This window comes from Phoca vitulina, unplaced genomic scaffold, assembly GCF_004348235.1.
Source record: "Phoca vitulina isolate PV1807 unplaced genomic scaffold, GSC_HSeal_1.0 scaffold33, whole genome shotgun sequence".
Taxonomy (NCBI): domain Eukaryota; kingdom Metazoa; phylum Chordata; class Mammalia; order Carnivora; family Phocidae; genus Phoca; species Phoca vitulina.
Window position 1 is genome coordinate 1,862,896 of NW_022589736.1, and position 140,192 is coordinate 2,003,087.

Genomic DNA, 140,192 nt, shown 5'->3' on the forward strand with positions numbered 1-140,192 from the left:
GGGATTCTCCCCCAGTCCGTCTGATCCTAAAGCTGGGCTGCTGACCACCATGCCAGGGGCAGGAGTGCTGGGTCAGCACCAGCAGAAAGGCCAGGGGAAGCAGAAACGTCCTCAGGCAGGGCAGAACACACCCATGTCACCCAGCGCCGGACCGAGGCAAAGCTGCGAGACCCTCAGTGTTCAGAGGGGGCTAAGCAGAACCCCTCCCTCCCCGTGTGCATCAGGGAACACGTGATTGTCTCAAAGCCACCTGCCCTGGGCATGAGCCCCCGCTCCCCACCCCACTACTCATCTCAGCGGATGCCGGAACCCCCACTTCTCCTGCTGGGGCAGGCACATGCTGTGGGGCCCCAGGAGCCCACCTGTGTGGTCGCTGTGGTGGTGCGGGTCACCAAGGCCCGCATCGGCCTTGTACACGGCACTGCCGGGGTGGGGGCCCAGCTCGGCCCCGGAGTCAGAGTCGCCTTGGCCTGTTTTCACACTCTTCCTGCGGCGTGGCTGGTACTTGTAATCCGGGTGATCCTTCTTGTGCTGGACCCGCAGCCGCTCAGCCTCCTCCACGAAGGGGCGCTTCTCACTCTCGCTCAGCAAGCTGCAGCACCAAGGGCAGAAGCGGGATGGCCAGCGCCCCCATGCCACCCCTGGGGGAGGGCCTCACTGACCCTGACACTCACAGGGAGGCCTGCATGTGCTCCCACACTTCAGCGGGCACTGGGCAGGCGCTCCCCTCTCTGGGGACGGGGGGGCTCAGGCCAGCGAGGACTTCTGGTGAGGTCTGTTCTCATTAGGGTCAAAGGAACGTGCTAGAACAAGACGCAAACCTTTCCATCTCCATCATCCTCTTACTTCCCTTCGCCCAGAGCCTGTGTAAGTCCCCTCCCTTTGGGGCTTTCTAAGGCAGGCGGGGGAGGAGGCAGAACCCAGCAGAGAACACACTGGGGACAAAGCAGGACTTCCTGGGGACGAGCAGGTATTCCATGGGTATCTGGGCTTCCCAGACCTCCAGGAACGCTGGCAAAACCCGTGTGGTCCTCACTGAAGCTCAGAACACACACCGGCCTCTCAAACCCTTCCAGAAACTCACCTCCAACTGCCTAGGGCATAGGGCACAGGGCTGCCGGAGTCCACTGTGCCCAGAGCAGAAGGGACAGGCACACAGAGAACAGATGTGCAAACTCCCAGTGCCCACTCATGGGGAGAGGAACAGGAAATGGGAGCCAGTGCCCCAAACCCAAAGCCGTCCATTTTAAACCCAAGTAGAACACATTTGGTGGGGACGGGCAGTTCTCAGCAGTCCTACTTTCTGCAAAAACGTCCAGCTTCTCTATACCCAAGTATGCACAAAGCATGCCTGTGCTGGACCCCTCCTGCATCCCTCGTCCTTCTCTGCAGAGGGGCACAGAGGTGGCAGAAGCTGTGGGGAATGTGCCAGCTGAACAGACATGCACCCCCTCCATCTGCCTTGACTTCCCCCATATGCTGGTCAGAGTGGAGGGGAGCCCTTTCCAAAGAGGGGCACCTCCAGAGAGCACCACATTGCCTGATACTGTGTCCTGCTTCTAGACAGAAGCCACCTTTCCTCGGGGAGGGACAGGCCTCCAGACTCTGGGGCCACTCACAGGTGGAGTCCTCTCCTCAGCATGCCAGCCACAGCCTTCAGCGGGCTGTTGGCGACTGAGGGAGTGTGCTCAGGGTTGCATACTCGCCCCGCAGCCCTCTGTGGCCCAGACCACCTGAGCATCCCGGGTGCAGTCTCCCCGTCAAAGGGTGCGGTTTTCCACTAGGACTCGCCCTGGGTACAGCCACTGGGAGCAGAGCCGAGGCCGGGCGCGGGGCCACCTCCCGGGCCCCCGCGTACCCCCGAGAACCACTCGAAGCCCGCCCGCGCTGCTGGGGCCCCGTCCCTGCCCCTCGCTCGGGGACAGCGCACTCACCGCCACAGCTTGCCCAGCGTCTTGCTGAGCTCGGCGTTGTGCAGGTGCGGGTACTGATCCGCCAGCTTGCGGCGTGCCGCCTGCGCCCACACCATGAAGGCGTTCATGGGCCGCTTCACGTGAGGCTTGGCCTTCAGCGCGCCGCCGCCGCCCCCGCGCACCGGCATGGGCACCAGGCTCCAGTCATAGCCCTTGAGCACCTGCGACACGGCGTCGCGGATGCAGGCCGGGAAGCGTTCGTCCGCCGCCTCGGCCGCGTCGCCCCGTCCGCCGCCCCCCGCGCCCGCCGCGCGGCCCAGGCCCTCGGAACCGGCAGGCGACGGCGGCGCGTCCGAGTCCGAGTCCTCCACGTGCGACATGGAGCTGGCGGTGCCGGACGGGCTGCAGGGCGGCTGGGCGCGGGCCTCGCTCATGTCCAGCATCGGGGCCGCGCGCGGAGGGGCGCGCACCGGGACCCGCGGGGCTGCTGCTCAGCTGCGCCGCGGCCGCTCTGGGACCCGAAGTCGCCGAGCTGTAGCCCGACCTGCGTCCCCGCCGCCGCCGCCGCCGCCGCAGCCCGACCCCGGGCCTCCCGCTGCCGCTGCCGCCGCCGAAGCTCCGTCCCGGCGGAGGATCCGCAACAAGTTTCTTTAAGCTGCAGCCGCGAGGCCCCGCCCCCTGCCCGGCTCCCCATTGGCCCGCGCGCGCCCCGCTGCTCCCGGGGGCGGAGCTTGGACGCCCGCCCCTCCCCCACCCGAAGAAAGTGCAGCGGTTCCCTCTGCGCCCCCGCGCGCCCCGCCCGGCGCCGCGCAGCGCCGGGGGCCGCTTTTCCAGTCGGGGCGGGGAAGGAAAGGGGTCGGACACTCGGGACGGCGGGGCGCTCCGGGGTGTCTCTGCGGGGTGCATCGCGGCTTCTGTGGGTCCCGCCTTTGGCCCCGTCGCCCAGCCCAGGGAAGCCCGCTCCGCGTGGAGGCGGGTCCTCCAGAGCCTCCCCCACAGCTGGTCCTGAGCCCCGACGTCTCGCCCGCAACCCAGAGGCGCAGGGGTCAACTGCTGCCAGCTTGCAGCCCAGGGGAGGGTTGGCTCGGCCGTGTAGCCTCAAAGCCCGGGCTCCGCGCCCGCAGGGCCAGCGCGCCGGGCAAGACCCTCCAGCGCGCCCTGAGTTTGCGCGCCGCGCACGTCCAGGTAAAGCGCGCCCAAGGGCCGCCGCTCGGAGCTGGGCGATCCCAGGTCCCCCGCCCAGTCCCGGTATGAGCTGGGAGAGCGCGGGCGGGGGAGCGGCCCCAGGAGCCGGGCAACCGAGGGAGGCGGGAGCGCCAGGCAGGGACTGGGCTGACCCTAGTTGCGGAGTCTCTAGGGCCGCCCGGCGGATGGCGTGGCCGGACACGGGGGCCTGGGGGGGTGGGTGGGGGTTTAGGAGCGTTGAGGCCGTCCGGCTGGGCGGCCCTGGGTGGTCCGGCGAGGGTGATGGCCGCCCCGGGCGCCCTCAGTGGAGGAGGTGGGCGCGCCAGCCTGGAGGGAAGGGGGCGGGCTGTGCCGCCTGGCTTGGGGCGGCGGGGTCGGAGAGGGGACATTTCTCCGGAGGCTAGCGCCGGGCCGCGGCTCCGAGTCCCCGCCCGAGGCCGCCCCCGCGAGTTGGCCTTGGGCCTGGCAGTCCCCGAGGGCGGCTCAGATTCTTTGCCAAACCCGCCGGGAGGCGACGGACCGGCCGCCCAGAGCTTCGCCACAGGCCCTCGGGTGGCCGAGTGGGAGCTGTGGCCCGCGCGCCCCTGGTGACCCTAGACAAGGGCGCCCAATTCCCCAGCCGCGCGCCCTCCTCAGAGTCATGGACGTCTGGGCCAGTGGCCGCCGCAGCGAAGGAGCGGCGCCGCAGGAGCTGGTCTGTTACCAGAAAACTCCAAACAGAAAGTCGGTGGGTCTGGCCGAAGCGTGTCCCGGGTGCTCATATACCAACCCCGGGTCCACCACCGTGCCCCTCGCTGCCCAGGGCAGGCTTCCTGGCTCCACCCCGGCCCGCCCCCGCGCCGGGGTTGCGGATTCTTTAGTTCGCACTTGGGCCTTGGAGCCCTGTCGATCCCGGCTGCCCATCTAGGGATGAAGCCTTCACCTCAGCGGCTCTGGGGGCTGCCCAGGGATCCTGCAGCCTTGCATCCGAAACATGCCGGCCCCTCTGTGGGGACACCTCAGGGCCTAAGAGGGAGGAGCCCAGATTTCCTGTCACCTATAGGTGACCCCAAGGCACAGGATGGGCTCTGCTGCTTGCCCCACATCAGGGAACCTGATATTCTGCCTTATGGGAAAGTGCCACGGGGGGTGGGGGGGTGGGGGATGTTGCTGTCTAAGGTGAACAGCCCTGGTGGGGGGGCCCAGGGTGGCAGAGGTATAGTCTCTGGGAGTGGCCTGTGCTCTTGTCTCCTGTCCTATGGCTGGTCTCCCTTGGCTCTGTCACTTGCCAGGGAATGTCCTTACCTGCTGGTCTGTGGCAGCCTCCACTTGGGGTCCCCACTAGGCAGTTGGAGGACTCAGGGAGGGTCCAAGCGGGGGTTGCCTGAGGGCACCCATCGATTTTAGTGGTCCGTGGGGACCCATGTAAGTGCAAGCAGGAGGAGGGTTGAGGTTGGCAGACCTGGACCCCCCCAGAAAACAGGCCCCACCCCTCCCTGCACCCAGTGTACCATTGGGCACCAGGTCTGGCTTTGCATGAAGCACTCTGCTGTGCCAGGAACATGAAGTACAGACTGCATGGGGGGCATCAGGTAAGGCAGCCTCTCCCTGCTCCCCCCTGGCCCACAGTGGGTCATGGGCAGGTGACTGCCAGGCTGGGGGCATCCCGTGCCAAACCCAGGTCACACAGTGGTGTGGCATGTGTGGTCCTAGGCCCCACCCACAGCTCCACAGGGCTGCAGTGACCGCCCTGGGGATCAGGAGGGGTGCTGGTGGGCCGTGCCTATCATGTATGTGCAGCCCATAACTCCTACGGGATGGGTAGGAAGGGGCAAATCCTGCCAGGCCTGGACTCAGGCTGGCTGAAAGCATGTGTGTGCATTTCCCCACAAGGCAGCATCCAGGTGCAAGCTCATCGGCCCAGAGCAGGCTGCAGACACGTGGGGTGGCACCCAGAAGTGATCCACAGCCTCCTGGCCTTCTGGAAGGCCTGTATACTTGCCAGCATGCCGTCCAGCCTCCTCCTCCATTAGTGCTGACCTTGGTCCAGACACTCACCATGGCAGAGGGGTGTGTGTGTGTGTGTGTGTGTGTGTGTCTGTCTGTCTGTCTGTCTGTCTGTCTGGGTGTCTGGGAAGGAGTCTTTTGAGGAAGTAAAATTAAGCTGAGACCTGAAGCTTCCAACCGCTTGAAGAAAGAGGGAAGACCATTCCCTCAATGGTGGGGGGGGGGTAGGAGGGGCAACATGTGCAAAGGCCCTGAGGCAGCAGAGAGCACAGGGTATCTGAGAAAGAGTGAAGCTACAGTGATTTAAAACTTGAGGGACAGCTCTTTGAACCTCCTCTCAGTCCACCTCCTGGCTTCCCCTGCTTAGCTCTTCCTTCCCGCCCCCACCCACCCCAATCCACATGACCTTACCTTCACCTACTGGTCTTTGCGGTCTCAGGGAAGTGATCTGATGGGCCAAGTGTGGACCATATCCCTGCCCCTGGGGTGTCAGAAGGCCGAAGAAAATGAAGATTCTAGACCTGTGCCCCTAGCAGAGGCTCCAGGAGCACCTATGAAGAAGGAAGTATAGGCTGGCAAGCACCGCATGTGCCTATGAGTCCTGGCCGGTCCAGGCTCGGAGGGTTCCCAGGAAACTTTTTCTAGGCAGAAGACCTCCAACCCTCCCACCCCTTGGCTTCTAGGGAAGCTCAGGAAGCCCGTGTCCGCATGTGTGCGCATCCATGTGTGTGCATATGTGTGTGCACGCCCATGCGCGCCCGCAAGTGTGCACGTGTGTGTGCGCGCCCGTGTGTGCATGTGCACATGTGTGTGGTGGGCGCTGGAGAGGCTGAGTTGGGAGGAAGGGCTGCTGAGGGCTGCAAGCCGCCATGGAGGAGGGCATCCTCTCACTCCCTGCATCGCCCTGCCGGTCTCTCTGCCCGCCCCCTGCCCTCATCTTGGACAGCGAGGGAGGCCATGTCCGCAGTTTCTATGGTCTTTCAGAGAAAGGCACTGGGGCGGGCTCCATGGGCCCTTGAGCCCCAGGGACGGCATGTCCCCTGTGTGTCTGCAGCCGTGACCTGGGCCTCTCCGCGAGCCAGCCCGAGGCAGTTGGCATCACATCCTGGGAACCCCGGCTCAGTCTCAGAGATTAATTGGTGCTTTTAATTACTGGCTGGCCTGCAGAAACCGAAAGTCCAAGACAAAGATGAGCAATCAGCTCTGAGTAGTGGCTCCGTAAAGACAGCCTCATCCTGCCCCGCTGGGTCTCCGGAGAGAGAGGCGAGGGGGCTCACGGGACGCCAGGAGTCCAGTGTCCCTCAGTAACAGACTATCAGGGCTCCGGGCCAAGCTTTCTGTTGAAACACCCCTCCCCGACTTAGTTTGCCAGCTGGCGTGGAGGTTCTGGTTTGGGTCAAAGCCCTCCCCTTGCTTGGGCTGATGTCCACTTGGGAGCTGGCTCTGTCTGTTCCTTGGCCTTCTATGCTATGTGTGCGGAGGACACTGGCAGGAAGATCACGCCCAGATTCCTCCCCCTCTGCCGGCAGGACCGGGGTGTCGTGGGCCAGCCCGCGGGGGGTGCTGGTCCTGAGCGGCTTGCTCCAGAGAGGGGACAGCTGCTCCAAGCTAGTGCATCTTCAGGACACTGCCCAGCCTCCAGGTATGTGCTCCAGGCTACATCTCCGCACCTTCTCGGGAGCTCTGAAGCCTCCTGAGAAGTAAACCCACACTGCCCCGGGGATGACTGCTGACAGCCCAGTGGGACCCCCGGCTGTGGCCGTTCTTTGAAAAAGTCTGGGGAGAGGGCAATGCTTAACCCAGAGGGCTGAGCCCCAGTGAACACGGTCTGTCCAGTGACATGTGCTACGCAGATGTGTGGAGAACAGCTGTGGTCTCTGCTCTGGCCTCCGCTCACCCCCTGCTGGTCATGATCCTCCGGCCTCCGGCTGTGCCTATCCATCTCTCCTCTCTTAGGCCTGGGCCTGGGGGCCTGACTCCACCAGCGACATTCAGGTCGTGGTGTGTATGTTTGACAGCAGGCAGAGGCTGCTTCTGTAGCCAGAAACTGTCCTCAGGCAGGATCCCTGGGGTCTCCAAATACAGCCTTCCTTGGGTAGAGGTGAGCACCAGGTGTCCAGGCCAAGCGGCAGCAATATCATCTATGGGGGAACCAAGTCCGCTGAGGTGTTAGAGACTTGGGATCTGCCTCTGCCTTCCTCTGGACACTTCCATCCCATAAGCCAATACATTCCCTTCCTTGTCTGTGCAGGCGGGCATTATATAATACCAGGCTCCTAGATCCCTGGGACCCAGACCGCATCCTCATTCTGGACTTTCTGGCTACTCTGGGCTCTTGCCCCCTGGACCCCAGTCCCCGGGACCCCTGCCCTTCACCATCACCTGGGGCCCCATCCCCGTGCACCAAGCTCCCCTGTGTTCTGGTCACTGGGCTCCTCTGAGAGGCAATAGGGCCAGGAGAGGCTTTCTCAACCCCCTTGCAGGAGGGGAGCCAGAATGTTGGATGATGACTCTCACTCCAGCAAACCAGCTTTTGGGCCCAAATAGGCTGCGTGAGCTGCGCTTGTCCGTCTGAACTTAACTTTCAGATTTAATGAGGCTTCTTGTTCAAGAGATCCAAGTGGGAACCCCTTGGAAGTGGAGCCCTAGATCACTTATGACGGAGAAAGGCAAATGCTAGCTTGAAATAAAAACATCAGAGAGAAAAATCCTCTTTTGGAGTGAGGGGCCCCGGCTGGCTCTGCCACCACGGAAGTTTCCAGAGACACAGCAGTGCCAAAGGCAAATTAAAACACACCCTGTCAAAAGATTTCCGCTGTCTCCCAAGTATTTATTTTTCGGAACTTGGCGAAGGAGGGTTTAATCAAGACACCCTCAGGCGGGAGCCTTGTGCGGAGTGGAAGAAAGCTGATGGTTCTTGGGAGTCCGTCAGGAAGGCCCAGAGCAAGAGTGGCAGAGATTCCTCCCTCGGCCGCCCCCCCCCCCCCCCCCCCCCCCCCCCCCCGCCACCACCAGAGGCTCAGGTCAGGGGCCGAAGGTGCAGGCAGCTCCTGGGGCTTCACATCCAGCTTCCCTGGCTGCAAGCTCTCAAGGAGCTCCAGAGGCTAAGCATTCTAATAAAGCGTGAGAAGAGGTGCCTTGTAGTGGTTTGTGGGTTGGGCTGTGCGCGTGCTGGCCGCCTGCCCCTGCCTGCCACCCTCAGGGTGTGGAAAGGGTAGGAGGGAGTTGTAGGGATCCCCCAAGAAGGGGCTGGAGTTCTGAAGAGGAGGGCGTTGAGGTCACGGGACCGGATGCCGTCTGTCCCCTGCGGCCCCTTGACTTTGGGTAAGTTACGGGGTTCCTCTGGGCAGTCGAGGGGTCCGGAATGCCTGTCTGTTCTGTGGGCTCACGGCGGGGCCTGTGTGAGCTGATGTATGCAGGGTGCTGGGCGTGCAGTAGCCCAGACCTGATGTTTATTGCTTCTCTGTGACTCCTCGTCAGTCCAAGCTAGCAACTTCCAGGGCCCATCCACACTGCTGGGGCCCAGCTCCATCTTCAGGGAGAGCATCTAATAGGAATGCCACCTGTTCTTTTCAGAAATGAGATGTCTGCTTGGATCACTGGACAGGAGTCAGGAAGGTAAGACACAATGCTGGATGGTGGTGGGCATGAGCTCCCCCAGCCTATGAAATGAGCAGTTTGGGCCAAATCAGGGGTCTTGCATGCTGGTGTCTTCTGGAGCCCGGTCAGGAGGGGAGTGCGGAGCTGCTGTGGGCGAGGCTGTAAGGAGGGCTGGGGCCTGCGGGCCGCTGGAGAGAGGCCCCATCATCCCGACGGCCAGCCCACGTCCTGCTGCCCCCAGACCTCAGCTGACCATAGATGCATGCCTGAGCCCAGCTCCGGGGGGTAGCAGTGTGGCCGACACCGTGATTTTTGGTTTTAAGGCTGTTTGTTATGCAGCATTATTGTGGTGACTGGTCACTGGCGCAGCTCTGCAAGCAGAATTCAGCCTGCAGGCCTCCTGTTTGTGACCCCTGGCCTGGGCGGCTTCCAAAACTTCTTCCAGGACAGAATCTGACTCTAGGAGAAAAAACTTCGCTGCACATTCTCTTCCCCCATCGGGCTCTACGGCCATGAAATGTAACAGCAATGTGATTTTTTGCTTTCCTCTCTGCCTTGCGATCGTGGCTCACCGGCTTGCCGGGCCACACAGAACCACATCTCCCTCTGGGGTGCAGGCATGGGAGGCGAGGGTGCCAGGAGAGGAGACGGGTGAGCCAAGCAGAACAGCCGTCTGTGAGTCAGTTCCCGAAAACCAGCAAATGGCCCAGCACCTGCTCACCCACCCCCACCTGCACCTGCCAGCCTTACCCAGGGTCTTGGCCACTGGACAGTCAGGGTGGGACCAGCCCAAACTGACCACCCCCCCAGAAAAAAGTGACAGATGTTAGTGCCCGTGGGTTCTGTCCCCCCATCAACAGATGTCAAGACATGAAAAATTGGGGTAAATGAAGGGTGGGCGATTAGGTCGGGCCCAAGCTGGGTTCTTGTGGGTGCCAGAGACAGCTGCAAATGCACGTCAGGGACAATTGCCCTGAGGCAGCGGGGGCTGCCAAGCCAGGGTGCCTGGGGACAGCTGGACGAGGTGCCGACATGGGGCTCATTCCTCCGTGAAGCCGTACCGCAGCTGCTGGGAGTACCGCCAGCCTGTGGGCCTGTGTGTGCCTCTGGTCTGGGAAGGCACTGGGGGAGCTGTGGATGGGCCCCCCAGGACGGGCCCAGGGGTTCTGGCTTGTCCGTGGGTCCATGTGACACCAGCCCCAGGCTTGAGCTGACCGGTTGTCTCGGGGAGCCTCCCTTTCTCCCTTCTTGTCCTTTCCTGGGCTCTTTCTCGCTCACTCTGTCCAGGCGGGGCTCAGCACCAATCCCTCTGTAACCAGCCTGACTTTTTCTCCAACAGTTTTGGCTTGAAAATGTAGGTTTAGGAGCCCCACCACCCAGGCTCCTGGGGTGGGGGAAAGGCCTCTCCAGGGAGAGACCCCCATGTACCTGGGGCTTGCAGGCACTGAGCCCATGGGGTGAGGAAGCCAGCTTGGTGCCTCCTCCCCAGCACCAGCCTCCCGGCCCTGCAGCTGCCTCAGGGTTTACAAAAAAGGTTTTGTTTTTAAGTGGAGTGACTTCTTGGAGCATAGGATGTACCCATATCTAAATATTATTCAAAAGCTGTGAGATGCTCCCTAATCTAGATGAAGAGGTAAGTTTGGTGTAAATGATGTAACCTATTCCAACAGGTAAAAACGGTGCCTTCTAGGACATTCTGGAACAACATAGGATATTTTTAAGGTTTGGGGGGGCGGTTTTAGGTGAAATTCACATGGCATAACATTTAAGCATTTCGAAGTGTACAGTTGGGTGCCATTTAGCGCATTCCCGACTTTGTGCAGCCGTCACCTCTGCATGGCTCTAGAATACTTTTCACCCTCCCCGCCCCCAGCCCTAGATAACCACCAATCTGCTTTCGGTCTCTGTGGATTTGCTTATCCTGGACATGTCATATACATGGAATCAGACAACATGTGGCCTGTGTGTCTGGTTCTCCCACTCAGCATGATGTGTTTGAGGTTCGTCTATATTGTAGCAGGTGTCAACATTTCACTCCTTTTTATGGCCGAGTAATAGATCAGCGCACTTTTGATTAAATTCAGGTGGAAACAGACAAGCACCGAGCCACTGGCCAGCCTTTCTTCGGCCCAAGGCCTGCTCTGTGAGGTCCACTCTCGTGTGGGTTCTAGACCCTCAGACTCACTGGTCCTCTGCAGTCAGCTCCCAGGAAAGCAGGGCCCAGAGGAAATAGAAGAACATGAGCTCCCAGCAGACCTCTCTGATGGCCTCGCCCACCCTGGGTAAACCCGGAGAGGGAGCCTGGAGCCCAGCGAGCTGGATGCTGGACAAGGGCCCTTTTCTGCTCTACACAATGCCCCATTGTGCCCTTCTCTAGGGAGAACAATACAACTCGGGCCAGGGGAAGCTGAGGACAAAGGGCCCTTTGTGAGGACTGTCCCCACCTGAAAAGCAGCACCCTGGGTCACACCTGATGGCAGAGCTGTTCTTCCTTGCCTTCTGTCCCCTGAGCACCTCCTGCATCCGGGGGATGCATGGAAGCTCGAGTGGGCTTGGGCTGAGGGGCGCCGGCTTCTCCCTGCTCTCCCCAGACAGCTCTGCTAGCCCATCCCAAATGCAGCACTTGGATCCTGGAGAGGAGGTGCAGATTGTAGCTTTGCTGGAAGGACCTGGAAGCATGGACCAGGATAACTGTCCCCCTGATCCCCAAGGCTGAGAGCCTTGGGCACATGCGTTCCTGCTGGGGGCTTACCAGGATGCAGAAGATGTTTGTGCCGCCACCCCCCACCCCTGCCAATCTTTTACATGTCCCACTTTACAGTTGGGCTCTGAAAGGAGAGCTTTTCACCACAGAAAAATGGGGGGACACTTTAAAAACTCACACTATAAGATGCACGTGTGCTATTACCCCAACAATGCAGGCGGGGGACAGATGGAGGCTGAAGAAGGGTTCTAGAAATTGCTGGTCTGGCCTAGATTTGGGGGAGCCTATGGTCAGAGCCAGGCCCTGCCCTCACAGAGCTCACACTGCAGGTGGTAAAGATATAATTAAACAAGACTGATCATTTGGCCACACAAGTATCAATAATTTATAGGTCAAAACACTCGGGGCGCCTGGGTGGCTCAGTCATTAAGCATCTGCCTTCGGCTCAGGCCCGCATCAGGCTCCCTGCTCAGCGGGAAGCCTGCTTCTCCCTTGCCCACTCCCCCTGCTTGTGTTCCCTCTCTCACTGTGTCTCTTTCTGTCAAATAAATAAATAAAATCTTTGGAAAAAAACCAAACACTCAGAACAAGATGTCAAAAGAAAACACCCAGGACAAACATTAGCAATATACGCACAAGAAGAGGACCTTTAATATGTAAAGAGCTGTGAAGAATAAGAAAAACCCACGCCTACCTCAGTGATGTGCTTCCAGGTACCTCATGGTTTGCCCACTAACCACTAAGGGTCTGAAGCCTACTCTGTCCTGCATACCCTGCGCTCTTCTAAGGAGTGCCTATGAGCCCACCCACTTAGCACCACCTGTCCTGAGCCGTGCCTGGGCTGCTCTATCCTCAGAATGTAGAGTTGCTGGTGTTCTCACCAGGGTTCTGCTTGGGTCATTGGTTGGTAAGTTCTTCTTTGCTCTGAATCCTCAGTGCCTCACTTTCCCCAGGGGCTGGGGTGCAGTCTTGAGAGCTGGTAGGAGTGCAGCCTAAGGGGGGCTTTGCTGACCTGAGCCGAAGGATCTGGCTGAATTTCAGGACCCGGCCGCTGACTGTGCTTTCCCTTGCCAGCTGTGTAACTGTCACCCCAACATCCTCCCAGGACAGCAGAGATGAGGGCATGGGAAGGGGACACCCGTAGACACCTGGCCACACACTCAGGGCAGGTAATGGCCACCTGGAGCCCTGGGGTGAAGCCACCGCTCCAACCTTTCCTCTGCAGCAGGGCAACTCCATACACCGCAGGGGCATGCAGAGGGTCCTCTGCTGCCCACACAGACGCTGACCAGACAGGCCCACCCCGTCCTGGCCAGACACGAGCTTTCCAACAGCCCTAGAGGGGCCAGGAGGTCAGCTGCCCAGGTGGGCAAGTGCACCAGGAGCTTCTGCAACATTGGCTGATGAAAGAGCAAATGAGGGACACCTGGGTGGCTCAGTCAGTTGGGCGGCTGCCTTCGGCTGGGGTCAAGATCCCGGGGTCCTGGAATCGAGTCCTACATCGGGCTCCCTGCTCAGTGGGGAGTCTGCTTCTCCCTCTCCCAGTCCCCCTGCCTGTGTTCTCTGTCAAATAAATAAAATCTTAAAAAAAAGAAAGAACGAGCGAATGAGCGCATGGGTCAGCCCCTTCCCAGGTGGAGTACACGAGGGTCCTTCCAGGTACCCACCCCTTGCCCTCACTGCTGCAGCACGCCCCGCGGCCTGCGGAGGGCGCGCGCGCGCCCGGACCTGGAGCGCGCTCCCCGCCCATGGGCGTGGCCAGCCCGGGCGAGAGCGGCCTCTCGTTCTGGGCGGGGCGCCCGAGCGCGTGGCGCTCCATTCGCATGCGCACTGGTGGCCCCGCGATGGCGGCGCCCGAGGAGTCACTGAGGAGGCGGAAGGTCGGGAATGCGGGCGCCGAGCCTGGGTCTCCATCGGGGCCTGGGCCGGGGTGCGACCCCACGGGCTATTCGGCCCGTCTCCGAGCGGGCACTTTCTGGCTGACCAGGATCGTGCTCCTGAGGGCCCTCGCTTTCATTTACTGTGAGTCCGCGGGGGCCGGGGCTCCCGTCACTGTTGCCCCTTCGCACGCGCCCTCGTCCCTCAGACCGTCCCCCACCCCGGGACAGCCCCCGCCCCTCCCCCCGGGTCTCTTTGCCCACCCACCCCCAACCCCGTCTCCCCTTCCCCCGGGACGCTCCCCAACCCCTCCCCCGGACGCCCCTTCCCCGGGACGTGCCCCTCCCCTCCCCTCCCCTCAGGGCGCACCTCCCCCTGGGGCGTCCCTTCCCTCCAGGGCCCTCCCCTCCGACGCCCCTCCCACCCGGGACTTGCCTCTCCCCTCTAGGGCGCCCCTCACCCCGGGACCCGCCTCCCCGTGGGGCGTCCCGCTCCCCCACCCCGCGATGCTCTCCCAAGGACGTCCCTCCCCACAGAACGCTTCTCACCCCCCCACCCCTCTCCCCGGGACGCCCCCGACCCCCCTCCCCCCGGGACGTGCCCCTCCCTCTCCTCCAGGACACCCCTCCCCCCGGGACACACACCCCCCACGCTCCACCGGAGGCCCCTCTCTCTGGGACACTTCCCCCCGCCCATACGCTCCCTTGCCCCGGGGCGCCCCCCAACGCTTCCCCCCTCCTCACGGTTGCTAGATGCCCCTCCCCCCGGGATGTTTTTCTCCCAATGCCCCTCCCACAGGCCCCCCCCCCTCAGACGGATACACAATAGAGCCCCCTTCCCTGCCCCTCCTACCCCTGGGTGGGGTGGGGTCTGGAGCGGTGGGGTTGGAGGGGTGAGGGTGCTCGAAGGTGACTTCACCTGCCCCCTGCCCTGACTTCTATACTTCCCAGAGCCAGGTTCCCCAGTTGGCCTGGGCTGGGAAGGCGGTGGGGGGGGGGGGGGAGGTCATCTCCCAGGAGATCGACCGACCAAGGGACGCCGCCGCAGAGCCCCTGTCCACAGAGCCCTGTCCGTTAGCCACCTGCGCCCCCCACTCACGAGCTGCATCTAGGCCGCGGGCAGCCCCTTGCGCAGCCAGGGAACCTGTGAGTAGAGGCGGAGCTGGGTCCCAGGCCTCACTTGGGCTCCGGAGTCTTCGGAGCAGCCTTCTTGGCACCGTGGAGACTTCAGGAACGGGTGAAGCTTGAGCCTCAGCCTTCACCTGACCAGGCCGGGAGCCGCTAGGCCCTCAGCCGTGCAGAGCCCACAGCAGCCCTGGGCCACAGAGGTTGAGGCCTGCGGGCCCCAGCCCCTGCACCCACAAGGGCGCAAGAGCCAGTGGGGGAAGTCTACGGCAGTGGAGCGCAAACTCAGATTCTGAAACCAACCTGGGGACCAGGCTGAGACGAGCCGGTGGTCTCTGCTAGAGGGATCCAGAGGGTGCTGGTCCCTGGCGTTGCCGGCCTCGACCGTGCCGGGGGCACTGAACATCTCAGCTTCAGTTCTACAGCTCTTCCTCCCGCGAGGAAGCAGCAGTGTCCTTCCAGAAACCCCGAACAGTGGGGTGCACCCTAGGAGGGCGAGGCTGGCTTTGGCGTCTTCTGGCGCACAGTGGAGACCAGGCTTTCTGGAGCGATTCAGTGGGCTGTGGGGGTCCCCAGCGTGGGCTTTCCGCAATGCTGCCCTCTCTTTTGTTACTGTAAAAATAGTTCTTGCCAGTGCTGCTCTATCCTCCACAGTTTTAAATAGTCATTCTGAATGTTTGAGCTGTCACTTAGCAAAAGATGGAGCGCAGACAGCGTTCCCCAAGGAGGGGGCTTTGGTAGACTGCTACCGGAGAACCTGCAGCGCTTGCAGAGAGCGCAGCTCGCTAACACCTGCCCCAGGCTTCCTGGTGAGCGGGCCTGCCTCTGATCTCCCTCCGCGGGGATTCTCTGTTCTGGTCCCAAGGAGACAGTTCTGAGCTGCTGGGTCAAGCGGCCATTTTGAGCCCTGTGTTGAGCATGGAACCACTTGCTTTGAGACATTTTTTTCCTATCTTTTCTCTATATTTGGGGTAGAATCAGTGTTTTTCAGCTGTATGAAGGAACTGGTTTCCCGTCTTCCAGGGACGAGGTTCTCTGACAGCTGGCCCTGGGTAAGTGGGCGCCCATCTTGCATTGGTCTCTTTCCAGAAGGTTCTGGAGCTTTCTGATAGCATGAGCTACCTCAAAGTTTCTTTCTGAAGTCCCAGGATTTTTCATGATGCCAGAGGGGCTGTACACACGTTTCACTTGATGTTGAATTTTATAGTTGCCCTTATGGACTCCTGACCCCACCACAAGACTGAATAATGAACCCCTGCCCTGTGCTTCATTCTCTGCACATTTAAGAGAGTTCTTACAACACCGTCTTTAGTGTGCCTGTTCATCCACCTGTGAGCTTGCAGCCGGAAGGTGTTCTATTTATACTTCTATCCTCCATCTTCTAGGGGCATCTCCTGCTTCATAAAATTTCCTTGACTTGTTGCAGTCTTTATCATTACTCTTTGTCCCCATGGGATACTTTTCCACCTGTGTCCCCCTTCCCTCCCCACTCCCCACTCCCAGCTTCTTGGTGTGGACACTCAGGACACAGATGGCCCACCTGAGAGGCCCCCTGACTCTCTGGGTTGTATTCACAATTCTTCAGATCTCACATTGCTGTCCTTTTTTCTTTTATTCTTTTATTCTCTCTTTTTGCTGGGGTTAATCCCCAAACAACTTTTCAAGAAAGAATTTGGAGGTGACCTTTCTGTATTTTTCTTGCCCTCATGGGAATTATTGAATTGCCTGGGTCTTCCATTCTCATTCAAAGCAGGTTTTCTCAGAACTTTTTGGGTTGATGATAAGTCTTCACACAGCCTGACCCCTGATCTTCCCCAGATGCCTAAACAGAAACACTTTCCTTTTTTTTCCTTTTCCTTTTTTTAAGATTTCATTTACTTATTTGAGAGTGAAAGCACGAGTGGGGTGAGGGGCAGGGGGAGAAGCAGACTCCCCGCTGAGCAGGGAGCCCGATGAGGGGCTAGTCCCAGAATCATGATGTGAGCCGAAGGCAGACGCTTAACCGACTGAGCCACCCAGGTGCCCCAACACTTTCGTTTTTCTACTGTCACACTCTGACACCAAATGTGGGGGGAGGGTCTCCTCACAAGCAGTTCTGACACTATCTGCCTTGGCATGAGTTCATACCTGCCCCCCAGGCTGAGGGCCCCGTCCCACAATACCGCCACCTCTTCAGATGCCACTCACACATCCAGGCTGTCACCAGCTGTAAGTCAGGGTTCTCACGACCCCCTTCTCGAGCGCCATAATTTGCTAGAACGGCTCACAGAACTCAGGGAAACACCTTACTTACGGTTACTGGTTCATCATCAAGGCTATGACTCGGGAACAGCAGATAGAAGACACCCACAGGGCGGGTAGGGGGGGTGTGAGGGTGGGGAAGGAGCATGGAGCTTCCAGGCCCTGCCTCCTGCCGGGAGTGCCACCCTCCCCCTCCTGGCACCTCCATGTGCCCAGAGGCTCCAGAACCCCTTCATTTTGGGTTTCTAGGGAGGCCCCGTTACACAGGCGTGGTTGATGAGATCATTTATCGTTGGTGATGGGCTTGGTCTCCAGCCTTCTAATCACACGTCGGGTCCCCTGGCTACCAACCCCTGAGCTCCAAGAGTCACCTGGTTGGTGTGAACCCAGGTAAGGCTGAAAGGGGCTTGTTATGAACCACAGCAGATGCTCCTCTCAGCCCCGGCACTCAGGAAATTCCCAGGAGCTGGGACGAGGAGCACATAAATGTTTCTTCTTATGTGGCGGTATCACAGTGACCTGTGTTTTCTTCTGGAAACTTTCAGAATCCCTGCTGCCTTGCCATCTTACTCTGGGTCCTTGTTATTTAATGGTGTGTCTACGTGAGAGTCCCTTCCTCATTCTCAGGGGATTCTGGGCTCATTCATTCTCAGGACTCCTGCCCTAGTTCTGGACAGCTTCTCTGACCCTGCCCAGTCTGCTGCCTCTAGGTCCCTGTGTGTCCAAACACCCCAAGTGGGTCCCAAATGTGCCCCATTCGGGGACCCCTGCCCCATCAAGCCTCCCAGCTTGGCTGGAGCCTGCCAGAGAAGCCACTTCATGAAGCTAAATAAGGGTCTGTTAGAGAAGATGGGCCCCTCCCAGGCCCCGTGGACCGTGCTGCTGTGACTGCCCTGGTCCGCTGAGTGTCCATGAGTGGTGATGTAGGGTCTCCAGAGGGGCGCTGAGCACTGTGGGAGCAGAGTGGTGTAGGAAAGACGCTAGGGTTCAAAGCCGACGGCCAGTAAGGAATTCTTGAGACGTCTTTGGTGCAAAAAAGTTGTTTTATTAAAGCACGGGGACAGGACCCGTGGGCAGAAAGAGCCGCACTGGGGTCATGAGGAGTGGCCCATTGTATACTTTAAAGTTGGGAGGGGGTTAGGGACAGTGTAAGTCTCCCAGGAATTTTGGAAACAAGGTTTCTAGGATCATGAGGGCACTAGCTATTACTAGGAAAAGGTCATTTATTACTGTTTAGTAAAAACTCAGTCATGAGACCCTTCAGATGTATATCGGTGGGCCATATGCTTGGCTGCCAACATGTATCTTGGGGGGTAGAGATAAAGGAAGTTTCCAAAGGAATTCTTACATGTTAAAGTAGACATACAGGGTCCTGGGTGGGGAGGTGGTGGGATCAGGCTAGGATTGCCTTTTGCCCTTAGCAAAGTGTCAACATCGAGGCAGTTGAGTCCCTAGAGGAATGTCACTCTGCCTGTTTCAAGGACTTGTCCGTGGGCTGCAGGGAGTAAGGAAATTTAATAATTTCTTTTCTGCCTGTGTTTGCCACATCCCAGAGGAAGTTGACACGTAAGCAGATTGCACATCTCAGTTTCCCACTGTTACCGTGGAGTCCTTGGAATAACATTTCTTTGAAAATCCTACTTCTAAAGGGTCTCAAGGCTAGTTTTGGTCCAACTCTGATTCTTGCTTTTGCTTTACACACGTTTTGTGCAGTTGCTCTGTTGGCTTTCCTTATTTCTGTTACACATGGTAGAGTTTTATTACTTCTCGCCCCCGACCAGCGGTTGCTCTTTGAGGTGAGTCTAACTGCACTTTCTAGAAGCAGAAGCTTGTTGCCCTCCCCGTCAGGACGCATGACGTCTTCCCCTCCTTGGGCTCTTGGGCTCTTGGGCTCTTGCAGCTCGGATAGCACCCGAGTGCGGGCATGGAGTGCGGTGTGGAGGCCGCAGCGCTGCGGGCATCGTACTTGCAGAAATTTTGAGGAAAAAAATGGGACCAAAAAAAGTCCTGTTTCATTGTATGTAGTTGTGAGATTTCACCGGTTCTGAGAGTTCATGGAAATTAGCTCTTGTTCTGTGCTCCAGGCCCTTAGATTCTAATGAAATGCTCTGCTTGGTTTTACAAGGTTCTTTGTAAAACGCTTCCAGGTTGTTTAAAAAGACAAGTAACACTACCTACTTGTGAGCTCTCTGCAGCACATGCCTCTGAAGAAATGGCACTGCGCATTACTGTGCCAAGGCCCAGCGTTTAACCACACTCAATAAAAACCAGCCAGCCGAGAATGGCATTTGGGGATGATTCTGTTTTAATTTTATAGCAATTCATCTGAATGGGAGAGAAAACTAAATTTTTGTTTTCTAAAGAAAATATTTGCAGACATCCTTGATAATGCATATTTAGGTAATCTGCTCACCTCTCCTAGATCAGTGTCTGGGTTACCCCCACACCCCCACCCCCAGTGAGTGGCTGAGCACCTCCATGCCTAGGCCCTGTCTCCTGCCTTCCTGGACTGGGAGAGGGGTCTGTCTCCTGCCTCCTTCCTGGGCTGGGGTGGGGTTCTGTCTCTTGTCTTCCTAGGGTGGGGGTGGGGGTCTGTCTCCTGCCTTCCTGGGCTGGTGGTGGGGCTGACTCCTGCCTTCCTATGGTGAAGGTGGGGGGCAGACTCCTGCCTTCCTGGGCTGGGGTGGGGGTGGGGCTGACTTCTGCCTTCCTAGGGTGGGGGTGGGGGCTGACTAAGGCTTTGTAGGTTCAATTGGTTGGTTTAGCTTTTGAGATGTTGTGATATTTTGACATTTTCACTTCTTTCTACTTAGCCATTTCTATAAGAGGAGTGGAAATTGAAATAGGTTTTCTTTTCTGAAATTTTAATCCCAGCCATGGTCATTGTTTCTTGATAAGATAGAAAGTTTCCTAGGCTTCTTGCCTTAGAATTGCTTTTTAAAACTAATTGGTGGGCGCCTGGGTGGCTCAGTTGGTTAAGCAACTGCCTTCGGCTCAGGTCATGATCCTGGAGTCCCGGGATCGAGTCCCACATCAGGCTCCCTGCTCAGCGGGGAGTCTGCTTCTCCCTCTGATTCTCCCCCTCTCATGCTCTCTGTCTCCCATTCTCTCTCTCAGATAAATAAATAAAATCTTTAAAAAAAATAAATAAATAAAAATAAAAAAAATAAAAATAATTGGTGAGGGGCACCTGGGTGGCTCAGTCAGTTGAGCGTCTGCCTTTGGCTCTGGTTGTGATCCCGGGGTCCTGGGATCAAGCCCCATTTGGGGGGACTCCCTGCTCGCGGGGAGTCTACTTCTCCCTCTCCCTCTGCCCCTCCCCACTTGTGTGTGCTCTCTATGCTCTTCCTCTCTCAAATAAATAAAATCTCTTTTAAAAAGAACTAATTGGTGAGACCAGGGATCCCTGGTGGCTCAGTCGGTAGAGCATCCGACTCTTGATCTTGGAGTTGTGAACTCGAGCCCCATGTTGAGCATAAAGATTACTTTAAAAAAAAAAGAGAGAAGTCCTAAAACTAATTGGTTAGACCAAATCTTGTTTTCCTTCCATGGCAATGGAGTGTGAATTGTGGTTGCAGGGAGGAAGGACATGCCTCTGTTCCATCATCGCTAGTTAGCTCACCCACCCACTCATAGTGTGGGTGAGCCCTGGAGTTCTGGAATGGGCCACGGCAGCCTAAGTCAGGGGATAGACCAGCTGGGCTCCACCTGGGAGAGCACTGCTGTGGAGGTGGCCTCCAAGGTCAGCGGCATGTGGACTTGGTCAGCTTCTGCCCCAGGCGGGGACGGGTGAGGGAGAAGAGCAGCAGTGTGCACTCCGCTGCCCTCCCACTGACCCTCTGGGGTTGGGTGGTGGGCTTTCGTCCTCAGGTGACTCTCACCTGGTCCCCCTTCCCTTGGCCTCCCGTGGTCATGTGAGGGTCAGGCCTCACTTCTCTTTCTCCACTGCTGTGAGCTGCATATAGTGGGCTTTCAAGAAACTTGGAAGAAAAAAAAACAACCTATTAAGCAAACTCCACGGACTTTATTGGGATTTCCCACCAGTGCCCCTTCCCACCCCGGAGCCCCTCCCGGGGCCACACTGCACTTCGCCGCCTCGTCTCCTTTTTCCCCTCTGGTCTGTGGCAGTCTGGAGGCCTTTCCCAGCTTTTCATGACCTTTTTAAAGGTCGTTTTGAGCAGTTCTGGTCCCATATTTGGTCCGATGCCCCTCACATTGGGTTTGTCTGGTGTTTCTCAGGATGAGATGGGTCACAGAGGCGAGGTGCCCGTGTTACCCGATTGGGTGCCCGAGTCCACATGACTCGCCTCGGGCAATGCCGACCTGGATCACCTGGTGAGGGTGTGTTTCCAGGTGTCTCCTCCCATGTGTTCCCTGTCCTCTGGAAGCCCGTCACCAGGCCCGGCCCGCGCCTCGGGGGAGGGAGGACTCAGCGCCACCCCGGGAGGGGCATCTCCACGTATCGTTGGGAATTCCTCTGTGAGGAAGGTTCGTGTCTTGTCTCCATGTCTTCACCAGTCCTCACACTGAGTTGGGCTCTGGGTTGTGTCCCACGCTTCCCCTTACTGTGACCGTCCAGCTCCGGTCAGCGCTGGTGCTTTCCGCCTGCTCTGCCGGTGCCCCTGCCACGGGCCGCTTGCCTCGCCCATGTGTCCCAGCCCTAAGACTAGCCGTTTCTCCGGCTGTGGTTTCTTTACCGGGGAGTGGTGTTCAGAACCCAGATCTGCGTGTTGGGAGTGCCCGATGTCGCATGTGGTCATTCACATCCGGTTGTTTCCCCGCACATCCCCATCTGAATGTCTGGCAGGGTTAACATGAATTCGCACTGGCTTCTCTGGTCCTAACCCAGGACACAGGGTAGGTGCGCTCCTTCCTTGCTTCTCTGGAACGTCCGTGTCTCCTGGTGGGAATCTTGCCCCACTGTCCACCGTGCTTTGTTTGCAAAGCAGTTTCAGAATCGTCCGCACACGCCGTGAGAAAGACCAACCAGACTCCAGCATTTATCAACCATTCCTTTGGTCTTTGTCCTTATAGTTTTCACTCAAAGCATTTTCCAGAGTTACTTAGGCCAGCCCTCCCTTCCCCCTCCCACGCAGTGTGGTCGTGTTAGACATCTGCCATAGAGTGCCATTCATGTGTCACAGTCTACATTCCATCCTGGCATCCTCTGACCTCCAGGCTGGCTTTTTTGATAGTTTGTAAACATTAAAGTTCATTTTTTGTGACATACAGTTCTATGGGTTTTGACAAATGCATGCTTATCCATCACCCTGGTACTATACAGAGTAGTTGTATCCCCCCCAAATTCCCCTGTGCGTGTAGTCACCTACTGCCCCCACCCCCCCCCCCCCGCGCCCCCATACGTCTGCTGTCATCCATGCTCTGCCTCTGTGGCTTTGCCTTTTCTAGTATAAATGGAATCCTCGAGTATCCTTTGGGTCTGGATTCTGTTAGAAAAGGGCATTTATGGTCCTTCCATGCTGTTGTATGAATCAATGGCTTGTGTATTTTCCCTCGACTGTTATCCATCGTAGGCATGTACCACCTGTGTTTATGTTTACTCCCACACTGGGGGACCTCTGTGTTGTTTCCCACGTTAGCAGTTGTGAACCAAGCCCCTGTTTGCTCCATTTGCATGCAGGCTGTTGTGGAAATGAAACTTTTCAGTTCACATGGGCAAATACCTAAGTGTATAATTCCTGGGTCACATATGGTAGATCCATGTTCAACTTTAGAAGAAACTGCCACCGCGTCGTCCACAGTGGCCATGGCAGTTTGCCTTCCCACCAGTCATGAACGTCTGTGGTTCTGAATCCTCTGGAGCATTTGGTATTTTCAGTTTTTTGGATTTTGTCTGTTGTGATAGGTGTGTGGTGATATTGCATTGGGGTTTTAATTGGCATTTCCCCAATAAATGATATTGAGCATCTTTTCTGTGTTTATTTACCATCTGTGTATCTTATTTGTGTGAAACAGATGACTTCAGTGTCCAGATATTTTGTCCAGTTTAAACATTGGGTTGTTTGTTTCCTTATTCTTTTTTTTTTTTTTTTTTTTTTAAGATTTTATTTATTTGCGAGAGAGAGCGTGAGAGACAGAGAGCATGAGAGGGAGGAGGGTCAGAGGGAGAAGCAGACTCCCTGCCGAGCAGGGAGCCCGATGTGGGACTCGATCCCGGGACTCCAGGATCATGACCTGAGCCGAAGGCAGTCGCTTAACCAACTGAGCCACCCAGGCGCCCTGTTTCCTTATTCTTGAGTTTATTAAAAGTACTTTAATATTCTGGATGCAGGATATTGTGGTACTTTAAATATTCTGGATACAAGTCCTTTATCAGGTCCTTTGTGTGGTTTGTAAATGTTTTCTCCCAATCTGTGGCTTGTCCTTTCATTCTCTTACAAGTGTCATTTATAGAGTGGGAGCTTTTCATCTGATAAAGTACAGTTTATCCATTTTTTTTCTTTCTTGGGTCACGCTTCTGGTGTTGTGTCTGAAAACTCATCGCCACCCCCAAGCCACAGATTTTCTTGTAGAAGTTCTCTACTTTTACACTTCACCATGAGGTCTACGGTCCTTTGTGAGTAAATTTTGGTGTAAGGTGTGAGGCATGTGTCTGGGCTCATCTGTTTGCATATGGTCATCCACTTGCTCCATGCCACTGGTTGAAAAGACCATCTTTCTCCACTAAACTGTCTTTGCACCTTTGTCGGAGATCAGTGGGCTGTATTTGTGTGGGTCTATTCCTGGGCTCTGAGTCCTGTTCCATGACGTCCGGGTCCCTCCTTTTGCCAGAACCACACTGTCTTTTTTTTTTTTTAAAGATTTTATTTATTTATTTGACAGAGAGAGAGAGTTAGCGAGAGCAGGAACACAAGCAGGGGTGTGGGAGAGGGAGAAGCAGGCTTGCCGCCGAGCGGGGAGCCCGATGTGGGGCTCGATCCCAGGACCCTGGGATCATGACCTGAGCCGAAGGCAGACGCTTAACAACTGAGCCACCCAAGCGCCCTGGGAACCACACTGTCTTGATTGCTGTAGCTTTGTAGTCACTCTCGAAATTGGGCAATACGAGTCCTCCAACTTTGTTCTTTCTCAGAATTATTTTGGCCTTTCTAGTTCCTAGGCTTTTCTGTATTGACTGTAGAATCAGCTTGTCAATATCGACAGAAAAGCGTACTGGATATTTTGATGGAGACTGCATTGAATCTATAGATCAGATTGGAGAGAATTGACATCTTTGTGATGCTGCATCTTCCAGTCCACAAACATGATGTATCTCTCCACTTATTTAGACCTTCTTTGGTTCCTTTTGTCAATGTTTTTATGTTTTCCACATACAGATTCTGCATGTATTTTGTTAGAGTTTTATCTATGTATTTTTGGGGGTTGCTATTTATTATAATTAAAAAATTCAGATTACAGTTCATTGCTGATATATATGAATACAGTTGACTTTTAAGTATCAATCTTATATTCTGTGACTTTGATAAACTCATTTATTAGGTCCAAGAGGGGTTTTTCGTATATTTTTTGAGATTTTCTACACAGACTATCATTATCATCTGTTAATAAAGAGTTTTCTTTATTTCTTTCCAGGCTATATGCTTTTTACCTCTTTTGCTGGCCTCACCGTATGAGCTAGGACTTCCCATACACTGTTCAGTAGGGTGGTGAGATGTCCTCGTTTTGTTCCAGATCTCAGGGGAAAGGACTGAAGTGCTGGCCGTGAAGTCTGGTGTTGGCTGTCGGTGGACTTAGCCCCCCTTGTGGGCTGATGAAGTTCCCTTCTGTTCCCAACATGCTGAAAGTTTTTATCATGAGCACCTGCTGAATTTTGTCACTGCTTTTTCACGTGTCTGTTGATATTATCGTATGGTTTTTCTTACTTAATCTGGTAATATGGTGAACCCCATTGATTTGTGAGTGTTGAACTAGCCTTGCATTTCTGGAATGCAGTTGGTTGTGATTTATTACCTGTATTTCTTCTTTTGTGAGTTTTGGTAGTTTGTGTCTTTTAAGTAATTTGTCTGTTTCATCTGAGTTGCTGAGTTGATGATCTTCTAGCAATTTGTGGTATTCCTTTATGATCTTTTTAATGTCTGTGGAACGGGTAGCAAATGCTCCCTTCTCTGTTCTTGATACTGCTTCTCTCTTTTTCTTGATTAGTCTGGCTAGAGGTCTATCAGTTATCTTTTTGAAGAACCAACTTTTGGTTTTCTTGATTTTCTCTATTTTTTTCTTGTTTTCAATTTCATTGATCTCTACTCTTAAGTTTTTAAAGGTTTCTTTCCTCCTCCTTATTTTGTGTATCATTGCTATTTTTTTCTGATTTCTTAAAGCAGAAATTTAGACTTGAGCCCTTTCTATCTTTCTAACATGAGCACTTTACTGTAACTTTCCCTTTAAGTGCTGCTTCAACAGCATCCTGCAATTTTTGATATATTGTGTTTTCAATTTTCATTCATTTAAAAAAATCTTATATTTTGCTTGTGCTTTATTTTTTTTTAAGATTTTATTTATTTGAGGGGCGCCTGGGTGGCTCGTCGTTAAGCGTCTGCCTTTGGCTCAAGTCATGCTTCCAGGGTCCTGGGATCGAGCCCCGCATCGGGCTCCCTGCTCGGCGGGTAGCCTGCTTCTCCCTCTCCCACTCCCCCTACTTGTGTTCCTTCTCTCGCTTTGTCTCTCTCTGTCAAATAAATAAATAAAATCTTTTTTTTTTTTTTTTAAGATTTTTATTTATTTATTTGAGAGAGCGAGAATGAGAGAGAGAGAGAGTACATGAGAGGGGGGAGGGTTAGAGGGAGAAGCAGGCTCCTCGCCGAGCAGGGAGCCCGATGCGGGACTCGATCCAGGGACTCCAGGATCATGACCTGAGCCGAAGGCAGTCGCCCAACCAACTGAGCCACCCAGGCGCCCAATAAAATCTTTAAAAAAAAAAAGATTTTATTTATTTGAGAGAGGGAGAGAGTGTGCACAAGTGGGGGGAGGGGCAGAGGGAGAAGCAGACTCCCCGCTGAGCAGGGAGCCCGACACTACACGGGACTCAATCCCAGGACCTGGAGATCATGACCTGAGCTGAAGGTAGACGCTTAACTGACTGAACCACCCAGGCGCCCCTTGTTGTGCTTTAAAAAAAAAAACAAAAAAACCTATGGTTTATTTAGGAGTGTGTGGTGTAATCTCCAAAGATTTGGGTGTTTCCAGATAACGTCCTGTGACTGATTGCGAGGTTAATTCTCTTTGTTCGGGGCACACTTTTTTTTAGATTCCAGTTCTTTTCTATATGTTGATATTTGCTGTATGGCTCACAGCGTGGAGCGTCCTAGCGAATGTCCCACATATAATTGAAAATTGTATCTATTTTGCTGTTGGGTAGAGTGTTCTAAGGATGTCACATTGTTGTATCTTGCTCTTTTATGCTAGATGGCAATCTAGAAGTGTTAGGTCAAGTCAATTAACATACATATAGGATATATACATATATGTATTAGGTGAGGTGATTTAAATATACATAAGTTTTGTTGCTAGATTCATGAGCATTTAATATTATTATGTCTGTTTGTTAATTCCTTATCATTATGCAATATCCTTTTTTATCCCTCATACTGGTCTTGTTTTTATGTCTCCTTTGTCTGATATTCATATAGCCATCAGCTTTCTTTGATTAACATTTGTATGATATATCTTTTTCCATGCTTTTAATTTACTTATGTGTTTATATTTTAAATGTGTTTCTTGTAGACAGCATAGATTTGAGTCCTTTTTTTTTTTTTAATTTGAGAGAGAGTGAGCGAGAGAGAGAGAGAGAGAGAGCATGAGCAGGGGCAGAGGGAGAGGGAGAGGGAGAAGCAGACTATCGGCTGAGCAGGGAGCCCGACTGGGACTCCATCCCAGAACCCTGGGATCATGACCTGAGCCAAAGGCAGACGCTAAATCGACTGAGCCACCCAGGCGCCCCTGAGTCCTGCTTTTTTATCCAGTCTGACAATTTCTGTCTTTACTGGTGGGTTTAGAACAATCTCATTTAAAGCAACAGATTAAAATCTATCGTATTGCTAGTTGTTTTCTATTTGTTCTTTCTGTTCTTTTTTTTCTCTTTTCCTGCCTTCTCTTTGGTTAGTTTAGCATCTTCTATAATTCCATTTTTGTATCTCTATTAATTACTTAGAATTGTTTAAATTTTTATTTGCTCTCCCATAGGACTTGCAATAAACAGTTCAAATTAATGTGCGCCTCCCTCTGTGTAATAGTACCCCACTTCCTGTGTGGCGTCCGGTCCTTCTAAGAGTGTGTTCCAACGTCTCCCTCCGGCCTTGGTGCTGTTTTCTCATATACTTTCCTTCATATACTTTAGCTGATTCTGGCCGGTTTTGCTTTAGATAAGGGGTCGTACACATTTCCAACATTGAACATTACACCAGGAGCCTAAACCAGTGTATGTGGAACTAGAAACTGAACCACCGCCATGCTCCCTCCTCTACCTCCGCCCCATCCCTGCCCCATGATGCAGCTGACTGCGGGTGTGCAGCTGGGTCTGCCAGTGCGCGTGCTCCCGCAGGGCGTCCGGGCAGGCGTCCCTGGCCCCTGAGACGGCCTTTTGCCTGGCTCTTTCCCCTTGGTGGGCCTTGAGTTCCCTGCTCTTCACGTTCGCAGATGGGAATACTGTGCCCTCTCCCCTCTCCTGTAGCATCCCCGTGCACACACTTCTGTGCAAACTCTCAAGTCTAGAGAATGCCAGCTTGCTCTTGCAGGGGTGGGACTTGAAGGAAACCAATGGTTTGAGTGCAGGTGGTCGTGACTTGCACGTGAGCTGCAGCCCATCTGGGAGGGGCACCGCGGACCAGCCTCATGGGCCGTCCAGACGTGTGTTATCATGACAAAGGCTGAGTGCAGTCGGGGGTCCTTACCTGGCTGTTCACCTGTAACTGCACGTACGTGTGACACCAGCATCTGTCTCACTTACACATACACAACACATGTGAGTAGACACAACCCATGTAGGTTTGTATACGTGTGCACACACAGCCTAGCTTCTCCAGATTGGGTCTTCCAGTATTTCCCCCGAGATTTTGGAAATTGGACCTCTCGTGTCCCTGCTTTGATTCCAAACCATGGCTCAGATGCCCCCTCATCTTCTTGCCCAGCCAAGCCCCCTCCTGCAGGTGTCCACAGACGGCTGTGCTCCTGCTCATGGTCCTTTGGTCTTTTTCTTCCAGTTGTGGCATTCCTGGTGGCTTTCCATCAGAACAAGCAGCTGATTGGAGACCGGGGCCTGCTGCCCTGCCGCACGTACCTGAAGAGTGTACAGCAGTATTTCCGGGGCCCGGTCAGCTGGGATGCCGTGAGCTACGCACCCACCGTGCTCTGGCTGCTGGACTGGTCACACATGGACTCCAACCTGGACGCCCTTGCACTTCTCGGGCTGGGCGTCTCTTCTTTCGTCCTGGTCACCGGCTGTGCCAATATAGTGCTCATGGCCACTCTCTGGGTTCTCTACATGTCCCTGGTCAACGTGGGACAGATCTGGTAAGCAGGAAGAAGTGGAGTCCTGGAGTCCAGGCGTGCTGTGATTCCGTGGCCTGGGCACGTCACAGGCCGCAGAACAAGCCATAGCCTCCAGGCATCTGGGGAGATGGAGCAAGCTTGCTTCTTACGTTAGTTCAGAAGAACATCGCCATTTCAATTAGGCAGTAGTAGAGTCTGCTAGTTGCCAGTCGACCAAAATCCAAGGGACTTTGTCCTTTGGGAAGAATCACGATTCTTGGCCACCCCCGAGAGCCTGTAGTCAGCCTCCTAGGGCCGGGAACCTGTGAGGTGGACGTGGGGTCCCTCCGTGGGCTTCTGGGAGTGCTCTGGTGGTGGGGGCTTGATTTGGAGGCTTGTTTCTTCTGCTCCTCCCTGCTCCAGCTCCTCCCTTGTTCAGGAGGAACCATTACCAGCTAGTGCCAGGAGTCACAGATCAGGCTGGCCCTGTTCCGGGGGCGGGTGAGCTCCCGTGACGAGTAGCCAGAGGTGGTGGTGGAGCTCCACGGAGCCGGTGAGGCTGGAGAAGTCCTGCGGGAACCGAGGGGGGTGTGCCAGGGCAGCCCGCCGTCCAAGGGGGCCCGATAAAAGTCCAGTGGCCATGGGCTGCTGTGGTGTGTTTGAGCAGAGGGATGCCACTTTTCTTTCCAGTTCTGGGCTCCAGAGGAAGCACGGGGGACTCTGTAAGAAAAGGCAAAGTTTTGAGAGAAGCTCTGGGACAGGGATTGGTGTCTGTGCAGACGTGTAGGAAGTAGATGTGGGCGTCTGCATCTGTGCAGACATGGAGAAGGTTAAGCACCGACCAACGGGTCATCTGTCCTCTGGGCGAAAAATGTAAGTCCGGTGTCCTGATAGTCCTTCCAGCGCTGGTCCGGGTTGGAGAGGCTCATGCAGTCTCCCCAGAATGTGGGCTCTAACCCAGACCGTCCCCGCCTGGGTACATGGAGCTGACCTTCAGTCCCATCTTGCAGGTCTATTTTGAATGGTCCCTCAGGGCTGTGGCCACGGGCTGGAGGCTGTCTGACAGCCCCCCTCAGCTCCCCCGAGTGCAGTTGCACCCTGGTCCCTGTGTGCAGGTGTGCGCCACTTGGAGAGGAGTCTGGGCTGGACTCTTGCCTGGTCCTCTTCCTGGCTGTGGGAAGTGCCGGTCAGTGCTGCACTGGGTAGAACAGGTGTGGAGGACACTAGGCATGCATGCAGGAGGCCCATCCTGCAGATCCAGTCTGCGGCAAGGAAGTCTGGGCATCTCTGTCACCCTGAAAACCCCTGTGCTCCGTCCACTCCCGGGGGCCTTCTGTCTTGTTAACTGTTGACCGTGGGGGTGGAAATAGGGGCTGGGGCGCCTTGGGGGGGGTCCGGGTGACTGTCCCATGTGCCTCCTGCTCGTCAAGCAGCTGCAAAGCAGCTGTGAGGTGTGACGCCTCCTTCACCCCCATCTGCTCCTTCCCTAGTAGAATTCCCAGGGGTCAGACGCCCGAGGTGCAGTCCCTTCTGCCTCCAGTCTCTCCGTCAGTAGGTGTATACCAACACAGAAGGACTCTGGCTGGGTTTTTCTGTGATGTCTTAAGAAGCTGCTGCTTTTTGAGGTGTGTGATTTTAATCCATGCCGGAGGAGGGAGAGTTCTAGGCACACACAGCGAGCGCACCCGACTCCATGGACGGGTGGGGTGGCGCACCTCATGTGTGGCATGTGGCTTGGGTCACGCCTTCCCGTGTCTAGCAACCAGAGAAATCATTCTGATTTTAAGTTTACTGTAAAAAGTATTTCCTAGTCATGTGTAGAGTATGGTCAAGAAAGATTAACCCCATGTTTAAATTTCTGAAAACGCGTTTGGGAACAGGTGGCCAAAAATAGTCTTGTATTGTTTTCACTGGAAGAGATATTCTGCTCCCCTTCCCTTGGATATGTAAAAAAGAAAAATGTGATTCAAATTAATTTAAGCTCACTAAAGCAAAATAAAATAAAAGTACATCTCAGAAATGATGCATGAGATGGTCTAGGTGAAAAATGAAAAAGAAAACAAAACCTGTCATTGGAGACCAGCGGTTTCTTTACCGCGCTCATGAGGCAGACGTCTGCATCACAGCCGAGCTGCTCGCTGCTGGTTTGGCGCAGATGTGGGCCGTGGTGGGGGGAGGCTCCGGCGCCCGCTGCCTCCATGGTCTTTCCAGCCCCGCCCTTGATGCAGGTTTCCCTGACGGACGAGAGTTTTGGGGTCAGAGTGACATTGAAAACTTACCAAGTGAGGACCCCTCATGTGGACAACAGGCTTTCTTTTTCCTGGCACCCCAAAATGAGAGTTAGACACAGACTGTTCCTTGCATGTCCCATTTATTTAAAGTTGAGAGAAAAGAATATTTGTTTGGGGCGAGACGCTCAGATAATGGACACTGTTGACAGAATGTCTTTCAGGTGCTGTCCAGGTGGCGTCCCGTGGCAGGGACAGGAAGTCCCCATGGGGCAAGGATGCACTGGGCAGGCACACACGGCGCTTCTCCGAGGCACTGCAGCCTTGCTTTGGGGTCCCGCGCTGCCGGCCCTGCGTCCGCCCGCCTTTGCCATGTGTGCGCGGTGGCTGTTGCTTCACTAGGCCCTCTGTCTGTCCTGTCCCTCTGGTGGGCGTCCGCTCAGCTTCCTCCAGGCTCAGACTGGTGCCCCTGACCCAGTCCCGGCATCTCACACGCATGCTCCAGGGCACGTGGGAAGCCTGCGTTGCTGCCAAGGGAGGCAGGTGAACCTCACGCTCAGTGGCACCGTGAGTCTCCAAGGCAGATGTCGTGGGGCAGAGCCAGGTAGCCTTACACTGCACCCTGCACCTTCCGGAACCATGACCACCCTTCGCCCGCTCTCCTGACTCATTCCTGACACTGCATGGCAGGCGAGAGCTCACGAATCCACTTCATGGTGGCCGTAGGAAAGTGGCTCCCCTCCAGGCAGTGAGCGCTCTGTAGAGTGATGACCCAAGCCCTCGGAATCGGGGAGGGGGGGTTTGTGCTGATTTTATGAAGTCCTTGTTGTGGCTGCAGGAGGCACAGCCGGAGGGAGCCTGGGGGCACGCAGGTAGGAATGAGGCACTGAGGCCGGGGGCGAGCTGGGGGCCATGCCCCAGGCAGCTGCACCCTGGTGGGCCCTGTCCCAGAGCTGCAGGGCCGGCAGCAGTGTGGCCTGTGGCTGGGCACAGGGCAGCCGTGGGCTGTGAGGGAGCGCTGCCACGCTGCATGCTCAGCCACCCCGAGGCCACCCCCTTCTGCCCCACGAACCCCTGTGCCGCAGTTCCACAGTCATCAGTGGGACCCAGGGGAACCTGGGACGCCGACTCTCCCCGCTTCCCCCATGTTTCACCAGACTTCACATCCTCCTGATTTTACCCACAAAGTGTTTCCAGAACCTTCCTCTGCTGTCAGCACTCGGTGTGGCCCCATGTTCCTGACAGCTTTCAGCTCTGCTTCCCACACGGCATTGTGTTTTGTCAAGGGCACGTGCCAACTTCATTTTGGGTTTCTGCCGTTCCAGTTATGGGCAATTAAGACATACTGTTTTCATATGCTGGGCAAATCTAAGGTGATGAATCATGATTTCTCCATGTGCTCTGGCCACCGCCCTCCTTGCCAGCCTCGTGTTGAAGACCAGGGCAGGCATGATAGCGGTCTCTCAGGCCCTGGAGGCCGGGACTTGTGGCCCCTGTTAGGGAACAGGAACCCCACGCCCCAGGAGAGCGTCCCCAGGAGAGTGGCCCCAGGAGAGCATCCCGGGTGCTGCAGGAAGTAGCTAGGGGCAGGGGCGCAAGGCCTGGGACTGCCTTGGGGCTGTGCTGGTGTGCAGGAGGGTGAGGCAGGAGCAGGGTCATTTCCTTTGTGGCATCATCTTAGGCTCAGGCTTTGCCCTGTCTTGGCTGAGTAGAGGGAGGGACGCAGCAGATGCCAGGCAGGCCTTGCTCATGCACGAAAGCTGAGTGGACAGGAAATATGAACGAGGCTTGGCACCGGACGCTCCACGTCCCTTCAGGGCTTCTTCCTGGAGGCAGCTGCAAGCCAGCAGTCAGGGCGCCGATGCAGGGCAAGCCCATGCGGGGCTGCTGAGGGGCCTTGGGGGTTCCCACTTCGCAGTTGCCCCCTTTGCATCATCAGCTGTCAAGTGTAGTTAGAACAGGTTTTCATTTCCTGGTGCTCCGGGGGGACAGGAGCGGCACAAGGGTGTCCCATCCCTGAGGCTGTGTAGTGAGGGGGCGGAGAGATGACTGCAGGTGGTTCCACTTGCTTAATTAACAAGGGAAGCCTTGTTGGAAGGGGCACAGCATCATCTGTCGGGTGGAGACGGGGAGGAGGCACCTTGGGACTGCATGGAGCAAGAAGGGGCCTGGGATGAGGCGGCCAGGGCACACGGCTGGCAGGCAGCCCCCCACTGCCCAGCTGATGCGTCCTGGTCCTCAGACGCAGTGGGCCGTGGTAGGCACGTCTGAGCACACCGTGCGCACGTGCTGTTCTTGCTGAGAACTTGAGTTTGTCTGCTGTTCACGTTGCCCAGAGCCCAGAGGTTTCGTTCAGTGGAAGGAAGCTGTGCAGTCCTGCTGGGGCTAGCAAGTCCCTCCGGTGGCCCGGCCTGCACGGGCGCCAAACGCTGCTGGTGAGGACCCAGCAGGGTTGGAGGCACTTCTCTCCACAGGTACAGATTTTGTTGCTGTGTAGCCGCTTCCCCTTTTCCTTTTAATTGAATAAAATTCATTTTTGGAATAGTTGTAGGCTTACAGAATTATTGCAGAGACAGTACAGAGAATTCCTGTGTACCCCCACCCAGCTTCGTGTATTGTCAGCCTTCAAGAGCTAACACTGACCTCTTCTGTCCCTGGATCCCCTCCAGGAGCCACAGGACATTTGGGCGTCACGTCCCCTGGGGCTCCTCTGGGCTGGGACAGTGTCTCTGACTCCCCAGCTTTGAGGACTGGTCAGGGATGCTGTGGAATGTCCCTCCACTGGGCCTTGGTTGATGCTCTTCTCATGACTGGACTGGGTTGTGGGTTTGGGGAGAAGGCCACGGAGACCACGCGCCCTCCTCCACGTGGTGCGGCATGTCGGGGTCGGTTCCATCGACGTGACTCATCTGGCTGCAGCTGCCCCTCCTCTCCCGGCCCAGGTCCCGGCTGCCACGCGTTGGGGTGGGGAGCTGGGGACTGGGACTCTTCTGCAGGGGAGTCGGGTCCCCTGGCCCTGTGTGTTTATCCATTCAGTCACTGATCGTGTCACTGTGGGGCTTCGGGTGTCTGTCTTGGTCTAGGGCCTTAACTGCCCTGGGGACCCGTGACATTGGAAGAGAGAGGCAGAGATCAGTAGCCACAGCCGCAGGAATTTTGAGTGAGTTTACAGAAGAGTCTTGCTGCACCAGCTCCGAACGTCTCCAGCGGGGGAACCTGGTTGAACACTGGAACCTCTAACTGTGACTTTGCTCCAACTGCCCCACTTAGCATCAGTTTTCCAAAACGTTGGCTTTCTGATCCTTTTATCTGTGCTTTACTTTGGCAGTGCTCCTAAAGGGCTCCTTTGTTGCTAGCAAGGACGGCTGTGTGACCGTCTTTTCTCTTCCCCACCTTCCTGGCCCCCCAAAAGAAGAAAGGATTATCTCCAGAAACTTGGACCAAGGTCGGGGAGGCTCAGGGGGTCCCTTCCTGTGGAGGAAGCCGCCTTTGCCACGTCCCTCTGAGAGAGAGGACAGAGCCTGCACTTCAAAGAGCGCGAAGAGCAGATGCCAGAGGGCCGTGGGGGGCGCAGGGGTCGGGGTCAGTGCCACGGGATGCGCTGCATGGCTGCTCCCTCTGACTGTGAAAACCTCATTTTGTCTTAAACTCAACAGTGCTCCATGAGGCCCCGCGCCACCACCCAGCCCCAGCCCGCAGCCCTGCCACCCAGGGCTCTGCCTTGAACCTTGCCCAGAGCCCAGATGTTGTGTCACTGAGTATCAACTGACGGTGGAATTGATGCATAGAAATAACTCCTGCTGCGGTTCCACGAGGTTCAGGGAACAGAGTGGGGCCGTTTCGGTTCTGTGGGAGCAGTGGCCTTGCGCACCAGGCGCCTGTGTGCTGCTGAGGACCCCTTGCTCCCATCGCACTCCATGGTGAAGACAGCCCTTCCTCCCCCTGCTGTGGAGACCAAACGCCTTCCATTTAGGGTCCCCTTTGTGATAATCTGTGCTCGGGGTACTGGGCATCCTTGAAACTTTCAAATTCTAGGGTAGGACATTTTCATGGTGTTCGATTACTTGCAGGAATGATTTACCACCAAATATCCACTGTTATGTTTGCTTTTTCCTAAAAGATTTCTTTTTTTTTTTTTAAAGATTTTATTTATTTATTTATTTGACAGAGAGAAACACAGCGAGAGAGGGAACACAAGCAGGGGGAGTGGGAGAGGGAGAAGCAGGCTCCCCGCTGAGCAGAGAGCCCGATGTGGGGCTCGATCCCAGAACCCTGGGATCATGACCTGAGCCGAAGGCAGACGCTTAACGACTGAGCCACCCAGGCGCCCCTCCTAAAAGATTTCTTGATTGGCCTGTTGTGGGCATGGCCTTAGACCCCTGTGTAGGATGGGGCCTGGGCAGTGGTTGGGCCCCGCACAGAGCACCTGAGGGCAGGTCTCCCCCGCCCCGCCTTCTCCCACCGCATTTAATGTCCATGGGGTCTGTGACCTGACCCACAGTGTCCTGGAGTCACTGAGTTGGGCTTTACCTAGTTGGATAGCATGATACTTTAATCTTGAAAACTTTTTGACAAAGCAAGGCAAAAAAAATTTTTTTAAGATTTTATTTATTTATTTGACAGAGAGAGAGACAGCAAGCACGATCAGGGGGAGAGGCAGAGGCAGAGGGAGAAGCAGACTCACCACTGAGCAGGGAGCCCGACATGGGGCTCGATCCCAGGACCCTGGGATCATGACCTGAGCTGAAGGCAGACACGTAACCAACTGAGCCACCCAGGCACCCCAGCAAGGCAAAATTTTAATACATTTTTCTCCTTTTGTTTTTTAGGTATTCATTTGGTAAGTGAAAATCAGAAACATACTCCGTGGGAGTTTAGCATTGTATGTGGGGTATGTATTCATGCGCTTTTTCTGCTTTTCTCCTTGCCTGAGCCACTGTCATCAGCTTAGCAGGTGTGACCGTGTTGTCTAATGTCTGTTATTTAACCTGGAATTGTGGCCCACGCTGGCTTCCTTGCCCAGAGTGGTGGACCAGTGCAGACAAGGAGACTGGTGATGTTTAGGTGTTTTTGTGTAGATGGTAGTCTCCACACAGCTGCGATGAATAGTCCCACAGCAGTGACCACACAGTGTTGTCATGGACCAGTTCTGTGGCTTGGGTGAAAGGCAGGCCATCCTGCAGGCCAGCTCCTCCCCACTCTAGGCCGTGCCAAGTTCCACACGCTGTGGAGGGGCTCGCCCGGGGCTAACACTGGCGGACAGCCCAGAGGCGGTCAGGTTCCTGGTTGGTTTGGTAAGGGGAGGACTTCAGCTTCCCCCAGCCCATGCTCTGTGGGGAATGGTGCACCCAGAATGACCATGTGGAGTAGGGTTTATTCAGAAACGAGTGGGCAGTGGGCACGAGGCTGTGGCGGGGGTGAGCAGAGGACAGCCCCCAAGTGGACAGGGCTGGGCACGGCACAGCTTCCCTTTGGGTCAAACCACCTACGTGCTGATACCACAGAGACAACTGCTTGCTCCTGGTGTCATGACAACCGACATGCCCCACAACCCAACACCCCTAGTACCCAGGCAGACTCCCCAACCACATGAGGAGTCCCCAGGGTCTAGCACAGCTTGCGTGACTGGGCATGAGGCCCTAATGAATGAAAACAAGAGCTCTCAGGAGAGAAACTGATAAGATGAGAAAAGAACCAAGTGGAAAATACAGTATTTGAAATGAAAGACTCCCTGGATGGGCTGGCCAGCAGGGTGGGGGTGACAGTGGGGGATGGAGGGGGTCTTGGAGGCCACCCAGGCCACGCAGAGTTCAGGCGCCCGTGGGGAGAGCTCAGAGGTTGGTGGCATGTGTATGGAGCCCTGGGGAGAGGGGACAGGTGCCTGAAGTTTCCAGATGTGGTACAAGACACAGATGTCAGACCCAGATAGCCCAGTGAACCTCGCACAGCATGAACGGGAAGAGGCTGTGCCTCCCAGGTCGTCCACATGCTGCTGAAAACCCAGGGGAAAGGGAGCATTTTGAAAGCAGTAGGAGAAAACAGGGACATGGCCCTGAGTGCTCAGGAGCAGTGGGCCCGTGCACCTCAGTGCTGACATGGGAACCTGGACCCTGTGTGGGGATGGAGGCTTCAGATCCCAGGGGAGTGAGAGAACTCAGTGTCCAGAGGCACACTTGGGGCACCAGTGCCGGGCTCCAGGCCACGCGGGAGGGATGGGAGGGAAAGCCGGGCTTCCGGCAGGAGTGCCGAGCTCGGAGAGCGGGAATCTGCGGGTCAGCGTGAAGCCTCCATTCCTCCTCTTTACTTTCTTGACAGCACACCTGATCGTTTAAAGCAAAATAGGTTGTTTGCCCTCTGAGATTCATGGTGCTCCCAGATCAGACACACCTGACAGGCTGAGGGAGCGCGGCGGGTGGGCCCACATGGTTGCGGGTTTCCATGCCTTACGTGAAGCTGCACAACTTTTTAAAAATATATTATTTATTTATATGAGAGAGAGAGTGTGTGTGCACGAGTGCAGGGCGGGGAGGGGCAGTGGGAGAGAGGGAATCCTGAAGCAGACTCCCCTCTAGCACGGAGCCTGATACAGGGCTCAACCCCAGGACCCTGAGATCACAACTTGAGCCAAGATCAAGAGTCAGATGGTCAACCAACTGTGCCACCCAGGCTCCCCCTGCCTTTTTTTTAAAAGATTTATTTATTATTTGAGAGATTGCGCATGCAGGCAGGGAGGGGCAGAGGGAGAGAGACACTTAGCAGACTTGGGACTGAGCGCAGAGCCTGACACAGGGCTTGATCCCACGACCCTGAGCTGGGGCCTGAGCTGAAACCGAGGCCACCCAGGCTTCCTGCGAGGCTGCACAATGTGAAGGAGAGTTACGGAAGGCTGAGCACGTGCACTGTAGTCCCTCGAGCAATCACTAGAAGAATGTCTGCCGGCAGACAGAGCTGAGGACCCAGCACCACCGGGACGTGTCCAGAGGCTTGCGTCAGGAAGACACTCTGAGCTGAGAGCCCGTGACGGGAGAGAGTGGAGGAATTAGAGGGGACCGGCAGTTCCTGGTGGGGGTAGGAGCACCGACCCCCAGGGGTAAAGCAGCAGGACAGAGAAGGGGGACAGGCGAGGATGGCCTGAGCGGCGCTGCCTGGCCCCTGGCTCAGGAGGTGGTAACGAGCAGCTCACCCAGGTAACCGGTAACATGTCCTGTCACGTGCACGGGGGACACCACAAGGCCCAGCGGCCACGTCCTGGCCATCAGCAAGGCTGACACTGAGAAGGGATCCCGTCATGTGGGGTTGCTCTCCCATCCGACAGAGAGCAGGGGCAGGGTGATGTCAGGACCACTGGCGAGTCTGTGGAGCAGCCGCAGGGTCAGAATGCCCAGCACTGGCTCAGGAGGGTGGGGCCGTGACTGGTTTCACCTTTCACCTTGGGCCAAGCCCTGGGGGCAAGAGGGCAAGGAGAGGCCCCCCAACAACTGTCCCAGATGCGGCAGCTCCGCCTCTGGTCTGCTGGTCTCCCTGTGTGAGAAGTCCTGGGGCAGGGCAGGAGGCCAGGAGGGTCTCCCTGGGGGCACGGGCAGGAGGGGAGTGACTGCCCACAGACCCCGCTCCCTGCTCATACAAGGAGCAGAAGCCGGGAGCCACTCAGGAAGAAGCAGAGGCTGTGTGCCAGACAGGGGCCCCCGATTGTGTGTCCACACAGCTTGGGGTGTTGCCGAGTGGGGAGAAGGGGGTCGGCAGGAGTGCTAGGAAGGGCCACCCCAAGGCTGCGGGTGAAGCTGGGCCAGGGGCTCTCCCACCCTGTGCTGACGCGGTGGCCCACAGGCAGGAGGGCAGGAAGGCAGGCAGGTGGGCAGGCAGGGGTGTGACGGTGAGAGAGCCTGCTCCCAGGCCCCATGCTGGAGGCAGCAGCAGCCTGTGGTCACGGTCACGGAGGGCACTGATGGCAGCCACAAACCCAAGCACAGTCTGTTTTGGCCGTTATGGCCCCATTCCCAGCACCCCATCCCACCTGACTGCAGCCTCACTGCAATTGCTCGTTTCTGGGTGGTTATGTCCCTTCATGAACTACTGTTTTTGTACACAATGTTTGACATAAAAATTTCTAGACATATACCCAAGAAAAAAAATGTACCTGCTGACAGTGGATTGTCAAGAGGTGCAGCAGTCAATGGGGGTGACCCCGATGTTGGAACCATCAGGTAAGGGCTCTGAAATACAGGAAGGGGTCTGTCAGGGGTCCCAGCCCACAGAGAAGCTAGAAAGATGGGCCAGAAGGAGGCGCTGTGAACAGGGCATCCTTGCTGGGCCTGCAGCCGGGCAAACAGACTCAGCCTGGAGGTGCCCGCCGTGCCATGGAGTCAGGGAAGGAAAGAGGGGAGCATTGGAGACTGGAGGAGAGACAGATGACAGGCAGAAGAACGTTTAAAGGAATAAAAGCCAAGAACTTTCTAAAAATGAATGAAAGTTACATGCCACAGATCGAGGAATTTTAGAGCCCATCCCACACCCTCCTGTATATGTCAAAGGGGTGAAAACCAGCAGGATGAGAAAATCTTCCCTGCAGCCGGCAGCCCCTCGGCACCAGAGCGGAGGGAAGACTCCTCGGTCAGCCAGCACAATGCCTTCCCCGAGAAGGCACGCCAGGCTCTCCTCGGTGGTCTTCCCAGAGTGCTGACGGGGTCTTCAGGCAAGAGGGGCCCGATGTCAGAGGTTGCATCAACTCAACGAAAGGAAGATTATCGCAGTTTATTAAGAGGAGGGTAAATACAGACTTTTCCCTGATTCCTGGTTACCTGAAAATGTAGTGAGAAAGCAAGCTAAATTTGAAATTGCAAGTGAAGCTATTCATTTGTCGTGGGCCCATGTCCCTCACCAACTTCTTAGCCGGCTGGACGCAGCCGCCTCGCAGCAGGGCCACCCTCGGTGTCCCGAGAGGCCGGCGCCTTCCTGGTCAGCCGTGCCCATGCGTGGTCTTCCAGCTCGGGTTTGTGCTTTTGTCTGAAGCCAGAAGCAAGCAATTCAGTGATCTCAGGATCTGTTCTCTCGTCCCGCTTGCCAGGGCAGTAGCGCGTCTAAGCAGTCAGCTCTGTGTGGCTGCGACAAGGAAAGGACCAGCTGTGAGTTCTGGAGTGAGGTTCGTGGTCAGCAAGAGCATGCCACCCCTCTGATTAGGGTTCGTGTGACCTCAAGATCCTCCTCCAAGAAACCTGCCTTCTCCCTCTCTTGCTAAAATCTATTGTGTTTTTCCAGTTGTTAGGACCGAGAAACCGTCACACCCTCACTCCCTTTCTGGGTGGCAGAGACCCCTGTGCTTTGATGCACTGCATCCGGGGCAGTTAGCATAAATTAGCACCAGATCAGCCGCTGGCCTGTGTCTGTGAGGGGACAGATGTGGTGGCAGACGCAGCAGGGAGACCTAACTCAGGAGACACCTTTGGGGCAGGGGTTCGCAGGGCTGTCTGAGCCGAGGCGACAGGGCTGCAGGAGATCAGTGGCCGCAGAGGCTCCCAGGCCAGTCGCAAGCGGAGAGCCGTCTGGCCGCTTCTGCTGCAGCTCTGGCATTTAGGAAACCCTGGTGGGGAAGTGGCTGCGTGAAGCCTCCCGTGGGAAATGCGAGGCTGAGTCCAGAGCCCCAGCCCCTCGGGTCCCCGAGGTTGGTGGCACATGGGCCTTGTGGGTGGCTGTGAGGCCAGGGCAGCATCCATGGCGGGAGAGTTGCTGTCGGGAGACCCAGCAAACAGCCACCATTTTGCTCTGAGTTCAAACAAATCTGCCCCCCATCTGTGCGTCGTGGGTATTAACCTGGTGCTCACGAGCCACAGCTATGTCGCTGGGAGCCCGTGATGCCTGTGGGCACTTGCTAGCAAGCGGCTGACCTGCTGACATGTGTTCCATGAAGGAGGCCTTGAGGAAGACAGCGTCATGTGGGGCTGCTCAGTGCGGCCACTCGGACCGCCGACCATCCCGAATCTGGAGCTTACAGCTGCCGCTGGCTCGCCTCCTTCAGACCGCCACGCAGCTCCGGAGGCCTTCGCCCTCACTAATGTCAGAGGACAAGCAGCCGGCTGCTGAGGTGTGGCCCGCGTGCCAGACCCCCAAACCACCAAACGAGAAGGACTGAGACCTGCGGGCAGTTTCCCCTCGGCCTCGCTTGTGCTGCTTAAGAACTCGTTTCTTTCCACGAGCAAGTCGTCTGGGCCTGAGTGTACATGCTCTTCTGTGCTCGTTTTAATTCTATTTATTGTGTCTGTGTTTTGCACAATGGACTTTGGTGAAGATGAGCCGCTCTGTGGATTGCCTGCTGAGCGCCCAGCTGCCCCGGGAGCACGTTCTCGGAGCAGGTGGACCCCAGCTAGCGGGCCGCTGGCGCAGCTCCCTCCACACGGGGGTCAGCAGCCACGGCGGGGGTGGGTTCATGAGAGCCAGGTGAGCCCACGTGTGGCCCCATAGCCACACCTGTGCCATGGCAGGCGCTCAGTAGCCCTGCTGGGCCCACGCGTCACAGCCCCCTTCTGCTGCTGTGGAAACTTCTGTGGACTCATGGCTAGGACTCCAGGGGGCATGTCTGTTTTCTTCTGGGGACTCAAGCAGCTGCCTTCTCAGACCCTCGAAGGACATGGTGGGTGAAGTATAACTCCTCTCAGTTTGGGAAGAGGGCTGTACCGCCAAGCCCCCTCTCCAGGCACCTTCCCTTTGTTCAGAATGACCATGCGTTTCTCAGGGTATCTGGGTTTCTGGAACATTTCCTGCTGTCATAAGGGGTCCCCTCTACAGTGTGAGTGGCACCTGCGCCCTGGGGTCTCAAGTGCCCTTTTGCCGCCGGGTGGGACTGCCGGGTAAGATGACGGCCACGTGAATGGGGCTGTTTGCTCTGGGATGCGGGACAAGCACAGGGCGCATTACGAAGTTGCCTTGCGGGTGGTATCTCTGCTGAAGCGTTCAGTGTGGCTGCACTTTGAAGGCCACTGGTTTGGTAACTTCTACTTCAAAGATGGGTCTAAATGTAATTAATTCAAGTCCCTGCTGAGTGCTGACCGTTTCCTGCTCCCCTGCAGAAGGTGTGCTTTTTGATACTCATGAGCTCAGGATCGGGGACTTGCTCCGACTTCACTCTGTCCTTGAAAGCAGCGGAGGAACCAACAGGCCCCGCCCAGCTGCTGCTTCTAGTCCTTTTTGCCCGGAAGGGGCTGCTCTTAGCCCATGGCCTCCCAACATTGCCTGAGTGCTGACGGCCACCTGTGTTCAGTGAGGTTGGGACCCACAGAGAGCCCCACAGTCCTTTCTTGGGTCTCAGTCCTGCAACTTAATCCCAGATGTTTCTGCAGAGGCAGGCCGCCCGCTGGCCTGGTGTGGCCGAGAGCTCCAGGCGAGGCTGGCTGGCGGCCGCGGGGGGGACGGTCCCTGCGGCCAGGAGCTGAGCCATCGCAGAGGTCCTTGTGCCCCCTTCCACATACGAGGAGGATGGGTGCTTTGCTGAGGCCCCTCCTGTGCTTCAAGGCCCCTGAGGCTTCTGGAGTGTTTCCAGTCCTGCAAAGTATCACGTAACTTCAATTATGATTTAGCTCGAGGGACCTCAGTGTGTGCAGGTGTTGGCCTCCATGTGGTCTCCCAGGCAGGTCCCGGGTCTCCACCTCCCCCGACACTGATCTTCTGTCAGGAGCTTCTGGAACTTTGCTGTTCAGAAGGGCGCAATGTGCTACATGAGTGCGTTTGGTTTACACTCAAATTTTCCTTCATGGGATGGTATTCCCATAGGTTTTCATCACTCTTGCTTCTGCGTGGGGTTTGTTTGTTTTTTGGTGCTATCATGGTTCAGAAGGTCCTTTGTTGAGGGGTCATGGAAATCTGGCCCCTTCTGAGGTCCGGCAGCCCAGCTGAGGGCGGGGAACTGAGGTAAACACCAATATAAGCCCTGCCCCTTGCATGTGCCTCAGATGTTTGGTTTGCACCGGCGGGCTGGAGGGAGCTTCAGGGCCACGTATGCTTTGCTTTTTTTCAAACACAGGATGACAGATTGAAATCTCAGAGGGTGCTTGAACGCGGGAAGCAATGAAGCACGGATCCTCCTTGGTTAGACAGGGAGCCTGGGCACCCCTTCCTGGTCCCTGGGGCGTGAGGGGTCTGATGGAAGGATTCCGGGGGGACTCCATGCCTGGGGACATTCCTTTGTGGGAAAAGAGCATTCTGTTTTCACTGCGGGCCCATCTGGCAGAGAATTGGAGGCTTTAGGGACCCCTGGTTTCAGTAAGAAGCTCCGGGAACTATTGATTGACCCTGCTGTGCTCAATGCTGAGTGTCAGCTAGTCCTCGGGCCGGCAGGTGTCAGTAGGCCCGGCTGCGAACCGCTGAGTCAGGGAGCAGGACCCTGGAGGAGACTGGGGGCTGACCGAGATCTCCAGGAGGCTTAGAGGGCTGGCTAGCAGCAGCAGCTCTGTGGGTGAGGTGCGGGGATAGGCGGGCAGGTGCTGGTCCTGCACAGTCAGTGTCTGGCAGGGAGCAGGGGTGCAGGTGGGGCGCACACCTGCTGTGCAGGGCATGGAGGGCAGATGCTTTGCTGCAGGGCCTCATAGAAGCCGGCTGTGCCTGTACTTGGGAGACACAGGGGAGAAGCAGCCCCTTTGGGTGTTCGGCACTCTCCTCTTGTCCAGAGGGATGCTCTTGCTGCTGCCTTATTAAGTCTCATTTTCAGGCGGGTCCAGTGCTGGCATCGATGTTAATGGGGCCTGGACTCTTGAACCCCGGGGTCTGTCCCAGCAGCACCTCCCGCCAGCCGTTGTGAATTAAATGCTGCCTGTGACCCCTTACCCTTGCTGCTCTTAAATTCATGCTTTAAAAACAGCTTAATGAGGGGTTTACTGGTCCAATTGGAAGTTTTTATTAAAACCTATTAGTGCTGGAGCAGAGTCTGCCTACAGGAAGCGATTAGGCAGCCACGGAGTCCAGGCGGACTCGGCTGCAGCAGGTCCCACCAAACCGTTTCCAGACCCTTGTGGCCCCAGCCCTGCACTTTGCCTGGTTCTCATATCCTCTGCTTTAATTTATGGTTCATCTAATTCCCCTCCCAGCCCCCATGTCCAAGAAAGCAGTTTCTTTTAATCAAATTACTCCCATAATCAGAGGCAGCCTGGCCTGCCCTGTCTCGGGAGCTCGCTCGGCTGTGCACCCTTTCAGGGGAGTCTTTCCCTGCTGTTTCCTGGGTGCTCAGGCTTGAGCAGCCACTCTCCTAGCACGACCCCCCGCAGGTCTCACCTGGCACCATTCCTCCCTCCTGCCTGGGAATGAGAGGGGCCCCTCGGCACTGTTGGGATTTGGTCTCTTGTCTGCTCACGTCCTTAGGAAGGACAGAGAAGCCTGTATCCAGTGATTTCCAGAGCTGCCGTGTGACATGCATGGGCTGTAAACCATCTCCACTAGCAGAGATCTTATTTCCAAAGTGAGAAAAACAATCTTGAATGGCTTCTGCCACACGTTCAGTGTGAGCAGTCCTGGTTGGCTGTGACAGCCTGAGAGGGGGGCCCAGAGCCTGACAGCCATCAGCCTGTCGTGTCTGAAATTTCTGGTGCTTTCTCAACTAGGGTCTTGGGGTCGGTCCTGATCTGCAGGGAGTATTCTTGCCTCCTTCTCCCCACCCCCACCCTGCGCCGTCCTCTCTTTGCCCTGCTGTCTCTGTCTGCATACCACAGTTCCCTCCTCTGCTCACTGGGAACACCAGTGCAGGGAGACTTCCTGCTGCTGGAGAAAAGGAGCAGTCAGGGAGGGGCTGGGGCCTGGGGGTTACCCAAGGCACCCTCCCCACAAGGAGCAGCCGGCACTCCTGGCTGTGACCCACTTGGCACAGTCGTCCCCAGGGGACTAGCATGTGGAGGGGGAGAAATCAGGTCTGGGGTGCTGGGGGCCCGTAGGGGAGTCTTTCACGGTACTGGGTTCTCCTTCCTCGTGTGCGCGCACACTGAACATGCTGCCTTTTTCCATCTAACATTTGCTCCTCCCTCCCCTGTTAACCCCCTACCTTATACCGTCTCTTATCCTCATGCTTCCTCAGAGCTGTGTGCAAACGTGGACGCGCGCGCGCGCACGCACTCAGGTTAAGGTCACCGTGCACCTGAATGGGGCTGTGTTACCTGCATATCTGCCATTCTCTGTTTTCACTCAGGACTATCTGGTGAAAATTCTTTGGTTGGACCTACAAGGAAATATATTTTAAAGACCTTTTTTTCTTACATGATCAGTAACATTTTGCTTATTCTCAATTTCTCCCATCACATCTAGCTATCCGTTTCCATTTCTAAAACTTGCTTATCTCTTTAGTATGCAGAATTCTAGAATAGTGAAGAAGCATTTTGTTGTTTTAATTCATACTTCTAGTTCTGAATCTATTTGGGTGGCTTTTGTCTGAACTGCTTCTAAATTAACTTTTATTAAATTGTATAGATGTGGATCTTAGACATTTGCTTTTTTGGCTTTTGGATTTATTTCCAGTAACTTGAAACATAAATGTGAAAAATGATTTGTATCCAACTTAATACTACTTTCGAACAGGGTAGTCACTACAGACTAAATGTGGCAAAGAATGTGCTTTGGAATTAATATAGATAGCATTTCTTGTCAGTCCACATCAGTCACGGTAACATCACAGTTGATGAACTGCTGTCTCCTGGGTGCTGGTGCCCTAGGGGTTGAAAAACACGGTTTTGTTACCACCCCGTTTTCTGGAGACTTGCTGCAAGTCCCTGTGGCCAGGTCTGCCTGCCACATGCTCTCCCTTCCACCCTCCCACTGTTGCCATCATGGCTACATGCTGTTAGGAGTGGCCTTTCCACCCCCACCCCCAGCTGTAGTTCTAGCTCAACTCCTGGGCAATGCTGAGTGCTTGTCTGTTCCCTCCTTTATTCCTGTGGTTGAAACTATCATGGGTCTTTTCAAATAAGTGGTTTTATCTGATTTTTTTAAAAAATGTGTTCTAGCTCATTAATTTGTACTCTTTATATGTTGTTTCCTCTTTCTGGGAGGAAGGGGTTTATGATTTTCTAAGATTTTGAGTTGATTGTTTAACTCATTAATTTTCCATCTTCTCTTGGCTGCTAATGAAATCATGGAGGCAGGTCACCACTCTCATCTGACTGTGTCCCTGGCCCACTCACACTGTCAGCTGAGATTCTAGTGTCTTTTTGACAATGGCACATAGTGTAGTTTTTTGGTTTTTTTGGTTTTTTTAAGATTTTATGTATTTATTTGTCTGGGAGAGAGGGAGCATAAGCAGGGGGAAGGAGAAGCAGGCTCCCCGCTGAGCAAGGAGCCCGATATGGGACTCTATCCCAGGACCCTGGGATCATGACCTGAGCCAAAGGCAGACGTTTAACCGGCTGAGCCACCCAGGAGTCCCACATAGTGTAGTTTTGTAATCATTAGCGCTGATATTTCTTTGGTCCAAGTGCTGTTTAGAGATGAGCTTCAAAAATCCTAAGCCCTCCACAGTAGCCAGGGTCCACATTGGCCAAGTCATCATGTCCATCCGTACCAAGCTGCAGAACAAGGAGCATGTGATTGAGGCCCTACGCAGGGCCAAGTTCAAGTTCCCTGGCCGCCAGAAGATCCACATCTCCAAGAAGTGGGGCTTTACTAAGTTTAATGCGGATGAATTTGAAGACATGGTGGCTGAAAAGTGGCTTATCCCAGATGGCTGTGGGGTCAAATACATCCCTAATCGTGGCCCTTTGGACAAATGGAGGGCTCTGCACTCATGAGAACCTCGGCACTGCCCCCTTTCTATTCATGCCCACCAATAAAACCTACTTCCTGTCAAAAAAAAAAGAACCTACCACGCTAGCAACTTTTCAATACCCACCAGAGTATATTTTTTAAAAATGTATGTTTATAATTGAGACAAGCAGTAAAAGATTTTTTTCCTTTAAAAAAAAAAAAAAAAATCCTAAGCCCTCAGGGTTTTATAGGTGACCTTTTGTTGACCAGTTTCTGATTTTAGTACATTGTGAGCAGATAAGTGGGCCTGCAGGTTGTTCTTTTAATTATAAAAAAAAATAGATGTGCAGAGATTAGAAATTGTATTACACAGCTTCTAACAACAACAACAACAAAAATAGCAGCATCTTCTTTTACCTCTGCTCACCCCATTCTGTTTCCCAGAGCAACTCCTTTACTCCTTCTACCACTGCTGGTATTTACCTCTGTATTTCTGAATAATACATTTATGTAGATTATTCTTGGTATACACTTTTAGACTTTATATCCTTCCTATTATGAATGATAAGGATTACTCTCCCACATCTCTAATTCTCTTTCCCTCACCATCTCAGTATAGTTATGTCACAAATATAATTTATGAAACTCATGTTTAATCTTTATATTGTGTAAATGTCAGCTGCTGAGCCAACGGTGAATTGTGCTTACTTGTTTCTAATAACTCTTTGCTTTTCCTGGAGTTAATAGTTTCCTCTTCTTTTTTGGTTTGCTTTGTTTTTCATCTCTGATCATACTTTACCATTCCATTGCAAATTGACCAACAAAACTGCTTGACTCCTCCCAATACTATTTTTACTGAATCAGACATGTTAGATAATCTATCAGTTCCTTTTCCCCATTTCACAGAGATTTCTGCTTGGGAACTGTAGCCACCTGGAGTGGATGCTTTATAGGCCTCTGGATTTGGAGATTGTGGGGCAGGTTAGCTCTTTGCCAGATTGGGTACCACTGACTTATTTGTCCTTCCTCCCATCCTAGAGATCCTATGGTTCACAGAGGGTGGTCCCAGTTGTGCTAGGGGTAAGGCTCAAAGACACAGCCACTTTTCCACTATCTTCTTCCCCATGTATATTCTAGAGCATCATTCTTAGGAAGGGTCATTTTTAAGCCCTTGTCTTTTTGTTGTTGTTGTTTGTTTGTTTTTAAGATTTTATTTATTTATTTGACAGAGACAGAGAGATAGGGAGAGCAGGAACACAAGCGGGGGAGTGGGAGAGGGAGAAGCAGGCTCCCCACTGAGCAGGGAGCCCGATGCGGGGCTCGATCCCAGGACCCTGGGATGATGACCTGAGCCCAAGGCAGACACCTAACGACTGAGCCACCCAGGCGCCCCTTAAGCCCTTGATCACATTTATATAAAGACAGCTAAAAGCAACTGGTGAGATGAGTCCTACCCTTTACTTCTCCAGCATTAGCAGTTGCCTCTCTGAGGCAAGATGAAGCATCACCCCCATGCTCTTTCCCTGCCAGGTAAACACTGATGTGTCCTGAATCACAGTGAACAGCTGAGAGGCCAGAGACGGGCTTTGGTCTCCTCAGACACCATTGCTGCCACTGGCTGGCCTGGAACCTCCAGAATCTGGTGTGTGTCCCTGGAGCTTCCTGGCTCCAATGCCCCATTGTTGGATGCAAGAGGAACACAGCGTCGGCGAGCCTGACCTTTGCCAACGCCCGTAACAGGGAGAAGCATTGTTAGGTTAGCCCTGGAGTAGCAGCTGTGTGCCAGTTTCTTTTGTAAATGCTTTGATATTTTAAAGCAGAAATTTTAAGCAAGGAAGCCATGTTTTGTTGCTGTTACAATAGCGGCTCTTGTCTGTGTGGACTCATTGAATGGAGACACTGATACCGGAGCAGTGTTAGTACTGTTAATAGTTCCTAAGTGCGTAGAACACATCTCTTCTTAATGGTTTGTGTCCTTTTCTTACTGAAAACTTTATAGCTCTTTTAGATCCCTGTACTTGTTATGGGCATGTTGGTTGGTCTCAGATTTAAATAACTTTGACAAGGTAGAGCATTGCTGGTTTTCCATTTGTCTTTAGCCTCAGTGAATGTCTTTTGAACATTTAGGAGATTTACCTGCAGACAGGATTGTGATACATTTTTGTGTCACGTCCGTTCACACTTACTGGCCTCCATACTGGCTGCTCCCACTGTGGAGCCCAGCCCCTAGGACAGCGGGTGCTGCCCAGCCCCAGGCCCGGCTTTGTTTTTCTGCAACTCACCACCATCTGACGTGGGTTTTTATGTGTATGTCGGTGTATCATTGATCTGCCTGCCCGCCTCCCATGAGAGAGCCAGCCCATGAGGGCTGGGGCTTCGCGGGTTCCCTAGCAGCACCGCAGCACATAGGTTGGGGGAGGTCGATCACAACGTGGCTGGTCCATGGTGAGCCTGCGCATGGGTTTACACTCAGATGCCACAAGGAGGCAAGTGGTCTGGGTTTTATATAAGTTGCCACACACTCGTCTTGAGACCGCCAGCAGCTCAGGAGCCCATGCTTGGTGTGGTGCATGACATGTTGTGTGGAGAAAACTTTGATCAGGTTTTTTTTTTTTCCCCAATGACATGTCTCCTGACCTCAGACCACTAGCACAATTGCAGCATGTGTTCTGGTGTTTCTGAGAGATGGTTGCGTTGATACACATATAGCCATTCCCAGGGACTTTGTTGGCCTCCGTGGCATGGCAGCCTCAGGTGTGGGAACGCTGGACACAGGAGATGCACTGAGCAAAATGTCCACAGTGCTATCGATTAAACCTAACCAGAGGCAAAGCGCAAAATGGAAAACCAGCCATGGAGTAAGAGGCACTGCCTGAGGTCCCACGTGGGGTCTGTGCTCCTCGGCATCAGCCAGGGTGAACTCAGGATTAACAGTGGCATGGCCATGCTTTGTTCCCACGTTGCCAGGGCGAGACATGGCTCTTGTCCAAGCCAGAGACCCTGAGACCCTGTCTGCTTCATCATGGTCAGATGCATGCCTGTCCGGGGGCAAGGTCTCGCGAGCCAGGTGCTGACCAGAGGCTCTAGCTTGTACCTGGTGGAATGGTGTCAACAGGACTTTTTAAAAGATGATCTGGACATAGTTTCTGAATCACAGAAATGTTGCAGAGAGAAGTGCAGAGGCCTCATCAGCCTTCACCCTGCATCCCTGTAGGTGGCACATAACTGTGGTCAGGGCTGTCAACCGAACCAGACTGTGGTTGGGGTTCTCCAGCTTTCCCACCCAGGGGCCCCTCCCAGGGCCACACTGCACTTCGCCGCCTTGTCTCCTTCATCCCCTCTGGTCTGTGGCAGTCTGGAGGCCTTTCCCGGCTTTTCATGACCTTGATCGTTTTGAGCAGTTCTGGTCCCATATTTGGTCCGATGCCCCTCACATTGGGTTTGTCTGGTGTTTCTCAGGATGAGATGGGTCACAGAGGCGAGGTGCCCTTGTTACCAGATCAGGTGCCCGAGTCCATATGACTCGCCTCGGCAATGCCGACCTGGATCACCTGGTGAAGGTGTGTTTCCAGGTGTCTCCTCCCGTGTGTTCCCTGTCCTCTGGAAGCCTGTCACCGGGCCTGGCCCGTGTCCCAGGGGAGGGAGGACTCAGCGCCACCCCAGGAAAGGCATCTCCACATATCATTGGGAATTCCTCTGTGAGGAAGGTTCATGTCTTGATTCCACGTCTTCGCCAGTCCTCACACTGAGTTGGGCTCTGGGTTATGTCCCACGCTGCTCCAGAGGGTGGGTGTCAAACAATTTGTGGATATACATTAAAGCCACATAGTCATTAAAAATTGGGGGAGATTTTTTTGAGGTTATGCAGTTGTCCTGTTTTTTCCTTCAAGATTTGCCCACTGATTTAGGCTTCCCTGCAGCCATGATTACTGGGATGTTCTGGAAGTGATTTTCTATTTCCCTCCCATTCCTTCTTTGGAATTCCTCTTCATGGAAGAGCTGTCCTTTTCCCCCTATTTATTTATCAAATGCTTGTTTATGTTGCTGTGGCTACTGTTTCAATTCTCATAGAGTAGGATCCGGCACTAGCAGGACCTGCTACACTGCTCGTTGCCCGGCCGTGGCTGTGGGGAGCCCCGAGGCTGGCTGCCATGTCCTTGTTGAGGCCCCCCACCCCGACTTCCCAGCCCTACAGGAGCTGCAGACCCATCTCGTGACTTCCCTTCTGCAGCCCTCGGTTCAGTTCTTTCCCCAGGGCCCTGGTTCTTGTCAGAGAACAGTGTTAGACACCACGGCCCGGGTGCTGAGCGTGCTCGTCACTGATGGGGCGGCACTGCTTTTCTGCCCCAAGGTGGACAGAGCCAGGAAGTCGGTGAACACTTAGAGCACACCACTGACAAGCCGTGAGCCACTCCTCGGACCCGAATGAACCTCAGAGGCCTCTCGCTGCAGGAGAGGAGCCCTCTCAGGTGCAGCCCACGGCATGATCCTGGGCCGGAGCTGGGGAGCTGGCTGCCTGCATGCTGACTGTGATGGGGCTTCTCAAATCTGCACCTGTGTCGACATCGTGGAAACTGAGGCAAGGAGTCTGTGGGACTCTCCACTGCTCATCAGTGTGCTGTGAACCTACGACTGCTCTAAAAAATAAACACTGAGAAGTATACAGCACAAAGAGTAGATTTCAGCACATGTAAATCTTTAAAAAACCAAGCAGGATGTGTGGGGAAGGCAAATAGAAACTGTAACAAATAGGGGCACTTGGGTGGCTCAGTCGTTAAGCGTCTGCCTTCGGCTCAGGTCATGATCCCAGGGTACTGGGATCGAGTCCCGCATCGGGCTTCCTGCTCAGTGGGAAGCCTGCTTCTCCCTCTCCCACTCCACTTGCTTGTGTTCCCTCTCTCACTGTCTCTGTCAAATAAATAAATAAAATCTTAAAAAAAAGAACTATAACAAATAAACCTGTTTATAAACATCCAGAATTTACACACATGTACGTGTTCTATATAATACACATTACATGTGACGTGTTGTACTTGTGTTATGTCTACGTTCTGTGTATGACCTACCTGCATGTGTATCTGCTCGGTAAGCACACTGAGGGTTGAAGCAGGCATGTTCACCTTGTGCCCTACAAGTAACCACACAACGCATGAGACCTTGATGTTCGAGGGCTGTTATCATCCATAGAGGCATTTATAAAAGACTGTAAACCTGCCGTAAACAGCGAGTGGTATGTTGAGCAGTTTTAGGTAGTTAAAGCATGTAAGGTAATTCAGCCAGTAGTTATGGAAAACAGTTGTTAGACCAACATGAAAGTGGTGTACCTGGCGTTGGGGAGGATGGTCTGCGGCAGCCCTGGGGGTGGCTGGGCAGCCGGGCCCCACTGGGAGCACACCAGTTAGCGCAACCTCTCTGGAGGACAGTATGGCCACATGGTTATGGTTTGGCATCTTCGAAGTGTGTGCGCCTATGGGTCGCCAGCCCCACGTCACGGTTTTCTACAGCAGGGTTAGGGGTGTGCAGAAAGACTGCGAGGGGGGCATCACTGTGTTTACGGCAGGAGAAAATGGAAATAGACTTAAAGATTCAGCCATGGAGAATTAGCTAAAATTACATCTCTGGATTACTAAACAATATGATTTAATGATGCAAAAATATACTTAAGATATATTAAAATGGGTTTTTTTTTTAAGATTTTGTTTATTTATTTGACAGAGAGAGACACAGCGAGAGAGGGAACACAAGCAAGGGGGAGTGGGAGAGGGAGAAGCAGGCTTCCTGCTGAGCAGGGAGCCCAATGTGGGGCTCGATCCCAGGACCCTGGGATCATGACCTGAGCCGAAGGCAGACGCTTAACGACTGAGCCACCCAGGCGCCACCTAAAATGGGTTTTAAACTATGTGTACTGTATTCCATTTTTGCTTCTGAAAAAATCTTTCAAAATTATTTTGAAGTATATGATCAAGGAGTTAGATTTATCTCTAGGTGATCAGATAACTTTTCTTCTTAGTTCCAGTTTATTTTCACTGAGCATTTTTGCTCTCAATTAAGGATTAATAAATTTGTTTTAATAACATTAGTTTTAATAAATGGGTTCTAATAAAATAAAATCAGTGTTAGATCAAAGGTGAACGGATGTGAGCTGGGCACAGCATAGAAGGAGACCATGCTCCCAAAAGGCTTTGAGGAGCCCAGGTGGGGACAGGGAGGGCAGGAGAGGGGAGCCAGCGATGCTTTGGCTGAGGGGTGTCGTGAGGCCCACTGCCAGCCAGGTGCCTTTGGCTTGGTGAAAAGTCACTTCCTTTCCTGGAACTGGGGGCTTCATGGTGTTTATGGCTAGAAGTGGGATATGGATGGCGTTCAGGGCCCTGTTCTGAGTGTGGGGGCTGTGGGGGGCCTGCGCGTGCTGGGGGTTTGGGAGGAGTGGAGGTCTTCAGAGGACGGCAGGGTGTCGAGACTGGGAACGGACTCTGGGATTTGTCTCTCCTGTCGGCCGGTCCGGTCCGAGGTTGTCCTGTGCTCTGCCTTGCTGCCTAAACTCTCCCCCAACCCCTGATGGTACGTGGAGAGAGTCCCCCTTCCCGGTGGTGTGTGGAGAGAGCCCTCCCCCAGATGGTGCATGGAGAGAGCGCCCCCCCCGGGGGGACGGGGGGGGGACCCCCCCCCCCCCCGCCCTCCCCCCCCTGTGGTGCGTGGAGAGAGCTGAGGGTCGGAAGAGCGGTCATCTAGGAAGCAGCATCTGGATTAGGGAGGGAGGGGCTGATAAGGCAGGGAGATGGTCTCCTGGAACCCCTGATGAAGCCCAGCTGTGGGCGTGGGCGTGAGCCTGAGGAAAGGAGGGCACACAAAGTACTTTGTAATCAAGGTTATTTGATGCCGTGGGGTCTACAGAGGCAATCCACAGAACAGGGGCTGTGCACGGTGTGGCCCTTGGTACTTCGTCAGGCCTGGTGAGTTTACCACCCTCCTGCCCACTCGCTCTGTGCTATGTCTCAGATTTTGTGTTTTTTTGATGGCAAGAAACCACCTTCCATCTGAGTAAGAGCTGTGTGATCTGCCTCAAGAAAGGCCCAGGGCAGGGGGATGAAAGCAATGACTCAGGAAACAGGAAGCTGTGATTCTCGCCACGCCAAGTGGCTCTCCAGGCCTCAGAAGCTTCTGGACTCCCCACGGCTCGGCCCCTTCCTAAATTCTAAGCATGTATGTAGTTCTGTTGACTCACGTGAAGGTCCTGCCTCAGTGTGGTGCCAGGCTCTCACTTGGTGTCTGGGCCCAGCCTGCCTCGGCACAGTGCCCGTTCATACAGGGCAGCAGGGTAAGCGCTGGCCATTTAGAACAGACATCCTCATGCAGCTCTCGCTGGGGAAGGCTCGCCCCCACCATTCAGTCACTTGGCTTCAAGACCCGGATCAAGACAGTTGGCTCAGTGTCCATAAATGGACAATCTCTCCCCTTTTTTCCCTTTTGATGGTGCCAAAATCAGCAATTACAGTCATAATCCCCAATGAAAATAGTAACCGGGGCAGAGCCTGGGGTGGGTGTGAGCGGCAGGGGCTTTGCATGTGCACATGTGAGCTCTTTGGTTTGGGAGCAGGACGCCCCCTCTTACGTGGTCACTGAATGGGAGCAGAACCCTCAGTCTTCTTAGAGAACGTGGCTGCCGTGCACCGGGACCCTGGGTCCTCCCCCCCTTCCCTCAGGCCCTGCGTGCCTGGTGTGTGCGAGATGAGCAGCGTCCCTGGCAGTGATGAGTGCGGAGCTCGAGGCTCTGCTCGGTTCTGGCTTCCATGTCAGGGGGCCACGGGCGGCGCTCTCAGTCTCCTATTTGGGGGAAAAAATTGCTTTTAGAGTTACACCTGAATAGCTTGGCTAGACTCACCATACTCCCAGAGACCCTGGCTTTCAGCTGCTCTGCTGGTTTCCTTTTCTGGAAAATGCACGCTCCTTCTGCTGGCGTTTTTAAAAAACCTTGTGTGTCTCTCTATAAAGTTTAATGGTTTTCTTTACAAAGCTTTTAAATATCTTTTTATTTTTTTAAATATTTTAAATATCTTTTTAAAAGACTTATTCCCATACTCACTGTAAGATTGGCTTCTAGAACAAATGGCAATTTAAAACATTGCATTTCACAGTTTGTTAGCATTTGTGAACATGCTGGCAGTCAGTTCTAGATGTCCCAGCAGATGGGAGAATTTCTTGCTTATTTTTCTTTAACTTTTGACTACAAGAACTTTGCAGCACGCACCGTCTCAGGGTGTCCCTGTTAACAGGCAGTGGTCCAGTCTTGGGCTGACTGACTCCCTGTCTGCCATGCTGGGTGCGGGAGACCCGCTTCCTGGTACACCATGCAAGCTGGCACCTTTTATAGCAGCACTTGGAAAACATCGTGGGGGTTCTAGCAGGTTCCGGTGTTGCTGGCCGCCTCGTAAGTAAACGGCTTCTCCACAGTTGCTGTGTACGAATGAGGCCTTGGATACGTTCCTGTGGCCGCTTGCGGCCTCCCCGGCTGCCCCCCATGCACCCAGACAGGGTTCTGTAGCAGAACGGCTCGTCCCAAATGGAGCTGACCGCCTCCAGCCCTGGTGTCCCCTGCCTGTCGCTGGTGGGCTAGCCACCGGGCTCCAGGCGGCATCAGAGTAGGCCTGGCGTTTGGCAGGGATGCGTCACGGGTGCTGGGACTTCTGTTGCTGTCGGTCAGAAAGCACAGGCTGCCTTTCCCCGCTCTCTGCAGTGGTGAGATTGCTGAGGGACCAGCTGTTACCGGCCTGATCCATCCATTAGAAAGTTCTCTGTCAGCAGCACCAAGGCCCTGGCCACGGCCTTGGCGAGTGCCTGGACTCACCCGCCAGGGCCCGCTCGGAGCACACGCTCTCATTCTGTCACTCTGTTCACATTTATCTGGGATTTTTTTTTTAATCGAAGCAACTTTACTTCATCAACTATTTGGTTGTGCGAAATCCAGCTTCTCTGGAAAACTCAAGATCGAACACTTAATCTTTGTTTTGTCAACTTTCAGAAGAATCACTTGGTCCCTAAGTACCCTATAGGGTTCCTTCTAATGTCATTTGTGATTGCTGCCAGTGCCACTTGATAGTTGAGCTCATTTTCTGTAGATTTTTTTTTTTTTTAACTTTCTGTGTAGGCAATCGTATTTTTTTCTATGTCAAGTCTTAGAACTTTTTCTTATTTTTACAGTGGCTAAGAATAAGTGTTACATAGGACGTTTTAAATCATATCATTATGAAAAATTTCAAACATACCAAAAAAGCTTAAAGGATTGTATAGTAAAAACCCATATATGGACCATCTAGCTTCTACAGTTTATAGTTTACTAGATTTTTTCCTTTATATAGTTAATCTCCTCATCTTTCTGTCCATCTGTCAATCCATCATCTACTTTGATGCATTTGAAAGTCAATGTCACATATCCACGTACTTGCCTCCGAATATTAACTTCAGCACGTAGGTCGTTAACTAGAGCTTAGTGTGTGCTCAGGTTTTTTTCCCTCGACAGAGAATTCACACACAATGAGATGTGCAGATCATCAGTATATACTTTTAGAGTTTGACAAATGCATACACCTGTGTAACTTCCCATCAAGATGTAGAACATTCCCATCACTCCCATGTATGTAAAGCTAGGACTCTGTTCTAAGGCTGGGTCTGTCTGCACCCATGCTCTCTGCGAGGAGGGAAGGTTTGCTTCGTGCCTGGCTTCTTGGCTCACTTTCCAGAAGTCCTGCTCAGTTGATACCTCTCTGCAGACAGTGTGTCCTTCCATTTCCACACTAGGGATCCTTGATTTCGGTGGCCTGTGGGGAAGGGCCATTGTTAACTGCGAATGACAGCTGGAGGACTCAGCATGTCCGAAAAATGAAATCAAAATGACCCAAATGAAAGCAGGTCTTAGGTGGTTAATATTAGGGAACCTTCTTTTGCTTTCTCGTAGGCTGCGGTGTTATTTGTAATCATGTGGAGTGTTTTTCCACCTCTTTATCGTTATTAATAGAAGGCACTAAAGTCACAATCTTCCCACTTGCATTTATGTCCAAAAGAAAATGGCTTGTGTTTCTGGGTCCTTTGAAGCACAGTCTGTGGTGAACAGCGTTCTCTTCTGTGCTGCTCAGGCAGGCAGCCTGATCTGTCCTGCTGATTGAGGTTAGTGCTTTTTCCTTTCACACTTGCGCAGGGATTGCTTGAATGCTCTGTTTCCTCTTTACATCTTTGATTGTCTCAACATTCTCTCTATGCAAGGATTTGGGTACCTTGCTGTTTGAAAGCATATGGATTCTTAGTTCTGCTCTCTGAACAGATAGTTGCATGAGGTGGAAGGATCTGTATTTGGTTCACTGTTTCCTCACCCCCATTGTTTCTGACAAGAAGTCAGCTGTCATTCATCCTGTCGTTTCTCCAAGTGTAATGTCTTATTTTTCTCTGACTGCTTAGGAGGTTTGTCTTTGGTTTATAGCAGTTTGACTATGTTGTGTCTCTATGTGGCATTTTTGGGATGCTGTCTTGCTTACGATTCTCTGAGGTTCTTGAATTTGTAACTTACGTCTTTTACCACATTTGAATAATTTTTGCCAGTATATTTTCAGGTTTTTTTCTGCCCATTTCTCTCCTAGGATTCCAATTATGTATATTTGGACCTTTCGATGATGTTCCACAAGTTCCTGAGGGCCTGTTCTTTTGTTACTCAATCTTTAAAAAAAAAAAAATCTAGGGGCGCCTAGGTGGCTTAGTCGGTTAAGTGTCTGACTCTTGGTTTCAGCTCAGGTCACGATCTCAGGGTCATGAGATTGAGGGTCATCAGCCTCCGTGCTCAGTGGGGTCTGCTTGTCCCTCTCCCTCTGCCCCTTCCCAGCTCGTGCTCTAAAATCTTTTTAAAAAAAATCTCTGTTCTTCAGGTTGAATAACTTTAGTTGAACTATTTTCAGGTTCACTACCTTTTTGTTCTCTGTCCTCCCAATTGTTATTACATTCATCTAGTAAAATTTTAATTTCAGATATTTTCTTTTTCAGTTCTAGAATTTGTTTGGTTCTTCTCTTATAGTTCTGTTTCTCTGCCCAGTTTCCCTATCTGTTTATGCCTTATGGGCATGTTTTCCTTTACATCCTGAAGACATTTACTATGGATGCTTCACCATGTCTTCCTGAGCTTGCATTCTGGGTGCAGCACGAATGGAGAAGGGAAGTAAGTGAGATGTGCAGTCTGAGGCATGGTGAGTGTGTTGTTCGGTAGGTCATGCCAGGACAGACTGAGGCCCAGTTGTAAATGTTATGTCCAGAGAAGGCCTCCCTGAGAAGGTGGCATCTGAGCAGAGACTTGACCAAAGGGCCCCAGGAATGGGCACTGGGGACAGAGACCCAAGGTGGGCCTGGGCCTCCAGCAAGGGAGGAGAGCCCAGGGTGGAGTGCCCAGGGTGGAGTAAAGGGGTAGATGAGGCCGTTAGTGGGGTGCTGGTTAGCTTCACCCTCTCCCTGCAGGTCTCTGTGGGTCAGTCGTGTGGTGTTTTTCTATGATGATTCACGTCAACTGACTTAGCTGAAACCTCTCCTCCATTGTGCACTGATCCTTCCAAAAAAAAAAAAAAGCGTTTCTGGAAACTTCCCCTGATGGTATCAGGGATGTGATGCCTGAGGACATCACTGGCCCTTCCCCTCACCGGCCCACCACCCCAGGGTCCTTTGCGCATGCAACTTCCGAGCAATACTGGCTGCTGGCAGTGCCCACGGGGTCCTCGTTCTGTGACTGATGCCCGCCTCTCCTCTCCGTGGCCTCGTGGAATGTACATGCTGCCCAGAGTTGGGTCTGTGAGGTGCGCTGTGCCTCGGTGGCCTCCCGGCTTCCAGACCCAGAGCTGCCTGTCACCTCACCGGAGGGCCAGAAAGCACTCCCTTTAGAAGGGGAGTGAAGCTGGTCCTGACTTGTATGGGAAGGCAAGGAAGAACGCTGCTGTGCCCATGTAGTGACCCCCTGTGGAGACCGTGTCTGTGGGGGGATGAGGCTGCAGCGCTGCCCCGACCTCTGACCTGGGTGCGTGCCGGTTGGAGAAGTGTGTGACTCCTTCCTAGTTTTCAGATGAGCTGACCCTCCCCATGATTTGCATGTTTATACAATAACTGGACACGGCAGCCTTGCGCATCAGCCAGGCCCTGCCCTGCTTCGGTGACAAGGGCGTGCCCATCAGCAGCTTCAATGATGCCCAGAAACCGTGTTCACTGAGTGTGTGGAAGATGTAGAAAAGCAGAGTGAAAATGGGTCATTCTCCAGAACTGTGTGGGATGAGGGTGACCCCACTTCCATCGGCACAGGGACCCAGTGTGCATGGATGCAAGAGCTCACTCCACTGCAGTGCTGGAATGAGACCCACTCCATGCAGGGCCCATGGACATAGGGTGTCTCTCAACAGACGTGCCTCCCAGGGTTGACGGAGAGCAGGGTCCAGACCTGTCCCTTGCACCCTGAGCTGGCCAGTGGGCACTCGGCGGCACAGGAGATCCAGAATATCCCTGCTGTGGCAGACGGCCCCGTGGACAGCACTGACCAGCACGTCTCAGCCTTCTGACAAGTTACTTTGAGACGGGCTTCGGTTAATTTTCATGCACAGGAAACAAAAAACAAAGAAATGGTAATGCATCATGCCCTTCAGCCTGATATATGTTAAATATTTGGAATATATTAATCCTAAGAAATCTCTGTTGCTAGATTTAATTTCCGTTGACAGGAAGCATTTTCATATTTATCCAAAACTAGTAAAGCTAGCTAAGGTCATTGCTGTGAGTTTTGTTTTCGGGCTAGCTGGTGACACCTGCACAGATCTGAGCAACAGGGGACACCTGGGGCAAGGAAGTCTGGTTGCCGTGGTAACTGAGTATTAACCAGCACCATGACAAAGTGCCGTGGACGGAGGGTCACTGTGTGGGTGTACAGGTTACACAGGTCACTTCCTGTTCCCTGCAGCGCCCAAGGACATCCTTACAACACAGATTAACAATTTTCTAAACGATTCATAATTGGGAGCATGCAGTTTAAAATGATTTTATTTAAAGCATGAAATCTTTAACCAACTCTTCCAAAAGTATCCACTTGCTAGAAAATTCACTCCTATTCACGATCTGATCGGACTTAAATTCTGCCTCTGAAATACGGAGTCCCCCCAGCTTGCCTCTCCTTTCAGAAATCAGGCTTCGTCTCGTGGACTAACGGCAAGAACAGAGCCTCACGTGCCACGTTCCCCTACCCGGTTCAGGCTGGTTCGGGAGGATTCCTGGGCAGATCCAGCTCCAGGCAGGTCCTGGGGGCCAGGGCTGGGGGGCAGGCAGGAGTGTGGCCCCATCTCTGGGGCGAGGCTGGCATCAGTACCGCCCAGCCCCTCAGGACAAAGGACTGTCCCCAGTCTGTCCCCTCAGGGCCAAGTCAGCTCTACAAGCCATTCTGGTGGCCAGAAGGGGTCGCCGAGGCCGGGCCCCTCAAACAGTGTCCTTTCCCGCAGACTCACACGTGTGACGCATCCTGGCTGTGGCTCGTTGCCACGGCGGGAGGGTGTTTGCAGCGGGTATAAGGTTTGCAGAGGGTGAAAGGCGTTGGCACCTGTGAGGGGCGCCGTCACTCCAGAACTGTGTCTGTGGCGCTCTCTCACCCTCGCGGCACGAAAAGGGCCCCTTGCGTTTCTGTGGTGCATCAGCAACTGTGCACAGCAGACTGGCGGGCTGCTTCATAACTTCCCGCCCTGACATAGAACCTGGAAAGATGAAGAAAGCGACTTTGAAGAGCTTCGAGTGCTCTCCAGCTGCTGCCGGGAGCCCTGGGCGGCCGCGGGTGGGGCAGCCCCGCGCAGGAGTGACAGCCCGTCAGAGGGGAGGCATCTGTCTCCTTTTTCCCGGTTTCTAACCTGAAGCTAATGGGTTTCCTGCTCCTCCTCTGGATGGTGGCTGTCATTCTTGAAGGATCCATAGGTGCCACACTTCATTATTCTAAGTAATGGTAGTGATTTTCCGGAAGGTGACGAGCCCTCAGTTAGTACCATCTTTCCAGAGCAGCCGTTTGCGCAGCTTCTTCTTTCGACGATGTTTTTCTCCTGGGTCAGAAGCGGCTGCATTTATGCCATGTGGACCTTGACTCGGGGCGACCTCCACAGAGGCCTGCTGCAGGCCTCCTGTCTGAGCTGCCCTGGCCCAGCAGGCCCCTCGCTGGCCAGAGCATGTCTGCTTCCCGTCCCGAGCAGGCAGACCCCAGAGAGGCAGCCGGGGTCCCCCACCCCCGCACTGTTCGCCTCGAGGCGTTATGCCCTTGGGCCACCCCCCGTCACCAGGCACAGGTCAGGCCTCTTGGTGCTGGGTTCTCTGGATGTTTAGCAGAAGAGCATCTTCATTCTCCACGTGTCCCTAAGTAGGGAAGAAAGGTAAGCACCACCTGTACATTGGTTTTATTTAGAGAGCAGGTGCCCTGAGCTGAGCCAGAGGCATAAAAAGTGGGGCCGAGAGATTGAGGCCCTATACTTCTAAATGCGCTAAGGGTCCAAATTCAGCACGTTTTATGGGGTCTTTCCTCAGGGTTCCCCTGCAGCGGCCTGGCAGACACGGGCCATGTGTCACATGCCCTTCCGTTTTAAATGCTAGTTCAAAAGCACAAGCCAGGAGAGCGGCCCCCCTCTGACCACACGAGCTGCCCACAGGCTGCAGGGCTCTGGGCTGTGGCCACTGCCGACCTGGAGGACCTGGACAGTGGTGGCTGGCCCTGAGCTCTGGTCAGTGCTGTGTCGAGGTTCGCTGTCCCATCAGCACCGGCTGGGGTGACCCTGCAGCCTCCCCAAGTGCGGCCTGTCCCCGGCCCCACTGCCTGTTGGGACATCGCTGAAGGCAGTGAGCACGCAGCTCCTCAGAAGGGCATATGTCTTGGGAGCTGCCTGCCACCTGCCACCTGCCACCTGCTCCGGCGGTCACTGTCCAAGCGTCAGGGTCAAGAGTGCCAACCCCACATCCCTCAACTGGAGGACTCCCCCCACCCTTCACATGGAAGCCTCCCAAACGTGGCCTGTTCACCACTTGCCTACATTATTGGAAATAAGCCGGTGGCCACAGAAGTGACAGTCCAGAAACAGGCAGCTGCATGGACCTCAGGCTTCGTGGCTTCCTAGTGGATGTTAGCTAACCATCACCCCAAAGCCAGTGGCGGGACCAAACATCAGCAGCATCCCTGAGAAACATTCAGTGGGGCGGAGCCTTCTAGGGCCACCGTGGAAGTGAACATTTGTTTTTAAAGATTTTATTTATGGGGCACCTGGGTGGCTCAGATGGTTAAGCATCTGCCTTCGGCTCAGGTCATGATCCCAGGGTCCTGGGATCGAGCCCCACATCGGGCTCCCTGCTCAGCGGAAGGCCTGCTTCTTCCTCTCCCACTCCTCCTGCTTGTGTTCTTGCTCTATCTCTCTCTCTCTGTCAAATAAATTAAAAAAAAAAAAGATTTTATTAGAGAGCCGGGGGAGGAACAGAGGAAGAGACAGAAACACGGATCGTGGAGCCCAACACAGGGCTTAATCCCACGATCATGAGATCATAACCTGAGCCAAAGTCAAGAGTCAGATGCTCAACCAACTGAGCCACGCAGGCGCCCCCTGAAATTGAGTAGGCGTCTGCACACCCATGAAGGAGCCAGTTTGCTATCTCCCCTCCAGAAAAGGATCTGAGCACAGGTTGAAAAGGCCCAGGCGCCCTCCTAAGTGGGACTTCTAACTGGTAGGAGGCCGCGGTGGGATCGGCCAGTTGCATTCAGGTCAGCGCTTGCAGTTGTGGGCCGCGGGAAGCCAGCCGGCGGCGCCCTGCGCATCCATCTTCTGGGGACGCCCGCCCACCACGCTGGAGGACAGTGGTGGTCCTGGTGCCGCAGCACAGCTGTTCCGACGATGTCGGCGAGTGCTCACAGCCCAGGGGCCAGCAGCCAGTGACACTGTGGCTCCAGCCAGATGGGTGGGGGGTTGGTGAGGGGCATAGGTGGCTCTGCTCTCTCCGAGCACCCCAGCAGGGTGAAGAAGGTTCCATAGGTTCACAGGAGGGTAGCTGACCCTCTGAGGGTCCACGTGAGTCCCTGAGGTGGTGCTGTGTCCCTTGCCCGCCCCATCACCTGCTTGCCGGCACTTAGGTGGGTCTCTGGGCTCTGCCATTTGCACATCACTTTGATTGGTGTCACTCAAACTGCATATTAAAATTCCGCTCGTCACATCTGTGCAAAGTGATGTGGCAATTAGAGAAGGCGGGCCTGAGCTCTGGGGAATGCTCTGCACCCACGTGAGCGTCTCAAAGTCTACGAGGGGTTTCCAGTGAGTGCAGGCAGGGCTAGCTCTGCACGTCAGGGCTGAGTGAGTGTCCCTGTGCCTGCAGTGTTCGGGGCAGATGCCCCACCTGCCTGTCTCTGCGGCTTGCCTGGTTCTGCCCAGAATGCCCCGCACCTGCCGGCCTACCTGTGCTGCTGCCCGGTGGCCCAGGGCCTCCTGGCTCCGACACGTTCTCAGTGCGTGGGCAGAGGGACTGGATCGGGTGGTCAGTCTGAGAGGTTCTCGGTCAAAAAGTGGAGGTGTCCATAGAGAAGCACGCCACAGTTACCAGTCACTTCCATGCTCTGTAGCACCCCTGGGGCATGAAGGCACATATTATAAAACACACCCCACGTGAAATGAGTCCAAATTTGATGACAGTTATCGCTCAAGATAAAACTAGAGAAACTGTCATATAAGGAACAAAGTCTGTTTTTTCCTGGTTGAGACAAGAAAGGGAGTTTGAAGTAAGTTGTAAAGCAAAGGTCTTGCATCGATGTGAACAAGAAGAGAACCTTGACCCAAGGTATGCAGTTGGTCTGCGTCTGGAATCTCCAAAAGCAGACGAACTGCTGATACCTCCTGTTTTTTTCCTTCTGGGAGTTCTGACAGAAGTCGGGCTTCCCAGCTCTGGCTCAGGGCAGGTGGACGCGGTGGGGCTGGCCTGAGCACACATGGGCATCCCACACACTGAGTCCCCACAGAGGGGTGGCACCAGGGCCCCCTTCCCGGCTGCAGCCCCCACCTCACATCCCCTCTCCTGAGGGCACCCCTCCCCAGCACCGTCCAAGCTTCTTTCTGCTTCTGGAATCCTCCCTGGACCGATGCAGGGTGCAGGCTGTGGCCCCAGCGTCCCCAGCACAGGCGCACGTGGCTCAGCAGAGGCAGCGAGCCTCGGAGACGCCCCACTGGCCACCTCGCCCATCAGCCCCGGTGCCGGGCACCGCCTCACAGCAAGCTGACCTCTCCCACAGAGGAGCTGATTGGAACTGGGGCTTCAGAAATCCCCAGAACACAAGAGAGGGTTCCCCCCATTTTATTATGAAAAATGTCAAACTACAGAAAGTTTCAAATAGGGGCACAGTGAAACCCATAAACCCACCACCAAGGTTGCACTAGGCATCTGCTTCACCCCATCCCTCGTCCTAACCTCTGCATCTCAAAGCAAGTTGCAGACCCCAAGGGCTGTCCATCCAGCCCTAAACACTTGGGTTCAGAACGCAGGTTTGTCTGTTGGTTGTTTTGTTTTGTTTTAGGAAGAAATTCACAAACCGTGCAATGCACAGATCTTCAGGTGCCTCTGATGAGTCTCGGCCCAGGCACCCCCTGCCCCTCACCCCCACTGGGTGTCACCCTGGCATCCCTGGCAGCTGGGTTCCCATTTCTTTCTCCTCTATCAGTTTTGCTCATTCTAGAACCTTCTGTGAATGAAACCATAGTGCGTGGACCCTTGTGTAAAGCATCTTTCATGCTGCATAAAGTTTTTGATCAAAATGAGATCCAAGGGAACACGTGCTGCATGCAGAAAGGCCAAGTGACAGTAGCCTGAAGCCTGTTTCAGGTCCCAGCTCCGGGAGTGTCTGTGAGAACACGGAGCCCTCGTTGCTGCCGTGTGTGTACTGCTCACTGCATTTCTCAGCGGGGCTCCCAGCGCGCACCCTGACCTCCTGCGGTGGAGCTGCAGCCCCTGACACCTGCGTCTCCCTCTGGCTTCCTCCTCACCGAGCGCAGACCGGGGCCGGAGTCCGCTCTGTGTTCAGCCTTCATGTCAGGTCGTCACACCACCTGTCCTGGTTTAGGGACCATTTACGTTCAATGGAGTTTGGTGGAACTGCTTCTTTGGAGAATGTCCAGCTGTTGCTAACACGGCCCTTTGTGTTCTTACTGTCATCGTTCCAGGATGGGAGTCCCAGCTTCTGGAAACAGGATTCCTGGGGATCTTCCTGTGCCCTCTTTGGACTCTGTCTCGATTGCCCACGGGGACCCCCCCGTCCCAGATCGTTCTGTGGAGCTTTCGGTGGCTGATTTTCAGAATCATGCTTGGAGCAGTAAGTAGAACTTTTATTTGCTATGTTTCAGGGAAATGCATTGCAAAGGAGCCGCCCCTTGCTGCCCTGTTGGCTGGGCTGTGCCTGCTGGGCCCCTCCTGCTGCTTTCTGAGTTCTGTGGCCTATTTTTGCGCCCCTGAAACGCCCCTGGCCCCCCAGCTCTTTGCACAAGCACTTTCTGTGGGACGCGTCATGACTCTGAGCCCGTTCCATGAGGAGACTCACAGGAAGAGCCCCTCGGCAGCTGCACCTTTCTCCACCAGCCCTCCTGGTGGTTTCTGGAGTGTAGGAAATGTTTTACGTGGTTTAAATCAGCAAGGGCAGGAATAGGTCAAGAAGTGTTACGGGATTTTTGTCCCTTCAGTGCCCGTGGTTCTTGGTCACGTCGCTTCGAAGAACAAAGAGGTGGACCAGATGAAGAGTGGTGGGCAGCAAAGCAAAGTTATTGAGCAAAAGTAGAAAGCTCCCGGAAGGGGAGGGGACTGGGGACTGAGAGGGTTGCCCTCTGAACTTCTAATGAAGGGGTTTTTATAAACTCTTTCAAGGAACTATCTTAAGCATCCTGAGATTGGGCCCCTGTGGATTGGCCGCTAAGGTGTGCCAGTCGGGGCTTTGATCATGCACCCATCTCCCTATCAGGTTTTGTTCACATGTTGGTGGTCTTATGACCTGACATTTGGAGGTGAAGTGATAGTGACCAATGTTTTAAATCAGCAAGGGCAGGAACAGGTCAGGAAGTGTTACAGGATTTTTGTCCCTTCAGTGCCCGTGGTTCTTGGTCAAGATGTCCTGCAGAGCCTGCTAGACAGGATACTTTCGTGGTCTCGTGTGAGCTGTAAAACAGGATGCTACTGCGGTTTTGTCTTAGCTGTCCCGGCTTTTTTGCTTTCTTGTTGGGGATCCTGGCCCTGACTATGTAAGTGTCCAGTTAACTTCTAACAGAAAGGCACATAGTCCCCTGTGAGTCTCACCCCAGAGAAGCCGCGCCAACTTCCTTCTTTTTCTCTGCCTGCTGTGTCCTCTCTGCAGACACCTCGCTCGCTGGCTTCGGGGAGTGTCTCCTAAAGGCCAGGTGAGTTGGCGGCTCCCTGCACCCCGGTGCGGCTGGTCGGCGCCAGGTGTTCTCCCGGCTCACGCCCTCTCACCAGGCCCTAGAGCCCAGGGTTCCCCCACCACCAGCTTCCACGGGGCCCTTGCAGGTACTCATCTGTTTCCATCGCCACCTACCATCATCTTCAAAGTTTTCAGATACACTCTCTGAATCTTAAAATCAGGAGTGACATGCTTCCTCTTGACCTCCAACTAACTAGGCACAGAACTTGGCAAATTGTGTTCACGGTCTCTTTCACGTCTCTCCTTTTGTTAGTAAGATCTGGGGTTTTATCCTGGACACTAGCTTCTTTTGTACTGGACACCTTGTCATTCGGGTACGTGAAGTCTCCCCGGGGGCAGGGGCCAGCACGAGCTCACAGAGAGCTTGCTTCTGCCGCACCCGGTCCCCTCCAATCCACATGGCCCGCAGTCTCCCCTGTCCCCCGCGACCCGACGCTGGCTGGCTGTGTGCCCTGCGTCCCCGGCAGGCCCAGGCAGTTCTCCGGGAAGCCGCTCTTCCCCCGCTGTATAATTAGTACTGTGTGGTGGACTCCCGTGGGATTATGTGGCTGCCCTCGTCAGACGTTTGTACATGGAGTGTGTCCCGCCTTCCCCTCTGCTCTGCCCAGTGCCAGTATACCCCTCTGTGGCTGCCATTCATCTGATGCCCTTGTTCCCCATGTCCGTCTGGCCAGTGGGAGCCTGGCTTGTTGCTGCATTGCCCTCAGATCCTGAGCAGAGCCAGCTCTTAGCTGGCGATGGGTGGTCCTCGAGCAGCACAGGAGTCCCGTGGGCGCATACCGCCCCAGCTCCTTTCATACTGCCAGGAGCCCGTGCTTACGCGTTTCAGACACCCTTCTGGACGCTGAAGCAGCTTCATCCTGGTGTGATGACCGCCTGCTGTTTGGTTAATGCTGCATCTGGGGCTCTCTGGCCGGGAGCTCCGGGGGCACTGGAAGTGGCTGGAGTACAGAAGGTGGGCGCTCCGCCTGGGACGTGGGCACCAGCGCGGGAAGCCCCAGGAGCACGCATCTGGCCCTGGTGTGGCCGGCAAGGTGCCCGGTCCTGGGCAGATGCAGCTGGTTGGAGCAGCCGTGTGGGCTTAGCGCGTGTGTGGACTTCCCCTCAGAGGGCGCATTCTCCAGACTCCGCGTCCACGTAGTGAGAAAGACAGGAGTCCTGATCTTCACCGTTCCTTCTCCTCAAACACTGAAGTTATTAGCTGTGTCTGCTCACGTCAGTAGCAGGCTGTGGTTCCGTGTCCGTCTGTGACTTCACTTTGGATTTTCTGTCCTCAGCTACCTTTAGAAATCATAACGTGCGCAGTGTTCCCACCACTCCCTGGGGACCTGCCTGGGACAGCAGGTTCGTCGGGTGGAGTGGAAAGGGCCCCCACGGAGCGCAGCCAGCGTAGGGGATCTGGGCGGCGGCGCTGTTGGGCTGCCGTGTGTCAGGCTTGTGACGCCAGGAGGTGAGCGGCCCCCACGGTGCCTGACAGCACTCCCGAGCACCTTTCATGGCATTTTGATTGACTGTTCGCACCAGCTGGATAAAAATTATCAGGTGCACTAAAAGGTGTAATTACTCGATTCTGTCTGTGTGTTGGATGCTGCTCACCCTCCTTCACTGGAAAGCAGAAAGGCAGAGCGGGCTTGGTCAAGGACAGCGGCAGCTACACGGCGCCTGTCACCTCCGCACGGACTCAGAAGCCGTGGTGTCTGTGTTTTCTGCGGTGTCTCCAGTGTGCTGAGAGGCTGGGGGCTCTTCCAGAGCTGTGCACCCACCACCTCTGTGCTCCTGCGGTGGGTCAGCGCGGCCTCCCCGTCCCCAGGGCTCCTACGTGTTCATGCTGCGCCGGGCCATGAAGGAGTGGTGGCAGTGGGCTGCCCTGCTCTCCGTGAATAGCTGGAAACTGGACCCAGTGCGCTGTGCAGCCCCCGTCACACTGGACAGCAGACAGTGGGGCTCGGGGGGAAACACGGCAGGTGCCTGGCTGTCTGCTCTGCGCCTCGCATCCTGCTGGAATTCGGGGGGCAGGGTACCAAGAGGAGGGCCCCGGGCACAGAAGGAGCCCCGAGGAGGACACGGCACCCCTGCTGTTGCAGACCTGCACCAACACAGAGCTCTGATCTAATCATGAGAAACGAACACCACACAAACACCGACTGAAGGACATTCTTCACATTTACTGACCAACATTCTCCAGGACCAAAGCCATGGAGTGCAGTTAAAGACTGAGGCCCGGTCCACCCAGGGGACACAGCCATTAGATGTGGAGCCCTGGGCCATCCTGGCACAGGAGGAGGACGTCCATGGGAAAACTGGTGAGATCGGGTGGGGTAGGTAAGGTAGGTTCACGGCGTGGACCTGAGCATGACAGGTGCGCAGGGCTCTGCGCTGTGTGTACAGCTTTCCCAGGTGCTGGGATGTTTTTACAATACAAAGTTAAACCCCTTCATACTTGGCGTGTATAAAGGAGGCAGTTAGAGGAGATGGTGCAGTTCTTTCAGATGTGAATTACCAGCACTGACAGAAGAAACAGAAAATCTGATAAGTTTTAGGAATTGAGCACCTTTCCAACTGAGAAAACCCCGGGCCCAGAAGTCCTCACTGATGAGCAGTTTTATAAACATTTACGGAAGGAACAGTGTGAACCCTGCACACGCGCATCCCAAAAACAGAGAGGAAAGCCTTCCCAGCTCATGTTTCTGAGACCAGGGAGGACAAGGACGTTTCAAGAAAAGAACGTTCCAGAGCACTATTCTTCAAGAGCACCAACAACTTCTTGAACTATTAGCAAACGAAGCCCGCAGCGCCTGAGCAGCATGAGGCATTTAAACCGAGTGGGCTTTGCCCGGGATGCAGGACTGAGTGGACAGAAATGAACCGATGCAGTTCAGTGAATTACCGGATATGGGAGAGAGCTAAAATGCTGCGATCATCTTAACTAACGGAGGGAAAGCATGTGGTAACTGGTTCACAGTTAACGAAACATCTTGTGGCACGCAAGGAACAGGAGGTTTCTTCAAGCTGATACATAAACCACCCACGTCTACACCGTTCTTACCTGCGGGGGACTGCACATTTCTGCCACGAGGTGGGGAGCACGCAGGGGCATCCACCTTCATCACATCTGCTTGACATTGTGCTGGAGATCATGGCTTGTGCAGAAAAGCAAGAAAAAGTAACAAAAGCCCTGAACATGGGAAGAAGTAAAAGCACCTGTCTTCGAGGTGAGGAGATCACGTATGTGGAGGGTCACAAGGTCCTCAGGAGGAATGCATGCAGTTACCCAGGGCCAGGAGTCACAGACCATGCACAGAAATCCGTGCTATTTCCAGATGCTAGCGAAAGCTGTCAGAAAATGAAATGTTAGGCAGTCGCAGTCGTGCTCTCCCGAGTTCCTGTGTCCCTGGCCACGCCGCCCGGATGGCCTCTCAGAACCGTGACCCAGCCGCCGCCGGCAGAGGAGCCAGGCCCAGCGGGGGTGCCACCCGGGCCCCGTGGACACAAGAGGCTACGGCAGGAGCCAGTGCCCTCATGCTGTCTGATGACAGAGGAATCTCTGCCTTCCCTCAGTCAGACCTTTCCAAATGGGCGGGGGCCACCATGGAGATGTGAGGTAGAAGCTCTCCCCGGGACTCCCCAGTGGCTCCCTACAACGCACCCACGCCCTGCTACCACCCCAGCGCAGACTCCCGGGGTAACATCTGCCCAGGCACCCTGAAGGACAAGGGGTCCGCCCAGGGTGACGTCAGGGCCATCCCGGTGTCCATCCAGAGCCTGCGAGGAGAAACCAACACTGAAGGCCCTTTGCACACACGTGCTGCCGAGCTCTGGAAAAACCCACAGCCTTTAAGAAGTATCTGCAAGAAACCTCAAAGCAGGTCTCCAGCCAGGAACCCTGACTGGGGAGCCCCTCTCCTTGTGTTGTCTTTTTATCTTCTCCTTCAATGATCTGTTCTTTCCTTCATTTCTGAGACTCTGTATCTTAATCTGAGGGATCATTTTTGTTTTATGTTTCTTTTTTTTTTTTTTTTTTAAAGATTTTATTTATTTTAACAGAGAGAGATACAGCGAGAGAGGGAACACAAGGAGGGGGAGGGGAGAGGGAGAAGCAGGCTTCCCGCCAAGCAGGGAGCCTGATGCGGGGCTCGATCCCAGGACCCTGGGATCCTGAGCTGAGCCGAAGGCAGACGCTTAACGACTGAGCCACCCAGGCACCCTGTTTTATGTTTCTTAAATTAAATCTCGGTTGAGCCCTTGTGATGAATATATTAAATACATACATTGAGGTTTTTTTTTAACAAAATTTTAACTACAACAATAACATCCATAATTAGGAAATTTTAACAGAAGTCTGATGCTCCGTACCCTAGGAGCTACCAGACATTGCTGAGAGAAACTAGGCAGTCTTCAGTAGACAGATATGCACGTGTGGGTCAGAAGTCCCAGAACTGCTCACAGCCCAGCTGTCCCCAAACCCGTCAGAGGATTTCATGCAACCCAGACGTAATCCTAGAAGGATTTTCTTTTTAGAAGTTGGTGAACTGACTTAGATTTGTATGGAAACGCCATGGGCCTAGAATAGCCAGAAAAATCTCGAATAAGAATAAGTTGTAGGAGACTCATCCCTTGTTCCAGGATTTCCCAGAGGTCATGGTCAGTGAGACTGGGCGGTGGGGACATGAGGACCGACAGCTGAAACGGCACAGTCCATGTGTCTGAAAATAGTCCCACACTGAAATCACCGTCCCATTAGTTTTGACAATTGACCAAGTCCGTCCAACTGAGAAAGACCGGTGTCTCTGACGTGGTGCGCCGGGCGTCTGGTTCTCTGCAGAGAGTGAGCGAGCCGCAGCCTCTGCCCCTGACAGAGAGCTTGGGGTGGGTCCGTAAAGAACACATAAAGCCCAGTAACAAAGAAAAGGGGGAGGTTTTAGCACATACTTCACAAAGAAAGACCTGCAAATGGCTGTTTCAAGCACTTGAAAAACTGCTCAGCTTCACTGGCCCTCAGGGAAACTAGATGGCACTGTTCTGCAGGTGACCACAGGAAGAGCTGAACTTACAGACGGCAAGTGTCCTGGCTTGGGCTGCACAAAATACTGCAGGCCGAGCGGTTTGAACAGTGCTGACTTCCTCGTGGTTCTGGAGGCTGGCAGTCGAAGACCCATGTTCCGGGCCCTTCCGTCCCCATTGGGGACTCTTCCTGATTCATGGACACCCATCCTCTTGCCGTGTCCTCTGCTGGTGGAAAAAAGCCCCCATGTCTCGACTGCGTGTGCCAATCCCATCAGGTCAGGACCCCATCCTTACGGCCTCATTGACGCTTAACCATTTCCTCAGTCTAAATATGGCCACACTGGGGGCCGGGGCTTCAACCTACAGATTTGGGAGGACGCAGATGTCGGGCCCTTGGCAGCATGGGTGTGAGCAAGAGGAACTGCCCTGCACTGCTCTCCTGTGGGCGTGAGAAATGGCCTGAGTGTGTGGGAGCAGTTGAGGCACTTACCTACGAAGTCGCCTCCTCCACCCTGTTGGTGTTTCCGCTCCTTAGGACTGACCTAGGGGAGCTGGAAATGTGCTCATGAAAGCCCTGCCCCGGCACCAGGAACTGGAAACCAACCACGGCCCATCACAGAAGGATGGGTACCAACCCACGCTAACTCCCCGGGATGGAAAGCATTCAGCAGGGCAGAGGAATGAGGACTGACACGCAGGTGTTGTGCTGGAGGAGAGAAGTCAGATGCATGGTACGGGTCCTTGTGCAGGGCCTTCCAGAACGGCAGAGCCAGCACGCGGCCACGGCCGTGGAGAAGCTTTCCCCTCCAGGATTCGAGGTGGGGACTGACTGGGAGGCAAGGAGGAACTTTGGGGCCACCGGAATGTCTCCTGTGCTGATGGGGTGAGGGTCTGCAGGCATGCGTGTGCACAAAAGCTCCTCAGCCCCAGGCTTCCCGGCAGGACATAAATCATTTTTGAAACCTAACAAGAGGTGAACAGCCGGGGGAAGCCTCGGGGGGAGATGGCTGGTCGGCTCCCACGTAGAGCAGAGACATCTGTCTTTGTGGGCAGGGCTGGAGACCGACAAACCGGCAGGTTTTCCTTGGTGTGCCTCCATTGAGCACCAGAGAAAAACCATGTGCCTTCCAGCCCTGGAAAGACCATCAGCCCAGCCGGAAGCTTCAGCTCGAGACAGGACCACAGGATCCAGCTTCCTGGCCAACTCTCTGCGCCAACTGCAGGCATGGGTGGTATGGGGTGGGCCTCGTCTCCTAGCTTTGGTGCCCACTGATGGAGAGGTTACATGATGACCTGAGCCGTCACCCTACTGTTGACGTGTTATGGATTCTGGCGGCTCCCTCATGCAGCTGCGAGCCAGCCTGCTGGGGGCTTCTCCAGTGACCGGGGCTCCCCACTTCAGGCTGCTGAGATGGCGAGCAGCCGGGTGATGCAGATGACCCCACTGGACTTCCCTCCTCGGGGCAAAGGCACAGGTCTGCTTAGCATGTTCACCTGTGCCCTCCCGCTGGAATGGGGCAAATGCGCACCAGATGCTTCTCTGGAATGTTTCTTGCATGTTTCAGCTCAATTTTCTCTTTTAAACGCATGGATTTCAACCATATTAGTGTGGAGAATCTTTTTCATTTGCAGAAAATGGCAAAGAGCGTGGGTGTCTGAGTCACTGTATTTAAGATAATAGTTTGCCCTTAATTATGCTTTAAAAAGGTTTTCACTTCACTCTCAACTCTCTGCTTTTGTCAAGACAGAAATATGTACGTGTGTTTGTAGCTCCATTGGGACTGGCCGGTTTCGTCCCGGAGCAGGTGAGCGTGTCCGCAGCTGGTCTCCAAAGCCCGACCCTTTGCGTCTGGTGCCTCCGCGCGCCAAGTCGCACCAGGCAGCGGGCTTCCCACGTGGCTTCAGAGCCACAGCTGTCCTGGACGGCTCCTGGGCCGGCCTGGCGCCCTGTGCTGTGCCAAGGGCTGAGACCCCAGTTGCTGAAGTCCTGGGAAGTGAGGCTGTGTCCGTGTTGCCGGGGATTTGCGGGAGCTGCATAGCACCGAGGGGAGGCAGAACGTGGTTGGCGTCTGGACAACCAGGCCGCACCTTCTTTGTGCCCCTCCGTCCCTGGGCTCCCGTCTGGGTGCGCACGTGGCCTGGGTTCGCAGGCCGCAGGCAGGCCAAGGCACTTGGCTGCTCCTCGCCTGAGAACCTTGTGGCAGGGTCGCACGGGAAGGAAGAACGTGTGTAGACCGGGCCGCGGCACATGAGGAGACCCGCGCCGCAGCTCGGTCGGACTAGGGAGAGTGGCCGTCGGGAGTCAGCGCCGTTAGGCTGCACTTCTGGGGGCGCAGCAGCTTTTGTCTGCCTGCGCTTAGTTTGTTAGCGTGGCTTTCACCTTTCTGCATATACTCTGCAGTTCTTCCAACGTGGTGTACTACACTTCTACTGATTGTAAGTTATTTTTACTATTCCTTCACATGATATGAGCTAAGAATTGATACCCTGGGATCAGCCGGGTAGCTCAGGCCGTTAGTGTCTGACTCTTGGTTTCAGCTCAGGTCATGATCTTGGGGTCATGAGATTGAGCCCCACATCGGGCTCTGCACTCAGCGGGGAGTCGGCTTGAGATTCTCTCTCTCTCCCTCTTTGCCCCTCCACTCCTCAAAAAAAAATTAATACCCTAAATTCTTATTGACCAAATCGCAGCTGCAATGAGCCATTTTCATCCTAAGCTGTGTATTTTGCTGTGACCGGAGCAGGTCACTTGCATGCGCAGTGAATGGAAGGTGCAACACGAAGGGGAGGGCATGCGCCAGAGCCCCCAGGCACCTCTCAGAAGCTGACACGGCAGGAACTTTCCTGTTCCATACGTCTAGGTGACCCCCAAGTGACTGCAGTGAAGAGATGCCAGTGTGTTTCCCACGTGGCTTCATCAGCAGGGGTGTGACTGCTGAGCACCCATGCCGCTTATGCTCGTGGCTGTAGTACCCGCAGTGGGGCTCTTCCGATGCTCGCGTGCAGACTGTCCTGTTACCACAGGAGAAAAAGGCCATATCTGAGATGTAGAAAAGTGAGGCCTGTGGACCTACATTTTTCAGGTCCGTATTCAGCAGGGCAGGAGCCATGGCCGGGCTGCGATCATCAGCAGTGGGAGAAGACGCTGTCCTCAGACCACAGGCGGTTGCGTCTAAGGCCCTTGCTGTAAGAGTCAGCTGTCTGAAACGTGACAGCTTGGCTAAAATGGACACATTCCTTCACAAATGCAGCTTCCCAAAATGGAGGAGGAAACAGGAAACCTAAATAGCTCCATGTCTGTTAAATACATTGAATTTGTAATCAAAACCCCTTCCAGAGAGAAAGGTATAGGCCCAGATGGCTTCACCAGCGGAATCTACCAGATGCTTAAGGAGGGAACAGTAGTACTCCTACCCAGACTCTGTTGGAAAGCAGTGGAGGCAGGACCACTTCACAGGTTGTGTTTTATGTGACTGTGAAACCAGACCTGTTGAGGTCATTATAGAAAGGAAAGAGACCAGCATCCCCCAGGAGCAAAGGCACAGAAACCCTTAGCCAAACATCAGCAAATCAAAAGGCACAGTCTATCTTAGGAATGCAAGGTTGGCTTAACATGTTTAAACCAATGAGTGCAACTCACCACAGTAATAGAAGAAAGCAGCAGATGGAAGACAAGCACATGATACAGTTCGACACCCACCTGTGATGGTGGGGGGACTTCTTCCGGGGACAGCATCTGAAACCCCGGCCAGCCCATCCTGGCTGGTGGGGATTAGAGCGCTCACGCCCAGCCAGACCAGGCCAGCATGTGTTCCTGCCAGTAACTCTCAGCACTGTGTTGTAAGTCTTGGTGCAGGAAGACCAGAAAAAGAGAAAGCATAAAGCTTGGCAGAAAAGTAACGATGCTGTTGTTCACACACATGATTAGAGATGCAGAAAACCTGGCGGAATCTGAAAAGCAGCTAGTGAAATGAATACATGAACTTCGCAAGGTTGCAGGACACAAGGTCACTGTGAAACACACGTACTTTGTGTATGATGAAGGAATCATTACAAGAGATGATCTGGAAAATACCATCTACAGCAGCCAAGAGAACCTCCAGTGCCTGGTAGTGAGTCTGGTTATGGATGTCTAAGGCGCGGGTGTGGGAAGTGCAGAGCATCAGCGGCCTCAGCCTGGATCTGCCCCAGGCCTCACAGGTAGGAAGATGCTGTCGCTGCCACATCTGTTTCATCCAAGTGCGTGTGCAGATTCGAGGCCATTCCTGTCCCGCTCCTAGTGGGCTTTTTGGAGAAGTTAACGTGCTGACTGTAAACTGTACCCAGAAAAACAGAATTTTGAAAAAGAACAAAGCTGGGGGAGACACCTCCTGATTTTACAGCTTAATTTAAAACTGAAGTGTGGCATTGATCTAAGTTAGAGAAATGGACTACATCTCTCCTGTCAGCTCATACTCAACCAAGAGTCCCGAGTCAAGTCAGTGGAAAAAGGAAAGCCCCTCTTAGCAAACGGTGCTAAAGTGATGGGAAATCTGCAAACGAGGACAATGAACTTGGGCACTGTTTCATCTGCACCAAACTCTACCACTGTGGACGGAAGTGCAGAAGCAACGCCGTCAAGTTCTAGAAGAACACTTGGGAGAACACCTCAGGGAAGCACGCCCACACAGGTGCGGTCGGCCCATTTCCAACCGAGGCACAAGGTCAAACACTGGGGCAGGCACAGGATTTGTTTTACAAACATAAATGCCAGGAGAATAAAGGTTCCCAAAGATAACACACTTACATTGGGGTAAGCAAAGATTCTTTGACCAGGCACAAAAAAGCCATAACCATTAAAAAATTTTTTTGCTAAACATACTTCATTGATATTAAAATTTCTGTTATCAAAACACAGCACTAAGAAAATGACTAGGCAAGGGCGCCTGGGTGGCTCAGTTGGTTAAGCGACTGCCTTCGGCTCAGGTCATGATCCTGGAGTCCCGGGATCGAGTCCCACATCGGGCTCCCTGCTCAGCGGGGGGTCTGTTTCTCCCTCTGACCCTCTTCCCTCTCATGCTGTCTCTCATTCTCTTTCTCAAATAAATAAAATCTTAAAAAAAAAAAAAAAAGAAAAAAGAAAATGACTAGGCAAGCCACAGACTGTGAAAAATATTTGCAGTGCACTGGCCGAACCAAAAATTAACATCTAGAACACAGAAACCGCAGTAGAAAGGCAGGCATTAGGCTCAAACACACTTGGAGGACGGAGATCTGAGGAGTCCGCTGTGGGACCAGCACGTCCTGCTGGCGGGCACCCTGTGGGGCACAGCGCTGGTTTGGGGAGGGGATGCAGCCTCGCGAATAGCGGTCGGCAGGCCCCACCAGGTGAGCCTGCCCTGCAAGCCGGCCTCCCACTCCTGCGGGTTTGCCAGCAGAAAGGAGAGCCTGTGTCCGCATGGGGACTTGCACGCACCTACAGACCTGTTCACAACAGCCAGACCTGGAAACAACCAAGGTCCATCAGCACGGTGTAAAGGGCATGTCCGTACAAGGGGCCGTCTGGGGTGGTCCGGGAGCAGACAGAGTTGGCACTGGCCGCAGCTGCCTCCTGGTGAGCGGGGCCTGAATAGCCTGGGAAGGGGTCCCAGAGAACGTTCTGTGGGATGGACGGCTGCATCCTGTTTGGGATGACGGGCATCTGATTGTGTGCAATTGTCAGGACACACTGAACTGAACACTTATGATTCGTGCGTTTTGTTTCATGTTAGTTATAGCTCAACTTTTGATTAAGAGGGTGTCATGGGTTTACGTTTTCCTCACGGCCCTTGCTGTGAGGTGCAGCCCGGTAAACTCCACACACCTGGGGGTGGTGAGCAAGGCATAACAATGCAGCCACCCCAGGCCTGGGGGCCCCCCGCCCCAGAGAGCGAAGGCAGCTGCCCGACCACTGATGCCCAGCGGAAGCCATGTGTGGGCACAGGGCCGGGAGTGAGTGGCGTGCTTCTCTTTACATCCTGACCTGCGCCCGTCTGTGCTGCTGCCGTCGAGCCTCTAGCGTGGCTGGGGGGGGGGGGGGCAGCGAGTTTTCTGGGTGCGTGCGGAGCGCGGGACCCCCGGGTCTGCTCTGCAGCAGAGCTGTTTGCTGCCGCGGTGTCCAAGCCACTCCTCGGCCTCTGGCCTCTCCCTCGTGAGACTCACACCACTTCTGTGGGAGGGAAGATTCCCGTTGCCTTGGAGGCCCAGTGGCTGCCTTGTGAGTGAACTGGAATTGCCCCGGAAGCAGTTTCCCTGTTTGTGTGCTCCCCTCCTGTCTGTGTCGCCGAGCTGCTGCAGCCCCGTGGAGGTCGGACCGTGGCCGGCGCGGGGGCTCGGGAGAGGCGCTGCTAGCCACCTCAGCAAGCAGCTGCGGACCAGGGAGACAAGGCAGGGCCCCTCCTCGGAGTCAGATGCCGCCAGTAAAATTGTGTCAGACGTCATGAGGTAACTGTTGGAGTGCAGTGCACCCCCGTGAAGGCCAACCCCGAGTGGGGGTCACCGGGTCCTTGCCGTCCCATCCTGGGATCCCCAGACAGGAGAGCACTTACTCCAAGCCGCTTCATCGCACGGACACGGACCGTGAAGCAAGGGGCTTTCCCGTGAGCGCGCAGGGGGCCAGACCACACACTCCAGTACTTCTACAAAGGGCAGTCTGTGGTGCTCTGGACTCTGCCCTCCACTTCAGCCCCTGCTCACAGCCCCACACTCGCCCCCCCGGCTCCTGTCTGTCTCCATCTCCAGACACTCGGCTCGGAACAGCCTGGGCCTAAATGGGCATCGAGTCCTTGTGGCTTGCGAGCGCCTGTGGTGCCCCCCCTGCTCCCTGCAGCCCCTCGCACGGCCGGCCACTGGCAGAGACGCCAGCTTCGGAGACGACGCAAAACCATCAGTCACCGCCCCCACCCCCAAGCCCATGTTTCCGGCACCTGCCGGCAGCGTTCACTGCGCTGTGCGCGCTGGATTCAGGGTGGTTTCTTTACGGCTGTTCTTGGGCCGGGCAAGTGCTGACAGCACCCTGAGATAGCGCGAGCATGAAGGGGCCAGGGTGGCATGGAGACAGGTCAGCCCTGAGAGGTGCCCACGTATGCCTGTGACCCCAGTGCCAAATAGGGGGCACGTGACCATGAACCTCAAACTCACCCAAGACGTAGAGCTCCCCCCACTCGCCTGCCCAGCCCCCAGAGGAGAGGGATTGCAGGAAGCCTGAGTGGCATCCCAGACTGCCAGGCCTGCCCATAGGCATCCTCCTCAACCCCATGAGCCCGTTAGTGTGCATGGCCCGGGGTCATTGAGGCTTCTGGAACTCTGAGGGAAGGGGCCCCGACGTAGCCCAGTCCCCGCGTTTGCAGAGGGAGGAGGCAGCCCTGTTAGTGAGAGAGCGGGGGGCAGGGTGCACTCAGGATGGGCTTGCTGCAGACGGCTTCCTACGAGGAGGCCGCTCACCTGGGTACAGCTGCAGGCCTGGCAACCCCTCCTCACCCTCAGCTCGGGGTGAAGCATGCAGCATGGAGAAACAGATGTCCTTCCTGCGGCAAGGCCTTGGGCCTCCTGTCTCCAAATGGAGGTGTCAGAAGCACGTCCTGGGACCCGCAAGCATCTGGAGAGGCCCGTCCGTGTCCCTGGGCAACGGCCTTCATGCTCCTGCCCCCCGCCCCCAACTCCCTGCAAGGCCTGAGCCTGCCTGGCAGCCTGGAATGTCCCAGCACCTCGCATCCTCCCTTCCCCAGAGAGCAGGGGTGGACAGCTGTGGGTCACATGGCTCTCTTCGGGTCTGGCCTGGTACTGGCTTGTCTGAGCCATTTTTTCAGAATTAATTTTGGGCTGAAAAAGGCTGACAGAAGTCTTTGTTCCTTTGACGCTCACTCAGGAAGGAAAAATCCGTGGAAAATCTGACATCTGCACTATAGGGAGAAGTCAGTGGATGGGGAGGAATATAATTACTCTCCGCTCCCGGAAGAATGTCTCAGATCTTTAAGTGTCTCATATCAGCTTAGAACTTGAATGACATTTTAATTATTTTGTTTTTTTCTTCTCTGCCTGGTTTGAGTCTCTAAAGAGACCCACTCTTGGATTCCGAGGGGTGCGGGGAGTGGAGCGTCGCTCACGGGGCTGTCGTGTGATCGTGCCGCTTTCCCGCCCGCGCCGCAGGTCAGACATGCTCAGGTCTGGACAGCGGGCACGTGGCTCTTTGAATGCGCCAAAGAGTTGCAGCCAGGGGCTGTGTCTCTGGCACTGTTGTGACTTAAGCAAACCCAGTTTCCAGAAAGACGGGGACTCATCTTCAAATAGCACCACCCAGGTGCCTGGCGTGCGGCTGTGTGTGGGGGCGCGCATGGCCCCTGAGAGGCCTGGTGGCCGGGCTGGCGGAGGGCGCACCGTGTGCACGCCCCTTGTCAGAGCCGCTGGTGGGTCAGGGCCCAGGACGCCAGAATGCTAGGAGCCCTGGTGGATAGGTTTGTAAACCGGCTGTCCGGCTGCACGTTTAGCTCCTGCTGAGCCCATCTGCATGGCGGGAGCACTGCCACTCGGTCTGTGGAGGCCTGAAGGGCTGCCACACGACCCTGGGACCTCCTTGTCGCATCTTGTCCCTGCTCCTTTGAGTGTTGTGTCCATGCCACTCCCCACTCCGCACTCATGCTGCCTCTCAGCCCATCCTGTGGGCTCCACGTGCCAGACACGTCCCAACTCCTGGATGGTCCTTCTGCCTGGACGGCCACAGAGGCCTGCTGACAAAGGACCGTCCTGTCCCCCACTCAGGCCCTCACCACCCCAAGGTCCTTCCCTGCGTGAAAGTCCCTTTTAGGTGTCTACGCCTGGGCCACCACCCCTGGTATGTATCCACTCAGCTCGATGTTGCTGCGAGGCTGTTCTGCTGATGGGATTGAAGACCATGGTCACGGGGTGCCTGTGAGGAAGTAGAGCCGAGGGTCTTGGGGCCACAGCTGGCAGCGCCACCCCTCCTGACAGCTGCCATCCCGGCCTCGGCCCTGACCAGCCAGCTCTGTCCCTTCCCGAACCTGACACTGTGGCCCAAGGGCTCCTGGGCTTCGTCTAACACAGCCTTTCCTGGTCTTCTCTGCTCTGGACACACAAGTCCTTGGTTTCCCTCACACCTGCTGCCTGGGGCGTCTGCCTTTTGCTCCTCGTTCCTCCTCCAGCTTGTCCCCGCTTCTCCAGGGCTGCCCACCCTCCTCCTCCAGAGCCCAGTGTGCCTTCTCTGCACCTTCCACACACCCGCGCCACCCCAACCAGGGCGGGCCCTCCTCTGTGCCAGGCTGGGCCTGTGCGGTTGTATCTGCTGACCAGGCGGGACTCGGCCCAGAACAGTCACAGCTGTAAAAACCAGCATCACAAGAGAAAGCCGAGCTACATCCCACGCTTGTTTCTCTCCGCGTACTTCCTCACCTTCTAATTCAGCTCTTATGTAAGACACAGAACTCAGAACTCAATCTCTGGGACCCAAGCGGAGCTTGCAGAGCTGGCAGGGGACAGCCTCTGACTTAGGAAGGGAGCCACGAGTTCCCAAGAGAAAGTGGGGGGCGGGGCACGGTGCTGGGGGTGCTGGGAGCTCGGCTGCAGGCCATTCCGGGGACCCTTCCTCCACAGCCATTGCCCTGTGCCCCTGGCAGCAAAGCCGTAACCTGGACACATGTGGGCCCGGGCACCCAGGTTTCCCGCGGGGGGAGTGAGCGCTCGAGCCACTGGGGAGGGCTTGGCCTAGCGCACCTGAGCTTCTGAGTTGCTCATTGCCATTGTGAGTGAGATGCAGCTCCCTTCTGGATCCCTCGGTCTAGCATCTGACCGTAGCTTTGCCAGCCTGTCCATTTCTAAAGCTTCAGAAATATATTCCTGCAATGATGCTCAGAAACCCAAGTTTTTGAGAAAACACAGAAGGTACTGTCTTTATCCAAGGAAGCCGGTAGTTTGGATGTGTCGTGCACATGGTTTGACCTCAGCTGTCAGGAAGCCCTCAATGTGCTATTGCTACAGCTTCATTTATGTCTTACCTCTTACGTATTTCAGGCAGGAGCTACCCTCCTCCGCTCCCTTGAAGCTTCCTTTGGGTCCTCCCGCCTGTGGCTGGTTTGCACGCCCCTGGGACCACTGCCAGCCTCTGGAGTGGCTCATGTTCCTGTCTGTCTTGCCTTGGCAGGGCCTGATCAAGATCCGGGGAGACCGGTGCTGGCGGGACCTCACCTGCATGGACTTCCACTATGAGGTAGGTTGCATGGCGGCCGCAGACCGAGCTCCCTGTCCCCCACCCCCCCCACCACCCCGTCCATGGGGACCAGCACCTGTACTATAGCTGCAGCCTCTTAGAGGCCACGCCTTGGGTCACAGGGATGCCCTCTCCTGCTTGCTTTCTTGTTGGAGCACAGGTAGGTCACAAGGTAGTTTTCAGGGTGTCCCGTGTGCTGGGCTGGCAGATGGGGCTCCTGGCCCCCATGGCTGTGGGTCCCGGGGTCCATTCTGCTTGGGCGCTGGTCCCTCCACCACTGTCCATGGTCCTGCTTAGGCATCCTCCCTCCTGGCATCAGGGCTGGCCCCACATGCCCCCAGGAGAGTGCACAGTGGGAGTCACTCTGCCGCACGCCCTGCTTCCCAAATCACGGCAGACGGACGTGGTGGGAGGTGCGAGTCCTGCTGTCCTCAGATTTCCATGGTCCCCTCCCCCACCTTGGCCCCAAGCTTTAGGCAGTCGTCCTCTCCCCCGCCTTCCCTGGGACCCCACCCAGGTCCAAGCCCCTCTGGACATTCCTGTCCCTGCTGATGGCTCACATGTTTGTGGGGGGCTGGGACCAGGTCTCCCTGGGAATGAATTAACTCTAGGGCACTCGGTCAGAGTGACCTCATCCACTTGCCCGTGTATCCCGTGAATGCCTGCCAGCTGCCCTTGCCCTCTGGTCGGCTGCAAAAACATTGACACGCCTGGAGCGCCACCTGTCAGATGGGACATTTTCTTCCGTGTCTCCCACCCCTGGCTTATGGTTCCCATACAGGAAAGTGACTTGTACCTGCTCTTGTGTAAAAGGTGCTTGCGACAGGCTCACGCCTCTTCTGGCTTTTCAGTCCTGAATGTGTCGAGTAGATGCCACCTCGGGAGGCCTGGGTGTGTCCGCGGCTGTGTCATCTGTTAACCAGCCTGGGGGCAGGGACGTCCCACGGGTGCTGTGCTTAGCAGGGTATCAGGCTGGAGATCTCCCCGCATCCCTCCAGACTCCCCTCCCCTCCTGCCCAGGGGCCCATGAGTCCCTCCCGTGGTCCTGGAGCCGATGTCCTGTAAAGGGCCAGAGAGGAAATGTTTCTGGCTCTACAGGAGGGAAGGGGGCCCCAGGGGCTAAGCTAGGAGGCCCTCCATTCTGTCCTGGCCCCGCCACGAGCCCACAGTGGCCCCCAGCAGCTTGCGGGCAGGGCCCGTGACTGTCCAGCGTGTGCAGAGGGAGTGTGTGCTAGAATCCCCTTGGCGCCGAAGCCTGCTGTCTCTGCCTGCAGGGCTTGACCAGGGTGGATACAGGGCCTGTAACTCTGATTTCGGTCCACAGAAGGAGTCTTGGCCAGCAGGAAGAGGGCCAGGTGAGCCCACACAGTGAGGCTGGTTGACACCCCCCCCAAGCTGGGTGCGTCCTCAGAAGGGTTTGAGTCGGGGCGCACCAGGGCAGAGTTCCTGCATCTCCGCACACAGCCCTGGGCAGGATTTGGGCAGACGGTGGGCCTGTGACCCACATCCTGGGGAGCGGGCCAGGCACCTGTGATGTTGGCATGGTGTGAGGTCAAGGCCACTTGAAGTCGGTCTTCAAGGACAGGTCGAGTCTTGGCTCAATGACCATGTGGGGCCCTGGTCATCAAGTGGGAGGCCTGTGGGCTCCGGGTCAGGTCCCTTGGAGGAACAGAACCACTCTGACTCTGTCAAGGAGCAGGGGCCTTCCCTCAGTCGATCTTGTTTCCACATGCTCTGTAAACTAGGGTGAGGTGAGGAGTTGGGCCTGGGACCCCCCATGCTGTTAGCTGCCTGCAGAACCCATTGTCGTCTGCCTGCCAGGGACCAGGATAGGAGCCACACGGCCTGTCCTCAGTGACCTGGACCCCTCCAGTCCTTGGTGGGTGGCAGCAGGGCCTACCTCATTCACTGTCAGGACACCACTAGCGGGAGCCTCATAGGAGGGACCTGCTGGGGACGGTGGTGGGGCCGATGGGGTGCAGCACATGGGTGAGCAGGAGGGAGCGGCTTCCGGCCGAGACGAGAGTCCAGGCTTTGCTCGTAGCTGCTTCTACTTCACCCTGAGCCGGTCTGCTCACAGGCATGCTATCCACGTGGTGTGTTACCACGGCGAGGCCTTGCAGGGAGGTCGTGGGAGGTGAGCCCTGACGCCCCAACCCTGTGAGCCCCCCAGATCCTGCAGGGAGTAGGGGCCAGCAAGAGAGGCCCTCATGTGACACCACAGGCTCACCCCCACGTCCCCCGTCTATGTCCTCACTTTACCTACACGTGGCCGTTGGGGGACTCGGTCGGAGCAGAAGAGGGGCTGGGGCAGCACCAGCGGGTATGGTCATCAGCCACCATGGGGGAGAGAAAGGGCAGCGGACCTCCACAGACATGCCCAGGCCAAGCCACGGTGGCCCTGAGCCGCCATGGCAAAGCCAGTCACCCCTGAGAAGGAGGTCCCAGGAACCGTCGTCCCCAGGCTCATGGGTTCCGCCGGTGACGCCAGTGAAAGTATCCATGAGGAAGGCCGCAGGGTCGCCCGGCTGCCAGGCGCTCGGCAAAGGAGGAAAGGAAAATGCTGCTGCCGGACAGCGGCTCTGCGTCCCGTCCAGGCCGCCGTGAGGTGCGTGAGCCTTCCGCGCGGGGCAGCGAGCTGTCAGCAGTGTTCAGGTCCCCAGGTGACCGCCGCGCTCAGTCCAAGTTAGTCGGGATGCCGACTTGTTAACTTTGGAAAGCTTTGGTTACCAACATACACCTCAGTGACTCACGCACGTTGGACGTCAGCACGTTGAGACACCCCAGCAAGGGCCTCTGCCGCGGCTGGGGGTACGCTGGGAGGAGCATGTGGTGCAGTCGCTAAGCTGCCGCAGGAGTCCCGCCTCGCTGGCGGCTTGGCAGGTCCCACCCGCGGCCCTTTGGGGGGTCGGGTCGGTGCCCCACCCCAGGCTGTGCAAGAGTTGACTGACACGGACGCCGTTGTTTTGCTCCAAAGTCCTGCACACAGAGCTGACCTTCCGTCTGGGGTCACCAGTCACTGTCTGCTCCCATCACCTGTGAGGTCCGCAGCCTGTGGCACATTGGAGGGGACTTTGTGTCATGTCCTTTGCGCCTCGAAGCCCAAGGTTCAAGCCTGTGCAGGGGCAGCTAGCTTGCGGAGCCCAGACGCCGCAGCAGGCCCTTCAGGAGCCGGGGTCCGTGCCACGCGTGGGGCCGCATGCCCACGGTCACTGATGCGCTCCCCTGCGTTCATGTCGTAGGGTGCCCGCAAGGCTGGCCACACACATGGTGCCTCGTCCTGCTCACCCCCGAGGGTCCGCTGAGCACCAGCCTGGCCCTCAGCACTGACTTCCTGCTGCCCGTTTCTCTAACTGGGAACCACCTGAGCGTCAGGGCAGCTTCAGCCAGGTTTACTGAAGATTTCCCCTTGGTCTTGTGCGGTCAGGAAGGCCTCCTGCCACCGGTCTCGAACGCACCTGTTCAGCTATGTTGAGGTGGAAAATGGTTCGTCACGGCGGTAACAGTTCTCAGTGAGCACTTGGCGCTCCTAGGCGGGCCATCGGTAGCTCCGTGTCCCTGGACGTTGCTCCTCCCGTCCACAAGCCCCTCAGCCCTGGGGCCCACTGGGAGGGCGCCCAGTAGCTCCGGTCTTTGAGAGCCCTGCAGGCAGGAGGAGAGGAGGGGGCACAGTGCCCTTCATCCTTAACTCCTTGCTGTCCACACCCCTGCAGCACTGCAGCAGCACCCCGTGCTGCCCCAGAGGGCCTGGAGGCTGCAAAGGCGAATGCCCTAGTCCAGGAGGGTAACAGCGACCCTGGGAGCTGGCTCCCACGGTGGCCTGGGCTAGGCCACCCTCCCCTACTGAGGGGGATCTCCTCTTCTTTAGTCCCAAACAGCAATCTTAGGGGCATACACCTGGAGCACATCCCACCCCCCTGGCCACAGTCCCCTTGCAGCTCCGTGTGCTCTGTGGGGGACTTGGGAAATGGGTCGCAAGTCCGTGGTTTCAAGGCCCTGGAGCGGGTGAGTCCTGGCAGATACCACTGAGAAGGTTCGAGTGACGGAGCCTGAGCAGCCCCCATTCCCCCACACGGTTCCTTCTATGGTTTAAGAGGCAACACCGTGCACTGTTCCTATAAAATGGAGCACCTAAAATGTGTTCATCACAGACATAAGGTGCGTAAAGTGCTTCTGAAAGCGTCAGGCCACTCATCTGCAAGGGTGGGAGAAGACAGGCTGTCCAAAGACCCGGCTCTGAGTGCATGCGCCCCTGCCCCACGTTTGGCTCCCTCCCTCTGAGCCGCACCCCTGCAAGAAAGCCAGTACACTTGCCCTTTGAACCAGAGCGTAACCACTGGGGAGCGCAGCGGTAGAGACCTGGGCTCTTGGGAGAACCCCCGATTCCAAGTTCTCTCTTAGGCATTCTCTTTCCTAAAGTTGACGCAGCTCCGGTCAGGAGGCCATCCCCCTTCATAGCCATAGGGTCTCGGAGCACAGGGCTGCGCCTGACAGTAACGTGCGTGCACCCCAAGATCAGGATGCCCGCGGTGTGGGCTGTGTCACCTTGAGGGCCACCCCAGCTCCAGGGCCCGTCTCGTGGCCGCGCACAGATGTGCGGTTCACTGTAGGACATCCCGCCTCTGTGCGCTGGCGCACACCCTCGCTGACAGAAATCTTGGACACAGTCTGCCCGCACGGGGGGCGCGTCTCTGGCTCTGCTGGCCCCAGGTGACACCGATGTCCGTCACAGCCCAGGGGCCCCAGGCGTGGTCCCCCTGCCTGCTCTCTCATGACCGTTCACCCAGCTGGCCTGCGTCTTCCCCCCCGGGCGACGCACACACCACCAGTGGGTGGAAACCCTCGGCCGTGTTCTTCCATTCTGGGGGCGGTTTGTATCTATCATGGTTTACAACATGCACCTAGTTTCTTCTCCTGGGTTCACATCTGCTCTCTCGTAGCTGCGGGAGGGACAGAGGCTGACAGACGGCTGACGTCCTCCATCTCTAACGGCAGGCGCTCCCGTCTGCCCGCCTGGGGGAGCATCCCAGCCCTACACGACAAGGGACAGCAGATCGAGGAGGACACGGGTGACCGCCTGAGGCCACATGTCTTCAGCCGTGTTCAGGCGCCAGTTAGCCACAGCCGAGGGTTACTGCAGCCTGGGGCTTGACTGCATGTCTCTGCCGAGACCTAGTTTTCTGCTGTCGTGATTTTCTTTCTCACGACAGAAAACTTCCCAGTAGACAAGTATTGTGACAAACCAACACCCGGGCCATCCCGCACAGATGTGGCATCTGTCCACGCAGGTCTCTTAGCCCCATCACATGTCACCGGGAGAGGCGGCCGGAGCCCTCTGTTGTCCCCGGGCCTGGCTAGGCCCCGTCCGGGACACAGGCCAGGCCCTGACGCCGTTGCTCCCCAGCAGCATCCCCGGGCCAGGCGCTCTGTGACTGGGGGGAGGCTCGCGGCACCCGCTTCTGTGTGTGCCTGTCTGTCCCCCTCACAGGCTGGAGGATACAGTGTCCGGTTTCCTGATGTTTGAGTTGTCCCCAACATAGATGGGATCACTGGTGTCAAAATGCCTGCGGACACGGACTTGCTTTCAGCGGTAGGGACGTCAGCACCAGCCGTGAGCCGCTTTGCTGTGGAATGTTCCGTCTGTCTCCACTTGATTTGCCCAAGTCGGTTGTCATCAGGAAGGAGCTTGCCAGGTTTCCCCAGGTGGTTTGTTTTGTTTTAATAACATGAACAGGTGGGTTGCAGAGAGGGGACTGCTGTGCTGCACACGGAACCCCCAGCCAGGGGCAGGTTCCCCCTTCCCGGCCGCACCCCTCCCTCCCTCCCCCAGGTGCTCTGCTTACAAGGGTCTCAAGGAATCCATTCTACACGTGCTTGGGGTGGGCGGGACCGGGGGGGCGGGTGGAGAATGTAATCCTGTTGCTGCATAACTGGGGAAATTTAATAGTCTTTTGGTCCCAAGCATGAGATGGTCCCTCTCATCAGGGCTGCAAGTCGAGCCGGCTCAGGCATGCCCGGTTATTTCAGACAGACTGGCAGGGCTGGCCTTGGGCAGGGGCTATGCCCCGGGCTGTGCCCGACACCCCCAGAAGAAGAGCAGCCAGATCTGCCCTGCCAGTGGGGGCTGCAGAGGCCCCACCAAGGGTTCTGGAACACCCACCTCGTACAGGAGGATGGTCACCAGCTGCAGCCAGCCCTGCCCCACCTGTGGTCCTTCTAGGCACACTGACCCCAGGGCCCAGGCCAGGCTCTCTTTCCTGGATGCCCGCGACCTCTGCAGCCACGCCAGGGTGCTCACAGGGGTGACTGAGGTGGGCTGAGCCCCAGGGACAGGCCCTGCCGCCCAGAATGGCCGTGCTGGCGGGAGCCTTCAGCCCCTCCCAGGCAGCCAGTGCTGGGCCAGAGCACTGACCACCGTGTTTCACAGCCCGCACACCCTTTCCAGGTATGCCCATGGCCTTAGGTGCTGCGCCAGTGCCCCCACCCAGCACAGCAGAACCTTCCTCCTGCCTCCCGAGACCAGCCCCAGCTCAGGAGGCTTTCAGGAGGCTTCTGTGTGTGTCTCAGGCCAGGGGGTCCTACCTTTAATTGCAGCCCCAGGACATGGGTTGCCAGCTGTTTTGTACCGTAACTTGATGAGGGTCGGTTAGTCTGGAAGTAATTTGAATCAAGGTTGACATTACCATGAAAGCTACAAATGTTAACTTGATAGAAGCCGTGACTGAGTTACCTCCAGCGGGTTGGGAGTCGGGGCTTATATGCTTTGTCCCTTGGCGGTTTTAGTGATTTTATGGGAAAATGTTTTTTTGTATGTACTGGGGACTGGAGGAGGCAGCGCTGGGGCCAGGAGGGGAACACCGTCTGGCCAGGCGCTTCTGGTGCAGCCCATGCCCCAGGGTCACCAGGAAGGGCAAGCCCCACCAGACGAAGGCCAAGTCCATGAGAGGCAGGGGCACAGCCTCAGGGTCAGCGACGGTCACTGCTGCCAGCACGGAGACTTGAGCCCAGGGCCGTGGCACTCCCTGCTGTTCATACAGACCCGTGCTGCCTGCCCCCTCGCGGCCACTCTGGCTTATATGCTCCTAAGGAACTTACCTCACGGCTCGACTGTTTCCCCGACTTTAAACTGGTAACAACCCCGAGGCTGTCGTCAGATTAGTGACACATATACTGGAGTGTGTACTCCGTGAAGGCTAGTCAGTCAGTGTGACCGAGTTCCCAAATAGGTGAGAACTTTGCAGGTATCCTTCTGTTACTGATTTCTAATTTAATTCCGTCATTGTCAGAGATGACTCGTGTTATAATCTATTCAGGCTTGTTTCGTGGCCCAGAATATGGCCTCAGTGAATGTTGCATTTGAGCCTAAAAAAGGAATGCCCTGTGTTGTGTGAGTGCTCGTGAAGTCAAGTGCTTGATAAGTGGCTTCAGGCCTCCCACGTCCCTGTTTTTGTCTCCTTGTCCTAGCCAGTGCTGAGAGAGGGGCCTGAAATGTGCAGCAGGAACTGTGGACTTGTGGATCTCTAGCCATGGTCGTCTGCGGTTCTGCTCAGTGCGTTTAGAACCTCTGGTACGAGGGCGTTAAGTGTCTGAGTGCCGGGACCTCCTCGTGATCCTCTTTCCGTCAGCCTTAAGAAACGACCTCTCATCCCTGGTCACGGTCCTTCTGAGGTCTGCTTGTGTGACGCCCACGCAGACGCTCCAGCTCGCCTGCCACCCGTGTTGGCACGGCCACGTCCTCCCGGGCCTGACTGCTCCCCTCCATGCGCCCTCACCTTTGAAGTGTGTGTCTCGCACGCGGTGTGCACTTGGGTCTTGTTGTTTTATCCAGTCTGACCAATTCTGCCTTTTTTTTTAAGATTTTATTTATTTGTGAGAGAGAGAGTGTGAGGGGGAGAGAGCACAAGTAGGCAGGCAGAGGGAGAAGCAGGCTCCCCGCTGAGCAGGGAGCCGGACGCGGGGCTCCATCCCAGGACCCTGGGATCATGACCTGAGCTGAAGGCAGACACTTAACGGACTGAGCCACCCAGGCGCCCCTAAAATCTGCCTTTCAATGGCATGTTTTGACCGTCTGCACCAAGTGGGCACTTTGACATGGTTTCAGACCACAATCCTGCTGTTCGTTTGCTATTTCTCCCATTTGTTTAGATCTTTTTTTATCTTTTTCTGCTTCTTTTGAATTACTTAGATGTCTTCTACAGCTCCTTCTCCTTACTTCTCTTGGCTTATTAGCTCTGTTTTGTTTTCGTGGTAGTGTTAGGGTTCACAGAGACTCTTGCGCACGTCACAGCTTTCCTCCAAGTGAGGACTGTGCTTATCCTGTAAGTCGTACAGGACTGAATGGGACCGTGACAATGACACTCTCACTTTCCCTCCTGGTCCTCCTGCAGCTGTGGTCACACGATTACGTACCAGTTGTTACTATTTTTGTTCAAATTATCCTTTCAGGACACTTCATGAAACTCGGCAGACAGCCTCCTGCGTTCACCCTCATACTCACCATATCCAGGGCTCTCCCCTCCATGCAGACCTGGCCTCCATGTGTTTTCCCTCTGCCGACCGGACGTCCCTCACCTTGCTCGTGTGCGGGTTTGCTGCCGGCAGGGTTTTGGTCTAAAGGCCTCTCTCCCCCTTGCTTGGGAGAATCTTGACAGGGACAGAGTGCTAGGTTGGCAGATTTACGTCCATCCTTGAAAGATGTGGCTGCGCTGCCCTCTTGCTGGGACACGGCCTCTCCCCACGGTCAGGCGGGAAGTGCACCCCCTCGGGGGAGTGCTGGGGTGCAACTCTTGGGGAGGCACCACCACAGCCCACCCCAGTGTCCAGTCCTGTCCCCGTCCTGTGCGCCACCACCTTTACAGCTCGCTCTTCCTTCTCCATCGCCTGTCATCTGGGTAGGAAGGGGAGGTGGCCTTCGGGTGGCCCCAGCTCCCGAGATGAGCACCCGTGTGGCCACCGCTGGGCTCGCCGTGGCCTCACTCAGGACGGAGCCCTCGACCCCGACATCTGGGGCCCTACCCTTCCCGGTGCCCATGGGAAGCCAGCCACCAGCCGTGCGTGAACACCGTCAGTCTTCGGGGTTTATCCTAAGACCCTCACCAGACAGGTGCAAGCGATCTGCCCTCTCCTGCCATCAGGGAACCGCCCGCAGGCAGACGCCTCCGGTGTACAGGGGAGCACCCCCACCCCGAAGACAGACGGGAACTCAGACTTCCCAGTGGCCTTTGTGTGGACACCTCAGTCCCTGGCTCCGCGAGGGGCAGGGGTCCTGGGCTGATGGAGGGGGTGCGACTTCACAGAGTCTCCTGCTGAAACGCAATGTGGGCAACTTGAGGGTTTGCAGAAACTTGTTTTTCAGACAAGAATTATGTGTGTTCCCTTTCTCATTAAAACCTCAAACACATAGTTTACAGTCCCTAAAATGGGAAAATGGCTGAAAAAGCCATCCTGTCTCTCTCAGACTTAGCACTGAGGGCCTGGAAGGGACGGCACTGGAGCCAACATGAAGGAATGTTGCTTTCCCCAAATCCTGGAACTGTTTTTATCACCCTTCATGTTTTCCTCACCCTTCATGTTTTCCTCACCCTTCATGTTTTCCTCATGTTTTTCTTCTTTAAAAGTGTCTCTTCTTAAGGGAACCAGCTGTAGAATGTTCAGGGGTCAGGGCTGGCCAGCTGCCGGCATCCAAACTGAGCGGCCCTCTGGACACTTGGCCGCAATTCTCCAACGAGCTGCGACCGCAAGGGTGAGCGTGGCCGAGTTTCCTGCCAGAGGCAGCACTGGGCTCTCCTTCCCCTGCTTTATGGGGTGCGATGTTCCAGACGCCGTTTCCAGGGTTTACGGCCAGATTTTATGACACACTGTTTTTTTCCAGCTTCAGTACAAACAAAAATAAAACTCTGTCCCGGGCTTGCAGGAGAAGGGAGGCCTCGGGACCCTCCCCGGTCATGCAGACGGCGCAGGTAGAGCTGCCTGCCCCCCCCCCCCCCCCCCGCGCCCAGCAGGTCATAAACCCACAGGAGGAGCCCAGTCCCTCCGCGGGCGGTGCGGGCCCTGGGAAAGTAGAGCCGTACTTTGGAGGAATTCCATGGCGCCTGCGTGTGTGGAGGGCACGGGCCACTCTGGGCTCACACCTGCCGACCACCCGGCCGTCCGGCTGCCCCCAGGCTGCGCGGGCTTCCTGGCGCTGTCGGGTGGGGGCTTCCGCTGAGCAGGTCTTAGCGCTTCACAGGCGTGCGCCAACAAGAGTTCGCAGCAGCTGCCCCATGGAGATTACCAATTTGGGCCATAGCCTTCTCCTCAAAACCCTCATACACTCCCTCAGCGGTCTTCTGTCTGGGTTCCCGCTGCCGCAGGCGTGACCTGGGGGCAGTGTCAGATGCCCTGCAAGCCCGGTGTCCTCCCCACCCCTCACCCCAGGTGCCAGCCTGCAGAGGACACGGTGAGCCGGCCCCGGGTGGACAGAGCATCGCTGCCCGAAGGTGGGGCTGGCGGCTGGAGAGCCTGCAGGGTGGGCCTCTGCCAGGCCGCGGGGACAGCTCAGCTTCTCCCGGACCTGGACGGACGGGTTATTTCTGCTGGAAAGCCCTGAGGCCAAGCCGAGCGCGCGCTCACTGCCGCTGCCCGCACCTCGGCCTTAGCACCCCTCCGCGGGAAGGAATGGACGCGTGAGGCAGCTTCTCCCTGAGTCAGTGAAGAGTTTGGCTTCCCTCCCCAGGCTCCAAGCAAGCACGGCGAGCTCTGTTTATTTTTCTTCATAGACGTGTCATACCAGTAGCCGGGACTGCCCGTCCTTGAGCAGTCCTCACCGGATGCAGGAGGACTGCACAGCTCCCGAGAAGCAGATGTGACCCACTGGTGCAGTGACTTCTGAAGGAGTGACTGCTCTGAAGGCCAAAGGGAAGTGCGTCCTCTCCCTGCGTGCTTGCTGTTCTCCTCATGTCTGCATCCTGTCACCGAGCGGCCCCGACAGAGCTGCACCAAGTGACTTTTCAGAAGGGACCCAGCCCAAGACACCTCTCTGCAGAGCTGACACCAAGACCTTTGTGCTTATCGGCCAGTCGTGGACCATCTGCGCTGGAGGGCAAAGGACACGGGGCTGCCTGTCTCGGGGACCCCGTGGGACAGTGAATGGGAAGGCCGCATCATGGGACATGCACTGCACTCCTCCGTCAGCAGCGGCCACCAGGTGTCCCATCCACTGAGTGTCTCGGCCACACGTCGGTCCCGGGTTTGCACGGCTGGGGGACTCGGTGTGGCAGAAACCTCAGGAGAGAGCAAATGGCCCAGAGGCCATGTGGCAGGGGCACCCTTCACACTCACAGGTGGGAACAGGTGTCAGTGGCCAAGAGCCCCTGGGGCAAAGATGGGGACACCCCCCCCCCCCCCCCCGTCTGCAGAAATCCACTCAGAACACAGGGAGACGCACAGCCCTGTGAGCGAGATGGCGTGGGTGCAGGACAGCGGAGACACAGTCACTCACCTATTTTCTAGTTCTGCCCACGGAGGGGCCGGAGAGAGCGGCCCTCACGCCCAGGCTGGGTTCCTACTCCCAGCCTCCCCTCAGAGGGACCAGGGCTCCCCGGGGAAAGCGGCGCACCGAGGGGTGGCAGCGGCAAGGGTTTCAGATGACCCTGGAACATCTTGAGGGCCAGAATGCAGGGAGAGTCTCTGAAAGTGCTGTGGACACATCAGAATGAGTGGCCGTGAAGAATTAGAGCCCACGTGCCCACACCAGTGCTGATGAACAGGCTGGAGGGACACGACCTTGCAGTAGAAAGCCAGCTAATAAATGCAGAAGGAACAGTGGACCCGGAAGTCACCATTCAGAGGCCAAGGGAGCCATGGATTCTGACGAGAACCATCCCAGGCTGCTGGAATGCAGGAGGCTGGTCCTGTCAGCCTCAAGGGGCAGGGCAGGGCCTGGCTGACACCCCTCAATCAAGAAGTCCAGGTGGATGCCAGCACGCCAAGGCACACGGCCACCCTGGGCCCCCCGGGACGTGCCCCTGTCACCCCTGCGGGCCTCCCCAGACCCACCCTGAGGGACATTGTGCAAATGCGCTTGTCCGTTTCCTAAAGCTCGGATGGGAGGCTGGCGAGGCGTGGGGGCTGCAGGCAACACGGCCTGGGGTCACCCTTCGTTGAACACACCCAGTCAGGCCCGTGGGGCACAAGAGCCCACGTCCCTGCTTGTGATCACCGTGCCACGAGCGCGCTGGCCCTTCACGCTCAAGTGCTGAGGGGCCCAGCAGCTTGCTTCTCTCTGCTCTGTGGTGGGAAGACCAAGGAGCACGGGCATGGAGCGTGGCATTCAGGGATTTTCTTTCCTGTTCTAACTTTCCTCTTGAGTCAGAAATGGTGTCCAAATGGAAAGTTAGCAAGAAAACTCGAACCGGATGGGACAGTGGCTGGCCCTTCCCCCGCGGCTGTCCTACCTGGAGCCACGTCCAGCCCTGAGTGTGAGTGGGGGGAGGGGCGTAAGTCCGCCAAGGGCTGCCATTTGCAGGACTTCCTCCTGCCGCCTCTCCCCGACTCTGCCACCCTGCGCGTCCAGGCAGGAGGCTCCGTGCTCTTCAGGGCACCACGGGGCCGGTGCACCTGGGCCAGCAGCACAGGCACCTCCTTGTGTCCGGGGGCAGGAGAGACTGGGGGGCGGGGAGGTGGGGTGGGCGCAGGACTCCAGGGGCAGCGGCAGGAGCTAAACCATCTGTGACAAGTAAAGGTCGTTTCATATCAGAAGTGTGTTTGAGTTTCAAAGCTGGAACCAGGCCAACCCAACAACTATTGCCCGTTTGTCCCTTCGGCCCCGGCGTTCCCCTCGGATGGTGTGTGCGTGGAGAGCTCAAGTCCCCAGGAGGGAGAATGGCGGCGCACGAGGCTTCAGACCCCGTGGCGGCGAGAAAAGGAGCAAGGCCGCTCACCTGGACTGGGCTCCCCCCACACCTGCTTTCGAACGCCCAGGGTCCCTGACCTTGGTGCAAGTTGGGGTGGGGTGGCGGATATGCTGGGCCGCACACCGTTCCCGGAATCGGAGCGCTCTGGGTGCCGTTCTTATCTGTGGAGCACCCCTGCCCTTCACTGATGGCTGCATGTCCCCACCCGGGCGTCCCCTCTGGCTGGGAGCGCACCCCGCCCCCCCACAGCCTTCTGCGTGGCCGGCTCCCAGCCTCAGCTGCTGCCAGGGGTCTGGGGGAAGACTGGGCCGCTGCGGTCAGAGGCACAGGGCCCGTCAGCTGGGCCCTAGGGCGGCCAACACCACGGCTGAGTCAACACGCAGGCGCCCGGGACAAGCCGCCCCCGCCCCCCTCACACATGCTTGCAGGCTGTTCTCAGGAACACACACAAGGCCGGAACCCCCAGCTTCCACCAGCCTCCGAGCGGAAATCTCCGCATGTGACCGCATGTGAGCGCTGGCCTGAAACCTGGGTTCCCCTAGTGCCCATCCCTTTGCCCCTGGGTCCCCAGGACCCTCGGGATATCCCGAGGGGTCAGCATCAGAATTACAGGAGACCAGGCAGGGAGAAGGCGCAGCCCAAGAAGGCTGAGATGCTCGGTTCCATCATCCTCCTCCCACCAACCCCAGTCTGGCATCTTGGCCACAGGCATTTGAGCTGCCGGAGAAGGGTCCACGGGACTGGCCTCCCCTGAGCCTTTCCCGGCCAGGATGCTCTCCTGGGACAGCCAGTGGGCACAGGGTGGGCAGGGCCAGGGTGGCAGAGGTCCCCTGTGGGGTGGAGCTCCAGGCTCAGCTCACGGGCCTCCTTCTGTTCCCCAGACGCAGCCAGTGCCCAACCCTGCGGCCTACTTCCTGCACCAGTCCCCATGGTGGGTCCACCGCTTTGAGACGCTCAGCAACCACTTCTTGGAGCTCGTGGTGCCCTTCTTCATCTTCCTCGGACGGCGGATGTGCATCCTCCATGGGGCCTTACAGATCCTGTTCCAGGTGAGCCCACACCTGAGAGTCACCCCCGTAACTGTGTCCCCGAGATCAGTCTCTCTGCTGGGGGGACGAGGCAGATGGCCCAGGACCTGCTCCTCCCTCGTGTCCAGAGGATGCGCCTGGGAAGCCCTCCGCGGTAGGTTCTAGGAGTTTCCTCTCATGGTTACAGTAACCCCTCTCACAGGTTAGCCGTCCAGCCGTTGTAAGGCAGTCTCTGAGGAAGAGGCTGGCGGGGTTTTATTTCCAAGTGGACAACTGTGCTGAGCCCTTAGCCCCGGGGTGCCCCAACCCGCCACTCTGCCCCATTCCTGCACCACAAGCCCCCCAGCCTCCATCCCCATGGAACAGGCCCACTCCCCAGTGAGCGGAGGCTCCACCACTGACTTCCTCTGGGGCCTTGACAGTCTCCAGCCTCTCCTTTCCCTAAACTGGGGCATCTACTTGCTGACCTCCAAGAAAAACACTGTTGGGACTTTAAATTCCTTTTTTTTTTTTTAATTTAAAGTCACTTAGCCAGCATATAGTACATCATTAGTTTCTGACGTAGTGTTCAGTGATTCACTAGTTGCTGGGACTTTAACCTCCTCTGTCGTAGCTGCTGTATTTGTGGGGGGACAGCTAGCAGCGAGTGCACGGACTGGGAGCGTTGTGGGGCGCACTGTGCCCGCTCCGCTTGGCCGAGGTGTCAGGGGTTGTCGGGCTGCGCCCCCTCGGTTCCCATGTCCCACGTACAAACAGCCTGTTCTGTCAGTGGCCGCTCCGGGGGTTTCCAGGTTCTCGCCGTTACAATAAACCTGCTGTGGGCACGTGTGTGAGGGGAGGCCCGTGAGCAGGCAGGCGTGACCTCGAACGGCACCGTCTCCTCTCCCTCCAGCCCGGGAGCCCCACTTGCTTCGCCTCCTCACTGGCTGTGTGGGTGTCCGCCTTTGTCGTGCGGGCCGTCACGGTGGCTGAGGGCCTGACGGTGGGCGGTGGTGCGCAGGATCCGGCGGGACGCAAGCAAAACTGATCCCCACGGGTCGGGGCAGGAGGTTTCGTCCACACTGGGGTGTGTTCGCACAGCCTCCTTGTCTTTGTTGATACTGTAAATGGAATTTTCACATAAAACATCTTCCTCTGCGCTGAGTGTGCAAACGGCACGAACGTCCCCGCAGTCGTCAGGTGTAATGGCCTCTGGGCTGATCAGTGCCCATCGTCACCCGGCTGCTCACCCCGCGGCAGTTCCTGGGGCAGCGGCAGCAGCGCTCGGCTAGTGGGGCTCGCTGTGTCGCCGCCGGCGGTCCAGGCCCTGCCCCGCGGCTCCTGCCATGTTCTCAACTCCCACAGCCTAGGGGAGGCCGGTGGAGGGTGCGGTGTGCGGCGTCTGTTTCTAGTTTACTTCGGGTACTTTCAGTCACGAGTGGATTTCCGCACCCGCTGTGAGAAGATCACTTTCTGCGCCCATAAGTCGCTGACGTGGTGCGACAAGGCTCCCCTCCCAGGAGAAACTCTGCTTGGTCACACTGTGCACGCGATCCGTCCCTGGGGATGACGTGCCGGTGTGGGTGTGCACGATGTGTGGCTGCCGGTGTGTGAGGTCCGTTGGTGGCAGCGGTCCGCCCGGTTCTGCTCACGGTGCTTCTCCCGGGGCGCAGTGTGCAGGGCAGAGGCAGGGCTGCTGCGAGACGCGGACTCGGCCCCGCAGGGGCTGTTGGTCAGGCCGGGCTTGCATGTTGTTTTCCCGGGTACTGGGCCTGTGTCGCAGCAGACCCGATGGGGGCCGACGTGAGCTCTTAACTAGCAGGTGCACACATCTCAACTGGCAGTTTGGGACTTATTTTCACATCTTTGTGTTTCCTTTTATTCCTTTCAGCTGTTCTCGCTGTCCCACTTTAGATTTTATTTACTTGACAGACACACAGCGAGAGAGGGAACACAAGCAGGGGGAGTGAGAGAGGGAGAAGCAGGCTTCCCGCTGAGCAGGGAGCCCGATGCAGGACTCGATCCCAGGACCCTGGGACCATGACCTGAGCCGAAGGCAGACGCTTAACGACTCAGCCACCCAGGCGCCCCTGTCCCACTTTTTCTAATTCATCAGTTACATGGTTTCTTGCAGGTGAAGGCATGCTCCGTGCACAGACTCCCCAAATTCCACCCCTGTCTGGCTGCCTCGGCCGCCTTAAGGCTCTGCTCTGGCCGCGTCCTGCCATCTACTCTTGCCACTCCAGTGCTTTAGCTGTTGTTTCGTTAATACTCTCGTCGAGAACAGTTTTAGATTTATGGAAAGACAGAGCACAGGGTGTAGACGGTCCCCATGTTGGTGTGTCATGTGACACACTAGTTACAACCTTCGAGCCCAGACGGACACCTGCTCGCCAGTGGAAGTACAGAGTTTACTTCAGGGTCACCTGGTGGGCATTGTGCATCCTCTGGGCTTGGACAAATGTATAGTGACAGGTGTCCGTCGAGGTGTCAAAGTCCCTTCTGCCCTGACAACACTCTGTGCTCCCGGACTCATCCTCCCCTCTCCTCAAGCCCGGGGCAGCCACTGACCCTTTGCCATCTCCGTAGCTTGGCCTTCTCCAGAATGTCACGTGGCTGGAGTCGTCTGGGAGATAGGCTTTTCAGACGCGCCCCTCACTTAGTAACGTGCATGTGAGGGTTCTCGTCTTCCTGGCCTAAGAACTCACTCTTCTATGGTCTGGGTGCACCACAGTTTACACATAAACCGACCAGACTTGACTCGAGGGCAGAGCCATGGCTGGGCCGGCGAGCCCCCACCCCCCACCCCGGGCGGGCAGGGGCACGGTGCTCCATGCCTGCCCGCCCGCCCGGAGCCCTGGGCTCCCATGGTCCCGAGCCAGCAGGAGGCAACTCCAGGCAGAGGCGTGAGCAACCCTGACAGGGTCCACCAGTGTGGGCACCACCTCGTGCCGGACCCTTCCCTGCTGTCCCAATTCCAAGGCAACTCAGAGGATCCTGCCCTGCACAGCCATGCCAGGAATGTGGGTCTGCTCGGCTTTGTGCTCACATGGTGGAGAACTGCTCTCGGGTTGTGAGGCGTTCGTTAGCCGGCCCCCGCCCCGCCAACCTTAGTTGCTTTTCCAGGCTTTGGACCACTTGGGACCCTCTCCAGGCTCTAAACCTGCCTGGGCCTGTGGGGACTGGTTTCCACCTACCAATTTCTCTCCCCAAAACCCGAAGCCTGGCTTTGACGAATGCCAACAAGAAGCAAACTGTCCTGTCGCTTAAGAGAGTAAGTGAAGGAAGTTTGCACCACCAGAGCAGATGTAAAGGGTTCGGCTCCTGGAAAGTGGAATTTGAACCGGGGCTCTCAAAGTGCCCTTGTGGCAGGGGTCCTACTTCAGGGTGACCACTGGCTAACTGGACCCGGCTCGGCAGCAAGTTGGAATCCCGGCCCAGGGCACCAGTGTCTCCGTGGCACGCAGAGGGGCTCAGGGCTCAAGTGTGGATAGCTCCCAGCAGCCAGGTGGGTGGGCCCCGAGCCGGCTCTGGGGTCTGCTGCCTAGGTGGGTAATGGTAGACAGTGGGTGGCATAGGAGTGCAGGACAGCCCGAACTGGATCTTGTCAGCCTGCAGCTCTGGACGTTATTCCAGAAGACCGGCCCACACACTAGCCTTCCGTCCCCCAAAGGCCCTGGGAGCCCCGGGTCCACGCACATCTCCGGGGTAGCGCTGTGGCTCTCCGAGGCCCGGTCTGCTGCCAGCTCTGCAGAGCAGAGAGGACAAACGGACAGCTGGTCCAGCTTCCTCCCAGGCCATGTGGGGTCTCAGGCACGGGGGCTGCAGGGCACAGTCTCACGGCAGGAGCTTGGATCTCAGGGAGCACTGCGCTGTGCTGGGGGGCTGGTCACTGTGGGGAGCAGTGCAGTGTGTGGGGGTTTATGCGTTGTCCTGACAGGGGCCACGCTTCTGTCTCTGCACCCAACACCCCGAGGGACGTCTCTGGATCTGTTTGTTTCCGTTCATTCCTTCAGGAGAGGGTTGAGGATGTGAACATGCTCCTTTCCTCCTACACTCCGTTTACACAGCTGTTCCAGAGGGTTCTGCAAGGCCACGGGTCCATTGTCTACTTGGAGAGGTGCACGTGAGAATTGATAGGCAGGCTGAACTGCCCGGTCCTAGACGCCCCTGCCTTCTGACGTCAAGCCTTGAGGCTAAGGGGGAGACCCTGGCAGGGGCAGTGGTCGGGTTCTGCAAGCGCTGGGACCAGACGCCCATCCTAGCATGGGAGCAGGTGCTCACTAGGCAAGTGGCTCCCGGTCGGTGCAGAGACTGGTCTTATATCCCAGACCAGATTCACCTCCACCTCCTGCCATGTCCTGCTCCTTCCACCCTCTGTGACTTTGGCCAGAGTCAGGAACAGGTCACAGTGAGGGCCATCACCATGGCGACAGGCACAGAGAGCTGCCTCCCCCAGTCCCCGAGCCACATGCCCAGAGTTGGAGTCCTGGGATAAATGCCCGGGGCTCCTGGCCACAGAAAGTTGCCCACGAGCATGTGTCCTCTGTGAGAGCACGGGCACTGAGAACCCAGCTCGAGAGTTCCAGAAACCCATCCCCTTCCTTTACGGGGGGTGTTGCATCACCCAGGACATCTGCTCGGCATCTCCTGGGCCCAGGATTCCACCCTCACAGCTCCGCTTCCTGCCTGCTTACCGCTAGCCCTGGTCTCCAGCAGCCTGCTCCGCGCCCACCCACAGGCGCACATTAGGCTCCACGGCCGGTGTGAACAGATGGACCAAGGGTCTGGTCCTCTTTGGCAGAGGCTGCAGCCATGCCAGGAAAGAACCAGACAGACAGGATCCCTCAGCACATGGGGGGCCATGCACTCAACACCAAATTCCATTTTTCTTATTAAAAACAACCATCCAGATGGATGGGGGGGACACAGCCAGTGTGTGCCTGATGAGGGCTCTGCACCCCCAGGGCTCCATCCCTCCAACTGTGCTCTGTGGAACCCTAGTTCCCTGGGTCGAGGCCCCGCCATGTGAATGTGACAAAGTGGGGGGCAGGAAATAGGTTTGTGCCAGGGCCCCCCCAGACCCACCAAGGGAGAGCTGGGCAGGCCAGAGGCATCTAGGGCCTGTGGGCAGCCTTTCACCACATGCTCCTATGCCCTCACCCACATAAAACTGTCAGACCTCGAGAATCCTGTTGTGCCAGAACATTCTGGATAACGGACTTGTGGACCAGGCATCAGGGGCCTCGGCCCACCCCAGGCCTCTTCCTGCTGCATCCAGGAGGACAGAGCCTCCCTCAGGAAGAAGGCCTGTGTCTCCTGCAGCATCCGGCAAGGCTTCGGGGTTGGGGCCCCTCTGTCTGGTGATCACAGTCAAGGGGGAACGGGGGAAGCCAGCTGTTTTTTTCAAAGGCTGGAGAAGCCCCCCCCCCTCTTAGGGAAGCATGGAGCCCCGGAGCAGACTCTGCAACAAAACGGGGGGGCTCTGCCCAGGCGTGGCCGCCAAACCCCAGTCCACTATGAGTGGTGGGCCACTGAGGGTGGCCTGGGCCGTCTGCCCCTCCAGGAAGGCTCAGGTTAAGGTCCCACACCGAAGCCCTTGGGAGCCAGCGTGCTGCTGAGGGAGTGGCCAGTGGAGGCTCCTGATGGCGCTTTTTCCTGGTATGCTTTTGTTGTAAGTGGAGGAGAACAGGGATTTGTGCCTTGCACCCATACCACGGTACAGGGTTGTCCCTTACACAATGATCCTTTAAGGAAACTGAAAAGATGTTCGAAAGTTACTCACGCACAGATTCGGCATTCCTGACTCGGTGTCCCTGCGTACAGACCGGGGCCTCCCTGGAGACTGTGCGGCATTTGGAGAGGCCGCCGGCGGGCGTCTTTACCTCAACCAGCGCCCCTCAGGGTGTTTTTGCCACAGTGCTGTCGGAGCCTGACGGTGTTCTTCTTTCGGCAAAGCTGTGCCCTCGGTCTGTGCAGGGGTCCCCCTGCCGCGCTCACCCTTGCTCGCCATGTGACTCTGCCCCTCCACCCGCCCAGAAGATTCTTCTTTCTCACTGGTGTTCAGCGATCTGGGTCACGTGTGGTTTCATAGGCTTCTGTGATCTGTGCATTTATCATTTTCGTCAAATTAGAATTTTTGGACATGATTTCTCGGTGTTTTTTCTGCCACCCTCCCTTGCTGGGACGTGGCGCACAGTGTGTCAGGCGCCGTGTCCCACTTCACTCTGTGCTTCGGTTCAGAAAGCGCCCGCACCTCCGCTGACTCTCCTGTCCCTGCATCCACTCGTCGCTCCAGTTCTTACGTGCCCTTTTCAGCTCTCAATGTGCGTGTGGTTCTTTTTCACAGTTTTCATATTTCTCTTGTTTGTGATGACGTCTTCTTGTAAATCCCTTACTTTATTCATAGTAGCTGTTTTGACATTCTTATCTACTAGTTTCAGATTTTCTCCCGCCTCTGATTCTGTTCTCGTGAGCCTTTCTCCATCCCAGCTGTGGTTCACACGTCTGCAGATCCTGACGGGCCACCAGCCGCCGTGGGCTGTTGGTGAGGGTGTGGACACTGTGTCCTTCTCGGTGCTGAATTCTTCCCTGCCAAGCAGCTCACCTACTCACAAGTCCGTCTCATCGTGCCGGGCGGGTCTGACTCAGGCCTGGGCCTCGAGGGTCTCTGCTGTGTGCCTGGCTTTCCCCTGGGTCTCCACCCACATCCTGTGGGGGCTTCCACGTGCCTATGACTCTGTGGCTGGCAGACCCAAAGGCACCCGGGCCATCCCTGCAACTACTGGTCTATGTGCTTCCTTCCTGGCACAGCGCCAGCCAGCCACCTCGACCTCCCCAGCATCAAGCTCTGCCCTCCGAGGGTTCCTTCCCTGGGCCGAGGTCCACTAAACGCCTCCGGGGAGAGCAGAGCCTGGCGTGGGTCTGTGTGGCCGCCCAGGGTCCAGCGTTGCCTGCTCTGTCCCCCGTCCAGCTACAGCACTGCTACCTGCAGGCCCTTTAGCCTTGAGAAGCCAGTCGCCCTGGATGCAAAGTCAGAGTGTTCCTGGGGCCCCTGATGATGAGGCAGGACGGTCATGGCCTTGGGCCACAGAGGCTGGCCCCACTTTTCGGGGATGAAGGGTCATGGTCAGTGGTGGCACTCCAGCTACCGAGGGCTCTGCATGAGTCGAGAAACTCCCAAGTTCATCCCTGCTGGGCTCTACGTGGTGGAAGTGGAAGGAAGGATGTGCTTGAACGTGTGATCAGATTATTCCCGGGAAGCAGACAGGATGGAGATGCTGGAGGAAATGGAAGGGGCACCTTGGACAGGGTCTCTGGGGCTCTCCTCTGACCCTGTCCTCCCTGTTGGGTGTTTGCAGATGGAACTTGGGGAGGCCCAGTGTGTGGGCGGACAGTGGGCCACGTGGTTCCGCCTAGTTCTCAGGGGGGAGCCAGACCCCATGGCTGGGCCCTCCTTCTCCATATGGCAGCTGCTGTGCAAAAACCATGTGACCACCCTGCTCCCACAGCCTGACTTTGTTCCAAAGAGGTGAGTGGGCGACCCCCCCATCTGGGCAGCCCCAGAACACGACAAAAATGCCTCACGTGCCGTGCCTTCCACTCTCAGACTGGAGGCGTGGCACTCCATGGACCGCTTTCCCCGAGTTTTCCATCTTTCAGTTGAAATGCTTACACCGTCTTAACTTCTAATTTATCCTGGGACGTGAGAGACCGCCAGAGCCTGCGCATCGCTCCACTGGGGTGTCCTGGACCCCCTTGGGGAGCTTCTGTAAGGTCTACCAGGAAGCCCTTGGCGCTGCTCCATCTGTCTGTCCTCCCTCAAGGGTTTCTCAAACCCATCTTCTGAAGATTGCCATCTGCTTTTCGCCTGGTACTCTTATGGCTGTGCTCCAACACAGGAGCGCCCTTTCACATTAGCGGTTTTGGGCCTGGGTTTCTGTGGGGTCTCAGTGAGGCCGTGAGGGGCCGGGGGCGAGACTGTGTCTCCGTATGTGCACAGGCTGGTCTCGTTGCACCTGCAGAGGTTGGCCCACGGCCACGCCGCTGCTGGGTTTTTCACTGGTAACGGTGGCCGTGTCTCTGGGAGGTATGAGGCTCGGAGTGAGGGTGCAGGGCTAGAGGTGGGTGCCGGTGGTCAGCAGTGCGAGAGGGGCTCTGAGGGTCAGGTATGAGGGTTCCCCACGTGCCTGGCGCCCCACCCAGCATGAGAACAGAGTTTGGGAACGTGCCCCACTAGGGCTGTGGGGGAAGGAGGCAGGGTCACTGTCTCAGTTGCAATCGGGCGTACAGAGCAACGGAGGAAGCTTCTGCCACCACCACCCCCCACCCCCCCACAGCCCCAGAGAGCTGCACCAAGACCGCCAGTCCCTGAGCGTCCTGAAAGGGGTCCAGATAGAACAGACCACCAACCGACACCACACAAAACATGAAAACTTTCATGAGAAGGTGCACAGAGCTGCCAGACGGCCAAGACTCCCAAGAGGAGAAGGCATAGCCGAGCTTCAGGGACACTTGCTGACACAGCTGGGAGAGAATGGGGAGCTGAGCGGAGTGTCAGGGTCCTGCTGGCCTGGGGAGGTCAGGCCCCCCCCCCCAGGGAAGGAGGCACAGGGATGCGGCGCGCAGCAGACTCCGGGGAGGAGCCCGGCGTGCCCAGAGCAGCCCGCCAGCTGGGACCACAGCTGTGGGAGAGACTGCGGCCCAGGGGCTGTTAACGTCGCAGACAGTGAAGAATGAGAAATCATTATTTGGGGGCTCAGAACCAAGAACACCAGTTTTCCAAATTAATCCTGGGAGAGCCATGAATCCACACATCTCACGTCACACCTCGTAAAAAGCCGTCGTAATCCATAAAACTGACACGACCCATCGAAAGCACGGCTCCTCCTGCCAGACCCTCATTAGGTTGGCGTCTGTGACCTCACATTCCTCCCCGATCGCCAGGATCAGGACCCGGCTGTAATGAAAATTCAGGAGTTATGGGGCTGGGCATCAGCCGTGTGTCTTGCCTGCTGCAGAGAAGAGCTGAGGCAGCCTGGCTCCTGGCATCTACGGGCCGTCCGGGGAGGACGAGTGGGACCCCAGACACTGGGAGGTCTGACCTCAACACCCCGCGCTCAACATCCCATGGCGAGGCCGTGTCACCACACCTGTCCGGTCACCTGCGCAAGGAGACGGCCTGCTCTGCTTGGTGGACAGCCGTGGGCTTGTGAAGTTCGTACTTGGTGCAGAAATACGACCGTTTGGTCATGTGTGCAGACAAACTCTGGCTTTTCTCCTCTCGCCTCTGGGGTGATTTTGCAGTGTTCTGGTTTCATCTTTTTCTCAAAGTCCCTCCGGAAGCAGGTCCATTTGGCCGCTGCCCAGCTCACCGGGTCCCACGCCCATCTTCGCTTCTCCCTGGGGCCCTGCGGCAGCTTGTGAACGCCGTAACAGCCTCCACCCCTGCCTCGTCCTGGGGCCCCCCTCCCTTCCTGGCACAAGCAGAGGGCTGGCTGCCCCACACCGAGTCCTGGTGAGGAAGAGCCCTCAGCCTCCCAGCACACGCAAGAAGCTAATTCACAGCTAAACGTCACCGCTGGACCTGCAACATCTGGTATGTATATCCTCATCCCAACCTTTCTCAGGACACACAGCAAGTTGTGAAGCTTTCAGAAATTGGGAACTTGTAACTCTGTGAATTAAGCCCTCCCCTTCTAAAGATGCCACCATGTCACGAAAGCAGCTGCCTTAGAAGGACGGTGGCTTTGGCGCCTCCAACAGGCCCCGGCCCGTCCGGCCCCACAGGTGCACCAGGCGAGCTCCGTCCAGGCGCAGGGCAGCGCGCCCCAGCTCCACACACACGTGCCGCTGGGCAGGTCTCAGACCCGAGCCGGGACACCATGGACGCCGGGGCTTGGTGCCCACCAAGTTCAGGAACAGGCAGAGTGATAGACGACAGAGGTCAGTTCACAGGTCGTAGGGTGGGGGTCAGGGACTGTCTGGGGTGTAACCTTCTGGATTTTACGGTGATTTACATGAGAGTAGACACCTGTCAAAAGCCTTTGAGCTGTATGCTTAAGATGGGTATGTTTTATCACGTGTTTCAACGAACTTGGCTTAAAAAGTAAGAATGTGGATCTGCCAGGAATGCGTGGTCCGGGATGCTTCCTCGCTGCCTGTTCCTGACGGGTTCCCGAGTCCATGCCGCTCTGGGGGCGTCTGTTCATGCCCAGGGAGCCACACCCCAGGGCATCGGGGCCTGCTCGGGGACCTCCCGCACAGGAGGCCCCCCCCATCGGGCGCATTTGGGCTGCGAGGCATGCTGCCCGTGGTCCCTGAGGGCCGGCTGGATTCAGAGAGCCTGCTGCCCGTGGGCAGGGCATGGGCGCAGCAGCCTCCCCTCCTCACCCTCCAGTGCCCAATGACAGGGTCATCATAAGCGGGCCAAAGATGTTATTTCTAAGTCACTAAAACAATGTACAAAATGTGCAGCTGCTAGAAGGAACCTTCCAGAAGTCCCAGCTGAGAGGCGGCTCCAGGCTGCAGGCCTCCGACGGCCAGCAGCTCGCTGGGAAACGGGCTGGGGGTGCAGGGAACCCCCAGGGTGTCGGCACTCCATCCACCCGGAGACTCTGTGACCTTCGTTCTTAAGACCAAGATGCTTAAGTCGTTTTTAAGGTGAGCCTTATGGGAAAACTACCACCGTGCAGTTAGTACCAAGTCTGTAAATGAGCCCAGCAGGACTGGGACACAGGGCAGGCCCATTTGGACTTCCTAGACCTTGTGTCACCCTAGACACTGCGGCAGAGCCAGCCGGGGCTGCTCGAGGCCTCTGAGGAGGGACAGCGGCCAGCTCCGTCTTACGGAGCCTAGAAAGTGCAGGTCGGACTCCACGAAGCCGCGCCTAACCCAGCAGACGCCCCGGCCGGCCTCATGCATGGCCACTGTGGACGTGTCTGGGGGGCTGCTAGATGTGCAGGTCAGGGCAACCAGACAGGTACCCCCTCACCCCTAACTTCCAGGTGAGCAGTAAGAGCCTTGTCCACCCCCCACATGACTCGGGCACAGGTCCCCGGGGACTGCCCCAGACCCGTACCCACTGACAGTCACCAGAGCGCTTGCCCCAAACACAGACTACAGCATCAAACCGCACAAAGCGGCCAGCTCCCAGTTCTGTGGGTAGGAATCAGGCAGCCTCAGAGGCCAGAACAGAGGTGTCTGCAGGCTGGGTCCCGCTCAGGGCTCTAGCAAGAACCCGCCTCGGAGATCAGCTGAGGCATGGACACGCGTGGGCCCGGTGGTCAGAGAGATGGGCGTGCGGCCTGTGGGGAGACAGGGGCCTGGCCCTCAGGCACCTCAAGAATCGGCACGAGCACCCTGTCTGCTTCTCAAAAGGCTAGCCCTCTGGGCGTCGCTGCCCCCCACACCAGCACTGCGGCCACCACGCCCTGCACAGAGTCTGCTGCGGGTGTGGTCCTCGGCAAGCTCCCCAGGCCCGGGCTCAGGCACTGCCCTGTACCCTCCAGGTGGTCCTCATCATCAGCGGGAACCTGAGCTTCCTGAACTGGCTGACCATGGTGCCCAGCGTGGCCTGCTTCGATGACGCCACTTTGGGGTTCTTGTTTCCCTCCGGGCCCGGTGGCCTTAAGGACCGAGTCCTGAAGCTGCAGGAGGAGGCTGCCCGAGGGGCCCGCCCCCCTCTGCAATACGGTGAGTGGCAGCCGGCCCACTAGACAGTTTCCACATCAGCCTCACAAAGAGTCCCGGCTTGGGAGTAAGGGGCTGGCGAGGGTCCAGGCCCAAGAGCAGAGCTCACCCCACCGTCCCCCTCTCTGCCCCCCACCAGGCTGCATGGTGCGGCGGGCAGTGCACGTGGCACTGGGCATCCTGGTGGCCTGGCTCAGTGTCCCCGTGGTCATCAACCTGCTGAGCCCCACGCAGGTCATGAACACCTCCTTCAACCCTCTCAGGATCGTCAACACATACGGCGCCTTCGGGAGGTACGGGTGCAACCGCTCCTCGCCCCGTCCACTGTGTGCACACGTGGGACCCAGGGCCCTGAGGGAGCACCCCTCGACCCTCCAGGGGGCAGCCCCTCACCCTGGTCGGCTCCAGAAGGAAGCCAGGGTGCAGAGGCATAGCAGCTGCCTTCGTGCGCCCAGAGCCCCTGCCTCGGTCTCCCCGCAGCATCACCAAGGAGCGCACGGAGGTCATCCTGCAGGGCACAGCTAGCCCCAACGCCAGCACGCCAGACGCCGTGTGGGAGGACTACGAGTTCAAGTGCAAGCCGGGTGACCCAGGGCGGCGGCCATGCCTCATCTCCCCCTACCACCACCGCCTGGACTGGCTCATGTGGTTTGCTGCCTTCCAGGTAAGGGCCTCCCCTCCCCTCCCGGGTGTGTTCCTGAGGCTGCAGCCACCTCGGTGGGGACGCCCAAAGTGGCTGGTGGGGGTGAGGTCACTCCATGTGACACCCTCCCCGGGCCTCGCTGACATGGGACAGGGGCGTCTTCGCCCCTCCAGCACCGCACCCTGGGGCAGCGGGCCGGGCACACAACGTGTGGCACCCAGGACACAATCCCAGCCCCCTGGGCCACGTCTTCCTCCCGGGTCTTTCCCTTGGTGTTCTCTGTGCGCATAGGCTTTGCTTCTGAACAGCCCAGGTGGGGGTCTCCACACTGCCTGGACACCCTCGCACAAGGGTCTGTGGGTGCAGAGGGCCAGGGTGTCCCCATCAGCGATGACAAGACAGGCCTGGTAGGGCTGCCCCTGTCCCATCTGCCTGTGAAGACCGTCACTCATGTGAGACCCCAGGGCTGGCAGGCGCCACCACTGAGAGCCCTGGTGGGGGGCAGAGAGGGGGACGGTGGGGGGCAGAGAGAGACGGTGGGGTGAGCTCTGCTCTTGGGCCTGGACCCTCGCCAGCCCCTTACTCCCAAGCCGGGACTCTTTGTGAGGCTGATGTGGAAACTGTCTAGTGGGCCGGCTGTCCACTCACCGTATCACAGAGGGGGCCGCTCCCCGAGAACAGGACCGCGCTGCGCCAGCCCACCCCACAGAGGAGCCGTCTACACACACCTGCCCAATGAGCCAGAGCAGGGAGGGAGTGTGGGCCCACCAGGCAGGAGAGCCTAACCCCCCACCACGCAGGAGGGTGACCAGGCAGGGAGCCAAGGGTTCCCTGCATCCCTGGCTCTGTGCCTGGAGCCAGCACCCCCTCCTTTTCTCACCCCTAGACCTACGAGCACAACGAGTGGATCATCCACCTGGCAGGCAGGCTCCTGGCCAACGACGCCACGGCTGTGTCCCTACTGGCCCTCAACCCTTTCAAGGACAGGGCGCCCCCCAGGTAGGACTCCCCTCCTGAACGGGACCCCTGTCGACCGCAGCCTCTCAGGGGTCCTCCTACAGATGGACCCCTGGCCATGCTCGGGACCCGAGAAAACGTGCCTGGGTGTAAAGGTCCCCAGGCTCTGGGCCAGCCCCTTTGTTGTGCACTGCTGGCCTGCTCAAGGTGTGGGGGCCTCCAGAAGGCAAGGCGAGCCCCTCAATGCCAACGGGCTCCAGAGCTGCGTGTTTGGCCCTCTTCCAGACATCCCCATGGCAGGGCCTGGTGGTCTGTCCCTCCAAGGAGTGGCAGCTCGGCAGGCAGAGGGACAGGCCACCCGACGTGGGGTCTCCCCTTGCAGGTGGGTCCGGGGCGAGCACTACAGGTACAAGTTCAGCCGCCCTGGGGGCCAGCACGCTGCTGCAGGCAAGTGGTGGGTCCGCAAGAGGATCGGCCCCTACTTCCCCCCACTCAGCCTCCGCGACCTAGAGGACTACTTCCGGTCACGGGAGTGGCCGTACCCAGAACTGGAGTAGAAGCGGCCCCAGGTCTGTGCACAGAGGAATAAAGCAGGAAGGCCCGGTCGCTGGAGTGAAGTGTCGTGTGCTCGGGCACCCCTGCCCTGCACCCAGACCTCCTGGAAAGCAGGCTGAGAGAGGAGGGGGGTCCCTGGGCCGGCATGTTCATCACAGAGAGCCCCATGAAGCTCCTGACCCCGTGGTGTCCACCAGCCCCCAGAGCACAGGGGAGGGCTGGTCCCCAGTCAGGCCCCTACACCCGGGCAGCTGAACCCCATCACACGGTTGGTGTGGCCACAAGGAAGCTGCCACTCCCTGCTTGTGCTCTTAGCCCACCATGGCCGTCCCCCCACGTCCAGGAGAGGACTGGGAAAGGGAGAAGCCACGGCTCCCGGTCCTCCTCAGAACCTTCGTGCCTCCCCAGGTCCAGCATCCAGAGGCATGGACAGAAGCCCTTTGTTGTTCCTCGGGTGGGCCAGTCCTCCCCCCCGCCCCACCCTCCCTGACCTGCAGGCCTGGGCCCTGGGAGTGCCCACAGCAGCAGTTCTGACTAGATGATTCTTTGCCTGGCGATCCTTCTGGGGCCCTCTGCCATTTGAAGTGGGGTGTGGCCCCAATTCTTTACTGCCTGATGTGAGCTGTGAGCAAACCGAAGTCCCACCCGAGGGGTGGTATCCCTGCTGAACTACCAGCCAAGCACCGGGTGGCACAGGCCCCTGCCCCGGTCACTGGGCAGGCCACCCCTCCTCCCCCTCCAACTGTCCAGCAGGCCTGGCTGCACCAGAGAGGATCCCGGCACAAACGAGGTGGTTCAGGCAGGAGGCCCAGCCGAGGTGGGCACAAGCGCGGGTCTGTGTGGAGCGCCCGCCCCCAACAGCCCGCCTGGGGGGCCAGCCAGTCCAGGTGCCAACAGAGAGGCCGTGTTCCTGCTCGCAGGGAAACAGGCTCCCTGTGTCTGTCTCAGAACAGACTCGGCCTCAGACGAGGAGCCTGGAGCCAGCAAGTCTGCCCGCGGCAGCCGCATGGAGCTGACCACCGGCCCGCCGTGGCCTGGGCAGCCCTTCCTGGGGGGCTGTCCCAGGAGCTCTGCCGCTGGGTGGGGGCACCAGAGGGGGCAGGGGGCCTGGGCTTGGGTGGCCACCCCTTCTTGCTGCACTCTGGGCTCACTGCCACCCAGGGACTCAGAACCCCTGCCCGGGGGCTCCTCTCTGGGCCTCAGTCCAGCTCTGCACCCACCCCCCCGGTCTCCCAGGAACCCCTAAGAGACACACAATGCTTAGGCCTTGGGGGCATACCCGTCCTGGGACAAGACAAACATCTGCTCACCTTGGGGGCCACTGCAGGGGACTCCAGGTCCAGGCACTGGGGCCTCTGACAAAAGGGACCCCATCAGATCTCCTCCCCCAGCCTCCACCCTTCCAGAGGCTAAGGGCCCCCCAGCCTCCATCCATGAGTCAGCAGACAGAGCCTAGCCGGAGGCCCACAACCTCCTGAGAGACCGCATCCCTCCTCCACTCACAATCCTCCCGTGGCTACCCCACCTCACTGAGCACAAGCCTGGGGTCAGCACGTCACCCCACCGGCCTACCAGGCCACAGGGCCTTTGCTGTGGCAGCTCCCATGCCAGCACCCACACAGCCCACACCCCTCCAGGGCCCAAGCTGCTCGTGGTCACACACCAGGCTGGTGGGGGCCTGACCTGGATAAACCGTCCACCTCACGAAGGAGAAAGGCCCAAACTCTGTTTGCGTCTGCTCTGCCCGACACTGCCCTCTCTCGGAATCTGCTGTTTCTTGGTCAACACAAGAGAAACTTCAGGAGATGGGGGCTCAGGGACATGGGATGTGAGCCCACCCTTCCTCCCCAGCCATCCAGGTCTGAGGAGCCCCCGGACAGCTGTGTCCAGGTGGACTGAGTGCATTCTTTCCTCCCAGCTGGTAAGAAACAGACGTGGCAGAAGCCAAGGGCGTCAGGCTTAGGTCAACGTGCCAGAGATGCTGCCCTCACCCTCCAAAACCCAAGGGGCGGGGGAAAGCGCCAAGGTTCAAGGGAGGGGCCAGGGACAGCAGCCCACGCCACATGTGAAGCAGGGTGTGCACAAGCCTTCGCCCAACTATGGGGCATAGACATCTGCTCACTTGCTGAGAGGGTCCTCAGATCGGAGACCCCCGGGGGCATCAAGTTCCTGGTGTGGCCCCCTCTCCCCCTGGGTCTCCTGCATCTGCACTGGGACGGTCCTATGCTCTGCGGTCCCAGGCCACTGGGGGCTGGCTGCACAGGGTCCGCACACCTCAGGCCCAGGGGCTCTGCAGGAGGATGGACACAGTGGTGAATCCAAGAATGTTACAGATGACTAAAACTGGCCCAGGTGGGGCCTGGGGAACCTGAGCAGTTCTTACTCATAACTGTTCCGCTCAGTTTCTTTTGCGATTATTCACGCTGTTCACCGTATGTCCCTGTAACTTCCATAACTCTCCCCCTCTCTGGGGCAATGGCCCTTCTCCATTCCTGATGCATACTTTGGGCTTTCCTTTCTTATCTCCTTGTCAGTCTCAAAGCCCCGACACTGGGTTTTCCCGTCAGCTCTCCTGTTCACTAGCTCGTTCCTCCATAGTCCAGGCGTTCACTCTTTGCCGTCTTGGACTGAAAACTTCCATTTCTTTCTATTCCTCCTTCTCATCTCTAGGAAATGTGGCTAAAGACCCCCAGCTGCACCTGCAGCCTCTGCTGGACGCCGTGAACCTTCTCTGAATTCTAGAAATGTTGATTTCCCGGTTAACTCATCAAAAAAAATAGAGGTGGGGATTTTAATTTCCAGATGAATGGATTTGCGGCTTTTATCTTTAATTTTATCACATGCATTTGTCACCCCCAAGCACCCCTCAGCCCCAAGCCCCCAGCACCCTTATGATTAACATCCCTTTTAGAAGTGAGCAGGCTCCTGGGAAGGACAGCCTCTCAAGTCCTGAGGCAGCTGTTTGCCTCCATCTGCCGAGAAGGTCCCCTGCTCAGCAGCACAACAACAACCTGTTCCCTGGGTCCATTCCCCACGTTGACCTCTCTGCCCTGTATCCACACAGTACAAAGATGCCATCATCCTCAGGAATGCAGTTTCAAAGCCACTGAGTAAAGTGGGACTGACATATCAGCAAATAGACCATTAAACTCCTAAAGTAATCAATGAAATTAACAAGACTTTAGCTTGACTGACAGAAGATGCAAATAACTAAAATCAAAATAAAGCGGAGACATTACTACTGACCTTATGGAAGTAAAAAGGATTACAAGAGTGCTATGAGCAACAGTACGCCAAAAAATTAGATCACATCATTGAACTGACAAAATCCTAGAAACACACAAACTACCAAAAGTGACTGAGGAAGAAACAAAGTTGTAAAAGATCTACAACAAGTAAAGAGACTGCATCAGTAATCAAAAACCTCCCAATAAAGAAAAATACTGGACAAGATGGCTTCATTGCTGAATTTTACCAAGAATTTTAGAAGAATTAACACCAATCCTTCCCAAACTCTTCCAAAAAATTAGAAAAGGGAAAACTTCCTAACTCATGAGGCCAATTTTACACTGATAACAAAGTCAAAGACACCAATATCCCTTACAATTTTTGCATCTGTAGGCAAAAATCCTCAACAAAATACTAGCAAAATAACAGCATGATAAGAGGATTATATACCATGACCAAATGGCATTGCTTAAGAAAATCAATCACTGCAGTACATCACATCAACAGAATGCGGGGGGTAGGGGGGAACAGCACACAGTCTTCTCAACTGATGCAGGAAAAGCATTTGACAAAATCCAACACCCTTTCATGAGAAAAGCCCCTCAGGAAACTTCCTCAACATAATAAACAGTTAGCAAAAACCCAGGGCCAATAGTGAAAGAGTAAAAACTTTCCCCCGAAGATCCAAACTGAGACAAGAATGCCCATTGTCATCAATGCCACTTAATACCGTACTGAAGTTCCAGCCAGAGCAATTAGTCAAAAAAACAAAAAGCTTTAAAGTAAAAAGAAAGAAGTAAAACCACCTCTATTCACAGATGATGTGATCCTATACATAAAAAATTCCAATGATCCACCAAAAGAAAAAACACCCACTAGAGCTAATAAACTAACTCAGCAAAGTTACAGGGAAAAGAATCAACACCAACAAATCAGATATGCTTCTATACACCAGCAATGAGCAATCTAAAACAGAAACTAAGGAAACAATTTCATTTACAATTGCATTCAAAAAAATAAAATACCTACCAAAAAACAACCAAGGAGGCAAAAGACTTGTACACTCAAAAACTACGTAACACTGCTGGAAAAAAAATGCTAAAGAAGACCTAAATCAGTGGAAAGACACCCACATCTGTAAACACGTGACAATAGTGTTAAGATGACAGTACTACCCAAAGCAGTCTACAGAGCCAATGAAATCTCTACCGAAATTCCAATGGCCTTTTTTTTTTTCGTAGAAATGGAAAAGCCAACGCTCAAATTCACATGGAATTGCAAAGAGTGCCAAATAACAAAAACAATCTTTAGGAAGAAGTTGGAGGATTCACATTTCCTGATTTGAAAACTTACTACAAAGCTTTAGTCATCAAAACAGTGTGGTCTTGGCATAACAAAAGACATGTGGACGAGAGGAATAGAATGGAAACCTAATATAAACCCTCACACATATGGTCAAATTATTTTTGACAAAGATGCCAAGACAGGGAAAGGTCAGTTGGTGCTGGGAAAGCAGGCCTTAGAGCACTAAAGAATGAAGCTGGGTCCTTACCTCACACTGTATTCAAAAATTAACTCAGGGCGCCTGCGTGGCTTAATTGTTAAGCATCCGCCTTCGGCTCAGGTCATGATCCCAGGATCCTGGGATCGAGCCCCGCATCGGGCTCCCTGCTCCATAGGAAGCCTGCTTCTCCCTCTTCCACTCCCCCTGCTTGTGTTCCCTCTCTCACTGTGTCTCTCTCTGTCAAATAAGTAAAATCTTAAAAAAAAAAAAAGTTCTTAAAATAAAAAAAAACTTAGAATGGATGAAAGAGCTGAAATTATTAAAAGTCCCAAGAGAAAACATGGATTTAACAATGGATACTTAGGACACCAACAGCAGGAGCAACAAAAGGAAAACCAGATAGATTGGACAATATCAAAATTTAAAACTTTTGTGCATCTGAGGACATTATCAGGAAAGTGAAAAGACAACCCACAGAGTGGGAGAAAATACTTCCAAGTTATATAACTGATAAGAGTCTAGTATCCAGGATATATATATACAGCTGAGCATCAAAAAAGACAAACCCCAATTCAAAAGGACTCGATCAGCCCTTTCTCCAAAGAAGACACACAAGTGGCCAAAAGCACACAAAAAGATACTCAACATCTTTAGTCATGTGAAAACCACAATGAGATACTACTTCACACCCACCTAGGTGGCTGTGATTTTTTTAATAAACAATAACAAGCGTTGGCAAGGATGTGGAGAAATTGGAAACTCTGTACATTGCAGGTGGGAATGTAAATGGTGCAGCCACTGTGGAAACAGTCTGACAGCTCCTCAAAAAGTTAAACATGGGTGAACAACCACAAGATCCAGCAGTTCCACTTCTGGGTATACATATCCAAGAGAACTGAAAACACGGACTCAGATACTTGTGCATGAATGTTCACGGCAGCACAATTCACAACAGCCAAAAGGCGAAAACTAACCCAAATGTCCAGCAACAGAGGAATACACAAACAAAATGTGGTCTCTCCATACAATGGAATAGTTTTCAGTATTGACACCTGCTAAAATGTAGATAAACCTTCAAAATATTATGCTCACTGAAATCAGCCAGACACAAAAGATCACCTATTATATGGTTCTATTTATATGAAATATCTTGAACAGGTAAGTCTGTAGAGCCAGAAAGATTGGTGATTGCTAGAGGCTGGAGTGAGGGGAGAATGAAGAGTGACAGAACCATGGATAGAGGGGTTCCTTCTGAGGGGATGGAACAGTTCAGAACTAGATAGAGGTGGTGATTACAGAACACTATGATACACGAAATGCCACCAACTGTTCCCTTTAAAACGCTTAACTCTGTGGTAATGTCAGTTTAACCTCAATTTTTAAAAATAAAACAAAAACCAAGAAAAACCTCCTAAGCGTCCCAAGACCCTGGACCTCCCTGTCTCAGAGGCCAGGAGACCTCACATTGCCAAGATCTAGTGGGAATGCAGGGGAGCCAAGCAGATAAAGTACTCATCCCTTTTGTGTGAAGTGCATAGGGCTAGATTCTCTTAAGGCCATTACATAAGGTTGTGCTTAGCCAGTGGGATAGAAAGTGGGTGTCCAGAGCCAGCATATGACCATACACGAACTCTCTCTTACAGGAGCTACCAATTGGCCATGGACATTTTGAGTAAATAAATGGCAACCATGGTTACACGATGCATAAACCTTTTGCCATCTAGATGGCTTTCTGCCAAGGCTGCCTGCCCTGCCCTTACCTGGAATCAGCTCAACACCTAGCAAAGATGGAGTTCTACCCCATCTCTCCAAGGTGTGTGGCCACCTTGCTCCACTGGGACTGACTTGGCTGGGTGGGCAGCAGGCTGCAGGGAAGAGGCACCTTGTCCTGATGACATGGGGACTCCCAAAAAGGCCTTTGCATAAAACCAAAACTCTTTTGCATAAAACCAGAACTCTTTCAGGGCCAAAACATTTGAGAACAAAACCAATGAAACCCAGTCTGGTTCTTTGAAGATGCCAGTGAAATGGATAAACCTTTAGCTACAACAATCAAGGGAAAAGGAGAGAAAATACAGATTATCAATATCAAGAAGGAAAGCAGAGTCATCACTACAGGTCCTACAGACACTGAAAGGGAAATAAAAGAATATTATCAACTTTATTCTAATGGATTTGGCATACCAGATGAAATGAAAACAATTCCCTAAAAGATATAAGTTACTAAAACTGATTTACAAAAAAAGAGAAAACCCAAGTAGTCCCATAACAATGAAAGGAATTGAATTAATGAATTAAAACCTCACAGAAAATTTCAGGCTGAGATGACTTGACTGGTGTGTTCTATCCCAACATCTAATGGAGAAATATCCTATACAAACACTCATACACTGCTGGTCAGAATATAAAAAAGTGCAACTGCTCTGGAAAAGTCTGGCATTTCTGAAAACACTAAACATATTCTACCATACAACCCAGCCATTCCAAGTATCTACCGAGAGAAATGAGAAAACAGACCTGTGAGGAATGCTTTTAGCAGATTTATTCAGACTAGCCAAAAACTAGGAAATAGCCCAAGGGTCCATCAGCAGAAGAGTGAATGAATCCACTGTGTTGTATCTACTAGCAATAGATAGATATCATTGATACACATAACACATTTGAACCTCAAAAACATGCTGAGCTAATAATGAATCCAGAGACAAAAGAATGTACACCAAATTATTCTGTTTATATGGAACTCTAAGGAGGAAAAAAGTCTCAACTGCAGTGACAGAAAACAGGTCAGTGGTTACCTAGGGCCATGTTGGGGAGGGGTTGACTGGGAAGTAGAACAAGGGAGTATTTGGGGGGCTGGAAACACTGTATCTCAATTGCACGGAGGTAACATGGTGTACACATTCTCAAAAACCATCAAGCTGTACACTTAAAGTAGGTGCATTTTATGTAAACTGCAACGGAGTCTCCAAATCAAGCTGATTTGTAGTGTTTTTAACTTCCACAATCTAAATACACCCATTGCATCTGATTTCAAGTGACCAACATGTCATCACTCAGCACAGAGCTGAGAAAGGATATGTGTAGTCAGCTCTTACAGGGTAGTGTAAGCCAGCACCTGCATGCTACCACTTGCACCTCGATCAAGTTGATTTTGAAAACAGAAGATAACAAAGAAACCCTGAAATATCCCCTGCACCGGGCTAAAATAAAAAAATATTGACAATGCCATGTGTTGATGAAGGCCTAGATCAATCGAAATGCTTTTCGGACCCAGCAGCTCCCTCCCTCAGTGTGTACACAACAGATGCGCGGACAGGCACCCTCTAGGAGGCCTACGCTAAGGGTCACAACAGCACTGTTCACAAGAGACAAAAACTGCCAACAACTCATCATCAAGAGTAGAATGGACAAATGAGCGTTCGTGGGAGACTCTGCAGCAAAGAGAATTGACAATCTACAACACGAGGCAGACAGGGTGAATGTCACAGGTGTGCTGCTGATCAAGAGGGGCCTGACGCACCGGGGCACAGGCTGTGTGGCTAACTCTCACAGATGTGCGGGACAACACTGGGACTGCACGGGGCCAGGCTTATGCTGGGGATGGACACCAGGGGCCACGAGGGGTCTGGTAGTGCTCTAGTTCTTGGCCTGATGTTTGTTACACTGATACCCAGTTTGTAAAGTTTTTTGAGAGCACACATTTTGTGGACTTTTTTGTATGAGTTCCAATTCACAATTAAAATATTTTAAATGGAAAAACCTGTTTTCATGGCCAAGCATGAGAGCCTACTTTGTTTCCGGCATGTTTATCATGATGAGCACTAAGTTGCTTGTCTTTTCACGGACACGTATAAGAAAGTGTAAGCAAAGCGGAGTCTGCGTCGACCGTGAGTCCTGATGTACTTATATCCCCATCTTGTGTGTCTTGACTGTGCTTTTCCTTGGCTTGTTGCCATCCCTCTCCACCCCCCATTTTCCACTCTTTCGAAGTGTTTTCTTTCCTCTTTTTAAGCTGCCATGGGACCAGTTCCAGCCCAGGCAAGGACCGGGGAAGCCTCGCATGCCCCCTCTCTCCACGCAGGGCATCAGGCTGATGGCTTGGTTCTCCTGTGAGCACAAACATAGCTACCTAAAGTCAGCCTGAAACCAGAGGGACGCACGCAAACTTGACAAAGCTTTGCACGATAGAGAAGACTGGCAGGCCACCCCATTCCCATCCACGTCTACCTGCAAGGACACCTTGGTTTAAGGCTAAAAGCCAGGAAAGCTATGATGGGCAAAGCCAATGAGACAAGATGATGCCTCCTGTTGAGGGGCAAACGATGTCTTTGTCCTCAGGGAGGGTCGCTGGCCAGTCACCTCCTCCTTGTGCTGGCTCTGGCGGGTGCTGCACCTGGACCGTGGAGGGCACTCGGCGCCAGCCCTGCAGCTGCAGGCCTTTCTGTGGTGGGCACACATTTGCATCTCAATAACCCCTGATTAATATTTAAGGAGCCAGCTGTCTGTGCCACATGGAAAAGGGGGGGGGGGGAAAACGTCTTGTTCCTTTAAGGGGTGGGCTCAAGGCTCTTCATCAAGTGGCCTTCATCTCCCCACTGGGTCTTCACACTCACACGATTCTTCTCCATAAAAAAATATGAAGCGCCATTAGCGAGTTATCAGGGACCGACTGTGTCTCCATCAATGCCCCTCAGTCCATTGTGGCCATCATGCAGCTGCAGGGCTGGCGCGGACCAAGCTGCCAGGCTGGGCTCTGTCCCTCTGTCTGTCCGCTGTCACCGGGCACCGTGTCCAACATGGCCTGTCACTACCCCGTTGAACGGAAGTGGACAGCATGTTCAGAGCTCATGCACTGCCTGGGGGTCAAGCCAGCCAGCACCCCCGCCCAGCCCAGGGGGCCACAGGCCCCACTGCAGTCCCCCGACACCTACCCAGCCACCAGGGCAGAGAGTCCTTCCTCCCCATGCCAGCCACCACCCCGAGCAGGGTCTTGGCTCACAAGTCTGCCTCAGAGGCCTCCACTGGGGGTCTCTGGGCAGGTGTCAGTTGCAGTGATTTGAATAGTGTCCCCCAAAACACATGTCCACTCAAAACCTCAGAACATGACTGCCTCTGGAAAAAGGGTCTTTGCAGATGTAATTAGCTAAGAGGAGGTCATGCTGGAGAAGGGTGGGCCCTGAATCCATAGTCTGGTGTCCTGGTAGTAAGAGGAACTTCAGAGGCACAGGGACAAGACCATGTGACCCCAGACCCTCAGACCCCAAAGACCTACACACTCCACAGAAGTGGAGTCAGCGACTCTGGGCCCAAGAGAACCCCACATACCCAGGATGGCCCCTCACAGCCCCCCTCGTTTCCAACCTGGGGGGCAGGGGCCAGCTGCCTCCTGGGACAGCAGCCCCACCAAGGTCGGGGTGCAGGGAAGTGGGGCCAACAGTTGTCTGGGGACTGCCCTCCCAAGCCCCGTCTGGCCCCTTGATCCCACCTGCCCCTCTGAGTCCTGGACCCCCTCCAAGCCCTGGGCACCCAGCCAGGAACCACCTGAGACCCTTCACCCCCACCCAGGGCAAACCACCCTCAATACACACGAATACCTGGATCACTGACTTCCTGGGGGCCTCAGCTGGGCGTTCATGGAGGACACTCTGTGGAGGCCCCAGGGGCCTCCGCCTAGGGAGGCGGAGGGTCCCAGGCCCTAGGGTCACACTGGTGGGATTCTGCTTCCCCCACCCCTACCCAAGGGCAGGTCTAGAGAAAGTCACTCTTCCTCAGAGTTCTTCCTCAAATTCCTCCCCAGACCTGCCCGCCTGGCACAAAGGTGAAGGGTCACAGGCAGCACCCACCCTCCTTCATGGCGGGTCTAGGCTAAGAGATACTGGGATTGTCAGACTGATGTAACATGCCCCTTCCCCAGACGGAACACCACAAGGACCGGCTCTGCCCTGGTCAGAGGGGAAACATGCCCCAAGTCTGGCTCTGCGCACCCACCTGCCTGGGAGGGGACCTGCCCACCCTGCCCGCAACACTGTTCCTACCCCTTGATTCCCACAGGGTCCCTAACTTTCTGAAACTCTGCAGCTTCCATCTGTCACCCCCAACCCAGGGTGTTGGGCGAGGCCAACCTGCAAGGGGCAGAAGAGTTCAACTCACCTAGTCCCTTCCCTGCCACTGGGGGCCAGATGAGTTTGGGGGTTTAGAGGCAGGGCCTGGGAAGCCCCACTGTCACCGGCACTCAGGGTTTCCACAGGGAACATACACAGGACAGACTAGACCGGCGGCAGATTCTTGCCAAACCTCTGAGAAAGCCTCTGGTTTCCAAGTGTGGGATTTGGAACTGCAGATCAGGATGGTGGGCTGACCTGTTTCCTGGATTTTCCTGAGGAGGAGAGACCCCGTATTCCCCAGGGAGAGAAAGTGAGGCACACTCAGAGATGGCACAGGTGCTGATGAGGGCCCATGTGCACACACGTGCGCAGTCGTGGATGTGACACACCCACATACCGACGTGTACATGGAAACACACACCCACAAGTATGCAGTAGCACACAGGACTGCGCATGCTAACATCACAATTTTATAAATTGTATGAATGGCTAAATAGTCTGGAGCTAGGAGTGCCCACCCAGACTGACCTTCTGCCCTGTGGGCCTGCATGGGGGTGGCCATGCCCCAGCCTGCACAGAGCGCCCAGGCCAAGGGCATGTGCCCCAAGGGACAGCCTCTAAGCTGGAGCCACGTGCCAGAGGTGGCCCTCTCCCCCTATAGGGAGGAAATAAGCTCCCCACAAGCTTCGGAATGTCGAGGGAAGAACTCTCTGGGTTCAGATGCCCCTTCCAAGGGAAGGTCCAACATCCCAGGGGTGGGGGTATCCACGGCCAGCCAGTGCCCACACCCACAGTCTTGCTGACCCATCCCTATGCCCCGTCAGAATGCCCAGCAGTGCGGTGGTCATGGCCTCTCAGGAGCCAGGGAGGTGCTAGGAGGACAGTGACTGTCTAAAGGGCCACCGGCCCCCTGCCCAATCTGCAGCTGCCCTGACCTGCCCCAGCCAGGGCAGCTGTGAGCCACGAGCCCAGGCAGGAGCCCATCGCCCCCACTGCACACAGCCCACTGGCTCATTCCACATTCACTGGGGTCACAGGATCTTGGCTGGCGGGATACAGTTACCAAGGGGGACACCCCCTATCGTCCCCGAGTGCTGGGGGGGGGGAACAGCAGCAAAGCACGGAAGGCCTTCAGGTGGAGGCAGCAGCTCTGGAAGCCTCCAGGCGGTTCTGCGTGCTGACTCCACAGAGACACCACACTGTAGTATTTCTTTCCCATGTCCCCAGGACCAGTGGAGGGCACTTCCTGGCATTGGCTCTCCCTCAACCCAGCCATGCCCTAAGGCCCAGGGCAAGAGCACTGCCAGTGCAGGAGGGAAGCCATGTGGAACACAGGAAAATGCCAAGATCCTGGACTCAGTGGGGCCCACCTTTCTGGGGCTAGGGTCCGTGGCTCAGGTTCCAAGAGCAGCTCCTCTCAGGAACAAGATTTAAATGGGAATGGTCTCCCAGAAACAGCTTGGCAGAGAGGCAGGAAATGAAGAAACTCCACCGGGTGCAGCGTGAGCGCGGCCCCAGGGGGCAAGGGGCAAACCCCACATAGAGGAGTGATGCCCCATCCCAGGGGTGGGCTGGGGACAGCTAGTCCACTGCCTGTCGGAGCACAGGTACCCCCGCTGGGCTGACTGCACAAGGCTGGACTCTGATCCCAGAGAACAAAGTGCCCACACCTGCTCTGTGGCTTCTGGCAGGAGACAAAGCTGGGCCCCCAGGACAGCATCCAGCCCAGGCCCAGGCACCAGGACGCCCACAGGTCCCCACACAAGGTGGGAGCACTGAGCCTGGGTCTCTTCCTGAGAGGTTCCTTGGACCCCACCACCGAGAGCCATGCATAGCACCTGCACTCCACAAAACTAAGGAACAAACCCTGAAGATGTGAGATAGGCTGACGCACACAGGCACACACCGTGGTCCTCACTTGCCTGCAGGGCAGGGACCCATACCCGCACAGGTCTGGGCGGAAGCTGAGAAGACCAGGACTACAATCCTGCCTCGATGATCCCACAACCCCGGATTCTGAACCAAGGACCGGTGGGTCACTCTGTGGGCTTGGAGGACTGCCCACCCCACCTTCTCAGGGTCCATGGGTCCAGATCAGGGCCAGGAAGGGGATGCACCCTGGCCCCGATGTCACTCAAGCATGCCCCCACACCTGGGGCTGTGCCAGGGAGCAGCCCACACTGCTGGGGACTCACCGCGGTAGGCTGAGTAGTGGACTCCAAGATGATGCATCCACATCCTAAGCCCCAGAACCTAGGGATGTGACCTTACTTAGAAAAAAGATCTTTGCTGTTGTAATGAAATTAAAGGTCTCAAGATGAGACCAATGACAAATGTCCTTGTCACATCTGACATCCTGGCTTACCAATGACAAATGTCCCTGCCACAAAAAGATGGAGGCAGAGATTGGAGGAAAGTGGCCACAACCCAAGGGACTCCCAGAGCCTCCAGAGGCAGGAAGGAGCCTCCCCTGGAGCCTTGGGGAGAGCACAGCCCCACTAGCATCTTCATCTCACACTTCTGGCCTCCAGAACTGTGGGAAATTAAGTTTCCATTGTTTTCAGACACCCAGTTTGTGGCAAATTGTTACAACAGCCACAGGATAATAACAGAGCCACCGTCCCAGACATGATGTGGGTGTTGTGGGTGTAACGGGGGCAGCCCCATCACCTCACACTTCCCCTGACTTCTCTGGTCAGCCCTGGGGGTACAGCTGCCCCTCAGCCTCATCAGGACTCACCCCTGACCTCAGGCTACACCGGATATACCCAAATTAAGAAGCAGAAATGCCTCCCCTTTGATAACTTAGAAAAAAGAGACCAATTCCTCAAATCCACAAAACACCAAACTCACCCAAAATGTTAATGGATATTGAACAGTCCTGTAACTATTTTTTTTTAAGATTTTATTTATTTATTCATGAGAGACAGGGAGAGGGAAAGGCAGAGGGAGAAGCAGGCTCCCAAGAAGCAGGGAGCCCGATGCGGGACTCGATCCTAGGACTCTGGGATCATGACCTGAGCCGAAGGCAGACGCTTAACCATCTGAGCCACCCAGGTGCCCCCTGAACAGTCCTGTAACTATTAAAGGCATTCAACTTGCAGCTGAAATATAAAGGAGAAATGTCCAGGCCCAGGTGGCTTAACTGGTGAATTCTGCCAAACATTTAAAGTAGTAGTAACACCAAATCTACCCAATCTCTTCTAAAAAAAAAAAAAAAAAAAGTACAAAACAAGGGAACACTTCCCAATTCATTTTATCAGGCCAGCATTACCCTGAGACCAAAACCAGGAAAGACAACACAAGAAAACTACAGACCAACATCCCTCATGAACATAGAAAAATCCTTAACAACATGCTAGCAAATGCACCAGCCGTATACATATATACACAGGATCACACACTGTGGGGCACCCAGGTGGCGCAGTCAGTTAAGCATCTGACTTTCGGTTTCAGCTCAGGTCTGATCTCTGGGTTGTGATATTGAGCCCCGCGTCGGGCTCCACACTCAGCAGGGTATCTGCTTGAGATTCTCTCTCCCTCTCTTCCCCTCCCCACCCCTGCCTTCATGCATGTACTTATTCTCTCTTTCATTCTCTCAAATAAATTAATATTTAAAAAAAAAGAATCACACACTGTGACCAAGTTGGGTTCACCACAGAAATGCAAGGTTGGTCTGAAATTGGAAGATCAATTAAAAGACTAAGTAAGAAAAAATACATGACCTTATCAATACATGCAAAAAAACACTAGACAAAATTCAATATCTATTCATGCTAAAAAAATGTTTTTAACTCTCAGCAAATTAGGAGAAGGAACCCTACCAGCACACAGTGGGGAGAGATGGTGCCTCCTAGCAGGTCGGGCACAAGACAAGGATGCCCCTCTGCCACCGCCCTTCAGCGTCATGCAGAAAGGGAGAGGATAAAGGAGGCATTACAGTGAGTCAAAGAAACCAGACCAATGAGGCTGACTGATCCCACTCATGTGCAGTTTCAGGACAGGTGGGGTCCCCTGTGGATGGACAGATTGGCAAGAGCATGAGGAGCTTGTAGGGCGATGGGACGGGGCACGGGTTACTGATTGGGCCTTTGTCAGAACCCACAAATTATAACAAGATGTGTGCATTTTGTGACCAGCAATCACAATTTGTTTCACAAACAGAAGAGTAGGGGACCTCAGTGTGTCTGTGGGCCTCAGTCTCCTCATCAGTACATAAGTCATGGCCCAAGTACCTCTAAGCCCCTGAGGATCCCCACACCACAGCCTAGCCCCTCACCCACAACTTAATGACATCCACTAAGACCCTATTTCCAAACTAGGTCATGTTCAGAGGTCCTAAGGACGCATCTTTGGGGGCCTACGAACCCAGCCTACCACAGTGAGGGACTACCAGCCTCAGCACATTCACATAGCCTGGTATGCAGCTCCCAGGCCAGTCCCTGGCAACCGTGCTCCCCCATCACAGCCTTCTGTGACAGCCCACGTGGGGTGCTCACACATGCTTCGAGCGGAAGGGCCTCTGACCTCTGATCTGTCTCTGTACTCATAGATCCCCTGGTGGGCCTCCCCACCCCGGGTTTGATAATGCCCTGGTCCACTGTCCTCCTAGCAGCTCTCAGCTTGAGGGGCCCCAGGAGGATGACCCCACATCAGCATGACTTGGGAGGACCGCCATCAGTGACAGCTGGAGGTGGGAGACTGTTGCTTGCCTTGCTGGTTTATGACTGAAGGGGTCTGGGCCAGGCTGCCTCCCCACAAGTCCATTCACTCTGCTGCTTTGTGGTGATTCTGGTCTCTGAGAAAAGCGAGAATTTACCAGGCTTTGCCCCTCCCTCATAGGACTGCTAGGCTGCAGGCCTGGCCTCACCAGAGACTGGCACCCAGGCCTGCAGGCAGCACAGAGATCACACTGGGCCCAGGGCCGTGTCCTCAGGCTGCTCCCAGCTCACTGCTGACAATCTTAAACACTTAGTAGGATCACAGTGGAGCCACCTGGGCTTGGGCTTTCCCCTGTGGGAAGTTTTAAATCATGAATTTAATCTCTTTATTTTGTACAAATCTATTCAGATTGTCTATTTCTCTTCAAGCAGTTTTGGTAGTTTATGTCTTTCTAGGAATTTATACATTTTATCTATTAACATGTTGGTATATGACTTTAACTGTATCCCTTGTGACCTTCTCCAAGTCAACAGTGACGTAAAGCCAGCAGCCTCCGGGACCCACAGGAACCATTAGAGCCGGCAGCCAGGCCTCATTCCTAACCTTACAGCAAAAAGATCAGGATGTCCTCCTCCACACATTAGATGAGCATTTCTGCTGCATACTCTCTTTCAAGTTAAAGAAATTATGTGCCGTCCCTAATTTTCTCAAAGTTTTTTATCATAAACTGGTGTTGCAATTTAAATACTTTTCCAGCATTAACTCATAAACTCAACTGATCAATTTTCAGATATGAAATTACATTACTGAATCCCCGAAAAAATCTAATAATGATACACGTGCTTATAAATGCCTATTTCTACATCATAAATATTTAAAAACACAAGTAAAATTCACTTTATTAACAACAGTATTCTAATTTTCCAAACCTTTGCTTACTTTTGCTCTACCTGTTCAGCGTCTTAGAAGAGTGTATTCAAGTCCCCACAGACATCCCTACCTCTGCCCTGAAAGTAACCTGTCGTGTCCAGGGCCAGGTCAGGCAACCAGAGCCAGCAGCGATAGCTGTTAGCATCTTGTCAGAAATTCTCCAGACATTGGCTCAAATACCAGGGTGCACACCACAGGGGTGGCATCTCCCCTTGGGTCTGTCGCTTCAAAAAAGGCAGCAACGTGCTTTAAATCTGCAAACTCGAAGCCATCTCCCCAGGCCTTGCTTTGAATACATTTATTCATTTCCTTATTTCTAGTGGGCTTGTTTGGTTTGCGGTTTTTTGGTGTGGTTTTTTGTTTTAATTATCAAGGCAGTCCGTGCTAGGGCGAGAATTTTGGGAAGCCCAGGGAAAGCAGAGAACTGCATCGGACTCTGAACCCCTGTCCACGGACATTTCCTGTCCAGTTTGTGGCGCCAGTCCACATCATCACTGGGCCAGAGCAGCCCTGGTCCTCAGGTTGGAACCACAGGGTTCTGGGTGGGGACAGCCCTGCCTTGTGTCCCCGGTATAACTGCATTTTCAAGGTGCCTCTTAGCTTCTAACACTGAGAAAAGACAAAGGGCAAAAACAACCGAAATCACATAGATGTAAGTCTTCCTAATGTATCTCCTGTGGGGCTCACCATGGAGAGAAGGAACCAGTCCCGGTTCTTGGCTCTTTTCCAATGGTGATCCAAACATCTTCTCCCCTGAGGCCGCCCCCTACCCCGCCGTGTGAGGGGGATGCATGCAGCGAGGACTTTGCGGAGCCTCTCCTCCCCCGGGGCCGGCGTGCCGCTCATGGCAACAGAGACCCGAACCGCCCGGGTCTGTGTCCCGTCGAGACCGCTCCAAAATGGGAAGGTGATCGGCAGCGGCCCAACAACCGATATGCGGCCTCCACTGGGAAGGGGCAGACGCAGGCTCCCTTGGGGCGCGCAGGAAGGGTGTGTGGGACTCTGCAGGCATCCCTGCGGGGACCCGCCCGCGCTCCACCTGGGACTCCTCGGCTGACCGAGCCAAGCCCCGCCCCGTCCCACTGCTGCAGATGGCTGCAGCAGCTACTCTCCAGATTACGTCCCCCAAGCCCCACAACAGAGGGACCCCGCGCTCGGCCAGTTCCAGACACCACCAGCCAGGGCCCCACTGAGCCGCGTGAGCCCCCCAGACAGTCCCTCACCCGCCCCGGCGCATCCAGCTGCCCGGCGGCCCCGCCACATCCCGTCCCCACGCCTGACATGCCAGTCCCACAGCCGTCCCCACAGCCCTTCCCAGCACTTGCTGCGGCCCCCGCCCCCAAAACACGTCCCCCAGCCAGGCCTCCAGCTGCCCTGCCCGACCCCGGGCGTCGCCCGCCTCGTCCCCACTCCTGTGGCTCCGGGGTGAGCTACCCTCCCAGCGAACCCCCACTCACATTCGTCTTCTCAGCGAGACCATCCGATGCCCGGCAGTGCAGAGTCCACGAATTCCCGCCGTGGTCACCTGGCTTCTCCAGCTCAGGCACCCGAGGGGCCCTCACAAGCTAGCACCTGGGGCCCGCAGCCAGACGGCCGCTAGCAACGCTGCGCCTGCGCACAGACGCGAGCAGGGAGCCCCGTGCGGACGCCGTTCGGCTGCGCGCGCGGGGTAGACGCGCCGTGACGACCCGGGGCTGCAGCTGCGCCTGCGCACAGCCTCAAGCAGGGAGCCGCGTGCAGACGGCGTGCGGCTGCGCACAGGGGTGACGCTCCCCCAGCAACCAGGGGCTGCAGCCGCGCCTGCGCACAGCCGCGAGCCGGGGGCCGCGAGCCGGGGGCCGCGTGCGGACGGCGTGCGGCTGCACCAGGGCAAAGAGACACCCGGCTGACAGCCACAGGCTGCGGATGCGGCTGCACACAAACGTCTCCCCTCCCCGAGAAGCTCCACTGCGGCCGCGCGCGTCCGGGGGCCACACAGGCAAGGCAGAGTGGAGAGTGAGCCCCGCTAGTCTGGGCGTGGGCCATTCCCGCCGGGGCTGTCCGGCCAGAGGTCTGTAGGCAGCCAGCGGGGTCGCGATGGCCCCGCTAGAAATCAGTGACGAGTAATACCTCTGTCGTGATGGCATTTTATATTGAATGTCATAAACGTGAACGTCCAGACGAGATGGCTAAACAGACGGGTTCCACGGAAGGAGGCTGCCCGCGAACCGCGTCCCCCAACAGGAGCAACAGGCCCTGATGATCTCGCAAACTGCACATCCTCAGGGCCAGATAGTCGCAAAGCTGTACGAATTACTCCGCAGCACTGAAGCCGGGGGACACGCTGGACTCTGTGCAGGGCAGGGGGTGCTGACCCCCTCCCGGGAGGCCCCAGGCGAGTCCCCAGAGGCGGTGCTGACCCACAGTCCCACTCCTGGGATCCCCCAGGCGGAGTGAGGGGAGTGGTGCTGACCCCCAATCCCACTGCCAGGATGCCCCAGGCGGAGTGGGGGGTGCTGACCCCCAGTCCCGCTCCTGGGATCCCCCAGGCGGAGTGGGGGGGTGGTGCTGACCCCCCAGTCCCACTGCCGGGATGCCCCAGGCGGAGTGGGGGATGGTGGTGGTGCTGAGCCCCAGTCCCGCTCCCAGGATCCCCCAAGCGGAGTGGGGTGGTGCTGACCCCCAGTCCCGCTGCCGGGATGCCCCAGGCAGAGTGGGGGGCGGTGGTGGTGCTGACCCCCAGCCCCACTGCCAGAATGCCCCCAGGCGGAGTGGGGGGGGTGCTGACCCCCAGTCCCGCCCCAGGAGGCCCCAGGCAGAGCCCCACCCGTGGTGGGAAGACCACACGTGACCCGGCAGACCGGCTCCCAGACACCACGGCTACTTGGCCCGGGGAAATCCAGTTGCGAAAGTCACTATAGTGACAGTTCCAAGGAGAATGATCACAGGCTTCTCCCCAGAGGTGCAAAAAAAGCCTTGGGCAGAATGTAAGGCCCATTCCTGATGAAAATGAAATGAGTAAGGACAATAGGAAGGATTGCTTTCTTATCACAGTGACATAGATAAGCCTTTTTGTAAACCCATCACCTCACTGAAGAAGTAGATGTGGGCGTACTTAGGGACAAGATGAGGGCCGTGCCTACTGCGTCCACTGCCTGTGAGCCCTGGCACCAGAGGCTTCAGCCACTGCGGTCTGACAGGGGAGTGCCTCAGGGCCATGAGAATGGAGCCCATGGGGGCTCTCCCAGTTCACAGAGGCTACACTGATGTACCTGGAAACCCTGAATAATGTCCAAGTAGACTCTTCATGATGATGGGATGTTCCACGTCCTCAGCATCCACAACCAGCCAAGCACATGCGGCCACTAAGCATGGAAATGGGGCTCATGTGGCTGAATAGCGAATGTTTGGTCCCATTTCATCTTCTGTACGCATGAACTTAGCCGCACGTGACTCCCGACCCTGCCGCAAACACAGCACCAGACCATCAACAGAAAGAGAACAGACTTTTCAAATAATAAACTCAGTAAGGCTAAAACTAACACACTGAAACCAAAAGCCTTCATATCCGCACAAAATCACCAGTGGGAGGATGGAATGGTAGAGGAGTTCCATCAACAATGGAAACCGAGACAGTAAAATATGTGGAAGTGACCCTAGTGAGAGGTGTGCAAATGCCGTTACTGGGACAGGTAAAGGACTGTGATTACAGATTGCAGAGTAGAGACTATCCGTCACTGTGTCGGCACTAACGACCCCCCACAGGTGAAGCGCAAGAGCCCGGTTTTAGGGAACGCGCCCTGAAATACTCCACTCTGCAGCTTCAGATCTGAGAAAGGAAAAGCAAACATGGTAAAATGCTCACGTTTGGGCAACCCAGCAGAAAGGAACACAGGGATTCGTTATACCGTTTTTGCAACTTTTCTCTAAACGTGAGGTTATTTCAAAATAGAGAATTTCATTACAAATGCCCATGTCCTAGGACCAGGTGCTTCCCTGGCAGGAACTCATGTCACGCTTGGTCTGTGAGTGCGGCTTCTGTGAGGCTAAGCTCTGCTCATTCTGGCCTTGGTGATTACCTCCTGAAAGTCTCCTGACTGCTCCTCACATGCCCACTAGAAGAACTAGGCAACTCCAGACACACTAATGCTGAGCGATCCCCAACACATCATGGGGGTGAGGGAGGAGAGCGGATGGTGCACGCAGAGAGCACACCTGTGTGCACAGGCCTCTGCACACACACAGTGGCCCCGGGATGCCCGGCCTCGCGACCAGCCACCTCTCGGCGGGAACTGGCAGCTCTGAGGTTGGGAAAACCCATGTTTCTGTGCATTTCTCTAAAAATTAATTTTTTAAATGTAAATGGTTTTCAATACTGTCAAATATAGGAGGCTACAGCTGGGACCCTGCCGTAGGTTGAACTGTCCCACAAAATGACAGGCCTCAGTCCTGACCCCCAGGACCTCAGAATGGGGCCTTATCTGGAAATAGGGCCATTGCAAGTGTGATCAGTAAGAGCGGGTCAGTCACCTGGAGTCAGCGAGTCCCACCCCAAGAAGACAGTGTCCTTACCCGGAGATGCCATGTGACCCCAGAGGCAGAGACAGGGGGAGGCATCTACCAACCAAGGGACGCCAAGGATCGCCGGCATCACCAGAGACTAGAAGAGGCAGGACGTGCCCCCCAGAGGCAGCATGGCCCCTTGACACCTCAGTTTGGGGCTTGCAGCCTGCGGACTGAGAGGTATGTGTGCAGTTTGAGCCCTGAGTTTGTGGCTGTTAGGGCAGCCCTAGGAAAGCAGTAAGACCCTGAAAACACACAGAGTGCCTGAGTCCAAGGTGGGCACGGCAGCCACGAACACTCTGCTGGCCACGATGCCTCCTCCTCCATCTTCTGTCCTCGTCCCTGTCACAGGATGTGGAATGGGTCCCACCTGCTGTAGCTAGAAACCACCTCTGGCTCGTCCGGTGCACATGTGGATTCTTTCCAACGCTAATCAGAACACGCAGGAGGCACCGGAAAGCTCAGAGGCACTACAGACGGGGGTCTGCCACCTGCAGCACCGGGGGCGGGGGCTGGTGACCACAGAGCAGAGAGGACAGGGCAAGCACACTGGCAGGCATTCCAGTGGCCACAGTGGCTGCCAGCCCAGGGGAACAGGAGTAGCTGTGTCAGCCTGAGCATCCCACAGGTGCACAGGCGAGTGGCCTGAGCGTGGGCACCACTCAGCTGCAGGTGCAGGAGCAGGTGCTCAGGCAGCCGTTCTAGACATGAGCACAGGCCACACCCGCGTGCACATGCACACCCCAGCCGCAAGGGCTCACCAGGCACCACTGCGTCTTCACATCCGTGACCTGCCTCCAACAGGACAGTCCGCATCATCAGCCGCCACCGTGAGGGGACATGGGGTGGACGCAACCATACCTAGAGCTGGTGGCGGAGCTGGGTCCCTTTCACCTCCCTGCCGGCCCTGAGCGGAGGCCAGGACAGACCGCTCTGCCCTTCCCAGAATGAGCAGCCCTAAAGCCACGGAGGGATGGGACAAGACCTGTTCCTCCCCAGGGACTGGCACCACACAGGCCTTGGGGCAGCAGTGCTCTGAGCAGCACGGGGTGGATTCGTGCTGTGGAGACGGCGGCTGCAGGCTCGGACACAGTGGAACCGGGGCATCGGCGAGCTCACGGCTCTGACGTGAGTGCTGTGGATGGAGGTGCCCGCGTAAGTGTGTGCACCCGGAGTTTCTCAACCCTGTGTCCGCCAGGGGCACCAGGGCGGAGGGGAGGGACAGAGGATCTCAGCACATGTGTCCCAGAGAGCAAGGAAGGCCACCAAGCAAGGGCCCCCCAAGACGGGCTCCCACTGGCCACAGCCCCGACAGCTGGAGCGTGAAAATAAGAGGCAATCACATGACTCAAAGAAGAGAGTTTGATGGGAAACGGCAGTTCCCAGGCCGCGAGGGGGGAATGGGGCCTGGAGGACTCCTTGCTGACAGAGCCACACAGGGGAGGCAGGCCGTGCTCGGGATGCGCCAGGTGCCGATCCTACACCCACACACACACCTGCCACCTACAGCAGGCGCCGTCAGGCAGACTCAAATTGGGGGACCCACCAGGCTGTCAAGGAGATGCACACACGTCGACCTGTTCCCGCAGAGCCCACCCCATGCATGCACCCCAGTTCAAACAGGGTCCCCACATGGCTCGTGGGTGTTCCTTAGCTAATCCCCTTCCCAAAAGGACCCTACAGCATACATTAACTTTTATGTTGACTCTGCTTTGGAGTTTTCCTAAGAATTTAGTGACCCTCCGTTGGCACAGAGAATGACCTGAGATTCCAGGTGGGGGTCCTGACCCAGAGAAAAGGCCCCCCCAATGACTTTCTTGCTCCAGGCGACAGCCTTGCCCTCAGATCTGCCTGTGGAGCATCAGCAGGTGGGTCACCCTGTGCGGGGCCACCTCTCCCAGAGCACACATGACCACGAGGGGCCGAGGCGGGCGCGTGGTGGGGTTCTGGGCCGACGGTGCCACTCTCCCTCGCCCGGAGCACACCCTTCCACGCCCCCAGCCAGCGCAGGCGCCTATCACAGTGTTTCCGGGGGCCACTTCATACTCCACTGGTTCCGGGGGTGCTGGACAGGGCCCCTGAGGCCGGGCCCCTTACTGTGGCCAGAGCGGCGGACAAGGAACCGGCGACCACGAAGGGAGGCCACCCCACAGCCCGACCTCCAGCGCAGGCTGCCGTGGGCCTGAACTGATGGCCCATGTGGATTCCAGGGAACGTGGCTCTGTGGCCCACGTGTGCCGGCCAAAGCAGCCTGCTGCTCAGAGGGGACACAGCCCAGCCCCATCCTGCTGCTCACCCCAAAGCTGCCTGGTGAGATCCAAACTCACTTCTCTTCCTTGTGTGTATTTTCTCTGGAGCCCGACCCATGGGCTTTTCTGCATTCTCTTTGAGATAAAAATCAAAAACAAATCTTTAAAGGCCATCTCCAAAAACCACAGAATGGCTGGAATTAAATAAACATAAAGCTTGTGGTTTTCCTCTCAGGAACTTCCTGCTTATCTGATATGCGGAGTCAGCAGCGCCTCAGAGCCCAGGCAGAAGCTCCCGGGGGGGGGCGCGGGGGGGGGGGGCCCTCAGCCTTGGGGCAGGGGCCAGGCCCTCAGGTGACCGCCCGGCCCTGGCGTGTGCACCAAGGGCGGTGGGCATGGCCAGACCTGCTGGCCTCACGCAGGTGCACACACGCACGCGAGTAGCTTCCTGTTAGAGGGGAATTTCGCTGAGGCCTGCACGCCATCGACAGAGTGTGCGCTGAACAGCAACATCCCCCAAATATTCACGCCCACAGAGGGGAGGCTCGGGGAGAAGACAGTTGATTACACCCACGGGCACAGAGAGGGCCACGCACACAGGGCGCAGGAAGCACCAGCGTGGTCCGGGCAGGAGCCTGACTTGAGGGCGACCAGGCCACAGACTTGAGATTCAGGCGGGCTGGGGCACAGGGCCGTCCACCACTGTCTGGCCCCTGGCCCTGGAGATTCAGGGGTGGGAGGCAGATAAGAGGTGGTGGGGCCACGGACTCGGGACTGGCCAGCTCCCCAAGAGGCTCCAAACCTCCACCTCCTCCCACCCCAGAACCTCCCACATCAGAAAGGAGGCCATGGCGCCGCTGAGCTGCTTTTACTCACCACACGTCCAATGCTGCGTGTGTGGTTTTTTCCCAACATCAACCGACTCTCCAGCTCTCTGGACGCCCGCCACGGTTCCTGCAGCTGAACTCCGTTCCAACACTCACCACTGGTGCTAAGCAATGAAGACCCACAGGCTGTGGGGGCCCTCGAGACACCCTCCACTTCGGGCACCACAGTACCAGGTCCGCAGGCTACCCACACTTGTGCCCGAACCGGCCGCAAAGTTTGGGGGGTTCTTAACAAAGGATACGTCTCAGGAAGAGCAGATGGAAGAGACCCACGGGACGAGAGGTGGGGAAGGGGCACGGAGCTTCCAGGCCCTGCCCGGGAGCGCCCCCAGCACCTGCAGATGAAGACTAAATGTTCATTTTTTATTATCCCATGGACAACATCTTCTGACAAACACCCTGCAGCTGATTTGAAAGCCCGTAGCCCTCCCTGCCGTCAGCTCAGGGAAAGTGGGGGCGGGCTCCCCACAGCCTCTTGGCATGCTGCAGGGCAGACCACCCCCATCCCAGAGGGGCCCCAGGAGGAGACTCTGGGCACCACCCACACCCAACCAGCCCTCACAGAGTTAACTGCAAAAGCGCCCCGTGGCCGGCAGTCCCACCCCCGGGCAGGCACCCACGCACAGCGTCCACTCTGGTCCACATGAGAACTTGTGCACAAATGTCCACCCACAGAGGAGGGGTGAACAAGACATGGCCCAAACACAGGACGGAATACCATCCAGCCTCCGAAAGAAAGGCATTCTGACATGTGCTCCAACATGGATGCTCCCTGAGGACGTCATGCTCAGGGAAAGAAGCCCCCACGGGAAAATGCTGTGGCTTCTGTTGGGAGGTCCCTGGAGGAGTCAAATCCACAGGCACAGGAAGTGGACGGTGGGCGCCAGGGGCGCGGGAGGGAGTGCCAACTCATACGGGGTTTCTTTGGGGCTGGCAACATGTTCTGGGCTTAGAGGTGACGTCACACAACCCTGTGAATGCCCTAAATACCACGAAGTTGTTCACCTTCAAATGGTTATTCTGGGTGTGAATGTTACCTCGATAAAGAAGCCTTGAGGCTGAGCAGTCCCTGTCCCCCAGGGGACTGGGCCCCGTCCGACCAGACGGGTAGCGTTCCGCACCTGCACTCCTTCACCTGATTGCTTGAAGCCCTCCTGCCCTTCCTCATCTCAGATTGCTGGGCACTGCCCCGTGGTCTCCCACCTTTCCTTGGGCTCCCCCACAGCACACCCCAACGTGACAGCATGCACAGAAGAAGCCAAGAGGATGAGCCTCAGGCGGACCAATGCAGATGTGCCCACCAGGTCCCCACTTACACCTGCCTCAGGTGAGCCTGGAGGGCCGGGACAGGCCCTTCTCCTGGGACCTGGAACACCAGCCACTTTAAGTGGAAACACAGGCCTCAGGGCCCAAGTCCCCCACAAGCCCCCGCCCCCGCTCTCAGCCAAGGGCCTGAGAAATGAACTCTGGACCCATTTTATCATAAAAATCGTGGCGTTTAGATACACCTATATAAAGGCCTCTTCTGGCAGAGGCTTGAAGGAATGGTCAGCCTCTGTTCCCTGAGACCTGACGTGTGGATTTCAACACAATGAACACAACCAGCTGCTCCACTGGACATTCGTGGGGCCCGCAAAGGCCTCAGGCGGGATGCAGTGCATTCAGGTCTGGCAGCCACACGAGGATTCCTCCAAGGGACTGAAGGGGCCGTGGGAGAAGAGCCAGAGCCCTTCCCGAAGCGTGGCCCCACCCCACCCCTGGGCACAAAGCCTGCAAAAGTGGAGGCAGGCGCTCAGACTCGGCCCCACACCACAGCAGCACAACAGAAAAGGCGGCGGCAACCCACACGTCCATCCACAGATGGACGGGTGAATAAAGTACACCACCCACACGTGGGACTGCACTCACGTGAAACATCCAGAGCAGACAAGTCCACAGACACAGAGAGCACAGGGAACGGGGAGTGGCCACTACTGGGTACAGAGCTGGTTATGGGGCGGGTGACAGGAATGTTCTGGAACTAGATGGAGGTGGTGGGTGCACAACACTGTGGATGTGCTAAATGCCACTGAATTGTTTAATTTTAAGTGGTTAATTTTATGTGCATTTCATCTCATTTTTAAAAAAAGAAAAGGAACTGTAAAAAAAAATCAATTCGTTTTGAATCCTGGAGAAGTGGCAGCAGGGAGAGTTGGGGGTGAAAGGGCCTGGTACGTCTGACGTCCATTGGGCAGTCACTGTCCGAAGCTCCCACACGCGTTTAACGCCCTGCAGGACAGCATTCTCAGGACAGGTGACTGATGCAGACAATCAGGACAGGGGACAGCCCCATTTTCCCCGTTGTGACTGCGAGTCTGTCACTTCCCTGCCCCTCCAGCAGCCTTGAGGCCCCCACGGCCCAGGTGTTAGCTGGAAACCATCCTGTCCTGAGCGCGATGCACGGGCGTGTGAGCACTCATGTGCGTGCTTATACTGTGCACTGTGTTCCGTTTGTATCTGCAGGCACACGCGTGCATGTGTGTGTGCGTGTTGGCACGTGTAGTCTGGGTGATGGTGTGTGTGTGTGTGTGCATGCGTGTGCACGTGTGTGCCGAGAAGGTGGGCTGTGGCAGGGCTCCATCCAGAAGAATTACCCTGTGAGCTACAGATTCAACTTCCTTTTTTAAGATTTTATTTTTAAGTAATCTCTATGCCCAACATGGGGCTGGAACTCACAACCCCGAGATCAAGAGCCGCAATCTCCTCCAACTGAGCTGGCTGGGCGCCCTTCAACTTTTAAGTTTTCTCGTAGCTGCCCATATTTGAGAAGTAAAAGGAAACATAAAATTAATGATTCATTTAAACAGGCCTATCTAAAACACTACCATTTCACCACGTCATGCATATAGCAAGATGTTTTGTTTTGTTTTGTTTTGTTTTTGCATATAGCAAGTTATTAATCTGCCATCTTGTCATCTGTGCTAAGTCTTCCCCTTGGGTGTGTTTCAGACTTGAAGCACCTCACTCCGGGCCAGCCACTCACCCGGGGCGCAGTGGCTACGGTGTCCGGCAGCACCACGATGGGCAGCCCAGCTCCTAACCGCACCCAGCGTAGATGGCAAGTGACAGACAACGAAACAAAACCACCCACGGCCACCACTGGCCCAGGGGGCAATAGAATGGCTCTTAAAATGGCCACCGTGACCAGACGTTGGCTCTGAGGTCTGGTCCAGAGCCCACGGGGCAACCGGAGGATCACACCTCACTTGCCGAGTTCCATGGTCCAGGCCCCTCCACCTCTAGCTCTTCACTAATGTCCCCTGAATCCACAGTCCCAAAAATGTTCCAAGGGATTTGGGTAATGTCACCTTGAGATGGCATCAAGAAACCATTAAAACTGTCTTAAACTGCTTAAACTGCCCAGGGAGCACCTGTGGGACAACATCAAAACTCAGAGGAGGAGTGGAAGGAAAACCCTTCCAAGGGGTGTCTGCGTGTCTGTAAACCCAAGATCGGCACCACAGAAAGAAAGGCCCGGAGAGACAAAGGAGGTTTTCATCCCTGTGAAAGCCAGTTTGTGTATGACCAGCCCCTCGGACCCCGGTGTGCCCCCAACCACAGGCTCCTTCCACACTCAAGGGGACTGTCGGTGCCAGGCGTGCCCAGAGAAGGCACCTGCCGCCGCCGGCCCTTCCCACTCTGTAATGCCCTCTCCCACACCGTCCACTGAAGATCTGGGAGGTGTAGGCTGAGGCTGCCCGAAATCTGCTCAAGGTCTCTGCTGAATTCCACACAGAATTAAATTTAAAGAAACCACCACCCACATGAATGGCACCAACCCCCGCAGCTCTCTCTGCAACCCGTGACCAGCTCAGCGGTCTGTCCCTGGACATTTTCCAGTAATGAGCTATCAGCTCCCCTGGACGGATGGAAGCCCTAGTTTTCACGCAGGATACTCTTTCCTTTCCTGCATTGGTAAGAAATAACAGCTATTCTTAAAATTCACTATCCACGCATTGGTAACAGAAGATAGCAGACTATCAGAACCTGGTTTTGCTCAAAAGTGGCTGTTGGGAGGCAAACCCAATTCTATTTAGGAGGATGAAACAGCAGGTTAGCTTTGCCAAGAACAAGAACTTGGAGAGAAGACACAAGACGTGAGAAATCAGATTAACTTCTTCTGTGAGGCAAAATATTCTACCAGTTTGCAGCTATAAAATTCCTACAAGCTTTACTAAAAGAAAAAAGAAACCACACACACACCCAACACAGAGCCCCAAGGCCCAAAGCTGTTCCAGAACAGAGGTCTGTTGGAGCAAAAGCAAAATCACCCTTGAAATTAAAGCAGGGAGGCTCATGGAAGCGACTGTGCATCCCTATTTTCGTGAATATACACCCCTGGGTACCTACCAGCCAGGAACCAAGAGATAAAATTAAAGGTTTCAGAAAAGAACAGAGAGGTGAGGGGTGGGTGGTGGGGCGACAAGAGGCATCTAATTTTATCTGGCTTCTTTCCAACAATAAAATCTATTCCATCATTTTCTCTGGGTGAAAGCTCTTAATAAAAATGTAGTGTGACTGAAATTTGGAATTCTCCAGGGATTCTGCTGGGACGGGGTCTAACAGCTGCATGAAGCTCCCTCCAGCACAACCCGCCCTAAGAAAGGCCACGTGCAAAGGCTTTGGGCCGTAACGTGGCTCCTGGACCACTGTGTCCCTGAACACAAAGATGGGCTCATGTTTACGCCTCCCAGCCTCCTCCTGTCCTGGGGAGATGGGGTGTCTCCTCCAAACCTCCAGCTGGCAGCTCTTGGCCTGTAAGAACTCGCGAGAAGGACGGATGGAGAAAGGCAGGTGCTCAGCTGCACCTCTCAAAGCCACATCCTCCTTCCCACCCCCGTTGATGCCCTCCCCCTCCCCGCCCCTACTCAGTCAGGGCAACAAGTTTTACTCTTTCCTACTGTGCAACCATCACCCTATCTAGTGTCAGACTTTCCCATCACCCCAAAATGAAACCCCATGCCTTTCAGTGGGCTCTCCCTGACCCCCTCCCCAGACCCTGGCAGCCACTGATCTTCTTTTCTCTCCATGGATTTGCCTGTTGCAGGCATCTCCTATAAGTGGACTCATACGATATGTGGCCCTTTGAGTTTGGATTATCTCACTGAGCATAATGTTCTCAAGGCTCATCCATGTTGTGGCATGTGTCGGAGCTCCATTCCTTTTTATGGGCAAATGAAATTCCACTGTGTGGACAGACCACATTTTGCTTATCCATCCATCTACAGACATTTCGGTTGTTTCTACCTTTTGGCTACTGTGAATAGACCTACTATGAACCCAGGTGTACAAGGATCTGCTCAAGCCCCTGTTTTCAATTCTCTTGGATGTGCACCTAGGAGTAGAATTCCAGGGTCAGGTGATAACCCGTTGAGGAGCTGCCAGACTGCTTCCCACGGTGGCTGCACCATCTTTCCTCCCCACCAGCAGTGTGTGAGCATTCCAGCGTACCTACCTCCTCACCAGCACTTGTTGCTTTCCATTTTGTTTTGTTATAATCACCATAGCGGGTGTCAAGTGGTATGATTTATATTGTGCTAGGCATCTTTTCAGGGGCCTGCTGCCCATCTGTATATTTTCTTTGGGGAAATGTCTGTTAAGCCCTTTATGCATTGTTAAAGTGGATTGTTTTGTTTCTGCTCGTCTTTCTTGAGCCCCTGAATGTAGGGGGTTCTGGGCAGGGTTTGGGTGCAGGTGGGTTCCCTGACACTCGGTGTAAGGCTCTCGGGACCCTCTAGCACAGCCTGCCCTGGAGAACAACAGGCTGTGCTAGGCACAGCAGCCTTTGGTCAATGCTGGGAAACAAGCAGGAGGGACCATCTCAGTCTTTTGATGTTCTCCTGGGTATTCCATCAAAGGATGTTACCATACAGTTTATTTTATTTTTTTCCAGGAAGAAATGGATCTCAATTATCATAGAACTTATATGAGCAATGGCCCAGAGGCCAGGTTGACATCTTGAGCCAGAGTAACATAAACTACCCAAACCATCCAAACGGAAGCCCACTGCAACCTGAAATCCCGGAGAAGTGTTTAAGACCAAACTTCATCCTCGTGCAAAGGGAAAAATGGTTCCTGCTTAAGACGGACAGCATGTAGCGATACCAGTTGTCACTATTATGCTTAAAATAGTGACAAATATCAAACACAAAAGATGCCTTCTACCACTTCAAGGTTGTGCCACCAGCTCTGTTCCCTGCACAGTGGGCTCCACGTTCCTTCAGTTCTCTGCCTATGATAGACCGTTTGGATTCATTTCCACAAAAGCAGGGCCACATAACCCTCAACAGACATGCTCTCAGCACACGAGACTCTAAGAGCCATGTTGCAGCACTTTGCATTTTAAATTTCTGCCATTCTAAAGTGTCTGTCCCTGAAACACTAGCATGATTTAAATGGAGCTACCCAAAATAGAGAAACCATGTTTTTCTGTACCTACGTGAAAATATAGGTATGACCACTCACACCTGCAAGCTCCTCATGTTAAATACTCCCAGCCATGTGAGCACACGTCTGTCTAGCCAGGAAAGAGGGTTGGGGTGTGGCCTCCAGGCAGAGGTTCAAATGGCTGCTTCTACACAGCGTTGCCCCACTCCCAGTTCTCCTGAGGCTGGAAGCTCGGTGCGGCTGCCTGAGCTGCTGGTGTCTCTGCCGGCCCAGGCAATGAGGGGTTCCCAATTTTCTCTGAGCACCAAGGAGTTGACAAGTGTGGGATACAGTAGTGACATGTGGCAAATCCCCCTTTCATTTCTTACATGGGACATTGTGAACCCGATTTAAACCAAACACAAGAAAAAACTAAATGTGTGTGTGTGTGTGTGTTTTAAAATTTTCCAATATCCAATAGCCACCCAAGGCCATGATGAGCCACCCACCCTATAGAAGTGCACATCCTGGCCTGCTGCATGGGCCCCCACCTGCCTTCAGCTGGGGCCTCTTTTCTCACTCACCTTCACAACATGATGATGTCCGCCAAGGAGATGATGAGCAATATTGATCTTTCTACTCATTCTGCTGAGTTTTGTGAGCACAATGTCACACCTAAGGGGAAAAGAGGCAGATGGAGGGTGGAGGGGTCCTTGGTCCCAGCACCCACCCCCCACATGTCTTCCACTCCCATTCCTTCACTCCACCTGCATGTCTGGCCAAGTTTGGGAGCCTCTGTGAAGAAGGCTGCAGGAGTGCCTCTTATGTTCTATGACAGGGGCCTGTCAATTAAACTGACAAGCAACAGATTAACAAAAGAAAAAACTTTAGTTATGTGTACATGGGAGCCAAGAAAAGCAACTGGACCAGAAGTTTCAATTAGATGTTTATATACCTAACTTAGTAAGAAAAAGGAAGAGGGGAAGAAAATCCTTTCTTTTTTTTTCAGATTTATGTATTTGGGGGGGGCAGAGGAAGAGGGAGAGGGACAAGCAGACTCCCCGCTGAGTGTGGAGCCCAACACAGGGCTCAATCTCACAACCCTGAGATCATGACCTGAGCCGAAATCAAGAGTTGGATGCTTAACCGACTGAGCCACCCAGGCACCCCAAGAG

At 55.6% G+C, this 140,192-nt stretch overlaps 3 protein-coding genes, 1 long non-coding RNA gene and 1 pseudogene across 8 annotated transcripts in view; 3 read left to right on the top strand and 2 right to left on the bottom strand.

Moving 5' to 3' along the window:
• The window catches only part of SOX8 (SRY-box transcription factor 8), a 5,081-nt gene extending 2,591 nt beyond the window's left edge, over nt 1-2,490 (bottom strand). The window contains exons 1-2 of the mRNA XM_032425981.1: nt 1,935-2,490; nt 363-592 (exon numbers count right to left, since the gene is read on the bottom strand). Of these exons, the coding sequence (XP_032281872.1) occupies nt 363-592; nt 1,935-2,356 (652 nt within the window). The 5' untranslated portion in view covers nt 2,357-2,490. The remainder of the gene's footprint in view (nt 1-362; nt 593-1,934) is intronic.
• A 10,704-nt stretch (nt 2,491-13,194) lies between these two features.
• On the top strand, nt 13,195-113,358 carry LMF1 (lipase maturation factor 1). Of its 5 annotated transcripts, none has more exons than XM_032425525.1 (11): nt 13,195-13,410; nt 27,845-28,154; nt 35,170-35,180; nt 64,258-64,406; nt 80,695-80,760; nt 94,535-94,702; nt 106,171-106,354; nt 106,491-106,644; nt 106,832-107,015; nt 107,881-107,993; nt 108,334-113,358. In XM_032425525.1, the coding sequence occupies exons 1-11, from the start codon at nt 13,212-13,214 to the stop codon at nt 108,506-108,508; spliced, it is 1,713 nt and encodes a 570-aa protein (XP_032281416.1). In that variant the 5' UTR covers nt 13,195-13,211; the 3' UTR covers nt 108,509-113,358. The 5 variants fall into 5 exon arrangements, with proteins under 5 accessions (XP_032281416.1, XP_032281417.1, XP_032281418.1 ...); XM_032425526.1 differs by having other exon boundaries at nt 111,177-113,358; XM_032425527.1 differs by lacking the exon at nt 106,491-106,644.
• Nucleotides 45,710-46,159, top strand: LOC116645402 (60S ribosomal protein L10-like). The gene has a single exon (XM_032425530.1). The coding sequence runs from the start codon at nt 45,790-45,792 to the stop codon at nt 46,087-46,089; it is 300 nt and encodes a 99-aa protein (XP_032281421.1). The 5' UTR covers nt 45,710-45,789; the 3' UTR covers nt 46,090-46,159.
• LOC116645403 lies at nt 65,494-69,493 on the top strand (annotated as a pseudogene).
• Nucleotides 113,359-132,188: 18,830 nt separating the features above from the next.
• LOC116645657 overlaps nt 132,189-140,192 on the bottom strand; it is a 13,426-nt gene continuing 5,422 nt past the window's right edge. Inside the window, exons 2-3 of the long non-coding RNA XR_004301991.1 lie at nt 139,602-139,692; nt 132,189-132,947 (exon numbers count right to left, since the gene is read on the bottom strand). This is a non-coding gene — a long non-coding RNA (uncharacterized LOC116645657). The remainder of the gene's footprint in view (nt 132,948-139,601; nt 139,693-140,192) is intronic.

Excerpts from the sequence above, each read along its gene's own strand:
- LOC116645402 (XM_032425530.1), top strand. The coding sequence starts at position 45,790 with ATGAGCTTCAAAAATCCTAAGCCCTCCACAGTAGCCAGGGTCCACATT.
- LMF1 (XM_032425525.1), top strand. The coding sequence starts at position 13,212 with ATGCGCACTGGTGGCCCCGCGATGGCGGCGCCCGAGGAGTCACTGAGG. Across the intron at positions 64,407-80,694 it reads TCAGAATCATGCTTGGAGCA|GGCCTGATCAAGATCCGGGG; the intron begins GTAAGTAGAACT and ends TTGCCTTGGCAG. Across the intron at positions 80,761-94,534 it reads GCATGGACTTCCACTATGAG|ACGCAGCCAGTGCCCAACCC; the intron begins GTAGGTTGCATG and ends TCTGTTCCCCAG.